General features: G+C 28.1%; 10 protein-coding genes, 1 long non-coding RNA gene and 1 other non-coding gene across 21 annotated transcripts; 6 read left to right on the top strand and 6 right to left on the bottom strand.

Annotated features, from left to right (window-relative positions):
* Nucleotides 1-272: 272 nt before the first annotated feature.
* On the top strand, nt 273-9,445 carry LOC107162819 (transmembrane and coiled-coil domain-containing protein 4-like). 3 transcript variants are annotated; one of them, XM_015509864.2, is made up of 11 exons: nt 273-426; nt 2,166-2,477; nt 2,571-2,582; nt 2,883-3,015; nt 3,081-3,322; nt 3,412-3,578; nt 5,584-5,919; nt 5,980-6,116; nt 6,205-6,332; nt 6,420-6,553; nt 7,025-9,445. In XM_015509864.2, the coding sequence occupies exons 2-11, from the start codon at nt 2,303-2,305 to the stop codon at nt 7,100-7,102; spliced, it is 1,542 nt and encodes a 513-aa protein (XP_015365350.1). In that variant the 5' UTR covers nt 273-426; nt 2,166-2,302; the 3' UTR covers nt 7,103-9,445. The 3 variants fall into 3 exon arrangements, with proteins under 3 accessions (XP_015365350.1, XP_015365348.1, XP_015365349.1); XM_015509862.2 differs by having other exon boundaries at nt 291-695; XM_015509863.2 differs by lacking the exon at nt 2,571-2,582 and having other exon boundaries at nt 292-695.
* Nucleotides 8,732-12,422, bottom strand: LOC107162802 (uncharacterized). Its single transcript, XM_015509844.2, has 6 exons — nt 12,263-12,422; nt 11,929-12,123; nt 10,893-10,947; nt 10,716-10,755; nt 10,138-10,179; nt 8,732-9,656 (listed from the first exon to the last, which is right to left on the bottom strand). The coding sequence occupies exons 2-6, from the start codon at nt 12,086-12,088 to the stop codon at nt 9,429-9,431; spliced, it is 525 nt and encodes a 174-aa protein (XP_015365330.1). The 5' UTR covers nt 12,089-12,123; nt 12,263-12,422; the 3' UTR covers nt 8,732-9,428.
* A 3,995-nt stretch (nt 12,423-16,417) lies between these two features.
* Nucleotides 16,418-20,610, top strand: LOC107162791 (WD repeat-containing protein 44). Its single transcript, XM_015509824.2, has 8 exons — nt 16,418-16,659; nt 16,720-16,813; nt 16,871-17,123; nt 17,204-17,469; nt 17,539-17,679; nt 17,893-18,147; nt 18,212-18,742; nt 18,811-20,610. The coding sequence occupies exons 1-8, from the start codon at nt 16,592-16,594 to the stop codon at nt 19,984-19,986; spliced, it is 2,784 nt and encodes a 927-aa protein (XP_015365310.1). The 5' UTR covers nt 16,418-16,591; the 3' UTR covers nt 19,987-20,610.
* Nucleotides 20,611-21,396: 786 nt separating this feature from the next.
* On the bottom strand, nt 21,397-22,372 carry LOC107162811 (uncharacterized). Its single transcript, XM_015509855.2, has 3 exons — nt 22,011-22,372; nt 21,802-21,926; nt 21,397-21,731 (listed from the first exon to the last, which is right to left on the bottom strand). Exons 1-3 carry the CDS (start codon nt 22,197-22,199, stop codon nt 21,473-21,475), a joined length of 573 nt encoding a protein of 190 aa, XP_015365341.1. The 5' UTR covers nt 22,200-22,372; the 3' UTR covers nt 21,397-21,472.
* Nucleotides 22,373-22,507: 135 nt separating this feature from the next.
* LOC149055877 (signal recognition particle RNA) lies at nt 22,508-22,806 on the top strand. Its single transcript, XR_016191829.1, has one exon.
* Nucleotides 22,807-25,291: 2,485 nt separating this feature from the next.
* Nucleotides 25,292-29,189, bottom strand: LOC107162786 (trypsin-1-like). Its single transcript, XM_015509818.2, has 7 exons — nt 29,050-29,189; nt 28,790-28,988; nt 28,562-28,662; nt 27,929-28,105; nt 27,694-27,858; nt 26,118-26,314; nt 25,292-25,679 (listed from the first exon to the last, which is right to left on the bottom strand). Exons 1-7 carry the CDS (start codon nt 29,123-29,125, stop codon nt 25,494-25,496), a joined length of 1,101 nt encoding a protein of 366 aa, XP_015365304.1. The 5' UTR covers nt 29,126-29,189; the 3' UTR covers nt 25,292-25,493.
* A 146-nt stretch (nt 29,190-29,335) lies between these two features.
* Nucleotides 29,336-50,593, bottom strand: LOC107162787 (extracellular sulfatase SULF-1 homolog). The gene is made up of 15 exons (XM_089225135.1): nt 50,331-50,593; nt 40,078-40,468; nt 34,776-35,018; nt 34,469-34,620; nt 34,233-34,402; nt 33,010-33,160; nt 32,767-32,942; nt 32,449-32,675; nt 32,252-32,387; nt 32,044-32,178; nt 31,555-31,977; nt 31,340-31,480; nt 31,079-31,263; nt 29,723-30,022; nt 29,336-29,636 (listed from the first exon to the last, which is right to left on the bottom strand). Exons 2-15 carry the CDS (start codon nt 40,340-40,342, stop codon nt 29,563-29,565), a joined length of 2,778 nt encoding a protein of 925 aa, XP_089081261.1. The 5' UTR covers nt 40,343-40,468; nt 50,331-50,593; the 3' UTR covers nt 29,336-29,562.
* Nucleotides 50,594-56,040: 5,447 nt separating this feature from the next.
* Nucleotides 56,041-59,373, bottom strand: mTerf3 (mitochondrial transcription termination factor 3). Its single transcript, XM_015522141.2, has 2 exons — nt 59,215-59,373; nt 56,041-57,927 (listed from the first exon to the last, which is right to left on the bottom strand). Exon 2 carries the CDS (start codon nt 57,821-57,823, stop codon nt 56,801-56,803), a length of 1,023 nt encoding a protein of 340 aa, XP_015377627.2. The 5' UTR covers nt 57,824-57,927; nt 59,215-59,373; the 3' UTR covers nt 56,041-56,800.
* A 190-nt stretch (nt 59,374-59,563) lies between these two features.
* On the top strand, nt 59,564-61,910 carry Ogg1 (8-oxoguanine DNA glycosylase). 4 transcript variants are annotated; one of them, XM_089227357.1, is made up of 6 exons: nt 59,564-59,694; nt 59,837-59,963; nt 60,082-60,381; nt 60,437-60,710; nt 60,972-61,166; nt 61,428-61,910. In XM_089227357.1, exons 2-6 carry the CDS (start codon nt 59,893-59,895, stop codon nt 61,524-61,526), a joined length of 939 nt encoding a protein of 312 aa, XP_089083483.1. In that variant the 5' UTR covers nt 59,564-59,694; nt 59,837-59,892; the 3' UTR covers nt 61,527-61,910. The 4 variants fall into 4 exon arrangements, with proteins under 4 accessions (XP_089083483.1, XP_015365338.1, XP_015365339.1 ...); XM_015509852.2 differs by having other exon boundaries at nt 59,574-59,731; XM_015509853.2 differs by having other exon boundaries at nt 59,595-59,731; nt 59,816-59,963.
* A 570-nt stretch (nt 61,911-62,480) lies between these two features.
* LOC107162793 (protein ROP-like) lies at nt 62,481-66,164 on the top strand. 2 transcript variants are annotated; one of them, XM_015509828.2, is made up of 10 exons: nt 62,481-62,669; nt 62,771-62,920; nt 63,013-63,168; nt 63,859-63,962; nt 64,087-64,451; nt 64,523-64,624; nt 64,697-65,159; nt 65,230-65,417; nt 65,728-65,882; nt 65,962-66,164. In XM_015509828.2, the coding sequence occupies exons 1-10, from the start codon at nt 62,642-62,644 to the stop codon at nt 66,021-66,023; spliced, it is 1,773 nt and encodes a 590-aa protein (XP_015365314.1). In that variant the 5' UTR covers nt 62,481-62,641; the 3' UTR covers nt 66,024-66,164. The 2 variants fall into 2 exon arrangements, with proteins under 2 accessions (XP_015365314.1, XP_015365313.1); XM_015509827.2 differs by lacking the exon at nt 63,859-63,962 and adding an exon at nt 63,341-63,444.
* Nucleotides 66,165-70,388: 4,224 nt separating this feature from the next.
* Nucleotides 70,389-106,816, bottom strand: LOC107162795 (uncharacterized). Of its 3 annotated transcripts, XM_089225475.1 has the most exons (5): nt 106,517-106,816; nt 95,543-95,800; nt 93,746-93,902; nt 91,309-91,561; nt 70,389-70,509 (listed from the first exon to the last, which is right to left on the bottom strand). In XM_089225475.1, exons 3-4 carry the CDS (start codon nt 93,885-93,887, stop codon nt 91,314-91,316), a joined length of 390 nt encoding a protein of 129 aa, XP_089081601.1. In that variant the 5' UTR covers nt 93,888-93,902; nt 95,543-95,800; nt 106,517-106,816; the 3' UTR covers nt 70,389-70,509; nt 91,309-91,313. The 3 variants fall into 3 exon arrangements, with proteins under 3 accessions (XP_089081601.1, XP_015365321.2, XP_089081602.1); XM_015509835.2 differs by lacking the exons at nt 95,543-95,800; nt 106,517-106,816 and adding an exon at nt 95,014-95,156; XM_089225476.1 differs by lacking the exons at nt 95,543-95,800; nt 106,517-106,816 and adding an exon at nt 93,992-94,136.
* LOC149055876 (uncharacterized) lies at nt 94,756-96,545 on the top strand. Of its 2 annotated transcripts, XR_016191356.1 has the most exons (3): nt 94,780-94,822; nt 94,884-95,204; nt 95,333-96,545. It is a non-coding gene; the product is annotated as an uncharacterized LOC149055876 (long non-coding RNA). The 2 variants fall into 2 exon arrangements; XR_016191355.1 differs by having other exon boundaries at nt 94,756-94,822; nt 94,884-96,545.
* Nucleotides 106,817-109,994: the final 3,178 nt, after the last annotated feature.

The raw sequence follows: 109,994 nt of genomic DNA, 5'->3' as shown, positions 1-109,994 counted from the left end.
TAATTTAATTCAATTTAATTGATCTTTGAATATCGTCGATAGTGATAATAAAATTGTATATTTACTATTTAGTATATCTGCGTTGTCCCTCGACCATCATACCACCATTGATCAAAGATCAAACACACACCCACAGACCACTTGAATTATATATTATTATGGCGCCTGTTACCTATTCATAAATCATAATATTACCTTATCAGCATTCAACACTGAGCAACAACCACGTTTTTTTATCTTTATTATTGTTCTGTGATAATTTCAGACTTTCTTATCACACTTACCGTAAAAACTAAAAATTCAAGGTTTGAAAATAATTCAGCTCAGCTGTCACCGTGAAGCTTCGGAACTGAGGAAATAAATAGCTTTTCCTACTTTCCTAGTTATCTGATTCTGATACAAGTTGGCAGTTGCACAACACTAGCAGTCAGTACTCACTACTCAGTAGTCATTAGTCAGTAGTCACTTGTTAGCTTGATTGTTAGTTGTTTGTCAGTGTTAGTACTCAGAAGTACTTCTGTTGTACAATCGCCAGTTTACCAGTTTTTTTTAAATTTTTTATTTCGTCTTAAAATTTGTTCAACGTAATTTGTTACGGCCATTTTTTACACTGAGTTATACTGTCATTATTGTGTGTTACCTAATTTAAACCTACACAATGGATAAATACGATAAAGCCTCTCAGCATATTAAAGGTAAACAAAAAGATTTTCGATTAAGGAAAATACTGCCTACTAATATCACTTCTACTACGCCTCAGAGAATTCCCAATAAATGATGATTAAAACATTCAGATTATACATGCATTATGTAGATATAAGTCATTCTTGCGGACAGGTGTATTTTTAAAAATGCCCCTGTTTATTGTACTTATTCACATATGGTAGATAAGTTATTAACTACAAAAATAATATTGGTATTATTCACTAAAAATATTGTATGTGTAGAAGTATAGAAGTTTAAAATAATAATTTATATAGGTATTTATATATTATTTCTAATTTATTCATGCATACTGAAAAGGTATTGTGTTTTATTTTTAGTAAAATACTTTTTTTTTTTTACTTTTTCCCACATCTTTTGGTAGTAAAAATTGTATGTATTAAACTACTTATTACCACCATTGATGGTGGATAATCTAAAATTCCCTTTTAATCTTTATACTACAATTTTCTTTAAATATTATAAATAATAACAATAATAATAATTATTATTTAATTAAAATACCCAGTAGGTGAAATATCATTATATACTAAGGCTTGTCCATATGTATGATTATTGATTAGTTATATGTATAACATATACAGAATGTAACAGAAAGACCTGAAAAAAAAATGTATGCTAGTTAAACGTATGATAAAAATTGTTAATATTATACGATCAATTAATAATTTAAGAAATACGCTCATATCAGCAAATTCTCAAAAATCAAATTTTTTTAAAAATTGTTACATTTCAAATTAATTTAACCAAACAATATTTATAAAAAATAAACTATTTGACTTAGATAAATCCTACCATCAAAATTATTCTTATAATCAAATTCACAATTAGGCTATTTTGAATTCATCCAAATTTTTTTTATCTTCAGTACTAAAAAATATACATAAAAAATGTATTATACATGTAGTACTTAGGTCACTTAAAGAAAAAAAATATTAATTTGAACAAAAGTCATTCCAAAGTCAGTTCTATTTATTATACCTTGTATAGTTGTATAAATAGTACGTTTTCATATCTAGTGTTTAGTATTTAGCAATCTTATGGTAACAAGTAAATCAAGCGAATTTTAAGAAAATACGTAGTTTTACCTATTCTAATTCTAGAACTATTTTTGACTTAAAATATTTCAAGTGTTTTGTTGCTTATTTTAGATTATTTCAGTGAATTGTATAATTTTGAGTAAAAAAATAATTTAAAAGTTAAGTTAATTTAACTGCAACAGTTTTTATTTTATATTTTACATATGTGAATAACTAATCTTATACTGTAAATTTGACATAATTTTGCCAGTGTAACTGTGTAATAAAGATTTATTTCCAGCCCCTAAAATAATACAACTTTTTACTGTTGCAAAGAAATACAATTATAATGGCTTAAGCCTTATAGTTATATTGAATAATTTGTGAAGTTTATTTTAATTGCTAATTTATTTTGAATTACAGATTCCTTGAACACTAAAAATTTAGCTGAATGTCTGTCTCAAACAGGACGATTTTCATATTGTGCATTATGTGCAACTTCATTAAGTTGCCTGTATAAATATCCAGCACATGTAGATTTTAAGCTGAACTGTTTACGTATGATATGTAATCATTTAAAACTAATGTTACAACTACCTACTATGCGAGAGATGGCCAATTGTGAACTTCCCTTAGATGCCAAAGTATATGTTAGAGCTCTAAAAAAAGAAGAAGTACTTAAAGAAGGCATGATGATTATTGTACAAGACCTTCTATTGCTGGCCATTTCAAATGGTAAAATTTATTTAATATTATTTATTTTTTGAACTATTTTTATTATAAAACAATTATATCTATAAAATAAAATATTTTAAATGCAAACAAAAGGATTTAAGGTAGGTAAGTATCAAAGTATTTTTGAATTGCTATTTATATTAGGATTTGTTTGAAAATGAAATGTTTTAATTTTCATAAAAAAAAATAAAAAAAAAATAATTGTTCAATTTTTTTTTAAATTTATGTGAGCAACATAAAATAAATAATTTTTTTTATAATTTTATGAATAATTTAAAATTATTAAAAAAGAATTATTAGTACTGTAACTTAAATTGCTTCTTTTGTAAAATCGTCAATTTTTTCTGTATCATATTAATTACATTTAATGATATAAAAACATATAATCATCGTTTTATTTTCTAGGTATCTATGATGCTCGTTGGAGAGTCCTTATATTATATGTTACTCGTGTATTTGATCTTGATTTAAGTGTAGTAGATAATTTTGAATTAAGTGTTGTAAATTGTTTATCAAATTTTCTACCAGTTCAAACTGAGTAAGTATTTTTCAGCTTATTTATTTAAATATAATGAACTGTCCTTATGCCATTTTCAAATTAAGACAAGAACAGGTTGATGCTGCTCGTCGTATTCGTATATCTAAGACTAAACGTTATGCAATGATTGGATTTGCATCAGTTGGTGGTGGAATTCTCCTTGGTTTAACTGGTGGATTGGCTGCTCCTCTTATTGGTGCTGGATTATCTGGTATCATAGGAACATCTGTTGTCGGAGCTATAGGAACAGTAGGTGGTACAGCTATTGTCGGATCACTTTTTGGTGTTGCAGGAGCTAGTTTAACTGGTAATGATAAGTAAAAACAAAAAAAATTATGAAAATTATGAAAATAGTTTAAATTATGTATATACTGAAGCTGTATTTATATATTTCAGGATATAAAATGCATAAAAGAGTTGGGGATATAGAAGAGTTTCAATTTCGTAAACTGTCAACAGAAACAGAAACTGGAGATATTCACTTACATATAACTATTGTAATATCTGGATGGTTAAATGATGATATTGAAACCAGCTATTGTCAACCTTGGGAATATCTTCGAGTATAAATCCATTATAACTTACGCATTTATTTAATAAATATCATAATTAGGTCGTTTTCCTTAAATATCTCATATAGGCCTGCGCGATTATTATTTTTTGTTACAATCAATTATCAATATTATAGGTTTTAATTGATTTTACCAGTTAATCGGACATCCTATTAATCATTAAATTAATTCATTAATCGATTTCTAAATAATACGTTAATTTCATAATTCAACAATTGAGCTAAATAGCCGATTAATTCAAAAATAAATAATATGGTAATAAATCTAAATTATATTACCCTAATATAATGGATATTGGATAGTCAAAATTACAATTTTTATTATTATCTTTATTTATTATACTCTGTTTACTGATTGTACATGACAAAACACTTATACATGTAACACTTGTAAATTATAAAACATTTAAAAAAAACTCTAAAATAAATAAGAAACTATTAAAACATATTAAGTAATATCATATATATTATAAATAAAAGAAAAACAAAGGAACTGTTTAAAAAAGTAGTGTAGATATAGGACTATTATAGAACTACCTAAAATTGAAATATCATAAATCTCTTATAATCATTTGCTAAGAAATAATATAACCAACATTTTAATTATTTGATACAACTAAAGTTATACCTTCTACATATATTTTAGCGGCTTCAGTTTTAAGTTGATTAACCTGATAAATGTATGATAACTTATGAAATTTATAATCATTTATTCAAATTAATTGATTATTGACTAATCAATTAATAATTGATTGATATTAATCGATTTAATTGTAAAAGCAATTAATCGGGGTTTTAAACTATTGTAATATCACCGATATAACTGATTAAGAGGACGCCACCCCCGCATGTGTTGTCTCCGTCTTACAAACATATAACATAGCAAAATCTGTTTAGCACGGGACAACTTTTCTCCCTCAATATTTATAATAGAATTTTCAAAATTTCACAACGCATAGGTAAGAACTTTATCTGTTTCATAGCGTTGTTACTTTTTTGATAGCACAAACCAATCATTTTAAGTAATTTAATTAAAAAATAAATGTATTTTCTTAAGCTTATAACTTTAATTATATTTATGTTATCAAAAAAATAACAACGCTATGACACAGATAAAGTTCTTACCTATGTGTTGTGGAATTTTAGTAATTCTACTATAAATACAAAGGGAGTAAAGTTGTCCCGCGCTAAACAGATTTTGCTATGTTATACATTTGTAAGACGGAGACAACACATGCGGGTGTGGCGTTCTCTTAATTATTTGGATAATCAATTAATTTTTATAACCGCGCAGGCCTAGTCTCATATCTTGAAAATGTATTTCTAAAAAAAATTCTCTTTATAGTTCTATAGTATCAATAATATTAAATTTCAAGAAATACATTTTTAGCACAATTCCATATGAAAAAAGTGCATTATTGTTAGATACAAATAGGACGTATGGTCGTTGCCGCTTATTTGACTCACATTGGGACCATCATCTAAATTAATCAAAGGCAAAAATTCCCCAAACAAATTAATAAACATAATATTCTTATTTACTAAAAAATATATATTGAGTACCAGCTATTATGTAATTAAATTTATAATGATAAAATACTATAATAATTTATAAGTTCTTAATTAGTTTTTGATCAAAGTCCATCCATATTTAATTGGATTTTCCCTTCTTTAGTTCAAAATAACTGATCAATAAGTAAAAAATAAATTTTTTGTTTTATATAGTGTGTACTTAAATTCTTTTCTTTTTTTTAAATACTTAAAACAGGACATATTTGGGTAATTTAGTACACATTATACATAACCATTTTACTGTTCAAAGTAAAAATAATTTAATTAAATGTATAAAATTCTATAATATGTATTTCTAACATAAATTTATTTGCCATTAATTTTAAAGTACTTATTTACATACTATTCAGAGTCACAAACACATTTTACAAATATGTCGAGAATAACTTTTTAATTTATCAATTAAATTAAACTTAATTTTTTAGGACAGTCCAGAACAGTATTACCTACGATATGAATCATCTTATCTGTTAGAGTTTGGAAAAGCTATGGAATACTTTTTTAGTTTTGCTGTTTCTGTAGCTGTTCAAGAATCTCTGAAGTACACTGTACTCTCAGGTCTGATGGCAGCTATTGCATGGCCTGCAGGACTTTTAGGATTGGCTTCTGTCATTGATAATCCATGGGGTGTGTGTTGTCGACGATCAGCACAAGTTGGAAAACAATTAGCTGAAACTCTACTTTCACATAGTCATGGTAATCGTCCAGTAACATTGATTGGTTATAGCCTTGGAGCTCGAGTTATCTATTATTGTTTACGAGTAAGTATTCATTATTTATAATAAAATGTAATATGTGATTTACAAATTATTCTATTTTAGGAAATGTCTCAGAGAGAAAAATGTCAAGGTATTGTCCAAGATGCTATCTTAATAGGCACTCCGTGTACTAGAAATTCTTCAGATTGGAACAAAATTTCAGAGATTGTGGCTGGAAGAGTGGTGAATGCATATTGCAGGTATATTTAATATTTAAGTCAATCAGTAGTAATTATAAAATAAGTAATAATAATATGATACTTATTTTTACCTTAATTTAAATTTTAGGAGTGATTGGTTCCTAAAATTTCTGTATAGAACACTTTCTATGCACGCAAATGGAGTAGCTGGTCTTCAAGCTATTCAATCAGTTAGTGATAGAATAGAAAATATTGATCTGACCAATATTGTTTCAGGTAAAATTAATTTTAAACAATATTATTTTAATGATACACAAATCAATCTCAATAAAATCTTGTATTAAATGCATTGTTAATTCTTAGGACATTTTGAGTATCCACAAAAACTTACAGAGATTTTAATGTACATTGGAGTTAATGTAGATAAATCGGCTAAACTTCAATTAATAACTACACAATCTATGCCAGAAAAAATGTCTGAACATTTGAAAATAAACGTGAGTATATCAATAATTAAGAATTTTTTTTCCACCTATTTAACTATTTTACTGCATTTTCCTTCAAGACAAAAACTAGAACTTTTGGTTTTGGCCACATACATTTTTAAAATGTAATATTAGTTTATTTAAAACAGTATTTAAATCAAAATATTATGTTTTAAACTTAAAAAAATTAGTCGAGCAGTTGTCACCCACCAGTGAGGCCTAATGAAAAAAGGGTAACTTTCTTCAATCCCGCATTTTTAAGTGCCTTGAAATTTGGGACTACTCATTTTTTTTTAAACTTAAGAAACAATAAAAAAAAAGAATTTGATGAACACACCAGAAATTATACTCCTAACAGCTAGCTCTCTGACAAAGTGTATGATAGATGGTCAAAAAAAATACAATGCCGTACAATTTAAAGGAATAATGACTTACATATATATAAAATTATTTTTTGAAATTAATACATGTTTTATTATTTAGGATAATTATACTGTCAAAAAATCAAAATCAGTAATTGATCTAGCAGTTCTAGACACCAAAACAAATGTTGCACAGTGACTGTTTTTTTAAGTAAAATATATTGAGCTTATTTCTTCACTTCAATATCATATTAAGTTCTTTATTGAAATTTATGTTTAAGAAAAAAATATTTTAAATTATTGTGTTACAATTTTTAAGTTTATGAGCATAATTCATTATAACATGGTGCTTTAAAAATGATTCTTACAAAGCAGCTTATTTTGAATTCTTGATTACATTAACAAACAAATTATTCAGAGCCTCCTTTACTGTTGGTTAAACAAGGAAGAAAACCAACAAATAATGTTTTTATAAATTTATTTGATAATGTAATAAAAAAAAAATATTTTTTTCTTATAAATATAATAAGTAGCTATAGGTTATAAACGATTAGGTGATAAAAATTAAAATGTATTAACTCTAAGTGTTCCTATTACTTTTAATAACATGTTCCAAAGATTTAATATCTATATTATTTTTTAAATATATATTTAATTGGGGTATTATGATTTTTAATTAATATACACAACTTTCTACAAATGGAAATCACTATATCTGAGATCATACTTTTATTTAATTCAATAATGAAGAAACATATTTTCTTAAGCAATAACCAGTTCCTCAAATTTTTACTATTTTATAAAATTCTTTAGTCATCCTTTACTTACTAGCTTTGAATTAGGAGGTGAACACCTCATAATGGTTTATCAAAATATTCTTTTTCTTTCAAATATGACCCCATAATGACATTATCATTTTTACATTATTTAAAACTTTTAACTAAGCATTCTTTTATGTTAGAAAATCCAATATCTCTTTTTCTTTTGCGATAACTAGAAAAATTCAGATAAGTTTCTCTTGTATTTTTAATTTTGGTATACAGTGTTCTTGCTGGTATTCTAAATTCTTCTTTCTTCCAATTTTTTCTGCTTCAAGCACCCTTTTATATTCATCATTAGTTTAGTTTTCAATGAACTAGGTATCTTTGGATTTGTATTAAGTAATATAACCATGCATATGACCGATAAATTATAATTAACCATACCTAATTGTACAAAACTAAAATTATGATAATTGATATCAAACACAATTGATTTAATTACTCTGTTAGTTAATTTTATATAAATTACTCAAAAAAGACCATATTTTTATGTCATTTTTTTCAGTTTATAGATGTTTATTTATTGTTAATAACTATATGTTGTTATAAGTAGAAAAAGTAAATTTAACGAATACATTTAGCAAATAAAGAATTTTTAGGTATTTCTGTGAATTCTCAATCAATTTAAAGCATGTAATACTGTTTAATATTACCATTATTGTCCACTATTTTTAATTAACCATTAATTTATATAATTGTTTTCAATTAATATTTTTTATATTTATGATATAAAAAAAGTTATTATGTGTTAAGTTATCATTAACTAAAAATTGGGTAACATTATGATTTAGCTCTTTTAAATTATTTATATCACCAACACTATGAATTGGGTATTTTCTTTATATAAATGTTTTTGTTTGTTCACTATTTTTTACACTATTGAATAAACTATATACTAATCAAGTAAATGTTTGTCTTTAAGTTTGTTACTATTATACTATTCTGTGATAAATATTATGTATACACTTCCACAAATTAATTTTGTAAATAAAACAAAACAATTACAATTAAATTTTTAAATTTTTTTCAAATAAGCAATTATTTTTTATTGTAATCAAGATATTTATATTTATCTAAAACGGACGTTTAAAATGATTTAGTTAATCAAATGTATGTTACAACATTTATAAAATACCATAGCTTAATTTTTGTACAAAAAGTATTATACAATGCATCACACTGTCACTGTATACATGCTTTGTATATTAAATAACATTATTACATATACGGTTGGAAAAAAAATTAAATAAAGAGAGTACAAAATTAAAGTAAATCATGACTAAGTAACAAAAAAAAAAAAAAAATACATAATTACATAAATAAACATTTAAGAAATTATTGAATTAATATTGTGTTAATTTTTGTATTATTGTAAGCGTGACTTATTTAATAAATGGTAAATATTTTAAAAGGTAACAATATGTCATTTATGTATTTTCACTATATTTTAATTTTATTGTATAATATCTTATAAATAATAATATATATATTATATACTTTCATGTTTTTTTTTTCTGGAATGTGTTGTTACTTTTATAATGCACTTGATTGAAATATTGAATAAACTAATCATGATTGGATACAATAATGTTTGTTATAAAAGTGCTTATATATGACTAGAGGCAGCGGCAAACAGTTGTAACTAATTTAATGTTTAATGTGATGTCTATAAATAACATCCTTCTGTGAATATATTTGATGTGCCTAACTGCTTAATGAAGCCATAGGCGAGGACGGAGACATTGGTGACCGATTACAATCACTTGCAGATGAATTTGGTGATCCATTTAATGTAATTACTAGCTTTCGACTACCAGCTTGATTTCGATGTTCACATAGCCAAATACCTTGCCATGTGCCAAGATTCAATTTTCCTTCAGTAATGGGTATTGTTATTGATGAACCGAGAAAACATGCTTTTACGTGGGCTGGCTAAAAATAATAATTACTATTTATTAACTATTTTAATAAAATAAAGAAACCTGTTTATTATAAAAAACTTGTAATTTAATATGTTGAACATCATGCGGCCTCTAACAGTCACACAATATGCCATAATCATACGAAAAATAAATTTTCAGTGTCATTCCTAATTCGTATATTATACTATGTATTTGCGAAAAGTTTAAAAATATAAAATACATTTTTTAAATAATTAATTACATCACAAGATTTGTAACGATTCCCGCTACGCCACAGCACTTTTTTAGGTGCATTATTGTAGTGCCATAACAATATAACAGTATAGTTAACAATATAAAAACCATAGTCAGTTAAGGTCGCCAGTGGTCATGTGATTCTAATGATCAACTACAGCTACTGGTGATCGCAAAAGTATAAAATTACAAAAATTATAAATGACTGCTGGTGGCCGCATGGCAGTCAACGTATTAAATTTTTTTTAGTTATTTACCATGTCATCTGGTCCTTCACACGAATGTCGATAAGGTAAACCCTGAAAAACAAACATAGTAGTTAATAAATATGTGAATTACATACTAATATTAAAATGTTAATTATACCTAAACAGTTTTTACTAAATATATGTATTCATCCCAAATACCTGTTTAAAATGAATAATGATTTCAAATATTATTATTATGGCCTATGTTGCTCATTATTTTTAACGCTATAATTTTGTAGACTATAGTTTAATAACATTAATAGTAATAAAACAATTTATCCTAATTATCTTAATCTGAATAAATGACTGTAATCTGTAAATTTCTGAAAAATATTTTTCGATAAGTAGCCAAATTCCTATGGATTAAGTTTAACCGACTAAAAACAATCAATTAAAAAATATATAGCTGGAAAACACAATCATTTCAATTTTTTTTTTAAATATTCATTTTCTACTGTAGAAGAGTAAATTCTATAGGAGGCTATTGAGTCCCTAAGAAATGTATTAGTTTAATATTTGGAATTTTGATATTTAATAGTTTAATACTCATTTTAACTTTAATGGCTATTAGATTTTATCACACTTACTTCTGGTACAATTTTATTCAACATCATCTCCATGTCATCTCTAAACAAATAATTAAACTTGTTTAGTATCTATTTTTCTACAGAACAATAATTTTAAATAAAATATGAATAAAATGGATATCTTTTTATTTATTACTTCCCATTTTATTTTACAATATATGTATATAATATTCTTACCGAACATTTGGATCCCAACTTTCATTAATGGCAAGGCTAGCTGATGTATGCAAAACTAAAAAAGTAAAAATTAATTTTTAGTTTATTTCAGAATAAAACTAGTGTCTGATCTATGCTATCAATGTTTCTCATTTTTAATTAAAATTTTTTTAATATGTACAGAAATAAAAAAGGTCAACCATATTTACTCATTTTTAAAACAAAACCCTAATTTTTTAACTCAAATTTTCCATCATTTTAATAACTTTCTTAATTTTTCTGTTTATGGTTTTTCAATTCTATTCTGGTTAATCAGACATGAGTCTGCTATACTAATCGATACCTTATAACACAAATTTTAAATTCGTTAATATTTTACTTCCTATTTTAGTGAGTAAGCAGAATTTTTACTGATAAAAAAATCATATAAGATATGTAAAAAGTCAAAAATTCAGTGTGAATCAGACTGCTTTCTAATTGGTTAAAAAATCAAGCAACATACAATTATTTTAATTTACTATAAAGAAACTAATAACTATAAAAGCTATTATTTTAAACACAAAAATAAAAGTTTTAAATGTAAGCATTTAAATTTAGTTCTTATATGATTATAAACAAATAAAGACAATTTAAATGTTTTATGACTTTGTATAAAAATTATTATATGAGCTATGAATAAATGTTGAAAAACTAACTTTAAATGACAGAGGTAATACAATTCATTAATCAAGTTAATTAAGTTTAGTAAAAACTAAAAATACCACGTATAATTTGATTAACAATTTTCATGAGTGCTTAATATGCATAGGAAAATTTATAAAAAATCACATTCTCTTATTTAGAAGTATTTTGCTATAAATATCATACAAAATGTTATATATAAATAATGTATTAATAATTAAAATATCATAATTCTCAACCTAATATTGACTATAAATGTATTACTAAATTGTATTATTTGTGATGTACCTACTGCGGATATATCATTAATTCATGTATGTATAGTGTGTATTATAGAAAATAGCAAAGACGTGTATAGAATATTTTGAATGCTCACTTTGTATGTGACATAAACCAACTGAGAATTGAGATATTTCTGGTATTTGTTTAAGAATTTCTTCTGTTACTAAATGTACGCCCCTGTGTTGTGGTCTTAGATTGATTTTGCGTTGAAACCACGCAGAACCAATTTGAATTCCTCGACTCGATGATGCCATTCCAAAATATTTGCATTCACAATAAAATGTATAGACTGTTGGTAAAAAATAGATAGTACAAAATACACAATATAGTAAACATATAAATTTACATGATTTAATAATTTTTCAGTAACAATATAATGGGTAAGTGAATAACAAATTAGTTGTCCAAAGGACAAAATTATCACTTACAACAGTCATCGCTTAGTATACATTTCGAAGTGAGTGTTTAACGTTCAATGTCCAATTAGTGTAGATAATAAAATAAATAAATTTATTTGGAATTCATAAAGACGCAAATTTGTTTGATTTCGTAACTAATCTAAAAAGGTTAAAAATTCTTAAAGACAAGATTATCACGCAAAAAAAATATATCAAAACAAATTTTCAGACAGTGTTACTTTGGGAAACACTAAATTCCCATTTTCCGATCATGGTTTTGCCAACCGTTACTGATCAGCAGCAGGGCGCCATTAAACTTTTGAATTTTGCAAAATTTTACGTATTGTAAAGTAATTTATGTGCTTTTATTATATTATTAAATTATTTAAATTAGTTCTAATTTTTCAATTACAAATTTAAATGATTAATCTAATTAACTGGGTGTCCTGCAGGGTGGCTCGATAGGTACACTATCGTGTTTAGTCGTACTAATAGTATCCATTTAATAAAGAAGAATAGCAAATAAATTGAACATATAATAATTCAATCAAAAAAGTTGTATCTATGATAAAATAATTTTACTTTAATTTTTCATATATGTTCATTCCACGGCTCCCCCGTTTCTTGACATCATTTCAGTGGCACTCAAATTATTAGTAAGTACGTAGAGAAAAACAAAATTGATCGATTAATTATACATTTAGAATTTTTATAGTATAAATACTAAAATGTATAACTCAAGATTTGAAGATAAATTTAGTAGTAATTATGCATAAAAAATTGATGTTAAATGTTTTACTCTTTGAATAAAATAATATTGCAGTCACGAGTCACATACTAGCTGCATGGCACAGTTTAAATATTAAATACCTGTGCATGTTGCATGTCCTTAGTATAAAACTAATGTGTTTTTTTTTTTTTTTTTTTTTTATTGGAATAAAAGGCTTCAACATCCCAGGTCATTAGCCTAAAAGTAATTACAAGTTAATAATATTATAAGGAGACATTTCTATAAAGGGGGATGTAAAATATATTATGTACAATTTTTTTTTTTTACATTAATTTTGATAAAATATATTTGTGAAAAAATTATATATTTTTTTGTAGTTCTCTTCTCTCAGTGCTTGATTCATCGATGATGGATTTCCGGAGATTTGTCTGGAGGAGGGGTTGAACTTGGAGCATTCAAGATTAATATGTTTGATTGTCAATTGTTTGTCGCATACTTCGCAGGTCGGGCAGTCTTCTTTGGTAATAAGGTATAAGTGCGTTAGAGGCGAGTGTCCAATCCGAGACCTTGTGATGACTATTTCTTCATGCCTGGATGAATGTGAGTGGGTTTTCCATGGGTTGATTGATGGCTTGATTTCCTTAAGTTTATTTGTGTTTGGAGTCGCCTCCCACGAGTCTTGCCAATGGTTTTTTGTTAGGTTGCAGATTTTTTTTGAGTGCGTCTTGGAATGTTATTTTGTTTATTATTATTGAGCTGGGAGATGTTATTGCTTCAATGGCTGCTGTATCAGCAAGTTTGTTGCCGGTTTTCAGGGACGGATTGGAATTTTGGACCGGCCCGGGAAAATAACTTTTTAGCGGCCCCATGTTTAGATGGTAAACTAATATGTATATTTATAATTATATCAATTCGATACTACTTATTACAATATTATAAATAATCTAAATTTAAAATAAAAACATTTTTATTGTTCAGACTACAGTTCCATGCCGACTTGCATTGTCAACATTCGTCGTCATTACCCGCCGACAGGCGACAAAACGAAGACGGAATATCAGATTATTTGTAGATTTACTGTTCACGGAGATTGTTTTATTTTTGATTAGAATTATTGCTATAACTTTAAATTATTATTCAGTTTTTGTTAAATTTATCCTGTTATACAATATAATAATTAATATAATAATATTATGCGTCATAGACTTTGGTAATATTTATTATTCATATTTTGGTTATTGACTTATTGCTTTCTAGTTTGCAATAATTGATATGAATAAAATTTAAAATCGTACTTATGAAAATCTATAAATTTTAAAATTTAATTTACGACAGGTTACAGCCGTAGTTTGGTAACGCATGCAGCGGCCCCGTCAACCAGTTAGCACGCGGCCCATCGGGAATTTCCCGATTTTGCCGATGGCCCAATCCGTCCCTGCCGGTTATTATACCAGTGTGCGAGGGAACCAATAAGAGATCAATTTTTTTTTGAGTGTGTTAATTTTTCTTGAATGGCTTGTATAATTCTATTTTTGGGGTAGGGGTTTTCGAAAGCAAGAAGTGCACTAAGAGAAACGCTGATAATGAGTATTTCTTCGGACACTAAAGTCGTTGCGTATTGAATTGCTTGTCAATGTGTTATGTTTTCTACAATTGCCATACATATAAATTTAAAAAAATATAATCTATATCAATCATCTTAACACAGAAACATAGACCAATAAATTAGATATAATACCTAGCTACTAAATTTTCGAAACACGGAAAATTGTATTCCCAAAACAAAAAAAAAGTACGTATAAAATGACATTGTTTTATAAAAATAGTATATGAAATAATAATTGTTTTTTTATATTTTCAATTATTTAAATGAAATGTCGATTAAATAATTTTGAACACAGTATTATACTTAAGATCTGCATTTTTAACAATTAAAAAAACTTATGTCAAATGAAATATATGAAATCATATTGAAATATATAGGAAGGTATTTAATTTTTTTTTTTATCCAAATACCCACAAATCACAATACCTGTATACTTTTATATATATAACTTATTCAAGACGACAACTAAAAATGTTTCATAATTAATTCAATAAAAACTTCATGGCGTCATTTATGTGTAAGCAGGGTTAGGGTTAACAATAAGAGTGCATTTGTCCCCATATGATTGTTTTAAGTCAGCACGGAGCTAGTGCTGTATTTTGAACCTTGGGGAGCATGGATAAGAATATCTACCTTGGTACTTCTGGGGCTACCATTGAATTGGCTCCCAATTTTGGGTAATATAAATTCGATCCTTGAATTGGCTCCTGAAAAATGTATATTTAAATTGGCTCCTTAAATTGTTAAATATTATTTTTTAACCAGGGATTCTCATATTATAGACGTTTACTTTTACGATGTAAAATCCAAATATATTCAACTTTTTATATAGGTATATTATATAGTACTCAATCTGATACAAAAATTATTATAAGTATAGACCCCGAAAAATAGTCTTATATAATATTTTTGTTTAACTTATTGATTTTTATGTATAAATTTTATAATGACGCACTTTGCTAAAATACTGTCTGTTTTTTCTAATTTTTTAATTTATATAATATACATAAATTTTATAATGACGCGCTTCGGTTAAATATTTTCTGTTTTTTAAATTTTTTTATATAATTTTGTGTAACGAATTACGAATTATACGTACTTTAAATTATTAACATATTGGCAATCAATAAATTTTTGAAAAAAAAACGGTAGGGAGCCAATTCAAAGGTACTTATAGTAAGGGTAAAATATTGACTACCTGTATTGCGGAGCCAATTCAATTGCTCCGACTTCTGGTGAATCCAGAGCACAAGAAAATGTTGGGAGGTTGGGACACCATAAGAAGGTATTGTTTTTTTTTTTATAATTGATAAAAAAATAACATAACATAATTCTATAAGTAAATTTCATATTTTTTACTATATAGGTATCCTAATATGTAGGTACATAGTTATAGCGTGATGAGTTGTAGATACTATACAAGATAAAAACATTTTTAATCATAACAATTATTATATATAGTTAATTTTAATATTTTTTAATTTTCAAATTTCAATAATGTCAATAACAATGTAAATTTAAAATAATTAACTTTTGAAGAAATCGTTAAATTTTATTCGTTACTATTACTCTTAAAAATTTGTAATAATTAAGTATAACATTAATTTACCATTTTTAATAAATTGATATGCCTATTTTAGACTTTTATTTCACATTCTAAAATTAAAATTTTATATTTTTTAATAATCATTTTTTTTTTTCTTGGAATTTTGTATTTTTAGTTTACTCAGCATTGAAAAGTAGAAAATATATTGTATTGACAAACACACTGAATTATCTTATATATTTTTTTTTATTATTGATAAGATAATTTGTAAAGTGGTTAAGTGGAATTTGGATAATGCGATAGTGAATCTATGTCTTATAATCATTATAAAAACATTCTTATCTCAAATTTAAATAATAATTTTATAATGAATAATTCATATTAATTAGAACTTAAAAAACTTCAAACCCATTTCACATATTAAACAATAATTATGTCAAATAATAAATTCTAGATTACAATGTTTATTTTTTAAAAATGTCAAATACTAGTAGTGATACTGATGAGTTTTTTGATGCTGAAGATTTTGCTGTTCGAGATCAAAAGTAATAATTTTTTTACCATTGTTATTTATACATTTTATTGAATAATCGTCTGTTTTGTAGTGAACAATCCAAACAAACTGCCAAAACCGAAAAAGAACTTTTGGAAGAAAAAAAAAAAAATATGACATTCAAAATATCAAGTGCTCCCAAATCGGTATAATGAATAAATAATATTATTTTTCAATAATTATTTATAAAAAAATTATACAAGGTTTCAGAGCACAATGGTCGCCGTAAATTCAATGAAATTCGGCAGCACATGCAAATCGATGAAGACGAAATGCAAGCTGTATCTCCAACTGAAAGCCAAGCCTCATCAGCTGATGGAGTATTCTTAGCGCCTTCACACAGACCTAGTCATCCTTTTAGAGTTATTGAGCCTGATGGAGCATCTGTGCAAAGTATATTATCCTTGGGCAAAGTTGGTCGATTATTGGGGAGTGTTCCTACAGATCATTTTATAGGTTTGTATACTAAATTGTAGTATAAATATATTTTTTTATTTAAATTTTTTAAAGTGATTTTAAAATAAAGTAACTTTTAGGAAAAGAATCTGCTTTACGGCCAACAGAAAACAATAAATTATCTGAACCGGACACACCTGTTTCTGTTGAAGATAAACCTATTGTACCTCTTGAACCTTTCCCAGCTTTCCACGAACCTGATGTAATTGCAAGCACAAAATTTTCAAATAATGGTACTGTTAGTATAGATACTGATAGACCTATTGCACCTCCAAGACGACGAAGACGCAAACAAATAAATATTTCAATTGAAAACGATGGTGCTAAAATAGAAGATAATTCAAATGTACATATATTATTAAGTCACAGGATTAATTTAAAGATTATATTTATATATTTTTATATTTTTGAATAGAAATTGGATGTTGAAAAAGATGAAACTAGTGTCAATTGTTTAACAAGTCCAGTGAGTACTATAGAATCACTGACAAGAGAATTAGAACATTCGTTAGATCTTCATTCTGCTACCAAAGGTCAATATATTGTAAATCATCATGTAAGTAAAATTTTATTTTAGTATTTTACTTTATTTATCAGTTTTCACATTCTGTAAATTACCTTTTTATATTTTAAAGTCTAACTTGTCTAACTTTAGAATATCTGTACTAAAATAGTTTTAAAAATCATCTTTTTTAGAATATGATGACTTCACTCTACTTGCAAGAATATTTTTTAGTATTAATGTTAATTAAACATTTTTAATTTCCAGGAAAGAGAAAAACCAGTCCTTAATATGATTAAAGAAACAACTGAAGAAGTAAAAGAAAAATCTAAAACAATTGCTTCGCATAGTAATACCTATCCAATGGCTGGTTCAAGTAGTATAGCTTCTAATCGATCTTGTAATCGTGTTGCTTCACGGGAACGTCGTAGATCAGCTGGTGATGAACAGGAGTTAAGAGATCAGCAACTAAATATGTTTTTAAAAACTCATACAGATTCAGGGAAAAAATTAACTGATATAGTGAGTATATTTTATTAATAAATATGATTCTTTGTAATAAATTAAAAATTAATTTGAAAAATAGGAAATATTGGAACAAATAACTGTGTTAAATTTGGATACTGGAGAAAGAGTTCCACTAAGTATAGCTGAGGATAAGTTACCACAGTGCATTAACCCATTATCTCTACATATAATGCGCTTAACATCAGAATATGTAAGCACTCCAAATTTAGATTCCCATTCATTTAGAACAAATTCTGTTAAGAAACTTAAAGAATCTGATGAAGAAAGCATTGGCAGTAAATCTAATGATACAGTAGCTACTGGACGAGATGACCCAGTTGATGAATCTGCCATACGTCGTCGCACAGCAAGAATCAAACGATTTTTAGGTACTACTGTCAAAAAAACTGTAAATAAAGCTAGAACTATCGCACATGAAGTATCACATGTAAGGCACAAAGAAGATGTTATGGATATTGTAGATTTAGTAGAAAGGCCACAACCCGCAACTGACGTTCCTAATGCTCCTCAAGTTAATGAAATATTCAAATTGAGAGCATCAAATAGCCATAAAGGACCTTATGAATTTGATTCTGTTCAGCATGTTCAAGTTAGTCAATTACAACCAACAATTTTAAACACAAGATTATATAGCTTACATTTTTCTTTTTTTTTTAGGAATTCTGCCATGAACATACTGGTCCTGTATGGTGTATGAAATTTTCTATGTGTGGTAGACTATTGGCTACTGCTGGACAAGACCGTGTACTTCGAGTTTGGGTTTTGAGAGATGCTTATAAAGATTTTCATGAGATGCGAAAAAAATATGATGCCGATAAAGTTTCACCTACACCGTCAACAGAATCTTTAGTTTCTCAACTTTCAGTTGATGATCAATCATTTGCAGCTGATCCAGATGATCGTGGACCATTTATGTCACGTCCATTTTGTACTTACACTGGACATCGTTCTGATTTGCTGGATATAGCTTGGTCAAAAAATTACTTCGTCCTGTCATCATCAATGGATAAGACTGTTAGGTTATGGCATATAAGCAGAAGAGAATGTTTATGTTGTTTTCAGCATATTGACTTTGTGACAGCTATATGTTTCCATCCACGTGATGATCGGTATTTTTTGAGTGGATCACTAGATGGAAAACTTCGTCTCTGGAATATTCCTGATAAGAAAGTAGCAGTTTGGAATGAAGTTGAAGGACAGACTAAACTCATAACTGCTGCTAATTTTTGTCAGAATGGTAAATTTGCTGTTGTAGGTTCATATGATGGACGGTGTATATTTTACACTACAGATCAATTACGTTATCATACCCAAATACATGTGCGTTCTACCAGAGGTCGAAATTCCACAGGACGCAAAATTAGTGGCATTGAACCAATGCCTGGTGAAGATAAAGTGTTGGTAACTTCAAATGATAGCCGCATTAGATTATATGATCTCAGAGACTTAAATCTGTCTTGCAAGTATAAGGGCTATGTTAATATAAGTAGTCAAATTAAAGCTAGTTTCAGTCACGATGGCAAATACATTGTATGTGGGTCAGAAAATCAATGCATATATGTTTGGAAAACACATCACGACTATTCAAAATTCACATCAGTAAGACGAGATCGAAACGATTACTGGGAAGGAATCAAAGCTCATAATGCTGTTGTGACATGCGCAATTTTTGCCCCTAATCCAGAAGTGGTTTTTAGACAAATGAAAACAGATGAAAACAGCAGCCAAGATGGATATGTTTTTGTAAGCGCAGACTTTAATGGTTGTATACGTGTATTTGTGAATCGAATGAAACCTAAACACAGTTCGTTACCAGCTAGTGCTATGGCATAATTTTATTCAACCGGAATTGAAATTTTTTATTTTAATATTACAATTTTAAGCTTGGCTTTATAATGTAAATAAAAAAAAACTTTGATTATTGAAATAAATTTTAAATGTTATTAATTAGTGACAATTTTAACTATTAGAAATTAATAATTTTTCTATTTTAGTGATTATTAGCAGATGGTGAGGTATAATTAATTTTAATTTGTTACCATTATTTTAAAACAAAGTGTATTTGAAATCAATTTGGCTTCTGGTAATATAGTTTTTATGAATGTTAAATATTTTTTAATATATTGTCAAAAAAAAAAAAAAAAATGAATATATAGTCATCAATCTTTTTTTTTTATTTATTAACTTTTCACCATTATCTTTAATATTAAAAGATTAATAATTTAAACCAATAATTAAATTAAAATTTTTAATTTGGTAAATAATTTTAATTGTAAATTGTTTAATTTATTGTATTTATCATCATTGTATACCTCTAAATACTATTTTGTTCAAAGAAAGTAGTTTATAAAAACTGATGTATAATTTGTTTGTTCTTAAATGTTGAAACTGTTGGAAGTACCTGTGATGTGTATTATGATGCTATAGTCTAAAATAGAATCTAAGCACACAAAATAACTATTTTTATTTTTTATTATTTATTATTAGTTATTAGTATTTATTAGTAAGACCTAGGGGTCGTCCTAGGCAGCGCTGGACAGACAGGGTCTACACAGGGACGCCATTTGGGGGGGAGCATTTATTATTTGCTATTGGCCTAAGCATCACTGATACACGGCCTTGCCGCCTTGGCCTTCAGTTTTCCTATCTTTAACATTATGGTTTAGGTCATAAACTGCTTTTAATGATTGATTTGTATTTTCTATTTTTATTGATATTCTAATTTCAAATATAGGTAAGTACCTAACTATTAATTAAATGTATGCGTAAAAAATTTCAAAATAGTAATAGTTAAATGGTAAGATATCTAGTACCTAAAATATTAATATTAAATTTATTAATTTGTAATATTTTATGTATGAAAGCCAAATGTTTTTTTGACAATTGGCCTGGTGGTGGGAAATAATTGGCCTCTTTAATTGCATGCACACCCTTAAAAAAAACGAAATGGCGCCCCTGGTCTACAATGATCTCAATATATGTATGCAGGGAGTGACAATAGCAGACAGCATTGACAGAGATAGATGGAGGAATGTAGAGGCAGCGAAAGTCCTTCGAGAACCGTAAAAACTCGAGAAGAAGAAGAAGTATTTATTAGTTGTTATTTTTAGTTTATTATTGTCTACTAGTGACTGATCTATCAAAATTGGAGAAGAGTTATCTCTAGTGTTTGACCTATCCCACAAGATCAAATTAATCAAGCTGCATTAAACGCATATAGAATAAAATAAACTTCTTTACACATCTTAGAACACTAAGTATAATTGAAAATGATTATCATTTATAGTCAAAGTATTATAATCTGATGTAATCTAAACAATTATGATTGTGGTTTCCACTTATTTTCATAATTGTTTATCAGAAGGTTCTTATACTTTTTTAATTTTACATCTAATTCATCTCCATCTAATTTGGCAGACAATACTTCTACTCTTGATACTAAAAGGAAATCTGGATTATTTGGACTAGGACCTTTCACAAAATCCACCTCATCGCCGACTTCAATTGTGTGGCTTTTCTTCTGTACTTTTTCTCCATTCACGCGAATACGACTTTCATAAAAAGCTATTTCAATTTTACTAAAAACAAATACATATTGATATTTTAATAAAACAGCAGTCGTAATATTTATAGCTCCAGTCACATTACTTTCTAGACTTTCCTAGAGCGTGTTTTAAGATAGTATCCATTCTCATTGTACTGGTCCTGAATTTAACCAATTGACTGGATTCGTCCATTTCTAAATCAAATTCATCATCAGAATCTCGATCGTTCTATAAGAGGAATATAGAAATCGATAAATTATATTTTGTGAGGGTTTTTCAAGGGGTTGATTGATTTTTTTAGCCAGACATTACTTCTTTCTTTGTACGTTTGTAACGTCTGCCTGAGTTGACACATTGAAATTTGTTTACTAGAATCGGCTGTCGACATTGATAGCAGATTGAGATACTCCGAATCCAAGGCTTGTTCAAAATTGAAGACCGCAATCCAGTCAGAACGGCGGTCGATGAGAGTCGGGACAAAAACTTTAGAGTATTGAACATTTTATTAAAATATTATTTGAAAACACGAAATCCGTAATACTATAAAACAATAATATTAATTAATGGTAATACGATTATCCAAACTATTGAAAATGCCTAAACTCTAATACAAAATACTAATTCGAAATAATATTAAATATGATTGAAATTGAAATAATGAAATTCGAAAATAGGAATTTTTAAATTATCTACTCGCTATCAATGCTCGCCGTTACTAGATAAACAGTATCAGTACAAAACACCAACACTGATAACGATTGGCTTTGCTTGACGGCATTTAAATAGAAGTATTTTCCTACATACATTCGACCGGGAGCGGCGGCGCGCTCCTGTAATCCGGCTTCTCGGAGGTCGGATTGCGTGGATGGTTTGAGGTGGGGGCAACTGTGGCGGGACGTTCCGCGTTGAACGGACGTCCGCGCTAAGCTTGTCGTCAATATGGATCCGGCGGGGTAGCCCATCGGATCCAGGTTAGCTAAGGCGAGGCGAACCGGGCCAGGGGGGAAACCCAGCAGCCAAAAGTCTCCGCGGTGAGCAGTAGCGGGATCGCGTCTGCGAGTAGAACACCCGTTTGCAGCCCTGCCAACACAACCAGACCGTAATCCAAATTTTTTGCATTATTTTCCGCGTTTTTTTTTTTGCATTTTTTTTCGTGATTTTTTTGGTATTTTTCCGTGTTTTTTTTTTTATCATTTGAACTTTTTTCGTTACAATTGAATAGGTAGTTGTAAATGTTAGTAAGTTGTTAGTAAATTTTCACCGAATGTTTATATAAGTATATTCTATCCACCATGCAATTTTCGACCTAAGTTGAACTATTTATAGGCATTTGAAATTTTCGATCATTATTAGTTTTTTTAAATTAATATTGATAAAAATTTATTTGTTAGGCAGAAAAGCTTGAAAATTTAATACAAGGCTCTTAACATATTGTTACAATAGCAGTTGAAAAATAAAATAAATTCATAGTCACAATTCTTTTTTATAAGCATAAAAAGTTTGAATTTTGACAAAATACGTAAAAATTACGAAAATTCACAAATTATTTTAAGCTAGAAATTCATAAAAAATTTTCCTTTTATATCTAAGATTTGAAAATGTAATACAAGGTCCCTAACATATTTTTACAATACCAGTTGAAAAATAAAAGAAGTACATAGTCACAATTTTTTTTATAAGCATTCAAAGTTTGAATTTTGACAACATACGTAAAAATTACGAAAATTTGCAAATTATTTCAAACTAGAAATTTATAAAAAATTTCCTTTTTAAATCTAAGATTTGAAAATTTTTAATAATCTATAATATATCCTAGACAGATTAACCGTCTTCGCTCAGAATCGTTTTTCGTATATAATGATATAATATCATTGGATTCAAATTTAATTCCATCCATTACAGTAACCTACTGTACAGCAGAGCGACATTCACGACTTACCCGCCTTTTTAAAAATTAGGATCTATATAGGTATAATTTTTTACGAGCTTTTAAGATTAAATTTCACCTATTTAGCTAAAGTTATTTCATTTATCTAATTAAATAATTACAATGTAACATATATATATATATATCATGTTAAAATTATATGCATATAATAATTAATTTATACAAATCTTGGATTGAAACGTTTTATTTATATCATTAAAAGTATTGATTGGTCTTAGCATATATAGGTAATTGATGATTTGTTATCATTATAAAATTAGGCACGAAACATTTTAATTTATTTGTGTAAATATATCTATTTTAACTATTTATTTTGCATGAAATCGTTGAACAATCAGTATAAAAATAATTGCTACTTTTCTAACAAATCAATTGTTTTTATGATGCTCAACGCTTACTTATTTTAAAGTAATACTAATTTGTATTTGCAGGCTTGCAGCTATAATTAATTTGTATGAACATGATCTATTTATGATAAAGGTTAACAAATATTATAAAGGGGACAATTTTTTTTTTAATTTTTACTCCCCAGCACACATATTGATACATTCAATCATGAAACATATGTAGAGTGTAGACGTAATATCATAACATTTATTTTTAAAACGAAAATTAGTAGGTACTATAGATACCTCCTGATCAGATATCAAATACAGTTAATGCCCAGTGTGAATAAAAATACAAAAAATAAAAATAAAAAATAAATACAGTGAGAACGATTTTTTAATTTTTAATAATTCGTTTGGTTTATTTTTTCGATTGATATTTGTACTTATACAGAAAAAAATATTGTATATAATATGCATATATTATAAATTAAAATAACCTCTTGTTGAATATATTTACATTTGAAACTTTGAGTAATACAAGTCTATATATATATATATATATTTATTTATCATACCTGCCAAATTATTTTGTCATACTATTTAAAATAAATTCCTTAAAATATTCTATATTTAATAAGATATGAGGTCATTAACTATGGCGCATTGGGTTTACGCTAAAAGAGCATATTAATATGCGTAGATATAACTAATGGCATATTTTCAAGAACAAGTCTATAAAATGAAAAGTCTTATATCAGACCCCAAGGCATACGATCATTAAAAAATAGTTTGGAGAACTGAAAACATTACAGCAGATCTAATCAATATAATGTATAAGATATCTGTCCACATAATAATTTATGACGTGTCCGTTATTAACGTTATTTAAATTTTCAGCAATATACAATATTTATTGTTCATGCTTTGCTAATCCCTATGAACAAAACTTTTTGTTAACATAATGTGAAATACTGTTGCTTTTTACATTTTAGGAAAAAAAAACTATTTTAGATTTTAAAGATGATGTTGTCAATCAAAAGTTTCAATACAACAATATAATAGCTTAGATTTTAAAAAGTACCTACCCACTTAAAAGTATACTCAAACCAGTCACATCTTCGATGACACATCATGTAAAATTCAATGTAGTTTACTAGTTTGTAACAATAATACTATAATATCTTGTTTGTGATTGTTTATTATTGCTATATTACTGATATTATTTTCGTACACCTACCTTACTTAATACTTATAGTACAAAACATTTAGTAATATTTTTAAAAACATGAACGTTTCATATTATGAATGGAAATCGATTTCTCTTTAATCAAGGTGAAATAATTATATTAAATCAACTAAGTGTAGACAACATACAATACATACTATTATTAAATGAACTGTTTATATTTTTATAGGCATAATACGCGAAAATAAACGCACGAATATGCTCATACATAATAATAATAATAATCATAATGAAAAAAAAAAAATCGAGTAAAAGTTAAATCATCGTGTTCGTTAATATGGGTAGCTGGGTTGTTCATAATCCGCGATCGTCTTTCTTATCCAATCTGAGTAACAAGACACTGCGGTGTAGACTCCAGGAAAGGTCGGATGGGCACAGCCGAGTCCCCAGCTGACGATTCCGCACAGGTAGAAACGGTTGTCGTCGGCCAGACAAATCAGTGGGCCACCGGAATCACCCTGCATGTTCGGAAAAGGAAAAAAATCATCAATATTTTTGAAACAATCAAAAACATTATAGGTCACCATCAACTCCATCATAACGATTAGTTAAAAAATTATTTTCCATAGTGTTCCCATTATTATAATAGGTATAGATATATAATTGAAATAATAATACAATACATATCATAATTATTGTTATGTGGTGATCGTGTGATGGGAGAAAGAGAGGGGCTCACGTTAGATTAAAAAACGCGGTATTGGCTAAAAAGTACCTACACGAATCTTATAATTTATCAGCGAGGTTTATATATAATTTATATTATATATATATATTTATAATATTTGTCCCAACAGCTAATGGAACGACGTAATATAATCATTATGTTACGCATTGTTTAATACATTGTTATTAATTATTATTGTAATATGCATATTATTGTGCATTGTGCGTACTTGACAAGAATCCGCTTCGTAATCTGACGTTCCAGCGCCACATACCACACACTGACTGACGTAATGGCCGTAACCTGCGCTGTTATACAAGTTCAGACAATCGTTCAACGCAATGAGGGGCAATCGTACTTTTTGCAGGACGTGTGCGAATTCACCGTTCTCGGACAACCGTCCCCATCCTGTGACCACCGCCAAAGCTAGACGTAAAATACGCACAAATGGCCGGGTAAAATTATTATTATTATAATAATTTATTTATGAACAAAGTATTTCTTTTTTTACACATCATTATAATTTTGGGCTTCTGCCTGTATTTATAATAGAATAAAATTACCAAACGCGCATGTATGATATCGGTATAAGGTTAGATCATATACGATCAGTGGCGTACTCAGTTTTTTTTTTTAAAGAGGGGTAGGAGGATATGCATTTTTCTTATCCTCAGATCACTACGTTATATATAGTGGTAGGTAATATATTATTCTTTCATTGCTTTATCATATGTTTTATATTTCAAAAATAAGCAGAAAGAGGGATATTACACCCCCATCACCCCAGAGATACGGTAAATTATTGCAATAATGGGAATTAGGGAATATACAGTGGCTATATAGAGTAGTCCAAAATTTGCGATTTAAATTCGCTGCTTGGAAACACATGATAGACCGTTAAAGCCGTATAGTGTTCACCGTAGCTTTGTAACGTGATATTTGTACGACTCTGTAGACTGTAGGTATATGTACACGTGTACGGCAGATGAAGGATACAACAGAATAATGTAATTATGGTGACATAAATTAGATATCGCCGGCCAATATTTTCACTTAATCACCTGCAGATGTAAATTTCCAAACAAAACTATTGGAGTAGGTATACATTATTTATTATTAGTACACCGAGGCCATCCCTACTGGCTACCATAAATTGAGACTTACAATTGTCATAATTGTGCATATTGGTAAAATATTGAATACTATTAATTATATTTTAATAGCGTTGACATTTTCAACGACCACCAGCGATTGACCACCACCTATCAACGCAAACTTTCAATGGAAGGTATACCAGGTTTACCTACCGAAATTCCGTCAACAGGTTAAACAAAGGACAACAATAAGTTTTTCGTTTTAATTATTTGAACAAGTAATAAGCAATGTGTATTTTTATTTTGTGTTTTAAAATTAAATAGTATAATATAATAATTAATAGCTGATAGGACATGTTAACTTAGTCGTAATCAGGGTTTAAATTTTTGAGAGTGGGACAGTCTGTGGTAAAAATGAAAATCTTTAAGGTAAAAAAAAAAACACTATTGACCATTCAGTGAAATATCTGAGGGAATAGTTTCTCCCTCCCCAGATTATGCATATGTTCGTTAATTTATCGTAATAATATTATAGTAACTACCTATATTCTTCAACAAAAAGAAACTGTTTTGGAATAGTTTTAACCATTAACAACTATAGTTAAATATAATTACTTATTAAATATAATGTGTAAATATTGAAATGTCGTACAATGGTATTATACAATACCTCTAGATATAAGTAAACCAGTATATACAATGTCTATTTACCATTTTCGAATCGTGTCTCAGGTCTTGGAATACAAATCGGAGACACGTGACTACCGTCGAACACCAACGCCGGAAACACTTTGAGCAACGCGATGTCTCTGGACATCCATTCATGGTCGAACCCGTTTAAATGTATGTCCGCGACATTCACTCTCTGGTCGTGATCTTTTGGGGATAAAGGCGCTTATAAAATAACGTGTCCAAATGAAAGACACATGGAAAAACCAACACTTACTCTCGACCGTGTAAAGGTCGTTTTTTCCGGCCACCACGGACAGTGCGTTTTTTGACTGTCCGTACACGCAATGCGCTGCCGTCAACACCCAGTTTTCGTTGATTATGGATCCACCACACACATGTCTGGCCGTCATACCGGTGACGAGTTGCAACGATATCTGCCATGGGAACTCGCCTGTACGTAATATAAACAGGGTAATTATTTAAGCGTAATTTGCACCGTTTAAAGACCTAAAAACCTTACGCATTTATTAAAATTCTGATTTCGCCTATACCTATCGGCTATCACGAAGACCACATAATGCAATAACATCTTGAATACTTTTTTTACGGGCTTCATAACAATCGACATATGGCGCGGTATAGTTTTTTTCTTAAAATATCGTCCTTTTTTGCGAATTGTTTGTCAGGGAATTTTTTTTGATGTTGACATATTCAAATCGAAATCTGAACGAGGAGTTATACAGTGTGTTAATGGAAATAAAAGGAGGACATGTTGTAAGTACACTGGTTTAAGTAGGTGCAATTAAATTCAAATTTAGTGTATAACTTATAATAATTATAATAAATTATAAAACCGCAATATAATAATAAAATGCGTATTATTATATCGTCGTGCAATCTATATTACCAGGTATCGAATCCGTACCGCCGACTATTCGACCATTACCATCAGACCTCGACCATTCACTCGTACCCTGCACACCACAAGGCACAGAGTAATTCAGAAAGCTAGAAATAAAAAATCCAACATAATATATTAACAACTTTATTTATGTATTAGATGTCTAAATAATAATTTTAATACATCATATGGTAACATGATATAGTATTCGTAATCTATAGATTTAGGCCGTACTCGCGTAATTCGTCGACGTTGTTTGTAACTTCTATAGTTTGATCGATATAGTTTTCATTATAGTTCGTGAATTCTTCTGTGATTTGTTGGAAACTAATGAAAAAATCACTGAAATAATCATTCCAATCGTACAAATCATTAACGACGAAGACATTTTCTCCAGATTTTATTTTTGAATTTGATTCCAACATACGATCTCCTAAATAAGTTATCAAATATTCACTAAATAATATAAATTACTGTAAGTGGATTTAATATACCAGCAATGGCAGAAATGCATTTTGTTGCAGCCGTGTGCTGCAGTATTGCTAAACCAAACAGAGCGACAACGATCATGATCGACTACTGAACTACAGACATATTTTTATTATTTTTATTTAAATAACACAGTTAAATGTTTTGCCTTAAGGCCTCGTCAGTCAGCTGGCAGATATAATATTTTCTAAATATTGCTTTGGTTATCGTTACGTCTTCTGTATAAGTAATAAGTTACATAACGCTAATGGTGAAAAATAACTTTGGAACATAATATAAATAAAATAAAAATATTTTAAACAATTTATTGGGCATTCAACAAATTACAAATATAATAATATATATATTTATATAAATATTAAAATAAATCACATAAATCACATCAAGCCATTTTTAAAAATCAATTCACAATTAAAATAAATAAACATAAGTACATATAAATTAATAATACTGTATTTTTACACTAATTTTCGGTATAAATTATTTACAACATAATATAATATAACGTATAGTATGTGCTATCGGTATCGCACTTCAATATCCAAATCTTTTGGTTGTTCCACAAGCAATTTTTTGCTCGTTATTGCTTCGTCTGTTAACACAGTTATAAAAAACAATTTTACACATAAATATAGCTGTATAATAGACATAATAATGATAATAATAAATAATAATTACTATTGGACGACAACGTATTAAAAGTGTCAAGTTTTTTTCTGCGTTTCACCGGGCTGATCGCACATTGAGCAGAACCTTTACAGCGCACCATTTCTGAAAGTGAATTTCGAAGCCATTCCTTTTCATTAGGTTCTAAGGTGTAAGCTCGATTCCGCTGTTGGAATGGATCGATCTTCATATTGTAAAACGTCACTAGCCCGGTGACAAATTCGCAGTATAGAAAATTGTGTGTGGCGTTAATCGTACGAAGACACGAATATGTGTTGTTATTCGCGTTCATACAGAAACAGAATGGCCCCTCTGTAGAAAGATAATAGAAAAAAAGTTGAAGTGCTGGTAGCGATTTTTTGTAAAATAATTTATTATTATTTATCATCTAGTCTAACGACTGCCGTATGAACCTTCCCGAATAAAGAATATACAATTCATCAAGATAATTATTATTTTGATTAATAATTATTTATTTTATAAGTATCATATTAGACTGACAAATATATAGGCACTTAGAAAGTTCCAAAAATGTTTTACTTAAAAAATGTTCTTTGAAAAGTTGATAGCAGGTTTACAATATTATATTTACTGCAAATAGATTTAATAGTACATCAGTTAGGTGTTTGTATTATATACACATCATATTACAGTTGTCATATATAGGTAATAAAAATGTTTAAAATCATTAAGTACTTATGACTTATGTGTGCTTACAATAATTATACAAAAAGTATAGTAGTTTTAAGGCAATAAACAATGAATTATGAACTGTACACGCACGATACATACAACACACTACAAAAATACAGAGACCTCATAAGTTTTTAAGTATATAATTTTTGACTATAAATGCAAACGTACTAAACCTGTTTGCTTTAACGTAATTATTATTGTGAAATCTAATATTAAAAAAATAAAATTTTTATTTATCAGCATCAACAGCTAATAGATTTTTTTTATTAAATTTACATAAAAACTAGATGAGACATTATTTTGTGTTTATTTATAACTATCACTAAACATGGTAGCTAATATACATTATCGTTAATAGCAAATAAATTTCTGTAAACAACTCCTTTACTAATTAGTCTAAAGAATCACCTGCTTATTACTTACCAACCATCATTAATTTATATCATAATATTTATCAGATATAAAATATATTTTTGATTTTAAGTAAGTATCTAATATTATTTTATGGCATTTTTATGATGGTAAGTTAATTAAAATATTAATAAAAAAAAAATGTATCGCTTAGATGATCTCATATGATTGTCATCATGATATACCAACAGTATTTCGAATAAATAGTAAAAACCTGTTTCTATCAAGTAAGTATCATATTATGCTAATTAAAAACATTACCTGTCCAAAATGGTGCGGTTCGCCAATGATCATTATCATGATTAAAACAGTTCATTTTTTCTAACATACACTCCTTGTTTAGCTTAGAGTTTTTCTTACGGAATTTTCGTCCTTTTTTCTTTTGTCTGTCTGCTTTCAGTAACTTTTTTACTTCTTTATTTAGTGCAGGATCATTATCACTAAACCTTTTAAACAAAAATCAAAATAAATTGTTATTAATAAAAATTCATACGAGGAAAGTAAATTATTAAATATGCTTACATGAAAGGCACACAATAACAGGTGTCTGCAGAAATATTTTTAGTTTGTGATTTATGCCCGTGATGTCTAAAAGTATGGGGTTCAACTCCATCTACAAGTAAGCTGCCAGGACTCATGCTATAATTGTTTACTGGTACCATCCTGTATAATATATAGTAATACATTTAAAATAGTCAAACAAAAAGTCTTAATAAAATAATTAATATTTTAAAGACCTAAGATTCCATTGTGTTTGAGAGTAATCTGTTGGTAAGTTATCAGAATCGTCTTCATTTAGGTCATCTTCTGTGTCGTCGTCTTCTTCATCTATGTCATCAATATTTGGTCGCTTTGTTTCAAGGTGTTTTTGTATTTCTCTAAGTTTCTCTAATTTTTTTTGCAAACTTGAAATTTGTTTTTGTACACGATTCTGACTGAATTTCCAAACTTTTGGATTGTTATATACAATATTTGTACACTTAACATCACCATTAGGAGTGACTGTACAGCTAGCTAGAGCAGAGTCATTAACCACTGCCATTGACCGTAAGTCATCAATTTGTTTGTTCAATACATTCTTAATCGAAGACATATTATTACTGAGAGGAGCCAAAATGTCTCTGCGAAAACGGTCTCTAAAATTAGCCACTTTTAGATTTCTGGAAAATGATAATTTTAATAATTATTTAAATAAAAATCTTTCATTATAGACAATAATTGTTTACTTAGAATTATATTTTTTGTTTTTATCCATTTCAAGCTTTGTGTATAAATTTCCATCAGCAGAAAAGCAAGTACATTTTTTAAGACCATTTAGAAGTCGATTACGGTTTTTTAAATTACACTTATGTTTTCTCCACCTACAAAACACACATAAACATTGTAAATAAACACATATAGGAATAGTTGTCTTATGAAACACAATTGACTTACCTGAATCCATCACGAATACAATGCCACTTTTGTCCAGGTTTGCATGGAGTCTGGTAATCTGATCTCTGACATAATACAAATAATTCACTAGCTTTGTTACCAGCAACTACTCTCAAATCATCTTCAATACTGAAATCTTTTTTTTTTTAAACAATATTAATTTTTAAACATTTTATTTTAGTTTAAATGAAATTTACCATTGGTAATTGATGATAAAATTTTCTTGTGTTTATTATGTTCTCTTCGGCCACTGCTTTCAATTAAAAACGTATCAGGCCAGTGTGCGACAAACTTTTTATTACCCTTTTTATGTTTATGGAATAGTTTGAATGCAGAACGACCATCCATATGAGCTGGTGGATTAACACCGGCAATGTCCAAAAATGTAGGCGCCAAGTCTATGTTAAGAAATATTTCGTTTACTCTAAAATAATTAAATTATTATAGGTAATTAATACATGAATATAGGATAAGTGAATACATAGATGATACATTTAATCTACTCATGTACTTACTTTGTTCCAGGCTCAATACCCGGGCCTCTTACTAACATTGGAACACGTACATCAAACTCAAATGGAAAAGATTTACCTTTAACTAAACCAAATTGACCTAAGTGATAACCATGGTCAGAAGTATAAATAATATATGTATTCTCTAATTCGCCTAATTGCTTCAGTTCTCCATAAATCTAGAAGGTAATAAAAATAAATTATAAGAACAAAGAAATTATAACATTTTTTTATATTTTCACTTACTCTAGATACAGCATCATCTACACTTTGCAATGTCTGTAACCGTTTAGTCATTAATAAATTTGTGAATTTTTTATGAATTGGCAACATTTGTCCTGTTGCTTGTAAAATCCACTGTTTATCTGGATTAGGAGCATAGTCATACGTAGGAGTGCTGCAAATAATAAAATGTATTTAAATAAATATAAATAAGATTAAAATCTTAAGTTAAGGATTATAAGGATTACAGTAAATTTAACTACATAGTAAAATTATTTAGTATGTTAAGTGCTTAATTTAATTCAAATAAGGATAAATATTTAAAAATTATATTCAAGTCTTTAAAAACACTGATTTACTTATGGACTAAATAGTGTTTGTTCAACAGGCGCAGATTCAGTAGGGGGCGGAGGGGGTGGCCGCTCCCCCCCCCCCCCCGTAAGCTGTGTTTTGTTTAGGGAAAATTCCCTGTAAAAAGCATCAAAACTAATTTTAACACGTTGAGTGCCGCGGTCGACGGGTAGTCGACAATATTGTCAATTTGTATAGGCATCTTTATGTCAATATGGCTATATAATTTACTCGGTTATCAGAGCAATTCTTCTAAATCAATTTATCAATTGATTACAAAGTTGTATTTAACATAACTGTTTCGTGTAAGATATATTTGAACACATATACCTATGCGCGCTTGCCCACATATTATATTTTAATTTGTATGTGAAATATTCGCCCCCCCCCCTCATAAATCTCGGGCTGGATCCACCCCTGTTGTTCAATATAAACTTTAAACTGAAAGTAAAAAACTAAAAACTATACATAATGTATTCTCAGTACCCAAACAAAATGAGTTAAACAAAAATATTATATTTATAAAATTTATGATTTATACAAAAAAAAATACCAAACATTATTGTAATATTGCCTGTTTCTAATGTTTTTTTCACAATATGAATTTTATTTTTAACATATTTAATGCTACTGCAGACTATAGAATATAAATATATAAAAACTTTCAATAGTTTGTTAACTATTACTATTGTAATTATTATTATTTATTTATTGGTAGAAAAAGACGGTTCAAAATATGCCTATCAAGACATAGGATTATAGAGACAGTTAAAATAACAGGTTTAATTTAATGTTTAGCACACATGAACCGGTTTCATTCACAAAATTGTGCAGATGAATAGTGAATAGTTACCGCCCACGACTTCGCATAAATCTCAGAATGAGTTTAGACTTACTGGTGTGAGGTCACGTTAAAAAACATATCCGAGTATTCAGGTGCAGAGTCTTCGGGCCCGTGAGGTGACGGGAAACTCATCACTAGCATAAATGGACGATGAGGGTGGTGCTGTTTTGCGTGTTGTAGAAAGTTTATTGAGTCGTTGGTGACCAAATTTGGATAGTAATCCTGTAAGTGAATTATAAATTAAACGATTAATCCCATTGAACAGTAAAAAGTATAAGCAATGCTTACTTTATGATAGTCATCGCCATGTTTAATTTTTTTGCCATTTAAGTTAACTGAATAATTGTAATATTTGGAATTCATAATAAGACCTCCCCATTGATGCCAGCCAGGAGGTACGTAGCTCCCATTATATTTGTTCAAATATTTTCCAAAATATCCTAAATATAGTACGAAATTTTAATTAATTTTCTATATCTCAAACTATTAGAATACATCGGAAAAATTACAGAATATTAAAAATCATAATTGTGTATTTGTGTTTGTGTTTGTTGGTTTCCTAAAAAAAAAACACACACACATAAGTTGAAAATACCTGTATGATATCCTGCTTCGTTGGTTAAATAAGTGGCAAATGTCCTTGACTCGTGAACACTCTGCCATACTGGACCACTGCAATTGTCATTGTTCGTAAAGACTTCGTGGTTATGTGTGTATAAACCGGTAAGCAATGAGCTTCTGGACGGGCAGCACATAGGGGTAGTGCTGTAGGCGTGTTGAAACTCAGCACCTTCGTCTCTCAGCAGTTTTTGTGTTTTCTCCATATAGTTCAAAGATCCTATATAAATTAAAAACTTTTTAAAAATAAAATACTTGAATCGTTAATGGATCACTTTTACACATTATTGATGTATACAGTATTATGCTGCGTTTTATGTTTGAACATCAAAATGGGAATGTACCTATTTATAGATATATTAAGTAAGTTATTGATATTATATCTATTTATATTTTACAGACACAATTTAACATACGACTCATACGAGCTAAGCTATTAAATATAGAAATTACAAGTGTAAGCAATATATAATATTCTTCATATAAAATGTAATGTTCGTGAAAGAGGTAAAATATATTATTATAGTAAATACAAAAGTAATTACAATTTTGATTGAGTTAGAGATCTGTTAAATTCAAATGATTATTATTATTATTGTATTGTAGCATTGAATTATTGTTTTACAGTTTTATTGCATATATCGATTGTTTAACTGTTGTAATAGAACCTACGTAAAACAATTTAAAAAGTATAAAATGAGGGATATTAATAAAAATAAAATTGTTTGCACTGAGGTGAGAAATTCTTAACAATAACTCTATTTACCCTGACAGCCGATTTGTATTCACCCATCATTGTGGATGATCTAAAACAGTAGGTAACCTATACTATGAGAGGGAAGAATGCACGATTTTTATAACGACGTTGTTGATTTTATGAAATGGAATTTAAAGTAAAATTGTCAAATGAATAGAATTAATTAATTATTTTAAATATATAAGTTAAGCTACAGTTTATAGACATCACAATAAATACAACTATATTGAAAATGTATTAAATATAAAAAATTAGCAGTTAATTGCACTACAATTTTTTAATCTAAAGCCGATTTTGCACGTTTAAACGCGTAAAAAGGTAGATAAAGGAATAATAATACAATGTTATGTGAAAACAGAAAAAATTAAATAAGTATAGGTATAGGTATCTATATTTTTTTTAGAATCCATAAGAGATAGTTGTAATGAAATTAGTTTTCTATTTATTAAACGAATGATCAAAATATAACATATGTATTCGTGTTATAATTTATAACATAAAAATTGTTGATTAGAGATAATTAAAGTACTAAAATACTACAATATTAATTATACATGGGAATATCAAGCCATTTTTTTTATCAATTATGCTTTGATTATTATATTTCTTTAAAGATATAATATGTTCACTTGTTTGTTCTAAACATAGTATAATACCTACATACCTAAGTTACTTGCTTATTTTGTTTTGATTATTATTATTATAAAATAAAACAGTACCCATATTTTGTTGTATCAAAAAGGCGACGATCAAACGATATTAAAATATACATAAATAATTATATTTATGAAACTATTTGGAAATTCATTATATTTTATTTATATATATATTATATATATACATCATAAAAAGTAACCATTGTACATTTGTACTAAAAAAAATAACTGCATTTACTCAAATACGTTTTTTAAGAATGTGTGGAATAGTCTGATTTGAAAAATAATTTATCAATTTACTTTTGTCTTTGCTTAGCTGTATTACCGTCGCTATTTTAATTGCGAAAGTCGTATCCATATCCAATTTTTAAATATTCATATTTATTAAGTTCTAATCATAAACGTGGTTACAGAAAAAATTAGCTACCGAAGTTAGACACAAAATACCATTCGCCGTAAAAAACGTTTGGATAATATCAGTTACCGTGGTTCTATTGAGTTAAATTTAAAATTCTTTTTAAAATAAAATGGTTTATTATTAGTATTAAAACAGATAAAAATCAAAACACAAACCTCTTCTCCTTTGATTTTTCTATATCCTGTTCGGTCTTTTTATTTTTATTTATTTAATAATGTCCTTCCTTTCTCATGTGTAAAATGTTTTTTTCTTAACCTATCTTTATATTCTTACGATCTACCTCTAACTCTTTTTAAATTAAAGTTATTTTCCATAGTAATAAATTTAGTTTAATAATACAATTTTTTCATTCATGTAAGTTACTATGATTGATGTGTAAATATTTAATTTAATAAAGGCCCTAAAAAAAATTCAGAACTAGTAGCTACAGTATAATATGCTCTGACGCTGTATGTGGCTTTACGAATTAAATTTTACATACTAAAAATATTTATTTTGAATGAAAATTTAATGATTTTTGTTTTACAATACAGTTATTAGATATTATTCCAACAATTATTCTTAATTTTAGTGGTCATTTTTTGAAGATTTAAAAATAAAATACATTTAATAAAGTATAAAGGATACCTCCTACATATAAAGTCATACTTAATATATTATTTATAATTGAAAGGTTGATTGAATGGTTGACCTCAATAAAATGGGATGAAAACATATTCCATATTATATAGCATATTTTATTATTGATTAATAAATTAGTAATAATATCGTCAGCATATTTTGTAGCGAAATGTATAGTAATATTTGTAAGAAATTATGAAGTGTAAATCGAAAATATGAATTAAATTATCAACGTTTTCGTAATCATATTTTAATATATAAATGAAAACAAATATAAATATTTAAGCGTTTACGCATTGAAAGTCCTGTACTCGTATTATTTATTTATCCGAGATTTTTTTTTTTAATCCATAGAAAATATTCAAAACATGTGACACGGGAGCTAATGATTATAAAAACACCCACTAATATAATAATATAAAAATACGAATATCATGAAATTTTTTACTAGAAATTTAATTATTTTCAAAAATACAAATGTCTTAAGTGGTTTTTACTTTATAGTTTGACTTTTTATAAATAAACAATCTATAATTACACTTAGGTACTTCATGATTTTCTGATAGAATCATGAGGCGTCTAAAAGGATTGGCACATTACCAAACATTTTTGTCAACATCGCTATTGATTGAATATATTTTATAAAGTTTTTAACATTATTTTGGTACTTACAAACAATTTAGTACATTACCAAGCTAAATACCTATGCTTGATTAGTAATTATATGCTAATAATATTATTTAAATCATGAATACCTAGCGAAAACGATTTTTATTTCATTTTAAAATGCAATTGTTATATGGTCGATTTCATATATCGCGTGTTTATAATAAGATATTGTTGGGTAACTAAAGTAATAAATTGTCTTAAATTCTATGAGTGTAAAGGCCAAGTGAAACATTTTATGAAAATACATAATATTTTAATTAATTATTGATACTAAATTATTTTACATTTCATTTAACTGTAGTTAGTTTATAAATTAATTCTACAGTCTACTATATTTATATTTTAAAGTAGAGAAATCTAAGGAACTCAAATATAAATCATAGAACAATTAATTATTACTATTTAGGTATCAATGTAAAACAAATGCATTTGAAATATATCAGCAATTTAATAGCTATATGTAAAAAAATCATTTAATTACTCGCCATTCGTATGTTAATGAATTAAATTTTTTTTATATTTTCCCCTTGGGTAAATCCAAAATATTGCATTACTCCTATACAAAAAAACTAAAATCAATACATAGTGTATAATAAATTATACTAAAACATTGACATTTGAATAATTTTAACCTAAAAAACAAAAAATAATTTTTGAATTTTGATACCGATGTTTCAGAACTATAGACAACAAAAGATTTTGATTGAAGAAAAATAATTAAAAATCTTGAATTAGAAACTTCGGTGTTAATAAATAAATTAATAATATCACTTTTTGTATTTAAAATCAGAAAAATTTACATTCGCTCAATTGCGTTTAATAAAGAAATTATTAAAATAATTTAGGTAAAATCCCAAAACCACAAATAAAAGCAAAATAAAATATTTATTATGCCTCCAATACCGAATCTATGCAAGCACGTTATATTTAAAAAATTTAAATGTATTTTAAATCAAATAATAAATGCCTCACCAATGTGACGTGAACGTATGATACACTTCACTCACGCCAAATGGTTAAGTTCAAAACCAACAAAAATTTTAATTTTAATAATTTTTAAAAACTACCCTTGATTAATTTGTTTCAATGTGTTATTCAATAAGTTATGTTAAATAATACTTGTCAGTAATATTTATTTTGTTTTAGTAATTTAATTTAAAAAAAGTCTATTTTCTTTATTTATTAAACCAGGTTTGAAGTGCATGTTTTAAATTTTTAATCATTTATTGAATTTGTTAAAATATTAGATTATTTAATTTTAAAATTTAGTATATATTTTTTCATAGTTAAATAGTTAAATTCCATAATTTATCATTCAAAAAAGCTATAATAAAAATAAAGAGTATTTTTTATCTATTTTTGATAAATAGTCAGAAAAATTATATACCACCTAACCCAACAAAAATATAAAACTATAGTATAATATATTTGTTAATTTGTTTTCTTTTATTTTAGAATAAATATGACGAAAACAGTTATAGTAACAAATAATAATTTATATAGTCAGTTTATTTTAAAAATTATGTCACATACCTCGATACCTATAAAAAAAATATCTACGAAATGTATGTGTGCTTATGTTAATTAGTTGTACAATTTTCTAAGACTAAAATTAGTCAAATTAATCAGTAAAGCATGTTTAATAATTACGTTTTTTTCTCAGTATCTATTATAATTTATAGCTTTGAGTTTGACTACGAGTTTTCACATGAAGTTAAAATATTAATAAAATCATTTCTTTTTTTTCTATTTATTTATCTTTTGCTTTTATAATCATTGAAGAAACAATAAATATACCCATATTGGGCATATTTCTATGTATTATGTTACATCATATAGTATAAGGATTTGAATAAAAACATTGCGAACATTTTTTAAGACTTCAATAGAGAAAACGTATACGTTTAATTGAATAACTTTGAACGGTATAAAAAAAAATTTTTTTTTAATATTTTACACAGACATTAATTAATATTATATAATAATTAATGATTATTACATAAAATGGATAATTCTGATTCGTTATATTAAAATACCAGTTGGCGTGCGGTCGAGAGTACTTAGGTAAGGTAATTATAAATTATACTATATTCGGTGATCTATGATATATATGAATAGGTTCACCGAATAACATTATAAATAAGGAAGTATAACTCACCTAGTTCCGCGTCTTGATCGTCGGTCAGAACCAGCACGATGTTGGGCCTTCTCCGTTCGCTGTTCCCGGCGTCTTCGGTGTGCTGGTGGTGTTGCTGGGTCTTGCGGAACTTGTGCACTCGCCGGCGCGGGAGCACCGCGTTGTCACGCTGCATGAACACGTCCTGGTCCAGAGCTTGCACCATACACCACGAGACAACTGTCAGCCACCACAGACACCGGCACCACGGCGACAGTCCGCGGCCGATGCTTCCGGTGGTGTCCATGTAACGATTTAACGATAATATAATTATCGAAAAGGTGTCTATCACGGGTGGCCCTTCTTCCGGACGGGCGCAGACGGTTGTTCAACAACAGCCGACAACGGACCGTTCGCGGGCCGGATACATCACCTGTGCACAGGGATAAGAGAAATCACGATTTATTATTATATATCGGAACAATGTGTATTATGGTACGATCGCGGTCCGATGACTTTGTCGTCACTTCGGTAGGGGATGGAATACGAGCGATGCGGTGTGATGCGACGGACGAAGTGATCGGGATACCGACTGCGACGCACTCACACTAGGTCAACTCAATTAGCGTTTGGCGCACGAAGCGAGAATGAACTTCGTCTCGTGTTCGCGCGAAGAACCAAGTCGCGGGTACTGCCGGCGGCGCAGTGTTACCGCTCGCAGCGGCACGAATTAACGCGCCATCCGCTGTTTACACATTCAGGTCAACGGCCTTCCGGTCTCAGCGACTCGTCTTCTTTTTCACTTCTTCGCTCATCTTCTCATCCCAACATGCCCCTATACGTTTTTCTACACGTACTTCCCGATTTCAGATCGGACATCGAGCGGAAATTGCAATCGCTAAATAAATAATACATGTTATCTAATTGATTTCCCCTATGCCATTTGGGGAAGGGGAGGTTTCATCTAATAATTACGCACTGATAGTTCCAAATCGGTATTCGTTTTGTCCGAGACAGTCACGTTCTCAATAAATCACGCAGATCACTGACTTCCTTGGTGTAATGGAAATTTCACGAGTTTATATACGTAAACATACGCGATAGCATGTCTATTATGCATTGGTTACATTATTACATTTATAGATTCTGAGCGGAGCGAGGTAGTATGATTATATTATATTCATATATTGATATATATCTATATTAAACAATTTATTCGGAACTGTCGAAGGTTCATTATCACCTCCATAAAAATTGAAAAATGAACATGTATAACATTTCATTTGATAATGTCTATTTTTGAGTAATCCGAGCAACCATCTGCGGAAAAAAAAATGTCGTGATCTCACATATCAATCCCAAGCTCGGTATTTTTTTATTTTTCAATTTTAATTGGCTTCTAAATTACGCAACTCCATATAGTAATGTTTTTATTCCCTGCCTTAAATATAATATACTTATTGTGCTGGTTATAAAAATTGTATATTTATTATTAATATATATATATATTTATACAGATAAACATTATTTAATTGTAAATTATAATGAAAGTACACAATAAAACCTATTTATTTTTATAAAAACGAGTGCTCTAAATCTTGTAGGTAACTTTCTTTCTCATTTTATCTATATCTCAATTCTCCTCGTAGTGTACCAATAGTTAGTCATGATCACTATTATAAGACAAATGCATGCGTTTTATACCACAAATTATTTACTAAATAGATAAATAAATAATTATAAGTTTGTAGAATATTTTAAGTTAACATGTCGATGTATACCCATAAATATTAAATATACAAGATATATATAAGTAGGTATACTGTATATAGTACCTACATATTTTAATACTACGCACTATATAAATATTTGCAAGGAATTATGTTGAAATATCCATACAACTATATTCTATCCAATGATTTCATTATTTCAATTGTCAAAGAAGGAGGATTATATCTTAGAAACTACATTAATTCAAAAAAATAATAATTTCCAAGGTATGAATAATACATAATATACTATATAATATGAAAGTATACATATAATTTCACATGTGTACCTATTATGATCATTTGAAAATTGTACATTACAATATGCGTTACATTCTTTGTATTATACCTTCTTAGTCATATTATATATAATATATATATTAGTTATAAATTATAATAATTGGCCCACATTTTATTGATATTTATTTTAATATTTTTTTTTTGGAAACTTTTATTCGATATTGAAATAGGCAAAACAATATAAATATAATAAAGTATAATAAATAAGAAAATTAATTATTAAAATCACAAATACAAAACAAAGAAATAACTGGTTTTTGTCGAGACTAAGAAAACTGTGAAAAATGAATAGGTACCTACACCTACTATTTATGTATAATGAATATTACATACAGTGGCCATGTAATGTAACACCGGCAAGCCACACATGAAGCACTGCAATAAATACGCTAATATAATCCAGTAAAATTATTATGAGCTATAAATTATTTATACAGTAGTATTCTAATTCTACAATTTACGACGTGAAAAATCGAAAAGATATAAATGATAATGTAATGTGTTTAAAAATCGGACACACAATATATTCAAAGTGAGAATAAAAATGATTTTTTTAAAGTGCATCATATTAAGAATGAAATACAATGTAGGAATGCAACTTTTTTAACTTGACTAACTTTACAGTTATTATTTACAATGGATTTAACAAAGATTAAAATATTATACCTAATATAATAAAATATAATATTGCGGTAGGGAACATAACTAAATTAAAAAAATTGTTTTATAGACAACAAATTTTAATACTTTATTGAATTAAACATTTTATGCCAATTATAGGGCTAATATAAATAATTATAAATATGATGCATACACATGCATTATTTATTCCTCAATTCTTCATAGTTTTGTTTGGTTGGTATAATTCTGATGATTCATCGTTCATAACAATAAAACGTATTGTGTTAAAAGTCAGCAAACTTGTTTTTGAAAAATAAAAAATAAAATAAACAATTGCTAACATAAAGAACTAATGATTACGTTAAATAAATAATACATATTATGTAGCGTGAATAACATTTTAAATAAGTAGTACAAAATCGAGTTGCAAGACATTCGAGCCAAAATTTATAAAACAGGTCCAAACTGCACCTTTGCCATACACACTTCAAACCAGACCAGTTAAGAATAAAGAATAGTTAATATTTTATCGGCAAACTACAAAAAAAATAAATATACACACATTCTATTATAATATATTGTCAATTATTAAAAATAGGACGAAATAAATATTTTAAATATCTTTTTATTCGATATTTCTTAAAATACAACTCCAATCTTTTTTGTAAATATGTAAACATGTAAATTGGCAAATTAATTTTTGAATCTTAAAACCTTAAAAGTAGATACTTATAGTAAGTTTTATCAAAACATTCATGATTATAAAGAAAGGAAATTCCCAAATATATGGCAATTATATATTTTTAAAAGTTTAAACGAAGACAATGAAAAAAAATTAAATTATAAGCATAATAAAAATCATGACATAAAAATAAACTGAATAGTAACCTATTAAAAAAAAAATTTATTGAAGTAAAATAAAAGATAAGTTTGGTAATTTATTAAAATAAGCTATTTGTTTATTTACAGATATTTAAAAGAGAAATTTATATATTATAATAAAAATTTACTAGAGTATTTTTGTATTTTTTATTGGTAACTGCTAACTACGCCTATTTTTGGTTAAAATAATCTAACTTCGAATTCGTAATAATCTTGGTTAACAGGTTAAGTATATGAATATTTTTGTATTATATATAAACATATTTTGTTAAACACGAGGTCTTAAAACTTTTTACAAATAATGTAGGTACCTACTTATATTTCCTTGTAGATAATGGAAAACTAGAGATAGTATATTAGTATATTGTATATATATATATAATATATCATCAAATCGACATGAATAAGTACCATTACAGATGATGTGTGACGGCTTAATCTTAATGTATACGACATCGAAGGTTAATATCTTAAATCATGCATCTATACAAATAATTCTTTGTTTCAGAAGATAGGAAACGGTAATTATTTGTCTTTCATACCATACGTGTGGTATAGATTTAGGCTTTATTTATGGCTATGATTTAGACGTATTATAATTTATAATATATTTCCAACCAATATAAAGATTTTAAAACTCGATTTGAATTAACTATACATTTTATTTGAGAATGATTTTTTAAAAGTATTTATTTCATCATATGAATTAACTTATTGAGTATATAATTTTTTCAATTATTTTTTGTAGATACAATTTTGACGGAAAACTTTCACTTAATTTCCCTAAAAATTAAACGTAAAAGTTATTACTATAATTTATTTATGGTAAATAAAATTTATTTTATTTTACCTAATTACTATTCTTAAATATTTCAAATCCGTATTTTCATTAAAATATTCTTATTTGTATAGATATAAGTAACGTGAAATATGATTATTAATCATTGATATGTTGGACATAGTCAAGAGTAACTATTAATAAAACTTGTTGACTTATAAGTTTAAGTTATATATAATTATTATATATTTTAAGTTATAACTTATAGGCAATGTTGAAACAATTTAACAACGAAAAAAAAATATCATTAAAAAAAATTCAATTTTATCTACAAGAAGGCACAAATGCACTGTAATAATCATACAACCGTTCGAAATGTATACTTTCATAAATAATTTTATTTAACCTTTAAGTTTTTTTCAGTATTGGTATCAATTCGGTTCTTTAAAAAAAATCTATATCAGTTTCGGTTCCAGTTCTTAAAACTATAGAATAAAAGTTTCCGGTTAATACCGGTATTTAGACTAAAAGTAAAAAAAAACAAAATAAGAAAGTACAAACTTTATGTCTGAAACAATAAAATTAAATCATAATTGTCGTAAATCATAACACCTATATGTGCTAAAGGAACTTACACAAGTTTACTATTTCTTTAAAAAGAATCAACATTTTTTTTTTAAACTTGTGTGGATACGCGTTGTAAAAATTGTGGTATTCTAATGTAGTAATGTCTCATATATTTATAAAATCAATGATATTAATTTTTATTTATCAAACGTGATTTTATTTAAACTTAGACTTTTGAAATCTACCTATGTTGTCATTATAATAGGCTTGAGTAATTATTATGTACCTAATGAACACCCGAGTTGCGATAAACATATCATTTTCTAAGATTGTAAAGGATATTGATACGAATGCGATCATTATTCATTAAAATTAATTTTATATAGTCTCTAGTTGCTTGATTACTTTAACTCTTTAGTAGTGGCCTCTCATCATAAGCTGTAAGTATCAGTTGTAATAGTATCAGCAATTGTATAATATATTGAGCTTTTTTTCTATAGGATTCATATTTTTCTAAATGGGTGAGTACCTATACTTAATTTAATACTCATCTCATGGTTTTATTTTAAATTATTAGGACAAAAAAGTATAAGATACTTTGAGATACTATTCAAAATTGATAAGAATATCAATTACGGGTGTATAATTTTGACGGTTTTAATAATCGTTTTATAAGTCATCAATATGACAACATCATCACTAGACACTATATCGTCCAAAACTATAAACAAATGCATGACGATGGAATAAAATGGGACCAATTGACGACCGAATAACAATTTATGTATTAAGATTTTGTTAGCTGCTCATAAATATATAAATATGAAAACTTTTTGTTTCAAAAATTTAATAGAAATAGAAAATTACAAATATATGTATACATTTACTAACAATTCCTATGAATCAATTTATAATTACTTATTAAGAAATTGGATACCTACCTAAATAAATAAAATCTCTAATTTATAAACCTAGGAACCAACAATTTTATACCAACAAATCTCGATAACGGTTCCGGTTTAGGTCCCTAAAAGAAAATAGAAAAAAAAGTTCCGGTAAGTTTCCGGTTCCAATAGATATAAGAATATTTTAATCTTTAATTTCAGTTCCATTCAAATCAAAATTCAAAAAATTAATTTACTAATATTAAGTGATATTTATTACATTGGCAATTCTTAAAAATGACTTTAGTTGTAATATATCAATTCTAGGTTTATTACCTATACTACAATTTTTTACAAATTATGAAACATTTATTGATAAATTAATATTAATTACTATAACATTTTAAAACCAGCATAGACTAAACCATCTTTTAAATATGTTATCGTGAACCTATTGTTCGTAATATACAATGTTAAATAACTTAAATCTAAAACTATTACCTAGTTCAAATTTCGATGTAGTCAAAATTATGATTTTGAAAAAAATATGATTAATAATTTAAAGAAAAACAGTAAGTACACTCCTATGAAATACTATAAAAATCTAAACATTTTAAATATGGCCAGCAATAGTGCAGTGTATAATTAAATTATTTATTACTTATTTACTTATATTTCTCATATTTAAAAATTCCAGAATTCAGACTTTGAATATATTTTGAAACGAAAAATGGAGGTTTCATTCTTGGAGAATCACACTGTATATATAGTGCAAACGTCTTTAATTATATGAATATAATAGACTAAAATATGAACTTGGTTCGCTATAGGTTAGTAGGACAATGCTGAGTTCCCAGAAATTTAAATTTAAACCATAATGGTAGGTACAAACTAACAACATATGTACATTTTTTTTTTAATATAACAAATTTCAAATCACAATTAATGTATTAACATTGAATGTTGAAATGAAACATAATTTTTTTGACGTTGGTAGAAACGGCTAGTGTGTAATAGGAATACGAATAACTTAATCAGTTATTACATTACCAGGTATATAATATTATATGGTATTTTACTAGATTACTGTATCCCCTAAAAGAAAATACTTAATTGAAAAAAAAAACGATAAAAAACAAATTGATCCGAGAAATTTTCTGATTGGCGATTAATATTTTTAAAGCGATTGAAGATTTGAGACTAAAAATAGACATTTAAATTTTAGATCTATCCACTTTTTAAATGGCATAATTTTATTCCTTTGAAGTATATATATGTATTATAACACGTTGACGCCTTGACGGACAGTGAGGATTATCAATAATTATGTACCTAAAGCAATTTATAACATCATAAATTATTCATAATTATAGAAAAATAAAATTAAGATCGGCTTTATTTTAATATTTTGTCAGTGCTCAATGCCCCTTTATGCTGTATGGGGACAGTATATACAGCTTACAATTTCATACGATACAATTTAATTAAACCATTGCTATAGCAGTAGTGTCACTTTTCGGTCAGTTTTTACAGTACAGCTTTAGCAGTATTATTAAAAAGTGTCCCCTGGCATTACCACACAAAAATACTACTATAGTTTTTCCATATTATACTAATTGTAGTTATTGGACTCACCCGTTTAACACCCGTTTAAATAAATGAATACTCGTAATTCATTTGGGCAGTCATATAGTATGCGGTCTACCGGCAAATGCGTTCTACCGGCCGCTGTAAGATGCGGTCTACCTGCGGTTTTTACATATTAGACTTAAGTTTATTTTTAATAGATACATTTTAATCTTTTTCTATCATTTAGATACACTTTATCATTATACACAGATAACAATACTTCAACATTTTGTAAAAGTATTGGCTCAATAGCTCAGTATGCCATTTTTAATTGCGGGACACCATATTTTATACACCCAATATATTGGCAAAAGTAATAATAATTAGTAGTGACGAATCTACCACAATTTTTTTAATTAGCAAAAATATTGTGGCAAATAATAAAAATGCCGAATGTATTAAGTGTGGAAGCGCTATGAATTTATACCTACGCAAGGTGAGAGGTAAGGAAAGGAGAGTTTTACGTTGTAAGAGAAAGGGATGTCAAAAAAAATAAATTTTTAATGATTAATTTTTTACTAGACATTACTACTACAATAATTATACTATAATATTATGATATTTTTAATTTATTTATTCGGTAGACCGCATACTATATTCGTAAATAGCCGGTAGACCGCATACTATATGACAGCCTTCATTTGTATAATCACTATATAACATTAAAATCAGCAGTTATAAATTTAATATTGTTATAAAAATAATCAAGCGAATTATGAATGAAGCATTATTGTAATTTTCAGAATAATTGTGGATCACGTATCATTTTACAACACAATGAGTTTTTGATAAAAAGGATGTGTCTTACTACCTCTACATGGTACCATAAAATCAAAAAAATCAGTATTGATTTTTGAAGGTTCAATATTTATCGTGTGTTAAGTATGTGTGGATAACAATCACGATTTCAAAAACCCTTCAGAATATTCATTGAATAACAGAAACCACGTAGTATACACAATACACATTTGTATAAGACTTACAAAATAGGGTACAATATTATAAAATGGTCAGTAGGCACCGAAATGTCTACAACCCAACGTCCTGCAATCCTCATACCTGCTCGTTGTGTAGCCACACAATAATAGCCCCATGTAATCTAGTCTATTTGTTTTCTCTCTCACATGGGGTCTTGTATTATAATCCTTGTTTTTTTTCTTTTTTCGGTACTCGTAGTATCATGCTGTGTTTGACATGCAATAAAAGAAAAATGGTCCCGAAAACCGAGAACAGATGTTTACCTAATGCTCCCGACTATCCACCGGAAGAGACGCATGAGAAAGAGAGAGAACATAAATTTTGCAGACTTCGTGACCAGTAAACAGACACGGGAATCAAAATAACTGTGGCCCGGGATATCTATGACCTATACGGTTGACACTTTGTCAAGGGCAGACAAATGAATTTAAGATATATAAAAAAATACGTATTTATTACAAATTGAGTGGGTACATATATTTTTTTTATACTTCTACTACATTCCTTTAATATAAAACACTAACACAAGTATCTCAATAAGTACAATCACATCATTGTCTGATAAGAGAAAATATAAAAAAACAACGTTGTACAATTACAGTTTTTTTTTCTAACGAAATTTTAGTTAAATTTTATACTTGAAAGATCAAATTAACTATGATAATGATTATTTTCAAATGATTGAAATATACTTAAATTTATAACTGGATACAAAATTATAAGTCCAGTAATACACCAAAATATGTAATCTCATATCAATACATTAAAAAATTTAAGTATTAAGTGAATATAAAATGTAAGCAAATCTTTTCCTTATTTTCTTATTTCAGTAAATTATAAATAACTTGATATTTACATCAAAATTATAATTATTTGTTATTTTAATTTTCACTATGAAGCTATTACAGTGGTGGACATTATAGTTAATATAATATTATAATTAAGTAGATTTCTTTGATTTAATTTTTAGTTAACTAAAGTTACCTTTTAATTATATTAGGTAATTGGTACGCAGTACGCACTGTTAAAAATGTGTAGGTACTAAATATTTAATCATTAGATATAATTTAAAGTTACTGATCAAAATTAAAATGCCTAATAATTTAATGAAATTAAAAAATATAGCTTAAAGTACTTAACATGTACAAGAACCCGTTTTTTATAACTTTGTATTCAATTAGTTATAATATAAAACCAAATATCGTAGGTATAATAGGTACCTACTATTATTTTGCAATTAATTTGTATAATAAATTATGCGAGATAAATATAAAAAATCTACATGTGCGTGCATTATTCAACACCTATAGTATTCAAATTATTATCTATATACCTATCAACAGAAAATATCCAAAATCAATCAATAGGCTACCTATTTGTTTTGAGATTTCTATAGATATTATATATTAATTTATGATCAGGCTAATGCTTTGCAAGTTACGATGCTATACCCACATATTGTTGTATAAAATAATTATATTCCTATACACAATATAAAATATTAAAATGTACCTACGCATTTATTATATTCTACCAGCCACCGGGTACTATTTTCTGTATCAGTTACATCAAAATTGTGCAATAATAAAAATTGATAGCAATATGAAGCGTAGTGCTCATACCTACTTTTTTTCGTAATTTCGTACGTATATACGAATAAGTATTGCCTGTAAATAAATAGCTACAGGATTTAACAATGGCATATATACCTAGCAATTATGCTAGATTAAAAAAATTGTTTTCGATGAAATCTGATAGTAGGTAACAAAAAATATTGTGTTCTTTATGTTTTATACGTAGGTATTTACGTTTTAAATAATTTAAAATTCAAATACTATTATATAGTTAGACATACAAGTGTATATATAATATATACTCATGACTCACCTAGTAAATCCGTTGCGAATAAAATTATAACATCATTGTAACACCATCATGCACCACAAGTCGCACACGGTAAAAACTACCGTCATTTTATCATTGTGCAGATTCGATATATAGTATTTCTTGGAACGCTGAAAGGCGATTAAAACGCTGTCTCAACATCCAACGTTGCGCGTAAATTTAAAATAACAAATTGTGTTTAAATTTTGCGTTATCATTTGTTGACTGAACGGACTGGGCGCGGCAAGCCAATGATAACAATTAAAGAGAAACGGCTGCTGACGACGTCGGCAGCGGCTGCGGCGGTGACGGCGTCACAGCAGCTGCACCAGACTGGTAAAAAAATAATATATATATACAATACGTTTTACCGGCTTACCGCTCGTCGTCGTCATCTCCACCCGCTATTGCAGCGTAATAGATGAGGAGGTGGATGATTTTTTTCATAATATATTTATTATTATTATTATTACTATAATCATCGTCAATACCGCTGATGTACAGGAATGTACGTGAATATTATCCTGAACGATTCTTTACACTACAGTATATTAGTATACAATACATTACGAGTAACAACACATTTAAAAATTTAAAATATAATATTACGTTATAATATATAGTATACATGTATACGGTATAATATTATCTATGAGTGTGTTTTGCGTTAAGATAATAATACGGTATACTTATTATATTTAAATATTTACCCGTCTTTTTGTGGTTCCTACGTATATATTTTTTTTTTTTGGAGTTACAAATTTCGACCTATACATAAATACGCATACGGTAGTTGAGTACACAATATTCCGTTTTATCCATCAAACATTATTTTACGTATGCATGAGTATAATAAACATGCCCATCATGTCATATACATGTATATGAGACGAAGGTTTCCAACGATTTCATTGTAAAATAAAGTACAATAGTTGCAGAATTAAGTGTAGTGTACATACCTACTCATTATTATAATATATGAAGGCAAGACGTAACGGACATTTGTATGTAATATATTATGGTCACGATGTGTAATACGTGCCGTGGAAAATAGGCACGGCAAAACCTAATTCAGAGTACAAATGAAAGTAAAAAATAAAAATAGTAATTTTTTTTTTTTTGAGCAACCTTACCTTTCCAGAATACAATTTATTGTTGTGTAGAAAACGATCCTTTTATTATTAAAACGGTAGACATTTAGGCGTCTTTATACACAGAACTACACCAAACAAATAAAATATATTATACACACAAATGACACGTTTAATATAGGTAATATATAATATATATATATATATTATATATATATGCTTAAACAACCGTTACAGTTTTAAAATTGATTTTTAAGAGAAAAAAATACTTATACAGAAATATATAGTATATTTATATTGGGTTCAGGTATATTATGAAATAGTCACTATATTTAATATATTTTTGTAATTATAAGCATTAGCGATTGTAATTAAGTACACGATTAGTCCTAGCTTTATTGCTAGCAAATAGTTATTAATTTATTATAGCAAAGTGACGTCATAATAATAATTTTAAGATCGAAATCTAATTAATATGTTGATTTAAATTTAAATTAGATTGAAAATATTTCAGTTTTTGTAAGGACTAATTTATTGAAATCAAGAACAACTGGTTACCGGTATTTTGCCCGAATCGAATTTCCCGAATGAATTTTTTCCCGAAAATCCAAAAACCCGAAACCTTTTTTTTCCGAATATAAATTATAATACATATAAAAATAAAAATAAAAATAAATTAATAAAATTAATAATGAATAATGATATAATAAATCAAGTACCTAGTGTAATAGTAAAATATTTTAAAATAATTAAATTATAAAACGTATAAAATATAAACATTAATTAATTTAAGTACTATTGTAATGATACATATAAATTGACCAATAATAAAAAACCTTTACAAAAAAAAAAAAATATATATAAAATAATTTCACAAAATAATATTATGCGCGATTGCCTTCAGAAATTCTAATTCATGATATAAATTAAAATCAGCAGTAATAGCCATAATCCGCATTTGAAAGTCTCACCATTTTCTTTTTGGCTGGGCTCTCACTTTTCGCCCTAGACTCAGCTCTGAAATCATAATCTCTACATCAGCTTGTTCTTTTTGGAATTCACCGAGAGCAGAGTAAAGGTCAGGGTGATGTTTTCCAACGATGTATCTAACTTGTAAATAGATGGTAGATCCACCATCAAAGAAAAAAACGATAGCCATCCGACCGCCGATAACTGCACATGGATTATTATAGAGCATAATGCCATAATATGTTATACGCGTATAACAGTATTATACTCATATTAATGTATTGTATTATTATAGTATTCGCTTATCGTGGTGTAAATGTTCAACTTGTAAAGATGAACGTGTTATAAATGGGTTATGGGTGGATAAATGGGTATGGGTATGCGCATTGCGCGTACGATCTTACATATAGTTTTTGGTCATAGATCGCTGTTTAGCTGTTATAATAATGGTCACGTCTAGTCTATATTACATAATAATACGAAACAACGTTATAATTTAAATTATAAAATATACAACATTTTTGCGTCAAGCGTAAAACTGATTTGTTTTTTTTTTTACCTACTGTACTGTATTCGTTCAATTCATATAATATAAATATAGGTATAAAAGTTAAGCTGATTAGTTATTCTAAACGTTTAAGTTTAGAATTTTGTCACCATGTGTGTCCAAGAAGAGAAAGTATAATATTTACCTATAAATACGAATATGTATGCTATATTACCTATGTAGTTGCATGCAAGCGATGCTGTTCTGTAGTATTTGAAAACTGTCATCGAATATGCGTTATTATTCATTCATCGGGGAATGTCTTTTATGTCTTCAAAATTCCAATTTGGGGTATTGTGTTGTGGCTGGCACGAAACGGCCGCCTGCAGACGCGTCTTTGCTACACATAATAATAATAATAATATATATACCGTGCCGCATGTGTGTGCATTATATAATACATATAGGTAGGTGTATATATATATACTTATATATGTATATATTATGCTCATACATATCGATCCCGACAGGATATGTTAAGACATTCTTCGTCATTGTGCTTAGGGGAATACGAATATAAATATGTACATATATATATATATATGTGTGTGTGTTCCAATAAGCGTTCACATGACCATTGTGATGAATCCGATCTGCGTGCGTGCATTCCATTTGAATAGAATCGGAACGAAAATACCTTTTTTCCCTTTTGTCGCCATCGGCGTCCGAAAGACTCGTACACGCCGCGGAAATCACGGCGGCGGCGGCAACGGTAGACTGAAGTGTAAGGGATATAATATAATATTTTATCCATAATACCAAATAAGTATATAACTTATGTGTATATATATACATATATATATATTGCACTTATAGGCTATAACAAAATACCAGCTATAGTATAACTCGTACAGTTTTGTTGTTGCAAAACCTCCATGATTTTGGACCACCGAATATCCGAAGGGTATAATATTATAATAGGCAACGTGCCGATGTCATTCAAAAATTTACACCTGTTGAGAGTTTGTAATGGTAGATTAGGTATATATTATGTATACAATAATAAAACATCAATTGTTGGAATTATTGCAATCGAAAGCCCCAGAAATCCATCTAGCATATTATATTATAGAAGCAATTCATTGTAATGTTCCGTCAAAATAATATATTAATATTTAAGTAGCGTCGTAGCCATATATTTAAAGCCCACAATTATACCTATCTATAATAGTACTCGTAATTTAATATGTTTTACTTTTATTACCTTATATTCGGTACCAAACTGAAAATATGTACCTACCAATAATAGGGATGTATAGGTGCTTTAATGTTTCTGCAGTTACACCGTTAGACGGGTATACAAAGTGAAATTGTTTAACACATAATTATGTTTAACAGAAGTAAAATATTAATAAGCCAAACACATGGTATAGCCTGGCTACTAATATATAATATACAATGTATAGGGTAAAATAGGTGTTGGATTTTTCAGAACCTACAACATCTCATAAAGTAGATAGGGATTTAAATCGATTTATTCTACATAATTTGAATTTTGAATATGATTTTAAATGTCAAAATACATACAACGTAATTTATAAATAGGTAAATATTCAGATATTCTAAATGAATCGCAGAACCAGACGAACCAGTAAAACTTTGAATTTTACAGTTTGCAAAAGACAGAGTATAACATCTAAAATATTTATTTTTTAAAGGTGAAATCGTGGGCACCGCTCTGCTGTAATTGTAGAGAATGTAATTTTAATAGATGTATTATATTTGAATTCAATGATAAATATTATAATTTATGCCGGGTAAGTTATTCCAAGTAATTTTGGCTCCAGATTTTAATCGATTGTACCCTGCTACCCCGCAGAAATTTTTCTAGGGGGGAATGTTAGGATTTGAGGATAAATATAATAAAATATTATAATTTTACTAGGTGTTTTAAAATAATATCCTTTTTTATTATACTCGTTTTCAATACGAGTATATTATATTTTATTATATTACAACTTATTTTATACTTTAAATTTGTTGTTTAGTATAAAGTAATTTATCTTAAAACATTTAATTAAAAAAAATATTTTGAAAAAGCCAGGGGGGCAAATGCTCCAGCTTGCCCCCCCTGCGGGCGCCTATGTACCCATATATTACCAATAATACTTGGTTCAATAAGGTTCGGCTGCCTATAAATCCTCTATTATACAATTTAATCGTTTACGTATAGGGCATTACTTATTACCCTCATATGCTTATAAATTAAATTTAAATGATTCCCCCTTTTTGCACTCTGTTTATGTTCATCCATATTTGCGATTTGTCCCATATTCTCTTTGATTGTCCCTCTCTTTCCATTAAGCGTCAGACTATAATTACTTCCCTCAATTTCTTGAATGTTCCTTTCAATCTCCAACTCTGAACAAGGCATTATTATTATTATTTCTTTTATTCAGGAGGCTGGCTTTATTATCTGAGTCTTTTTGTTTATATAATTTATTATATCTTTAGCTATTTATAACTTAATTTTACTTTAATTCTACTGTTTTCTTTTTTTTCTACTTATTATATTGATTGTTAATATCTAACCTATTGTAATTGTTGAGCTAGATTTATAATAAAAAGCTACAAAAAGAAAAAAAAAAATATTTGAATTTGTTGCATCTTGCATACGAAAATGATTTTGAGCGGAGATTGGAGAAGGTGTGCCATCCTACAGCATAATAAAAATGAAGCAATAAATAATCAAAATTAATAATTTAAAAATAAATAATTAGTAAAATCACATGACTGTAAGTAGATTAATTTTTTTTTTTGATCAAGATAGAAAAACTTATTGGGAATCTTCTATCAGAATTTCTAATGTCACATATGAAAAGTAATTTTTTATGAATTTTTAACTGAAAAAATGTTCTTGACTAGCTCATTATAATATTATAATTCAAAAGATTTCATAAATGCTACCATGTGTGGAAAATGATAATATAAATATTTGGTGAAAATTTCCAGTGATAATTATTAAATTTTGAGTTAGTCCTAAATAATTACATCACTCTAAATACAATAATACCTACTTTCATCGCTATGCTCAGAATTTAAAAGTTCAGTTTTTAATTTGTACGTTATTTTTTTGGGGGATCATTAATAATTATTAAACATCCAATAATTAATAAAATATTGTTTATTGAATTTGTGAATTTTGTTATTACAAATCAAAAATTGTATAGTAATAAATAATAATTAATTGTTCATAAATAGGAATAGTTGTTATATTTATTACTTCATTAAATACAATTGCTTACATATCATTAATTTTAGTAATTAAATTGTTAAATTTAACATGAATACAGAGGATGTCAGTATTGGTTAGCGACTATTTTTTTGAGTTTTGAAAGATGTATATTGATCATATTATTTCATATTTATATATTTTACCAACATCACAAACAAATAAAAGTAGAATCAATTATTATATAATCTGTTATGTACTACACTAAAGCCAAACATAATATATTAAAAATATCAATGGTAAAAAAAATTTTAAATAATAGCAACTAGAGTATTTAAATTTGTTTAACCTTGGTTTATATATTCTAATAAAACATATCACCTTAAATCTATTATTCAGTTTTTATTGTATGAAGATTGACTTGTATTTTTTACCCTTGAAACTAAATAGTTTTTTATTTAACAACATTCTTAAAATAGTTAGTAAATTCTATTATATATTTTATACATATATCGTATATAAATAATAAATATATTATAAACACTCACATATGCATCATATATTCACATGTATTAAAATTCATAATCATTATTGTATAGGTACACAAATGTTCATTAATAAACAAATAAACAATACAATATTAATACAAATATAAAATATACATTTTTTTACAATTAACAATTAAATCGTAACATTATTGAACAGTCTTTAGATAGGTATTAAACATTTCAACACTAGTCTTTGCAAGATTTATACAAAATTCTGAATCATCTCCTGAAACTAATTTTAAAAGAGGTACATAATTGGGCTTAGTTGGGTCATATTGTGCTCGGTTTAAATATTTGAGATACTCATGTCTCTGTTTTATTCTAAATAAACGACTGGTCATTACTTGAGGTTCAAAAACAATGCGATCATGATTTATGTTCATAGTATGATGTATGTAGTTGAATCGTTGTAATAAATGGTTTTTGGACATAATAAATAATCTGGGATGGATTTGTAATAGTCTTTTTCTTTCGCTTTTATTGAAACCCATTTCTTCGACTAATGAAAACATTACCAAATTTACTGATTTTTTTGGCCAAGTTATCAATTTTGGTAATTTAGTAACTAAACTACGGATATTATCACCAGAAAGAAAGAAGTTACTTTGAAAAAATCCAAGACTGGTATCAATGTCAACTGTACTTTGAGATAACCATTTTGGGTGTTTTCGAATTATAGTAGTTATCATTTCTGTATTGAATTTTTTATGTTCTAAATAATTAATTCGGGTTATTAAATCATCCATATGTTCAGAAAATATCATAGGGTTTTTAGTGAGAAATTTTCCCAATTCTTCAACTGGTACTCCACAATCGTGAATAAATCTTATATACGGTTTCATATCACGTTCAAAATCTAATTTCAATATCATTTCCATAACATCAGGATTATTGTCAAATTTGTAAATTTCAACACCAAGTTTAACCAACTGTTGTAGTGAATAAAATTCATTTACATATGCAGCCAGATTAAATGTGGGGAGTAATGCTGGACTAATAGTAGAAAAATTAGTAACATTAGGTTCCAATGGAATATTGTTGTAATCCTTAGGCCATTGAATTTGATTGGACTTAATTGTCTCCAAAGTATTATCAGAGTTACAAAAACATCTAAAGAACTGTTTTTGTTTGTTCATTTTAAAAGATAGTACTCGTTTGAATAAAATCATTATGATATAATTGATAAATGGCACTTGAATATTTGAATTCTTGAAACAATTTAAAGTTTGTTCAAGTCTTGAAGTAAGATGAATTGATTTTTTTGACTGTTGATCTGTAAAAAATAAATTTAATAGCAATTTAATACAAATAAAATTATTGTTTAAAGGTACCATATATTATTAAAATAATTTGAATGAATAACAGCTAATCTTTTATCTAAGTTTAAACAATTAACAAAGGCAATATACCTACTGCCTAATGTATTGATAGAATGATAGCATTAAAATATTATATTATATACTCTTCCAACTACGAGAATATTATTGAACAGAAACTAAAACTAGAAGTCTTAAACTGCATTACTACTTGCTATAATAATCTATTGTTAAGAGAGCGATCATGGCAGACCTGAAATATTGTTTGTAGTAAGTAGTAATATTCTCTTGGAATATGGAGTATAGTTAAAGTGTATTGGAAATAAAATTACAAAGATGAATGAGATAACCAACAAATAGTTATATTATGTTATATACAAATTAAGACTGAAACTATTCCTTATCCCTATATACCTAGATATATCATATAAAGAAAGAGTATTTTTTTTTAAATAGTTAAGTCTTTAGAATGAGATAAAGAATGGATGGAATTCTAAGAAGTGAGAAGATAACAACAATGTTGAAGTAAATAATATTCATAGTGTTTTCCACCACACCGCACTATTGCACCAAGGTAAAACTGGTACAGTTCACTGATAATAGTCCCAACACGGGCTGGTGCAAATGTAGATGAAACATAAAATCTATACTAATTACTGATATATAAAGATAATAAAATATTTAATGGGTATTGCAGTACTTATCATGATAATGATAATGCGCACGAGCTCCTAGAGCTCGTGCGATTATCTTTGCACTGAGTGCAAAAAACTGATGTAGTGCATTTAGGTGAAACATAAAAAAGTCCACTCGGTGCACATTAATCTTGCAGATGGAACGTAAAAATATGTACTGGTGAAGTCAGTGCAGTGTGGCGGAAAACGCTATTAGACAATATACTTTTATTATACTTGATACCATTATGTTTAGAAGTGTTATGAAGGTTAATAAAATGAATCTATGAGAAAAAAATAACTTTAATAACTTTAAGGAGCTCCAAAAACAGAAATTGGGCATCATGAGTTTAATTATGTGATGTGTTTTAAGTATGGACTACAGACAGTAAAATATAAATTGATATTGAAATAATTTTCATTCATTTACCAATAAACATATGTTTAAGTTAAACTATTATATGATAATTGTTAAATAGAGTGTTTTATAAACTATACAATTTTAGTCTATGTAGTTAATTTGAATGTAAATCTACTAATAAGAAATAATTGAAATGTCTTTAAATTTACCTGATTTCAATAAAAATTTTGGAAATTGTAATCATCAGGAATTAGTTTTTAGGTATGAAATTTAACTCAATGAAAAATAAATCAAATAAATCAAAAACCTGCAAACAGTCCATCAAACGCAAACTTAAAACTTCAAATTCTCAATTTCCGTAATTATTAATTAATGAATAATGATAAATAAATATTATCATCTTTTATCTTTTATCAATCCACCTTGTTAATACCTATAGTTTTAAAGTGGTATAAGGTCTATGGTTCTATTAGTTTTTTTTAGAATTTAAGGTTATAATAATATTATCTGTAATCTGGGGAACGTTTAAAAATGAAAGCCCGCGTAAAATCTTTTATCATTTATTTTATCTACCGTAATATTTATATTTTATTTTTGATATCTATTTCATATAATTTTAAAAAATAAAGTGAATATTTATTATTTAATATTTAATATCGTATCACATAAACACACGAGGATAGTAAACAGTGAGTAGTGAGTACTATAGTACATGCCATTTAAGAGGTATATTAACTAAATTAGTATCAGTTTCTATGATATAGTTTTAAGTTTAGGATACTGATGAAAACTTTATTGTGCTCCCATTAGTAATAATTATTTTTCTACCAGAAAATCAAGCAGTGACCACTACCCATACCGATTATTGGTCGTCATTAAAATAAAAAATGAAAAAGATTTTGTGTTCAAGAGATCAAGTGAATTTGAAATGTGTTCTACTTGGTGGACAAAGTTTCAGGTAAATGTTGGTGTTTTCACTATTTATTATTCAATTTGGTTAAAAACCTATTTCAGTGATTGAAATTTAATAAATTTAAGTTGCTTACATTTCTTCAATTTTTTTCTACAATTGTTAGATGGAAAGAAACTAATCTGGACGAATACTCAGGAGTATTTGCTGGTGGTTTTTGGATACTAAAACAAAATGATGATCACATAGCTTATAAACGAGTTCCAGCAACAGATTTGGATGAAAAAATGTTAAGTAATTATCTAAGGATGGATGAACCTTTAGATGAATACTATAAAGAATGGAGTTTATGTGATCCAATTTTTAAAAAATCAGCAGAACGGTTTAAAGGAATTCGAATGTTGAAACAAGAACCAGTTGAAAACATATTATCATTCATTTGTTCATCAAATAATAATATCACAAGGTAATTTAATTCCTTACATATTTTGTCTTTAATAATTTAAACAATATCATTATAGAATCTCATCTATGGTTGAAAAAATGTGTACTTTATATGGTAAAAAAATAGATGGAACAACTTATTATGCTTTTCCTAATATTGAAACATTAATTGGTCCACAAGTTGAAGAAGATTTGAAAGTTGCAAAATTTGGATATAGAGCTAAATTCATACGACAAACTGCTGAAAAAATGTTTGAACTTGGTAGTATTAAATGGATTGATAAGCTAAAAAATATGAATTATGATAGTGCTAAAAAAGAATTGATGCTGTTACCAGGAGTTGGTCCAAAGGTAAAACTTAGTTATATTTTATGATTCATGACTGAAGGGCAAAATTATATAACCCACATCATTCACCAAATTGGGATTTTAATGGCTTACAATTAAGACTTAATTAATAATTATTTGTATTCAAATATTATAACCATTAACAGTAGTCCGTGAAAAATATAATTTTTCATGCTTAAATTACCTTGTTTTTCACCCTAAATATATATATAAATTTATATATATATATTCAACATCTATTTAAACAATATATTAATTTTATAGGTTGCAGATTGTATTTGTTTAATGTCACTCGAACACTTAGATGCTGTCCCCGTAGATACACATGTATTTCAAATTGCTCGAGATAATTATTTACCTCATTTGAAAAAATACAAAACAGTTACTCAACCAGTTTATAATGAAATAGGAGATTGTTTTAGGAAGATATTCAAAAAGAATGCTGGATGGGCACATACAGTAAGATTTTTATATTTTTTTGTTTTAGGCAACTACTGTCTATTGGTAAGTGGTAATATTAAACATGGTTCTGCAATATAACATTTTCTAATTTCTAAAGTCTATAATGGACAGATATCTATGTATTTCGTGTTTCTCATGATTTATCTAAAATTTGTTTTTAATTATTGCAAACAATATTGTTATAATGTTATACCAATGTCATTATAAATCATAAAATATTTTCTACTGTTTTATAACATTAAAAACTTTAATTTTTAGGTATTATTCTTGGATGATCTGAAAAACTTTAAACAACTCGAAAAACATGATGATTCATCTGAAGGCAAACCTTTTGCAAAGAAGAAAAAAAAGTATTGATTTATTGTCAATTTATACTGTTATTATATTTGTAACATAAATAACTTACATAATTTTTACTCTTTGTTGAAATATAATTTTATTTTACATTTATGAAATACAAATTACAATTAATATTTATATATATATATATATATATATATATAATATTATTTATATAATATATTTGGATTGAACTATTCAGTTTTAAGTATTTAAAACAATAATATTTAAATTTTTTTAAACTTGAGATTCAAATAATAAATGTATTATTATGGATATAAGTAGAAATTTGTATAAATAAATAATACTTACAATTGTGTTATTATTAAATATAATTATTAGTTATATAAATCGAGCTTGAAATTAATTTTATTAAAATTTAACTTTTATAATCTGAACAAATATTTTTGTAATTAATCATCATGTACCTAATCTAATGTTAGTTATTTTTAAGTCTGTAAATAATTGAGTAGATTGGTGGTTAACGGAAACATAAATTTCATAACACTTAATAGGTGACACTGATATAAAAATAGTGTTGTAACCTGTAGAATATATTTTACGTGATCTTGTTAGTCATTTTTATCAAACATTTCAAACTAATAATAGTAAATTAGTAAGTACCTACATAAATATTTTTTTTAAGTATCATAATTTTATTAATTAATTCATAAGCAACATCCAACCGTTTCCATCATTTTAATTCGCCTGAAATATATATATATATATATATTATCAGTTAAAAATCTAATTATTAGGTTACTAATAAAAATAATAATAATGATATCATTTAAACATTGCGTTTTAATTGTTATATTGTGAATAATTATTGCATTCGTATTGTGCTCCGAGTTTCAATAAATTATGATTATTTTGTGAATGAGGAAAAACATTTTGTTAGGTAATTTTCTCGTTATTGTGTTGGTTACACTGATCTCAGACCAATTTTCCAATTGATTTTCCACCATTTTTCTACTCTTATCTCCGACCAAGTTTTTTGAATCCTTTCGGCTCTTCTAAATTCTAATGACGTAATGTTATTAAGTTCTCAGTGACTTATAGATTATTGTTTTTTTTTGACTGTACGTTAAGGCTGTTTGTTTATAATTTGATAGATTCGTAACGAATCAAACATGGCATTGAAAGCTGTTGTCGGACAAAGTAAGTCTTTATTTTTAATTACGCATTATATTACATATTTGTATATGGCCTTTAGTTTTATTTGATACGAATACTAATTAAATAATAAATTCGTTTCACAGAGATTATGAATGAGGTCATTAAACAGAAGGGCGTAAAAAAGGGGGCTGACAAAGGAATCGAATGGCGTGTAATGGTGGTTGACCAACTGGCAATGAGAATGATATCCGCTTGTTGTAAGATGCATGAAATATCTGCTGAAGGAATCACTAGTAAGTATTGATTTTTTATTCATAACAATACAAACTCCTATCCCAAACATGTATAATCTATTTGTATAACATTATTTACTATTGTTTTACAGTTGTTGAAGATTTGCAAAAAAAACGAGAGCCTTTGGCTACTTTGGAAGCTGTTTACTTGATTACTCCAAGTGAAAAGTCAGTCGCTGCTCTCATTAGAGATTTCTCCAGCCCAGGAAAATCTATGTATAAAGCTGCTCATGTTTACTTCACTGAAGGTAATATTTTTTATGATATTTTTATTGAACCATTAAAATTTTTTTATGAAGTTAATTTTTATCTTTATATATATATATTATAGTCATACAAAATTTCAAAACAATTTTATAAGATTTTATAGTTAACATTTGATCTTAATCATTATATTTTTCTTCAATATTGTAATTATAGCATGTCCCGATGAGTTATTCAACAAGTTAAGTTTGTCCCCAGCCGCAAAATTCATTAAAACTTTAGTGGAAGTTAACATAGCTTTCATAGCTTATGAACAACAGGTAACATTTCTGAAGACTGTTAACTGCTAAACTAATGGTGGAAGTTAATCTTCGGTTATTACTCAATAATACACTTGATATTAACAAAAATAATTTTTATACATATATTATAATAATTTTGTTGTAAATATTTTTATTTATTGGATGTATTAATTTGTATTCTTTTGCGAAGATATTGGCCTATCTTAACTTCTTTTATATTTATGGTTTTGGTATATTAAATTAAAATAATGTTTATTTATGGTGAAATGTATGTATGAATATTGAATAATTGTTGGCTGTGAACTAAAATATGTTGAATGACTTGTGCAAATACGGGAACACTAAAATCTAATCTTTATTTGCCATTAATAAACATTTTGTTTTGCTTAACATACTAATCTGGTATTGTTTTATTGCTTAATTTGACAAAAGTGTGTCAAGAAGAACTGTTTAATGAACTATGCAAATCGATTGCTGCCAAAAAAATTAAAACACTGAGAGAGATTAACATCGCTTTTCTACCTTATGAGCGTCAGGTGTGTGTTTGCTTAACATTTAAGTAATAATTTTGCTTGGTTTTTTTTTTTTTTGTGTATTATAACTCTGTATATTACTAATTTGGAATAATAGTTAATGTTGTTTTTCTGTATACATCTTTAGGTGTTTTCCTTAGACTCTCGTGAAACGTTTCAATGTTATTATAATCCATTACTAGTGAGTAGTCGTGTACCTAACATGGAACGCATTGCAGAACAGATTGCTACTGTTTGTGCTACATTAGGAGAATATCCATCAGTACGATATAGAAGTGACTTTGAACGTAATGCTGAACTAGCACAGATTGTTCAACAAAAGTTAGATGCTTACAAAGCTGATGAACCAACCATGGGCGAAGGTCCTGAGAAAGCTCGTTCACAGTTAATTATACTTGACAGAGGATTTGATTGTGTATCTCCTGTTTTACATGAACTCACATTCCAAGCTATGGCTTATGATCTTCTGCCTATAGAAAATGATGTTTATAAGTAAGATAATTATTGCACTGTTAAAATAATTTAATCATATTTTATATTTTTAATTCATCTTGTTTTTAAAGATATGAAGCCACTGCAGGAGCAGCTCTTAAAGAAGTATTGTTGGATGAAAATGATGAACTTTGGGTTGAGTTAAGACATCAACATATTGCTGTTGTATCTACGTAAGCTTACAAATTTAACTTGTTCACTTGCTAACTATTGGTTTTTATTAATCCTAATAAATTTTGTTTTAGGAACGTGACAAAAAATTTAAAAAAATTCATAGACTCTAAGCGTATGTCAGCTGTTGGTGAGAGTAAATCTTCTATGCGTGATCTGTCGACAATGATTAAGAAAATGCCTCAATACCAAAAAGAATTAAGCAAGTATTCAACTCATTTGCATTTGGCTGAAGATTGTATGAAATGCTATCAAGGTAATGTGGACAGACTTTGTAAAGTGGAACAAGATCTAGCTATGGGTACAGATGCGGAAGGTGAAAAGATCAAAGATCATATGAGATGTATTGTACCAATATTATTGGATCAGAATACATCAAGCAATGATAAGATGAGGATTATTATATTGTATGTTTTGTCTAAAAATGGAATATCTGAAGAGAATCTTAACAAACTGGTACAACATGCTCAATTATCACCAGCTGATAAACAAGCTATTGTAAATTTGAACTTACTTGGTATAAATACTATTGTGGATGTAAGTATTATTGCTTAGTATTTACTAATTTTACTCTATGATATTATTAATTAAAACATTTGTACTTTAGGGCAACAGAAAGAAGCAGTACCAAATACCTCGTAAGGAGCGCATTACTGAACAGACATACCAAATGTCTCGTTGGACACCCGTGATCAAAGATTTAATGGAAGACTGCATTGAAGACAAATTGGATGCTAAACATTTTCCTTTTCTAGCTGGTAGAGCTGCTTCATCTGGATATCATGCGCCAACTAGGTATGTATTTAATATTTGGTATATTTGTTGAAGTTAATTAAATTGGTTACAAATTATGCCTATGTCCCCTGCTATTAAATGTATGTTTTTTTGTAATTCAAAATCATTTCAATATAATTTGCAATAAGTTTTTTATTTTAGTTTACATTATGATAGTCCTAATAGTTAATAGTAATTTGGAGTTTTCAAAAAAGTTATCATCTTTTTGAATTAACAAGTATCACTGTGATATTTCATTGTATATTCAAGAAATTGTTTTGTAACCAAACTTCCATTACTTCTCACTGTTAAACATCGGTTATTTTTCTAGTGCACGATATGGACACTGGCATAAAGATAAAGGTCAACAGTTAATAAAGAACGTGCCCAGAGTGATAGTGTTTGTGATTGGAGGAGTAAGTTTTTCTGAGATCAGGTGTGCATATGAAGTCACTAATAACTTCAAAAATTGGGAGGTTATAATAGGTAAGATTTCTATGACATAATTATTGTCTTATAATCTTATATTACTTGTGCTCTTCTAAACTTTATTATTTGTTTGAAGGCTCATCACATGTTCTAACTCCAGAAGACTTCCTCAACAACTTGTCTGCCTTAAGTCAATAAATCTGTCCAAATCTTCCACGCATCACACTGTTATGTTTTTCCAAAGTATTACTAATGTAGCCTTTTAAATCGTGATTTTTAAATTTTATCATAGAGTTAAAATACTAATAAAAAAATCTAGTACTTATAGGTTTGTAAGAACTTGTCAGTATTTTCATCGTTTAAAAATAATTTCCTAAGTATTTTTAAACTAGCTTTTTAATGCAACTAATTCAGTCTTATTATCACCATTATATCTATTTTATTGTTTGTTATTTATTGAAATTAATAATTAAAAATTTTATTTGGTTTTAAGTTATTTTAATAACTTTCATCATTATTGTTAAAATTATATTTTAATTATTATAGACTTAAAACAGTTTAAAATATACATATGTATGTTCTAGACATAATATTATTTCTTTTAACGGACATTCCGCATTTATATAAACTTATTTATTGAATTTTATCACATTTTTAACCATTATATTATTATTATAGATGATAGAATAATTTCTGTTAATTGAATTATTAAAAAATTAACAGATTAAATTCAATTTAATTTATTCTAATTTTACTTCCAGCTTTTACTAAGAAAGTTTTTATTATTGTCTGAACTATTGTTTTTTTAGTACCTACTTATCGAGCTTTGAAATGTGTATACATAAATAGCCTCAATATTTAAAAGAATTATAGATGTTTATGATGTAACCTTTTATCATTACAATATATTAATATATTATTACAATGAGTTCTCTTATTTACGCTATTCATTGATGAAATTTGCATAAATATTTTAGCAATATTAACTTTTGGAATGTGTACTATATTTATTTTATCATGTTTTATAGTTCATTTATTTACTTATATAATCTATAGAAAGAATTTATTATTTAGATACAATGTTTTTTTAAATTTAATATACTTTTTTTTAAATATTAAATAATAATTAAAATTTGAAATATTTAAATTCTTTTTAATATAATTCAGTTTTAAATGATTTCAGGACCCATGTTAAGTAAAGTTGTTATATTATGTAGAATATATACAATACATATATTTCTCAAGTATTAGTCTATGTCTTAATATTTTTGAATCATCTGTTATTCATTTTATTGTATTTTTCAATTAGAAGAGAAACAATAAAATTTTTATTGCAATTGTGTTATATTAAGTTGAAATGTTTAGAATAGTTGATTTTGCTCCTAATTTGTTTACTTTCATTAATTTATATAAAATAATATCTCAATTACTTTATTCTATTTTAATATATAACAGAATTTAACTTTTTATTGCTATAAAATTAATTTTTTTAAATTTAAAAGTATTTGAATACCTGGTACAGTCTACAAATGTATAATTTAATGATGGGATCTAACTTAAATCTGTATTTTAATTTCAGTTTGTTTCTCTTTTATATAGTTCAATATGATATCAAAGTATAAAAATTTAGATCATTAATAATAATTTATGTGATACTAAATAGTTTGTTTTTGTTGAAATTTAATATGATATAATAGATAATAATATATTTATTACAAATGTCCTGACGTTAAATTCATATATACTATTTTAGTTATTGAATTTATACTAAATATTTTAGTATTAACTGTCATTTAATATTGTATATACTTAGATGTATAATGTTTCAACAAGTCCTAGCCAAATAATTATTTAATTTGTCTTTTTATTGTGCCTAAATTGTATTTTGAAATAAAGATAGAGTATTTAGAAAAATTTATACGGCGTACAGTTTTATATTAATATTTAAAATCAGGTGTAATATTGATTCAAAGAAATTTATATTTAAAATTAAATGATTGAATGTCTAAAAACAAAATTTAAAAGTGTTGATTCACAATGAAAAAGTTGTTCAAATCATGTCAAATAATTCATTTTTAAAAAAACAGTCTAATACTTTTTATTTTTGTTCTTTTGAAAAATGTTTAAATTGGTTTGATTAAAATTTATAAATAATATTAATATGATAGTATTTATGATCAAAAATACTTGGTCTTAGATTGTATGGTGTAGGTACCTCATCATTGTTGGTCACCAAAATATAAATTGGTACATAGCTTAGGTATATTATTTAATAATTTATTTTTATTATATTATATCACATTAATTAAGTCAATACATAAGTTTTTTTTTTGAATGAGATAATAAATATTTGCTCAAAATTTAAAAAGCAACTAAAATAGTCGACAATTTCAAATGCCTATAAATAGTTCCAAGAAATACTTGGGAATTTAAATCACATCTAGAAAATACTAACTAATATTGAAAACTTAAAAATTTTATTATTATAAAGAATGCAGTACCTACTTTTATATTTTTTACAATTATGAATTATTTGTATTATTATTATTATTATTATATTAAAATTTATGCCAATATCATATAATATAACTGATGTTAGATTGATAACTTATAACTTATATATTATATTCATATATAATAATATACAAAGTCTAGGAACTTACATGTTATGTACCTATTTTTTCTTTGTAGGAACTTAAATTCTCCCAATTATTAGGGGGTAGATACTAAAAGTATCCATTTTCGATTTGGCTAAAATGTAGTAAATATGTAGGTATATTATCATTATTATCTATGTGCCTATGTTATCGGAAACTTAATAATTAGGTTAGGATGTACCTATAACTTATATAGAAATATGTTTTATGGTATCTATATTCAAAATATCAAAATCGTATTCTGCTTATATTTGCATATTTTATGATTTTTTATTTACAAGTGCATCATTTGTGTTTATTTCTGTTTTAAGCGCACGGTTTTCAATGCGAAATTCTAAAAAATACCGTAATTGGACCTAACCAAAACTCATTGATGATTATATTATACAAACAAATTATCACTTAGGTATTTATTTTTGAGAATTCAATATGGTTATATGTAATATGTGGTTAATTATACGGAGTAAAGGTACCTACTTATATAGAATTTTTCTATAACCCTCGTCGTTTGTGACAATCATATAACATGATATCATTACAATTTTATCAAATATTTTAGCAGAACGTTTAATAATTTATAGTTGATTGCCTCGTCTATAGTATATGAGTGATGCAGAGTATACTGTGCGTTTCATAATTCATGTTTTGTCATGCTTTGAATTTAATAAAATCACTCAAAAATTTTCGTTCTTCTTGCTTTTCAGTTATACCTAAGTAAATAACTTAGGTACTTTACAATATAAAAAGTTTGGATTATATTCTATTAGTAATTTAATTTGTCTCTATATTTATGACATTTTTTTATGTTCACATTTCATTAGTTTTTTAATGCATATTTTTTAAATTTTTCACGCATATTTATGTATTTTTAGCGCATAAACATCCTCATAGCTGGCGTCCCCAGGAGAGACAAGACAGGGCACTTTCCCTCCCCTAAAATTGTAAATTTGTTTTCCAGAGCATTATAATATATCTGTATCGCACCAATTTAGCAAACATAGATTACTTTTAAAATATAAGCATAAAATATTGTATAAAAAAAGTTTCGTTTATTTTTTAAATTAATTTTGCACAATATCTTACGTTGCTGTTGCTGTATGGTTATATCGTTATATGAAACAAATTCACTTTAGCTACTCAGCATGTTTTTTTTGATTTTATTTTTATCAAATCATATGTATTTCTAGTTTCTACAAATGAAGAACGATGGTGCAAAAACACATTTGTGGAAACTATGATTTTGGAAGATATAGCTTTCCCAAGTTTGCGATTTTACGTGTATACGCCTGCGCACAATACATGTATCTACTGCCGTCTGCCACATGCAGCGTCTATAACGAATTTTGATTTTTTATCTAGGTACATATTTTTATATATAATATATTTTTATATATTATATAACATATTAATAAACAATATCAGTTTCTTCATCGTTATTTGTACCGCTAAGTTAAAGTAACATAGGTACCTAAGTATAATATTATAATGGACCCCTTCACCTAACGGCTCCGGTCGCCAAACTCGATAGATGGGGGCTCTACCTCTAAACCCCCCGGGGCTAAAATGGCCAAACTGTGGAGGAAGGGAGAGGGGTACCCCTTTTGGGGTCGTTGGGGGGACAAGCATCCCTGCCATTCGGGCAGACGGATCAGCTAACAGATAAACTTAACGTTGTTAATTAAAGTAACAATAGTATAGAGCTCTTCACCTACAACTGGCTAAGGTAGCCAAACTCAAGCGACGCCTTTCGCCTACCGGCTCCGGGTGGTAGTCTACCAAAGACCAAACAGTTCGAAGTAAAAAAAAAAAGTCCGAGTAAAACAATTCGCCTAAGTCTACTCCACGCAGCGTTTTGGATGCAATATGGAAAAACATGTACTGTTACACAATAAATTACGCTCGGGAAAACAGATAAAACGATTATTTTATTATCAATAAACAATATTACATTTCGTGGTACGGTGATGGTGTTGTATGTACAAGATTCACGACGGCGTCTGGACGTACGGGACGGTGTCGGCAAACGCCTGGAAAAAAAAAGAATAATAATGAAATTAAATTCTTGCAATTACCGTCGCGGTTTTTGACCAATCGCGAATGTCGCCTGGAAACAAAATATAGACTAGAAAAGAAAACCACCCGTCGTCTCATTTGGCGCGTTAATTCGGCGAGTCGTTTATGCTGCAGTCCATGTTATTGTATTATCCATTATCCACCTATCATCTGCAGCTATTGACAATTCTATATTATTTAATATCTATAAGTATAATTAGTATACTTTATATATAGTATAATAAATTAATAGTATCATAATTGTTGTTTAATAATTTCGTCGTTTTCCTTTTAACGCGTAACCGTAAGTCATAATATCTCAAATTCTCAACTGGGATCGGTTTCGTTCGTTCGTTGAAGTCGCGTTGAACTGCAGTTACGACGACTACAATATGTTCGGTGTCGGTATTTTCTTTTGGGAAAACACGCAAATTTCGATGTCACTGATCGATCGCCATCGACTGCGCGGAAATTCGGCGAGCGGCAATCGTCATGGATTGGTAGTAATAGTAATATGTAAGTATGAGTTACTAATATAGCGAGTGTCAATTGTCAATACTATATGTAATACAAGTATTAAGTATACCTACCGACATAAACCTATGTATAATGTTTTAGTGTATAAGTAGTCTACTAGTCTATATATAGGTGTAGTTTTTGATGGCGGACAATTACAGAGGCGTTAATGATAGGCAGGTAAAGCCATAGGCGGACATCGGGGGGGGCTTAGGGGGGCTTAGCCCCCCTAAATATTTTAATAGCCCCCTCAAAATCGAAATTTAATTATTAATGTTATTCGTTGATTTAATTATTATGTTTTCGTTTTATTTGAAAATCGTAAAATAATATTTAACCAACAAATGACGCTAATATAATATCATTAAAAATCTTAGAATATATAGCCATCAAACAATCAAATCCACCGCCACCAACAACTGACCGAATTCATTTAATTTACGAACACGCGGTCACGCGGATATCCCATAGACGACGCGTTATCACGTCTTATCGGTATGCTAGGCGGCGGTTAGGTTACTCATGATAGAAACGGTCTCTCACGTGCCGCGCTGACATTGGATTATTATAGCCCCCCTAAAAATTGAACCAAATGTCCGCCTATGGGTAAAGCAATGTATTATAATGACGTGTAAGTTAGTGACATTTTTTTTCTCGCAATATTACTATAACCACTTGAGCTGTTGTCCGTCAGCCGTGACGTCATCCGCCGACGCACGATGCACTTACCACTTACGTATAGAAAGATATCATGTATAACTACAAGTACCTACCTTATCCTATAAGCGTTGTAGAACGTAGGTTGTATGGGTATATGGGAAGTATATTGCGATTTACACGACGGTAAACATAATATTATTGTCGCGAAGAAATGATAGGTAAAAATTCGCACACAGGCCACACAGCTGAACGCTGAACTGTTTTGGATATCTTAAGAAATTACTTAACCGAAATGTTATGCAGTGCAAATACCACAAATCGAGTTTATTATTATTAAATCTATTAGATCAATCTATTCTGTGCTCTAATAATATTATGTACTGCCGTTGGGCGTTGGCATCCCGGGGGTCAATCATATGGTAGTATGAACATTTGCAGTTCACCTAGACGTTTTTCATGTTATTTCTGAGGAAACTGAGATTTAGAATGTCTATACATATACGCTTAAATCTCTCTACACGCCAAAACTGCTTGACATGTTCGGGAATTGGCTTTTTATTAGCATATTTAATAGTAAATAATAATAACGATTTACCTATATAAGTTATAAAAAGTATACATGTATAATAGGTATAATTTTTTAGCTATACATTTTGAAAATAATGAAAGTAGAGCTATCTAGTTTATATTCCTTGCAACTTTATCTTCACTTTATAATATTGATAGAACTGATAATTTTGCATTAGCTAATGATGACCGAAAATAATTGTTAAGTATTTACTATTTTTAATAGAGATAAAGAACTTTTTCCGTTTTATTAGGACATTTTAAAATTAATATTTTAAAGAAATTTTAACATCCACGAAATTGTTTTAAAGGTACATATAATTAAAGTTTCTTCGTTAATATTTTTCAACTTTAATTTTTTCACTAAATTCTACTTCCGTAAATTAATTGTATAATATTTAAGTCAATGCCGTTAGTAACAAAAGAAGTTTAATTTATTTAATTTGATGACTCCACATCACCAACCGATTACTTAACAATAGCCAATCAGAGGATTTAAATAAATAAAATACTCAATGATTTTAAATCTATTACTATCGTGATTACTTTTAATTGCATGACGTCCACGTATGTATTGCATTTCATTTCATTATTTTCATTATTTAATCTCACCATTAAATACTACTGTTATAACTGGTATTCGTTCTTATTATGCTATAATATATAAGTTCGTAAAGTTTTTATCATTAATATTATCTTTATAAAATGGTTGTAATTTATTTCTCCTTTGTAATCAACTTGTATTGTATACTGTTCACTTATGTTCCTTTATTTAATACTTAACTGTCGAAACTAATATTTATACAACATTCAAATAAAGAAAAAAGTTAGGGCCTATAAAAATGTCGATTTTGGCGCCCTAAGATACCTTACCTCTTCGCCATTAACATAGTCCCAACCGTTTGTAGGTACATAATATTATATATAATATATATATAATTTGCAGCCTGTGTTAACATATCGCTCTCGCACGATTGTGCCACGAGGGACAATAATGATCTGTTGATAATAGCTATCCGTTTTTAGTTTGGATGAAAAATGGAGGAAAATTAATGGATTAAAAGAAAAAATATCATATTATATTATTTATTATGCGTACATAAAACATTTTACATCAAGGCTCAAAAAGTGGGTCGAGTATATAATATATAATATGTTATAGTGACGGTATGTTGATATATATTACAAGACGATGGTGAACTGGGGTTCTGAGATTGTCGCTCGAGCGATCTACCTATACGATGACCTTATGCGCAGGTGTATTATACATCTCTTTTAAAATATTCATAAAGCTCATCAACCACCCGCTATGTTTTAGTATTAATAGGGTGGTAGACATAGTCACATAGATATAATACACATGCGGTTAAATATACACAAAGCCATACATAGGTATACATATCACGCGATCAATTACTGACACATGTAGTAGACACATTTTATACATAAAGGTATTAGATATATGTACAGTGTTATGGTGCTAAAAATATTATATAATAATATACATTGGACGTGGACAATGTTCGAGTGGCTTGCAACGTTTTCTCACGTCACTATACCACAGCACCACTTCTCTTGCAGAGCGCATTTTTAAATTTCCTTTGCCCGCTCTATACGGGTTTGACTTCTATAGTTCTATACGAAGCCTTTTATAATGGTCCATGTATGATATTATACACGCATAAATATATATTGTGTTGTCGGACTTTTTATTTATCCCGTTAACAGACGGCCGTGTAATCAGAGGCTATGCAATAATAATAATAATAAACTATAATCGTCGAGTAGACGTATAGAAATACTCGGAGACGGTCAACGGTCGTTTGGGAAGTAAAATTTTAAATATGACTACCCCTTTTCACAGTGTTTATAATCGTATAGATCACGTCATAATAATTACCGTGTTTGTATATTATACATGCCGTGTCATTTGCGTTAATAAAATATGAAGTTTTATAATTTTCACTTTTAAAATGAAAGAAGAAATTTTTTGTCGTGAAAATTCATATTTTTGACTTTATTGCAGAATACGTTTTTAAATTAATTGTATGTAGGTATACTTTGTGTCCTTATAGTATCTCTTCATTAGGACTTCTATAGCTGTTTAAATGGTTAGGTGTTTGATCCACCGCGCATTTTGACTATCTATATATAACATCCATACTAATATTTTACACATTTATACATTAAACGGATCATTTAAGCGTAATGGATTAAGGCACCAACTACTACGGCTCGTCGCTATTTATAGTAGGCTTTTGACGTGTATATAGATATAGAACGTTCACTCATTGAATAGGTATGTAAAATAATTTTGGATTTTTGGTCAAGGTTTAAAATATATATTTTATTTTTTTTATAATTCAGAATAGACGAGTAGGTAACTATAGTTTTTCTTCAAAATATATACTAATTTTGCTAATAATTGTTAGTAAGTGTTACTGGTGTAAAAAAACATATTTTAAATTTATTCATGCGAGTGTCATAATGTCATATTTCCACAGTTAATTATGTCATGATGTGGAATTAAAAAAAATAATATACATTACAAAATATACGTAGAGTGTATAAAAAGCCACCATTCTTCTATTTTTCCTATTTTTCCGTAAGGTTAACAACAGTTTTACTACTTTATCGTACACCTAGTTAAAATATTTTATAATGGAAAACTTCAATTAATTTTAAAAATAAACAAATTACCTAGATATTTGAAAATATAATTTGAACTTTAAATAAATATTTTATAATTAATGGTTAATTGAAGGTCGTTAGAATGTTGTATAACAGTATAATGTATACATATACATTTGAATGCCACTGCCGTTAATTCACCGACATCAGAGCTAAGCTCAACATAGAAGACAATAGCTCTGAGCCCTCAGCCAATCAACATTGAAAAATTAATCAATTATTTAAAAGAAACTAAACTATATCAAATTATTTAATCTAGATATATCTCAATCCTTTTTTTTCATACTATTATTATTATTATGCATATATTATTGTTAATGATTCATTCTTGTGTAAAAAAATTATAATGTTTAAGGTCAATAACCTTTGTTGTTGAGGCTCAATTAAAAAAAAAAAAAAAAAATTTGAATCTTGGATTAAATGTTTATTAGTTTTGTGGATTTATAAATTTAAATAATCGACGATGATATGTGTATAATAATATTATAATTTATAAATAACGAGCCTTTCTCTAAATAAAATACTCATAATATGAATATTTTGATTTAATATCAATTATTAAAATGTAATATATGAGAACAATATCCGTCGTTAAAATGCTCTCGCCCCTCAGTTTTTTTGCAGTCCATATAATAGTATTATAGGAGACGAAAATACAGAAGAAAGAACAATGTTGACTATGATGGTCATGGTCTATTATGAAAGTATTAGTAGTATGTACCATGTACCATACAAATTTAAAATAATATAAACCATATTTTAAAATTACACCGTTGTTCACTTGCAATCTGTTATTTTGCATTTGTCAGCGTAGGTACCTAAATGATCGTGCCGCGGGCGTGTGGCTGGCCGCGGCGTGAAGAGTTTTCGGACAGAAAACTATTAATAAAATATTACACGTTTTTATAGCGCTATAAAGTCAATATTTGGATGGTTCAAACTTCAAAATTCGGTAAGATACGTATATATATTCGTATATGTGTACGTGCGCAGGCATGGCATCTCATTAAAAATAAATTTCAAGGGGTTTTGCGTACCTAATGGCTGTATCTACAGCATTACAGCATATAGAGTACTGATACACACAGCTAGGTCACAGATAATAGATTTATAGATGTATTACCTACCTGTATTATGATTGTATGTAAGGACTCGTTGAGAAATATTCCCTATTTCCATTTATTTCTTCACGATCATAAACCATCGCCCGCTATAGCGTTTTAATCGTGTGCAACGCTAAAGTGATGTGTGAGAAGGTCGACCCACCAAATTATGTGATCATAAGTGATTTAAAATTAGAAGATCGTCGTGGCATACACTCACGCACGCGTCGTTTTATCAAATATAATAATAATTATAATGATAATATAATATTGGCGTTAAAACGATGAATGACGCATGAGCAAGACACGACGAAAAAGAAAAAATATACATAACCACTTACGCAATCCATTTGTGTATAATACAACATTGATTTGTAACTCTGTTGTCACCAGAAATATCGAATGTAAAAAAATCTATACATTTGAAAATGTTCAAAACGCGCGAAATGATTTTTATATAGCTATATACACCAACACCGTTTGGTAATAATATTATATCTATATAAGCGCGTCATTTCATGGCAACGACCCAATAAAAATTTTCAACTCAAATCTATTTGTAATCCTGCAATTGTTATTATTATTATTTTTTGTTATAAAAGGGTCGTTATGGCGTGGCAAACTAATCCGGGAGTCAAGTTAAGCAGTATCTTATTTCAAAAAAAAAAATTTAACACTTTCTGTGCGCATTAATCAAACTTAAGTATGTGGGGAATGAGGCCATGAGGATAAGTTATAATGATTTTTTTTTTTAATTTAACGCATTAATTTGGCAATAATTTTATTTATTATTCGTTCATTCATACTACAGATTTGCATTACTGTATTGCTTACCTTTAGAGTTTTAGACTATTGAGCATACACATTACATACTGTATCAAACTACCAACATATTATAACGTGTATATGTACACAAAATAGGCTTAGTTATATTAAAATTGTGCACCTATGCATCACTGATGTGTGTTCTATATATGACACTCGCCAATTTGGTGGTAGTGGGTAGTTATGGCGTCATAGAGTGTAGACGAGCCTATATATCAACGTCATTATATTATAATAATGCGACTACAACTATACAACTATACAACTATATTTGGCGGCGGGACAGTTTTATATTTATTGTCTGTTGTGTTATTTTTTTTTCTCTATATCGGTGTCGGCTACTATCCCTATCTTCTACTAGTCGTAGTAAATGATATTTTACTAAATACATTGGTGGTAGTTTGCTTAGTTAATTTAGATTTTGGTAGGCATAGATTAATAATAAGTACATAGGCGTGCGCAGACATTTGGTTCCGGGGGTGCATAGTATAAATTAAGGCCCACAATAATTTTGAAAGCCATTATAGGTACAGCAAAATTTATATATATATATAAAATGCACTAAAAATAATTTATTTTTATTTTATACATTGTAATAAAATAAATATTACATCAAAATATTCTATGAAATTCGAAAATATTATCAGCGAACTGAGTAAACCATTTATAGTTTATCAATAACTATAAAAAAAATGTTATATATAATGTTATAGAACACATGATTCTGTTCGAAGGGAATTCTTATTTTTCGTAAAAATAAAAGCATATTAATACTGTTTTATAATACTTGAAAATTTCAAGGTTTAAAATTTAAACTTAAATAATAATAATTATTATTATAGGGCCCTTGCTGTTTTGTGTGAAGAGTCCGGGGGTGCCCGGGCACCCCCGGCACCCCCTGTGCGCACGCCTATGAATAAGTATTAACTAATAATACCACTGAAATGTGATTCATCTCGTCGAAAGGCAATACATTATTCGAGTGTAGTTATTATTCATTATATAAGATCTGGGTCGAACGCAGAGGTATAACTCTCCCCCCGAAATAGCAGGCACAAAAAAAAATTATCTGACCTACAAATGCATTACTAATAAAATTTCAAAAAATTAAAATAAATTATTAGTTATTAAAAAGTTTCCCTTCTCCTATGGTTTGTAAATTAATGTATACAGTAAAATTACCATTAAAATGCATGATAAATATGACAGTATGTTATAAGTGTTATAACTTATTAGTTATTAATAACTGATCGACATCGGTGTCTGCCAATTCGATGGACGATGATGTACGTAATGTAGACAGATGACGAGTGTAATTACCGTCTACGGGAAATTCTTTGATATAATGGCAAAACAAACGAGACGTATAGATCTTGTTTTATAATTTAAATTGAATTGACAAATTTTATTAATTAATTATTAATCTATGATAATGTAGTATGTATTTAGTATAAGTGCCTAAAATAAATAGTAAAAGTGTAATACAGTATGAATAATATGATATTTATGAATACCTACTTTACATTTTTTCAACCCCCCTCTCCCCTAATTTTTTTCTTGCGTTCGCCCCTTTATTTGATAAATTGCATTGTACATAGTATACATGTATATTACACCAAATAAAACTATGTTACTTTCGGTGTCATCAAAGTTCAGGTGTTTTCATATTTTTTTCATTAAAAAATTAAAATTCATTGGTATTAAATCAATTTGTAATTACAGCATTTGTTCTGTTGGAAATTCATTGGAACCACTCATTCTCTTATTTAAAGAAAGTTATAATAATTCATCGGTTGTATATTGGCGTTTGATTATATTACGGTACTTGACGAGCATCTTGAATAGTGAGATATATCCACATTAAAGACGGTTTTTGGTCATCATAACAAGATGGTCAAGTATACAATAAAAAGTTTATTATAATGTAACTTAACTGTGCTCAAGTACTGTGCAAACCACAATAAGGTTCTTAGGTTTTTTTTTTGGCAAACGATTATAAAAAAGTGTGTTTTTGTGTGCCCGGTTGACAATTACCTTAAATCTAGCCAAATCGCTTAATAAGTCTATAGTCTGTATATATTATATTTACAATAGTTCGATGTGAAAAGATGACAAAGATAAACATTAAACGCTACTATTTCTATAAACTTCTATATTATGGTCTGCGAAACGTGAAAAATTTTACATGACAGCTATAATAATGGCATAAATCGTATACGTAGTGGTTATAGGAGTGCCCAGAATATTTTTCGACGCAGAGCTCGAAGGCTAACTATATAGTCTTTATAGCCCATAAGGATACAAAGTCATGCCAAAATATTCGTATCATGTAAAATACATCTCGACGATGGTGAAAGGACAAATATCATATAAACGTACTTCTTTACGTACCTATTGACAATTATCCGAATAGAACGTTTATATTTTATACATTTTAGCTTTGGCAAGTTAATTAGCTGTCACAAATGGTACAGAGTAAAAATATTTTTACAATACATTCTATGACAATATTGTTTTATTATAAGTGTGATACGTACAAGGGAAGATTTTTGAAGGAATGATTGTTTAGTGTTTACTAATTATTATTGAAATAATCAACCGTTTTCTTTAGTTTTTTATCACAACATTCACAAGAGTAAATGTATAAATTTATATAATATAAATGTAATGGATATATTTCTAATTTTTGTATTATAAAAATTAAGGGGAGTCAAAATGTATTAGTAACTGTGTATTTTGAAAATATTTGGATATATTTAGACTCCTCGGGCTTACAATATTACGTTATTTACTATAATATATAGCTAATATCAACTATATAGCCATATAAGGTGTTATATTACTAATAGGAATTGTATTTGAATGCGTCTGCGGGTAAAATTGTCATCAAGTGTGGAAATACTTAATTGGAATGTTATAGCATGTTCATTATTACATTTTTATTAAACTGATATTGTAAATTCAAAGGCAACTTTTATGTTATAATATAAAGGTATTAGGTATACCGTTACCGTATACGCATTATAAACAGAAAACGTAACCTAACGGCTAATAGGCAAAATCAGCTGCTTATCACACAAATACCTTCAGGGTGAGTTTAGTCAGCGAGTTTTATTTTTGGTATGCGTACTACAACCTTTTGATTGCTTCAAACTGTAAGTAACATGACCAATATACCTAAAGGGTGTGGTCGTTTTCGTGTCCATTACACGAAATTACGCTTATTGATTGTTTTATTTATATATACATATATTTAGTTAATATTTTGGCCTTGTGTCCTTACATTGTAATTTGTAAATGATGTATACATTGCTGCAGTGTATATTTGCGCGTCATTTGTAGTCTATGTAACATCTATTGGCTATTATAATACATTATATCACCAACAAACACCCTGTACCCGGATACCTGTAATGTTTATGATGACGACAAAAACCTTTAAACTTTATAATACGCGTTTTCCATCCCTAGGGATTATATTGATAGTAATTTTGAGTGTTGCCGTATTTCAGTATATGCCGTGGTCGTCATAAAGGCCAATAACTGGCCGTCAACGGTCGCTTTTTACCACAAGTCTCCCGCGTTTAAGGATTGTTCTGTTTACTTAGTTTACAAAGCTTTTATGAATGTTTTCGCTGCACTGGTATACCCTCTTTTTTTCACCACTCAATCTACTTTTTTATATTCAAATGGTATTCATTATTTATCTGTTTATCTCCCTTACACCGTCTATTACTCTGGAAGTCTCGTGGTAACATGACTATATTTTCCAAGTGCACTTGGCTAAAATGTATGGTTGCCAATAATCTATTTTTTAAAACTGAATAACACCAGCTGTTGGCAAACAATTTTGTAGATATAAATGTTTAATAGTCACCAATAATAATATTATATAAATATGCATGTGTAATTTTTTGTCAGATCTGAATATAAAAATCTTTTTTGTGTATGTACTATTTATCAACTTGAGGTAATTTAAAAACGACATATATTTTTAAGTATAGGTGATAAAAACTTAGGTAATAATGAACTTAGTTCAAAAAAAAACAAATCAAAATTCGTGCTTATTCTAAATGTTTAATAAAATGATTTTTATCTGATGTAAACCAAAAATCAATAAAAGTTTTTTTAATTTGAAAATTTGGAGCATGACGTAGTTTAGTGGATACATAATTTGCCTAAGATACGAAATAATTTTTGTGTAGGTACATAATATATTAATGTGAATATTTACTGTACTTAACTTAAATTTTAGACTCTTATTTATACAATAATATTGCATTTTAATATTATCTTCTTCAACACAATTGAGTAGAAAAAATAAAAGTATTTTAGGTAATTTTATTTTAGTTATATCACACAATCAATATAATTATAATATTTATAAATCTATTTGAAGGATAGTTGTATTTTTTTTCGGTTTATTAGTTATTAGTATTTAATTTTTACAAATTTACATACAATATTTTGTATTTAAGTTTATTGTAAAAGAGTAGAACACTGAGTACACAGTTTATAGAGAACAATGTATTTTAGTATTTGTATCTCATAGTTATTTTTTATACTTTACAAACATAATACATAAGAGTAATGTTATGTAAGATTACCAGTGTTCGATAAATTACTTTTGAAAAGTAATACATTAACGAACCTCATTACACAATGTATTTATATATTTCAATTACAATATTCACGTAATCGCGTTACCCGACATTATTTTTATCGAGTTAAGTTAATTTTTCATTCAACAATTAGGGCGTTACAAATAACGTTATTTATTAAAAACGATTTACAAAAAATTAGTCCATATTTGTTATATGAACTGATAAGCAAGACTGGTCAAGTTACTGATAGTTTTTAATTCAGTACAGTTAAATTGATAGAAAACATTTAAAAAAGTTTAAAGTCAATAGTTATCAATTTTTTTAACTTAGTTAAGTTGTATGGAAACTTACTTTTAATTTATTACCTTTTTTAATTTATAAATAGCCAGTAATATTATTGTTTAAAATAATAAAAAGTAAATGTTTATTAAATGCCAATGTAACACCAATAATAATTTCATTGTATTTATTATTTATAAACTATAATGTATGTAACTTGGAGTTGATTAAAAGTAACTCGTTATTTACTAAAGTTTTTATCAATAAAATTCAGTCAAGATAAAAATTAAGTTAATTAAAATTAAATTTAAAAAACTAAAGGTAAAATTAACTTATGTTTTTACTTTTTAACTTGTTGATTCCCAGGTTTGCTAATAAGTAGTAGGTGTCTTATCGTATAATTTGTATAGCAATAAGTATAGGTTTAAAATGTATAATAGGTATAGCGGTACAGGTACGTTGTACATGACTTAATGTTATACCTTATACATGAACAAAATGTATAAGTATTGATTCCTGGGGTCATTAATAATGTTATTGATTATTATCTAAAACTTTCAGAGTCGTAAATCAATTTGATTGATTTTTAATTTTTCTCGAATTTCCTAGCCTCTAGGTTTGTAATTCTGTCATAAATTCTACATTAATAACTTATTTAAATAACGTATAAACTAATACATTACTTCATAGAAATTACCTAAGAGGACACCACACTCGCGTGTGTTGTCTCCTTCTTACAAATTGTACAACATAGCAAAAACTGTTTTGCATGGCACAAATACTTTACTTCCTCTATATTCTCACAAAAATTACAAAATGTATAGGAAAACATTTTATCTCTGTCGCAACGTTTTTATTATTTGGATAATTTAAATACAATTAATGTTATCAGTTTGAGAACATAAGTTTTTTTTGTTTATTTAATTTAACTATTAAAAATGATTGGTTAATGCAATCAAAAAAATTAAAATGTTACAACACATAGGTAATAATAAGTTCTTCCCTATGCGTTGTGGAATCTCGGAAATTCTACTATAAATACAGAAGAAGTAAAGTGGTTCCACGCAAAACAGATTTTGAGACGTTGTACGTTTGTAAGAAAGAGACAACACATTGGGGTTAAAAAGTAATTTTGTTATGATTGCGCTAATTTAAATAATAAATAATTAAATTACTATAGCGTTACTGCAAAAGTGATTTTGTCACAGTAAATTGTAATTTGTATTACATTTTCAACCAACACTGAAGGTTATAAACTTGTATTTTATAAAGAGTGCAATACTGTAATGGTTAGGTAGGTATTTAATTAAAAGAATATATTATATTAAGAGGTACCTATGTATTTACTGATAAGTTATAGTAAATGAACTACCGGATATTTATGATCTGTATGAAATAGTGACTAAATTTGTTTATCATGAAGATATAAATTTTTTAAACAAGTACAATATATTTAAATTAATTTCAATATTAAGGTCATTAGATGATTAAAATTACAAAATTGTTTTAAGAGGACGCTACACACATATTGTTGTCTCCGTCTTACAAGTGCGTAACATTGCAAATTTACGCTCAGCAGATCACGTTTAGCTCCGTTAGTTTAAAAATTAGAGTGAATCGATCTATTATGAAACTTTATGGTAAAAATATTATCTGTGTTTGTACGTGGGTTTTTTTATGATAACTTGGTTTTTAAGTGAGTTATGAACATTTTTAATTTACGCTTTTTTATATACGCATAACTTGCTACAAAATTGAACTATTTTAAAAACTCACATACAAACACAGATAATATTCTTAACATAAAGTTTCATAATAGGTCGATTCACTCTAATTTTTAAACTAACGAAGCTAAACGTGATCTGCTGAGTGTAAATTTGCAATGCTATGCACTTTTAAGCCGGAACCAACAAATGGTTGTGTAATGCCCTCTTAATCATAAATATTTGGGCAAATGTAACTTCCTACGCGAGACCTAGCAGGTAAAAAATATACATATGTTAATGTTAGTTCCTACACCGGGTATATTATTGTATATAATAATGTATAATATCAGTACGTGTCTGACAGTCGACCGAGTTACACTTGTTTACCGTATCGTGAGTACGCGAATTTTATAGCTCTCGATAGCACATCACCACTGGACACAGATACACGGTAATATAATTGTATGTAATCCACCTGATCACATAATGAACAACATAAATAAGACGTAGAAACCGTCATTAAAAGACAGATTTCGTCTAAACTTCCAAATAAAACTAATTTAATATAAAATATAAATTACCAAACCTATAAATGCACCTACTACACAATTCAATCTATCTCGTTGCGCAAACAATAAGTCTATAATCACTTCCTCCTGAACCACCCTTCATTCACCTACTACACTGTTTTCGGCACTATCACCTTTGGCGACTTCTTCGTTGAGTGATATCAACAGCCCAGAAATACAAACTAACAACACCGTCCCAAAAACTACCTGTAATTACGCTTACGTGGCAGCTTGTTATTGACAATTCTCCCAGTAGATAACAGGCACTTGTTTTCGATTTAATTAACGGTATACCCCAAAGAGATTACATTCTCGCTATAAGTAAAATAATCTCACCTAAAAACATTTTTTATGTCTCCCTTATCTCGAACAACCGTTTTTGCATTTTTCTTTTAAGCCAACAAATACTAGATTAACTTTTAAAATCCACTTAAACCATCAAAATCGATGACCAGTTAATACAAATATGCAGACTCATAAATTCTTCAAAGAGGATAGTCATATCAAATGTTTGTCCCTCTATTCTCAACCATGTTATACTTGATGCACTTAAAAATATCAATATAACAACCAAACAGATTCAACTACCGTCTAGAAAAATAATAAATCTATTAAAGGAACACACAGAGTCAATACTATAAACCTTCTTACAGACTTGACTCTCTTCACTTCACCCAAAAAAGTAGCTAATACCCTCGGTACTCTATTTTATGAAAACTCCAATATCATCAACTGCGACCAAGATTTCCTAAACTTTCCCATCGATACGTCAACTCTATTAATACGGCCAATTTACTCGATTTACCACAAATCTAACTCAACTTGCCATTAAAGATCGAAGAATTTGAAGAAACTCTCTTCAACTGCAATAGTAAAAACCCCGGACAAAGCAGGATACCTTATTATTCATTAAAAAAAAACCTCCGAAATAACAGTAAAAACTATCTCTTACAACACGATCTGGGAAAATAATGTCTTTCCCAAATTTCATGGAGATATGGACATGTCATACCTATCCTCAAGCTCAAAAAAAAAATGTCAAGCTGAAAGCTACCATCCTACCTCTCTTTTAAATACCCTATGTTAATTACTTAATAATTAACCGTTGTTTAATATGATTCCTTGAAAACTTCAAACTTATCTCTTCAATTCAAAATGGCTTTCGTTGTCATAGTAGTACTCTCAATAATCTAATCTCAGTAAAACAGGAGATTCAAACTTCAGCGAGAAACAAACAAAACCACAGAATGATAAGATTTAATATCACTAAAGCGTACGACACGACATGGAGACCTAGAATACGGTTCATACTCAATAAAATCATCTCCAAAGGAAGTATATTTGACTTCATCACCAATTTCCTAAGTTTCCGCGCTTTTCAAGCCAAAACTTCTAACACCCTCTCCGATATATTTTGCCGAGAAAACGGTGTCCCACAAGGCTCCGCCATCACCGCCACTCTTTTTAATATTGCCATAAATGACATCTCCCAAGAAATAACATCTCCCAGTATACCTCTTTTATATGTAAATCTGCAACAGTAACAAATTTGACTCCACTCCAATGCAACTACAAAACTAATCAAACCAACTAATGTCCTGGTTGAAGTCATCTGGGTTCCGTTTCCCACCATCCAAAAGGCCCTTAATATTCAATTCTAAATCGTAAAACATATCCATCAAACTCGGAGGCCACACAATAAAAAACCAACCCATAGTCAAAATCCTAGGAGTTATTTTTGACGATGAAACCACATGGATTCCTTGTATCTCAAATCTTAAAATCTCAACTATTCCTAATCTAAACTTAATTAACAAAAAATTGCTCATACCTCATGGAGAACCCAGTCTTAGGCTCTCGTGAAAATACATGAAGTATTTATTCTCACTATACTCGATTATGGCACCCCATCTTTTCTTAAAAGCAAAACTAGCCAATTTAACAATATTGAAATTAGTCTAAAACGCTGGGCTCTGACTCTCTATCGACATCTTCCACTTAAGCCCTGCTTAAAACATCCTCTCATTAGTGGGTATTATTCCTTCATTAGTCGACGGTTAGGAAGAACAAACGTCCATACTAGCAGCCATTCTAGTACATTCTATCCAGACTCCTGCAGAACATGACACCTCACCCTAAACAGCTGTAATAAAATATACAGAAAATATGATCTCGAAAATATAATACCAGTTGAAACCTCTCTGTGCCCACCTGGGCTATTCAAAATTAACATCGATTTCGATCTGCATTCTCTTCCTAAGAAATCAACAAGCTCTAACGCATTTAAAAACTTATTTATGGGAAATATCTCCCTCACACAAATCTATACACATAATATACACAGACGCATCCAAGGGAGGTCACATCGGCGTGGCCATCATCCACGAAGATTCGAAATCCAATGGATATACTGTTAGAAAAATTTTCCAGAACCGAAGCTTTAGCTTTTCTTAAAACCATTGAATAAATAGTATCAGAAATCGACCTCATTAACGTCACAATATACAGCGATTTACTATCTACACTCACCAACCTACAAAATCATCACAATCCCTCTGACATCGTCAGGAAAATCCAGAACGCCCATTTCACTGCAAAAATCTTTTAGCAAAAACATATCATGTTCGTGGATTCTTATTAATTGTAACAATGAGGTCATCGAACGTGCTATATAATAAATAAAAAAAAAAACGTGTAATATAATACGTATAATATTATATACTAGTATTCTTTATAATTTATAAGTTATCAATTTAATATCAGTTATATCATATAATATTAGCATACATTGTAAATATAATAATAGTAGTTCATAATTGTAAAAAATATATAAGTAGGTACTGCATTCTATATAATAATATAACTTATAAGTTTTCAATGTTTAAGTTATTTTGTCAGCTTTGTCGATAAGTTATAGTTATAATCTATCTTCATAGATTCGATACTTTTATAGGCACTATGTAATATGTATAACGATTGAAACAAGTGTGATTTTATCATTTCATCACTTATAGTACTTACTCCATACTATTGTATTATTCTAAATATAATTTTAATATTATAAATTTGATAACTTATTATAGTTATAATATTATAAAAATGTAATATATATATATATTTTTTTCTATTAAAATGTATAATGAAACTTATAATACTATATAAAATATAATATATGTAACTGACTTCCACCGTGTAGGAACTTCCATTCCCCAAATATTTTTATTGCTAATATTTTTTTTTTTTGATTTATTAATGAACGTGAAAAAATAACGTGTTGATTGCTTAAAAAAACGTAATTTTAATTACATCTAGTATCTACTATTTTCAAAAAGATAACTTAATGAATGTTTGAAATTTTTTTGTCATTTTAATTTAGGTCAGGTATTTTATTTACCAACTCCTATCTAAAATAATCATAATGCCCATAATATTCAAATCAAGAATACATTTACTATAAAACATATGTTTTAAAAATAGTTTGAAATATTCTATACAGGCTTTATTAATTAAATTATCTATGTTGTGTTTTAAATATTTTAAACAATCCATAGTTAGAAATGTTATGATTATGACTTAGTTATAACATTAGTATATTTATATTTTCTAAAACAATGTTTAACCTTTATAACCAAACATTTGACTAAAAAATTAGCAGATTTTTTTTATTTATTTTTTTTATTTTAGAACCTTTAGCGATAGCTATTATAGTTCAGCAATTAATAATAACATAGGATGCAAAGATTACAATTTAAGATAAGATACAATAGTTGATACATGATAACAAGCAGACTTTTTGATAATACTTTTCATTTATGATAATTTAAGAATAAAAAAAATATATTTAAATCAATAGTTAAATTTTAGAAATTGCATGTATCTATGGTCATTTGTTTTAAAATTACATCAAAAACCAAAATCGATTTTGTCGAAAAATGAGTGTGCGTAAAATTTCCCGTTTTTCCCTCAATTTTTAGATTGTTTTTCTCGATTATTTAGAAAAGTATTAATAATTTTTCACTTTTGACCCCCTCCAAAGATTCACTTTCTGATCGAACGAGGTACTGAAGTCAAAAATCGAAGCACTTTTACTGCCCCAAAACGTGATGACAGACACAAAAGAAAAAACACACATCATGGTAATATCAATATATTCATCGCTCCGCTCAGAATCTAAAAAAATCAATTAGTGAGTGTCATTACTGGATGACTTCTCACACAAAGACAAGTATAGTCTGTTAATATTTAATCAATTGAAATGTGTAGCGATTATTAAAATTAATGATATGTATAACATTATTATATAATATAATTATATCATAATATAACTACATAAGCCTATTATTGTGCCCCCAAGGTATAGATTGCTTATTTTAAATAAAGAAAAAAAAAACAATAGTATTATAGACTTATGCTATTATGGTTTGACAATGTATGTTTTTTCTCAAATCATAGTAAAATTATCATTCTCATTCTTTACATCATTCGTTTATGGTTTTACGAGAACAAACATCACTAAAACAGCTTATAAATATAACAGTTTATTTTGGTTAATATAAAAATAGGCTCAATGATGAAAGTTCTACGATATATGTACCTATTTTATGTTGAATTCATAATAGTGTAACATTGACTGTAAACTTGTAATCGGTTACAGAGAAATTAGCTTGAAAGTTTTTAAGAAATAAATCGTAATATCTATTGATTATTTTTTATTTTCCCTTAGAAACATGAAACGACCAAACGGACTAATAGGTAATATAAGCTAGCATGTCTCTCTCATACTTCCAAACATAAATGTTTTAGGCTGTATTTACCGAAAGTTTTGCAATTGTAATACAATAAGAACAACAATCGTTATATTGTAAGGTTGAATCTGAATATTTTTATTTTTGCTATTTAAGTTCAATTTTTGAATACATTCGTGTGAACATGATTTAACCTAAAACTGATTTGCCATTCTTGGGCTGGTGTGTGTAGTGTGTTCAATACTTTGCAATGTGTTTTCCTTGCATGTTAAATGTGCATAAAATGCCTACCTTTCAACGTGCAAAATTATTATAACCCTCTGGGGAAACTGGTAAGCGATAAAGAAGGGATGAATAGGTGAAAGGGTGAATGACTAATATTTTTTATATATAATAGCAAAGTTTTATACTTTGTACAAATATTTTACTGTATATTTGATTAGCGTTTAAATCAGAAATGGCATGGTTCGCATACGTTGGTAAAATATATTTATTGAATTTATGTTTCCTGCACATAGCATTACAGTAAATCGATGTAGGCTATGTAAATCATATGTTTAATGTTTGATATATATTTAGTGACCTGATGGTATTTAATATTATAGGTAGGTATATAAAATAATTATACAAATTTAATGTCCAAACATGATTTTAAAACAAATATGTTTTGAATGCTAATACTTGAATAATTATATATTTTGTTATACCTACCTGCATTTTTTATATTAATAAAATTATAAAATATAATAAAATCGCACTATTTTTTCACTAGCTTGTATTTTTTGGTAATACATTGGTGTGTATACTTTATAAGTGTAAAATGTAAGTAAAAATGCAAAAAAAATGTCCTACTTATTGAAATAGGTATTTTAGAATAGGTAGTGAAATTGAATAGTGATATTTAAGCAAAATAATGTAAGCCAATTAATATATTTTACAGGTGTGAATCATAAAGTAACATAGCGATTATTAAAACAAATCTTCATTATAGTTTTAAATAAAATAATAAATTAGCTCCACCACTCAAACTAAATTTTTTAATGAGATAACTGTCTCGTCAAAAATTATTATGTAGATACCACCATCAATATAGGTAGGTACCATCATGTGTTGATATTATTTAAGCGAAGCAAAACAAGTGCCCAAGATCGATACCGAACAACTTTATTGTGGTTTGTATTTAAACTGTTTTTGATGATATAATTTAAATTTAAGATATAACTTTAATAATGAAGAATATTGTTGATATGATATGCAAACAAAATAATTTATTTTATTTAAAAATAACATTGAATTTAAATTTTTTGGTTTTCAATTTTTATATAATATTTACATAGCTCTTGCGCTCTATGTACGAATATTAAATTAATTTGATTTGTTCATTCAGTAGAAATAGTTAATTGACCGTGGTCTTATAAAGAATAAATCCAATTTAATTTTTCTTTCAAAATTCGATTAATGTGTATAATCTTAGAAGTGTTAAACCATTAAAAAAACACACACACAATTTATTGAGAATATGTTTTGGAGATATCATAAATAATTAAAATTTTACAGTTGAAGACTAGAGTATTTCAAATATTAGGAGTGGAGGATGGACAGAGTATAATGTAATTTAGTTATTTAAATAACATATTATATGACTTATGGACTTCGTATAAAGAAATGTTATTATAAAATTGATTAAAAATAATCATTTTAATTATACATTTTTTAATAACAGTCAACGAATGAAAGATATACAAATTTAATTTTTTTACTTGACCTTCGAATATTGCTTTTATTAGAATAGTTCATGAACACTTTAATATCATTTTTGATTACCTATTTTTAAGTCTTCTTTTTCTTTAGACTCTTTCAATATCCATTTCCGAAAATTGGACTCACTTAATTAAATAGCCATGCAGTATGTATAATTCTTTATTATTTTATAGGTTTTGATTACTTTATATTCAAACTATATTTTCTACTTATATTATCTTATCTATAGATATTAAAATATAAAAATAAGTCGTTTAATAACTATACACTTATTTTAACATATCCCGATATCCGCATCGACTGCATCCCCTGATATCGTGAAACAATACATATAGACATATAATTATTATTGTATGATACTCTTTTACTCATTTTTCATTCAATTTTCCTACCTATGAACCAAATAATAATAATGGCTGTTCATCTACTATAATACTTTTTGCTAAGAATTATAGAATAGTATGTCATTGAATCGTCTGAATGTCTTCATGTAACTATGTAAACCGATTATTGGGAGCATTCAAAAGTTTATATTTATACAACTATACAAGTACTTTAGCACCTTTATAGTATATAAGTAGGTACTATTAAAATAGTCCTCCTTCCAATATTAATTTTTCATAGACCTGTATGTTGTTTGTCGAATTAAATCGTGAATTCGCATCGATAAGTCAAGTTGTTAAGGACACATGCTTTATTGATAAAATAATATTTAAAATAATAAAATATTAATGTATAATATACTGACCGTCGTTAGCTGTGTCCATCGGGCACGCCTAATATTTCGATGTCCTGTAGCCCTGACATGCGAATGGCTGTCACTAGTTGTGTAGCCCGCTCGCTGTGCTTGACGGATCGCATAACGGGTGGCGTGGTGTCCCTCCAGCCGTGCACTTCCGGATTGTACGGCTCCAGTGAGTTCACGTAGTTCCGCAGCGTAAGTGGCTGCAGTTCCAGCACGTCTGCCGTATTTGAGTGCGTTATCTCCGTGTAGCTCACGGCTGTATAGTTGACACCGGAAACAGACAGACGAATACAAACACGTTGGTGCGTCCAATATAACATCAACTGCAGTACGTATGTACATGATATAGCAGATACACAATAAATGTCATATACATTATAATACGTATAGCGTGCCAAACCAGAGTAATGATAACAATAATAGTATTACCTATAATATATTTGTAATCACTAATCGACAACACGTCGGATATGACGTGAAGGAAAACAATGTAGATATCAGAATAATAGGGTTGTCTATCAGCTAAAATTATATAATAACAGATTGAAAGGAGAAGAGAAGAAGTCACTGTTGACTGTCAGTGCCAGAGAATTGTGTGCTACACACTCGGGGGTGATCATCTACTTTGATAGAAATAAAAAATGAAACATACTATTTTTTATAAAATCTATAACAAAACAAAATCCATACATATTTTATTCTGTTTACACTGCTAAAGTTTATTTTTTAAGCAAATTGAAGTGAATGAGATTTTACTATTACTTTAATTAGGTATAGGTATTACTTGTATTTTATGGAAAATGCATTTGTTTATCTACCTAGTAACCACAGTTACTAAACTTGTTGTTTAAATGACACTGTGACAGGATGAACCTTATTGATAATTTATTATTACGTATAATCACACACATATTTTGTTAATTTAAAAAAATTGATACCGATTCTTATATTCATACATTTTTGCTTCATTCTCATTACCTAGAGTGATATATTATCATTTAAAAGTTGATAATTCTTCATCAAGATTCTACCATTTGTAGAAGATTATTGAGTAATGCAAAATTGTCTCTTGTATTATACTAAAGTCAGAAAATTGTTGATATTTTTTAAATTTCCAAAGTTCAAAAAGTGTTATTATACGAAAGAAATGTACCTATATATAATTGTTCAACCAATATTCTTTCCTTGTTAATATAACATTGTTTTAAACTGTTTGATTTTTTTATGAATACTTCTCAAAATAATGAGGAGTTAGTTTTATTGAAATATGCAGTTTGTGCCACATATTTTACTGCCAATTAATGTTTTTACTTTGTAACCGACTTTATAAAATAACAATATTTTAAATAATTATATTCAGTTATGGTCTTCAAAAAGTATACGTAATGTATAGTATTTATTTATGTATATTGTATCTTACTAGTAAAAAAAAAGGTATATCAAAACATATAAGTATAATTGATTACAGTCATAATGACTGATTTTGACTGTTAAGTTGACATGAACCATTAGTTATGTTTTCAAATGATTGATAAATTTAGAGGTGAATTGAACTATATTCATCTTGATCCTATATTAAAAAACTTATGCGTGCGCGTTGATTTTTATTTTTACGAATAACGGTCATTCAACGTTAAATCGTTACGACTGTTAGATGTGCGTATTGTTGTTGTATGGTATGTCCTCGATTATTTGTTTATCATTATTTATAAGTTTACAACCATTTTATACATAACGGTACAGGAGGTAAACAAGGTCAATGACATTTATACCCTTGTTGGACAAGAAGAAAAATGGTAATGTGTGCATAACCCTAAAAAATACTCGTATATTGATTAAGACGATGTACATTCACGCTCACACACACGCGTGCGCGCGGTTTTGTCGCCTTCATAATTTGGTTCGTGGCAGTTTTATGGTTTCTCCCTGTTTTCCTTTCAATGTAACAGACGAATTCCCAGGTTTTACTCTAAACAACATTGTAATATGTATACAAAATATGCCCATAACCTATGTATGATTTAAACAAAAATTGCGACTAGGATGAAAAAATATGACTATCCGCTTAGAATGTTTGTTACAGTAATTTGTTTCATTTTTTTTTCTGTAGTTATTGATAGTTTGTGTTCGATTCTTATTCAATTATTCAAAAAGGTAGTCGATCACATGTTCGTCGGGTTAAGTTGAATAAATCGTAGAGTGAAAAATTAGTGACCTTCAAAGAGGGGAGACAGCGGGTGACCTTGGGAATGGACACACCACCAATCGATCGTTCAACTCGCCAAACACATGCGAAATATTAAATAACTATGATCGCATGGCATTTACGAATGTGGGTCAAATCTATGTTCGAAATTATGTTTAAAAGTATATATTATTTCATGGTCATTAAGAGTCTTTGACTAATTTCCTTAGAATGTGTTGTTGCGACAGGCCTTACCCAAGTTTTCGGAAAGTTCGCTCTGTTGTTTCCAGCAGCAGAATATTTCTGAAATAATCCATCTGAAGAAACTTTTGCTCGAGTTATTCATCACACGGTACCTGACGGATACCGAACAGTATAGAATATTCGCTTCCGTCATAGTCCATCATCTCGACTGCAAAAACATAATACCATCAGTAATCAGTATATTGATATTATAACTATAGTAACTGAATAAAAGTAAATTTAGTTTAAAATGCATACTGATGACGTAGTTGAAAGACAGACTTCATTTTTAACCTAAAGACCCAAATCTTATTACACATATTTACATCTGTATGCAGGATTGCTCATAGTGTGTTCCAAACTATCACTGACTTTTATAATGTTCATCGTATACATTTATTTACGCATACATTTATATATTATTATATATGTATATATATATATATATATTTGTTCATTAAAATATCTTGATGTAATAATTAGAAAACCTATACTGCATATAGAAACTTTCCTAAGAGCCTTGTAGTTTCATATCCGGCGACCTTGATTGTTTAACTGCATTATGAACACATATACATATATATAACGTATGTATATATTTAACATGGTAAGCTATGGAAAAAGTTTTAAAACTTTTTTGCTAAACATTTAGCCACTCGACGCGTTTGAACTTGAAAGTTATAAATGCATTTATAAAACTGAAATATTAAAAATATGACTTCACGATATAGGTATAGGGGATAAATGGGGATTAATTACTGTCTGAATAATTTTAAAATAATAGTTTTGTCTTTGGAATTGTTTATAATTTACATGGCCGTGACTTGGAATGATCGATAAAAATGATTTGAAGAATACATTCTATAACGTTCACGTTATCTAGGGTGTATGATTTCAGGGGTAGGGAGACACCTACTATTTTTGGCGATTGGTTATTTTTAGGTTGTGTTCCACAATCAAAATAGCTCGATATTCACTATTTGATGACATTTATTTATTTTTAATTTTTATAGAAGTTTGATGGATAATCTTAGAGACTAATAGTACACATCGGTATGAGTATTAAAAAAACTATTTCACTTTGAACAGGTTAGAATTAAATTTTTTTATTTTAGAAATAAATTATGGATAATTTTAAATAAGTTTTTAGATAACGTTATGAGAAATTTGATTTGAATGGTTGCCACGTGAATCTAGAGTCGGCAGCGTGAATTATATTATCTTTGCCAAGAAAAAGAAATAATATTTTTAGACGTGGTTTAAAGTGCGTTTATAATTACGTGTCTCTTAAAATGTCCTCCCAATCGTAAACACTTCGCTATCGATGGTCCCGATGGAAGAACAACCGTCTATGGCTTTTTCCTTTATCATCTTCCATTGTTGGCGATTCGGACGCAATTTCTTAAACGACGGCCAGACATTGAGGTGTTGGAAGAAATGGCCAAAAAAAATGTTGATTAAATTAAAATAGGTAAATAACAAACGTTTATGGTTTAACAGTGCATGACTATTTTAATTAAAACACGTAAATAACGTAACAATAATAATTAATGAAAATAAAAAATAATAACTAACGAATAATGAAACACTATTTTACAGATGCATATGTAACTATTATTATACATGCACGGGTGACGGCGTTGTCGACGATGTCGTGTCGAACTTTTGACTGACCCAACAAAGGGCGAACCGCGAACACCGAGACCTTAAAACGATAGAGCGCTACCTTTAACAACAATAAATAATCGTAAAAAATACTGGCGCGACAGAGAAGAGTGAGAGAGAAAACAAAAAATGATTACTTTTTACCTTTACGTGACGTGTCCTCCTTTCGTTTCGTCTCGGGCCGTCATAATAAATAATATATATTTTAAATTAATTTAATTATATTTAACCAATCAGGCTAAGGTATCTATAAAGTTTAAATCAAAACATTGACATTCGTCACATGCTTATAGTGTAGCGGAATCTCAAATGTCGGAGAATAGAAATTTTGATGTCACTGAACGTTTGTTTCGATTCGACATAATATCCCCTCTCTTCACAGATGTACATGCCAGTTTGTATCTGAAATCAAAGCATTTGTACCTTATAAGTTGTAATAATACAATTTTAACAGTCCATCTATTTTGTGATAATATAGAGTTATCATCTATTTATAATGTATATGTGTTTGTTAAATGTTTTTTTTTATATTAAAAATAATATAAATCATACTTGATCTTATAAACTGAAATTACTCGTAGATATTTATCGAATATTTATAAATATATATTATAAAAATTATAATCTATAATACTTTTACAAATTAAATATAAATATTATTATACGAATGAATACGATAATTTTAGTAAAAGTCGTATTCTATGTTATTAATACCTTGGAGTTTATAAAAATAGATCATATAAATATATATTATTCGATGATGTGTATAAGTTGATCGAATTTTTAATACAGCAAATAAATATATTATTGAATATTATAATTTTAATTATAAAGAAAAACCAGATTTACGTAGGTATCAGTTATAACTCATTAGGAAATAGGTACCTACGTAAAATGATTTGAAAAGACAAAGGTAGTATTGTAGGTATACTATGTGTCTATATAGTGTCAAACGATTAAGTGGATTGTCAGTATGTGCAGTATGTCGTAGGTCTATTTATTTATTTTTAAGTCTATACATTTTCAAATAAACTTTTTGTGGGATATATCCAGCAAATTTAACAGTAAAAACATAAAATTTATAATTTGAACTTATAATTACAAAAGATTAATGTATAAGAAACAAAATAAAATGCATTAAAACATTTATGATAGTAGTTTATTATAATTATATGATGTGTAGCGTACATTATGGATATTGAGTATGATTAAATATGAATAATGGTATAAAAATGTATATAGGTTTGTATAATAAGGACTGTGATCGTATTGGGTATTATGTCATAACGTATCAATGTAAGTAATAAAATGTTTAAATTATATTGAATATAATATAATCGTATATGTATAGTAACATACCAATATGATGTTTTGTATTAATGTATTAAACAATTCATAGATATTATATCATATTCTTATATACCTAACATTTTATGTTAATTATTATGGAACATTATATGTTAATATAATATTACGCCTAAACGCTATAGGTCATAATAACCCTTGACTTCAAAAATCAAATTCTTATCATTCTAATCTTTAGCTGCATTTCTTCAATTATGTTTATTAAACTAAATTATTTGATGGAGATCTTTCCCTATTCATATTTGAAGATTATATTGCATGTTAGCCTTTAGGAGGTGTTGTGAACACACTATTCATAGTCACAAATAAATTTAGTCACAACACAAATTGTTAGAAAAGTAGTTTAACTTTATTGAGTGTGTGATATTATATGGAAAATACTTATAAGTCAATATAATTAATATAAAAGGTTCTGAATATTCTCTGTGATGTTCTGGCAATCATATGCCATGCGGTTCTGACTATAAATCAAGACTGACTCGCCTAGTCACCTGTGTTACAACACAGTGAGTCCTCGTGCATTCCGTTTAAGCTTTAAGTCGGTGGCGGTGTACATTGAACACTACCACTAATAATATACGTCTTACATACAATAAGTAACCAGAGGTCCTTAACATTCATTGCAGAGGGTTACATAATTGTACAAAATAATAAGTAGAGACTTTGAAGAATTTGCAATAAATTTGAGGGGAGCTAAGCCCCTCCAAGCACCCCGCAATACCCGCCTATATCTCTACTTCATCTTGCCATCAACTCCTTGTACGTCCCTGTATTCCTTCTATTCGTGTATACATTATGATTATTCGATTAGACAGTGTTCTCTCTCCATTTTTCCGTTGTGACCTATTCATTTGATTCTGTATAAAACTAGTAGGTATCTCTTAATGTTTCAATTTTCTAAGATATTTAGTTACTATTATAATTGTGATTTCGGGTTCTCCGTGGTTCTTCTCTGTCCATTGCTCGTATATTATATTATTACCGTTTTCTGTTTGAATATATTTAATCTGTTAGCATATGATTTTGAATATTTTGATAACGTCCGTGTTTCTACATTTCATAGTAAACTATATGTCTATATGGGTTTAATAAAGGTATTTTATAACTTCATCTTATTAATAGCTCTTAATATTAGTTTTGAATTTAAAAGTGTAGTTTTATCAAAGTTTATGCTGCACGATTGTCAGTTATGACTGTTTTAATTTTTCCTTACAGATGTTATTTCCACAGTTATTAAAGGAAAATCCCAGGTACATAAGTCTGTCACGGTCCACACATTCAAAGTCATTCTCGCTTTGTCCAGCACTACGAGTTTCTGCTGAGGATAATTTTTATGCATTGGGGCAGGCGCGCACCCAGAATTTTTGCTTGGGGGGGGGCTTAATAATTTTTCTTTTTTCCTTACACAAAAGTAAACAATTAAAACTAATTTTTAAATAACCACTTTTATTTATTATTATCATATATTATATAATATTATTATTTATTTAATATTTATATAATTATAATCTATAACTAATTATTATGACAAATCAATTTAAAATTTAAGTTTCCTGGGTCCATTTCAGAAATAATTTTTAATACTTCGGATTCTATAATTTGTATTTCTCGATGTATGTGAAGATTTGCCAGACTATTTAAACGTGACTGTCCCATTGTGTTTCGGAGATAGGTTTTAATTTGCCGTAGTGTGGAAAACGATCTCTCAGCCGTAGTTGTACTTACTGGTAACGTTGCAAATATTTTCAAAAGTTTAAATACTGATTCAAATATTTTAATATCACATAAATTTAAACCATCGATCGCGTTTAGTGGTAAAGTATATCCACAGTTTTTAAATTTTTCATACCACAATTCGAATTCGGCCTTAGCGACAGAAAAACTAATTTGTTGCATATCTTTTTCGTAAAAGTCAAAAAGATTTTTAAAACTTGAAATTTGTTCATATGTTGGATCACGTCCGGTTGGTAAAAGACATTAATAACTTGTTAGGAGATTTTTATGTTTTAAAAATCGATCAGAAAGACTATTAAGAAATGAATCGACCCATAGAATAAAAATTGAACGTCTATAGGTAGTATTCTTCAATATTTTCAGATGGTGTATTACATCGCTTAGTTTGGTGTTTTGTTAGTCTAGGTATAGACATACCCAAGTCTAAATTAGAGGCAACTTCTTGTGCTTCTAAAAATAATTGTTTAAATTCACTGTCGGCATTACTTCTAAGTCGTCGGAGAATAGACACTACACTTTCTACTTGGTTAACTGCAGTTGATAGATCTATATCTGTCCTTTGAAGTATTTTACTTATTGGTAAATATATCCCCAATGATTGGGGTTTCTTCTCGATAATTTTCAATCACATCGGTTTTAAGTTCTTCTCTTTTTTTCAATACTCTATTAGGCCATGGGTGGCCACAACGAGGCTCGTGAGCCGCATACGGTTAACCCGAGTGAGTCTCTTGTGGCTCTTGACACCAAGCTTAGAGTAAAATTAATTCATATAATAATATAAAAAACACTTCTCAAAAGTAAAATCCCATTTCTTAATGTGTTCCTACCTGAACAATAATGCTCTGTGTAGTGTAAAAAATGAATGTTCCTTTATTTCTTAAAAATTAAAAATGTGTTTACATTTTATAAACATACCTATCTATCTTAACAATGTGACTCGAAATAGCTTCATACATTTGCAGCTCCTAAAATTAAGGTTAGTTGCCATCCCTGATCTAGGCTCTAGCATGGCAGATATGTTAATATGTTTAAGTATATTGTTAGGTATGCCCTATGATCGTATATTATTATGTAAAAACAAAAAAGTGCTTTGCATCAATTATCGTGTCTATGCTCTTAAAATATTATACTATACTAATTGTCTATTTTCATTTATTCACTACCATTTTATCGCACTAGATTTGGATGAATAATAGTTTTAATTACAATTATAACATTTATAAGTATTTACTTTAATCCTTTATAATTATTAAAATTTCCATCTTAAAATTACTTAATACCACCATAAAACATTGTGAATACTTATATAATATTATAAATAAAACAAATTTGAAATTATAATAGTTATCGGAAAATACTTGCTTGTTTGTCTCAATCCCCAACATCGGCAATATAATACATGAGCCAACTAAGTAAATTGTAAGCACCTTGGAATATTATTATCAACTGTCTGATAAATATTTTTTATATTTGAATAATTTAAATTAATATAATTAATTGATGGACCTTACATCATTAATTTAATTTCATATTTTCGTGTCAATTATTATTCATATGAGTCCAGTATTTTATAAATAATCATTCTTGGGAAATTATCATAATAGTAATATGTATGTTTATGATAATTTTTGGTGATAAACATGACATGTATTAATGTTAATTTTATATTCATCGATAATAGTGTCCGTTCTCAGTCATCAGTTATTTTATGTAATTTAAATATAGATGTTTAATTTTATACTAAATATTAACGTTGATAATTGGCTAAGAACATAGTATAAAATCATCATTGCATTCTTTTCATATGAATAGTAAAATTTTAAAGAAATTTTAGTACTTAAAACATGTATAAAATATTAATACTCATAATAAAAAAAACATAAGAGCAAAATTACAAACGTGAATATATACCAAGTCTCTATGATGTTTTATTAAAACAAAACGTGAACCTTACTTTTAGAGTGAAGTGGATTCGTGTAAAGATTTTAATGTTTAGTTTTGTATGAAACAAAAAAATAAAAATATTTTAACTAAAACAACACGACGTATAAATTCGCAATGATATTTTACTGTAAATATATATTTAGAAGAAATGTGTGTCTTATATTATATGCCATACTATTATAATACCTATGTTACCCTTCAATAACCTCTTGTCATAACCTTGTATGATATCGATATTTATAATATTCTAGTTACATATTAAAATAATCTATAGGTAAATAGCTATTATATTTATATTTTATTCTACAATCGCTGTTAGATGATATTATTTAAAAAAATTCTTTAAAATTAATTTGTTCTATCCTATCGAAGTCTTAGATATAAATTATTCAACCTAAGTTTTATATATTAACGGATGAACTTTTTTTTCACAATAAAATGTACATAGCCTATGGGCTGTCTATATCTAACGATTTATGCAGAAAATATAATTTGACTATTTTAACATTATATAAACTAATATAGTTATAGCTGCTATAATATATACTTAAATAAATTATTGAAAATTAACTTACTTGATTATTATTGAAATACACAAGTTGGTTTTTATATTTTACATAAATATATTATAATACATATGATATTTAAAATTTCCATAAATATATACTTAAAAAGTATAATGAAATAATCTTGAAGAATAAATTATTATGTGAGAGTTGGCCAGGGGAGTATTTAATAAATGGGGGTGGTGAGGTAACAATATGAACTTATAAGTCAATACTGACGTATTGTAAAACAGTGTGAATAGGTTAGTAATTTAAATAGCTTAAAATTAGTCTAAATATTTTGAAAATATTATTAATTTTCTAAATAAAGATAGGTCCAAATTTAGAGGAGGGGTGCAACTTTATCTGAGATGTCAATTTGTGTAGTCAATTCAGAGCGTAATAAATATATACTGACATTTGACATATTGTCATGGTATTTTAATTGTATTAAAAAAGGTATGTATTATGTATACCTATGTTATTTTAGCATCTATAGTCACAATTAACGAAAGCTACAAAAATTGAATTCTGTTATAATATGATAAATTAGTAAAAAATAAATAATATAACACGGCCTTCCGATTCCTTACTCTTCAAAAATCAAATACCATGGCCTTACTCTTGATCAAAGACTAACGTGGACTAATCATATCAGAACGCTTGCTTAGGCCTTTACTATATGTAATAACTAATAATAAATACTCCTCCACTAAAACTAAGCTTCTTATATACAAAACGCTATTAAAACCACTTTGTACCTACGGCCTTCAATTTTGGGGCAATGCGAAAAAAACAAATATCTCAAAAATCCAAACCTTTCAAAATATTGCACTTAGACAACACTTTAGAAAACTGATGAATGCTCCACCCTACGTGTCAAATCATGTACTAAACGTCTACACACCGACTTAGAACTCAAAACAATAAATTACGAAACAAAAATCTTTTATAAAATATTCCATTGCCACCTAAATAATCACCCAAATCAACTTATAAAAAACTTGGCCACTCCCACAATACCTGGGAATCCTCAATCCTCCAAGACGTTTGAAGCGCAAGTGCCAAGTGTTATTGTGATCTTTTAAATTAAATTAAATTAAATTAATTAAATTAATTTAATTATTATCAAGCTAGCAGAAAGTGTCATCAATGGATGGCTCCTTTCATCAGAATCTCATGACCTGTCAACTTTTATCTAATATTCTTATTGTGCCAAGTATAATTAATGATTAGATCAGATTGTTTATTTCTTGTAAAAATAAAAAAAAAAATAATAATAATATAACACAACATACTCTACTCAGTTATTAAAATTGGTCAATGTGCTAAGAAATTGTGCAGTTTATCCATATATTATGACTTTGGTTGGTTAATGAGGTGGTCTAAAAAAAAAGACCAAAAAAAATTATGCAATACCCATAGGCCATAGTCATACATATATGTTTTTACGAAAAATAGAAAACTATAATATTTATGCATAATTTTAGAATTTCTTGCAATTTGATTAATTTGATAATTTCTAATGAATGAAAATATTATTCAATTATCATTATCTAATAATATTTACACAATCGGGCATACGTGGCTTACACACAGCTTTCTCATGAGACACGACGATCCTGCCCAATGTACAACCTGCGGAGAAGCTCTAACTATCAAACACGTCCTTCTACACTGCCGACATTTTACAGATACCAGAACCTCCTTAAACATTCCAGAACACCTCTACGAAGCACTCGGACCGGACTATGAAAATTCTATTAATATTCTAACTTTCCTAAAAATAACCAAACTTTATAACCTCATATAATTTCATATGTTTTCCTAGATATTCCCCTACTTTAATTACACATACCTACCAAGAATAATTTTATTGTAATATTGTAAAATGTATTGTAAATTGTACCTGTATATATAAGTAATATTTTAAAATATGTAAGCTAATAACTTTAGTTGTTGAGGCTTTAAAGTAATAAAAAAAAAAAAAAAATATTTACACATTTTAAGTACACACAATCATTTTATGAATTTATCGTTTTTATTTTTATTGTAGTTTAACATCGTGAAAAAATATATTATCCGTGATAACATGTCTGTGGGTCATACATAGGTGCGGTATAATATGTAGGTATACCACGCATTACATATATATACGTATATACATTATACATATAATAGTGTAGTAAATCGTTCCTGTAGTCAATAAATAACTAATAAATAATGATATATACATTTGGACACTGGATTATTGACTTTCCAGTAGGTATATTATATATTTGCTATATTTTAGCAAATACAAAATCAGACATTTACGACACGCGATAAAGGTAATAAATGAACTTTATCAATTTATATTGTAAAATTTGTTATTTTTTCCATTGTTCTATATGATGGGTTACACAAAACGCGTGCCTACAAGAATTATAAATAAAATTTCAATCGAAATTCGGAGAAATCGTTTTGCTGTATACCTAGTTGTAAACCTCGTCGTTGAGTTGGTCACTGTAATGGATATTTAAATATTTTGAATTTAATGACAAATCGTAGCATATGAAAATTGATTCTGAGCGGGGACAGGTTGAAATCTAAATTTTTAAGTATATTTTATACATTTATAATGCTATGAGCGATTATTATTGGCAAAATGGTAGGTTGTACTAACTTTCAAAAACTAATCGCACGGACCTACAGTAATAATTATAGGTACTATTATTTCATATTATAATTATTAATTAATGATATGTAATATTATAGTAACTGTTATTAACTTACAATGTATTTTAGACCAAGTAGACAAGTGTGAATAGTTTTTGCCTTTGTTTTTAATTAAAAAGTTTAAAATTAATTCAGCTATTTTGAAAATTATATTGTGTAAAGTATTTATGTAAATAATAATATGAAAAGTGGTGAAGGACTTCAAATACCTATGAATAATATTTTTTAAATTACGACAAAATATTTAAATTAGACCGGTGAAGCCCAAAAGCACATGATGCCTTTGAAAATAAATTTTGAGGATTTGAGATTTTTAGATTTCTGTAAGAGCAATTTATGAAAATCCACGAATTAAATCTTCGAGTATGCGCTATAAAAAAAGAAATTGTGTGTAATTTTTCTATAAATTTTAATTTCGCGATTTTAAACAACAAAAAAATGAGGCAAACTTTATAAGCTATTTAGACGTAAATAATAACATCGCTCAACGTCTCAACTATAATTATTACGGTGTCTATTTATAATAAAGTACTCAATAAAGGTAATACTACCTAAAATGTACAAATATTAAATAAGACCTAGGTATATAATGAATTTTATCGTTTGTAAAATACTATGAATTGTTGAAATAATATGAAATCGAAAAATTAATTATTACGTCATTTTGTACTTATCATCATACAAATCACTAATCACTATACTTAGCCTTAGCAGTAGCTGCTGGTTACATAATAACATAAACGTCGAAAACGTTTGATTGTATTATATAGGAATCGATCGACTCAAATATTTAAATTACCCCGATGACGAGTATATGATAATGATATACATCATATACACAACTATAATATACAATACACCTATTATACCGCTTATACTACTTTTGGGTGACATCGTGTGCAGAGCTGTTTTATTGTATTAATAAAATAATAACCACGTGTCCACGTAGGTACCTGTGTAATACGCATGATATATAGATACTACGGACAATATGGCGCGCGTGTACCTAAATATTATATTATTATTTTGTGCGATCGACTGGCATGTTGTGCGGAGCGCGGCGTTGGCTTGTTTTTTTATATTTAAATTGTGGATTCCTATTAAAATAAAAGTCACGCGACCCAGTGTGGGGGGGGGGGGGGTGCTCGCGCTCCAGCTAATAAAGCCAATGGGTCATGGTTAATATTTGAGAGCTATTCACAGGGTGTCGCCCGAGACGTTTCGGCGCGAGTGCGTGCGTGCGAATTTGCAGTTTGGTGCGGAAAAAATAACAAAAATCGTAGCGGTTTAGGTATATACCTAATGGTATATATATAAAGTGATACCTATATGAATATAGGGACCGGATTTGTACGCCCTAAAAACTGTAGCTGATTGTGCGTTTATTTATTCGTTATATTATTATTATTATAAGCATGTAAAATATTTACTGTATAAAACCTGCGATCTTATATTATTTCTTTAGATGTACCTGATGGCTATCTGGTATAACGCGTGCTTCTGATGTTACGAAAATACAAATAAATTAAATTTTATTCGGATAGTTACATTTTGAACGGCAATAACTATAAATATAATATTTAAAAGTAGGACTCTTTAGGCATCGAATATATCGATGCACCGAATCAAAAGTTTAGCTTTTAAAATATATATTTTTTACTTTCCCTCTAAAACCGCAGGTACGCGTTGACGGCCGCTGGATAAATATTATATTATAGACACTGCAGGAGCAGCTGAGCAGCTGTGTACAGTATTATAAGGTGACATAAACATATATGTATATAATATATTACACGATGTCGGTATGCTGCCTAAACCTTTTTTAAAAGCAGCGTGTAGTGTACGATTTACAAAATCCACGTGTCAAGCCAAAATAATTCGTATACAACAGATCCTATAATATATGCAGTGTGTTAAATACGCGGTGCTATTTTGTGAACTCGCACAATTATTTCCGAATGTAGTGTATATCATACATTACATGTTTGTGCGTGTGTGCACGTGCGTGTATTTACGATTTGTGTATAAGTACACGCGCGTAGTCGTTCGTTTCGTACACGCTCGATTCGTTTAAGCATTTAATGTAGTTTGTACTGCAGAATTTATCGAGCTTTCGGTATTAACATATATCATGACATGAGTAGTATAGGCACTCGACGGTCGAAATAAATAAGGTGGAGTGTAGGATATACATATATATTTTATTATATAATATATGTAGGTAGGTATGGCAAGTGTTCCCGCAGTATTATACATATATATGTAATGTATATATAGGTATCAATAACATATTATATACATTTTCTATATGATTGTTATTTAATCATAATATATATTATGATATATATATATATCAATGGATTACCTATGTAGGTTGGTAGGTAAGACATGTTCAATATTTATATTGTTGTACCTATAATTGAATAGATCGATATATTATTATCTTATTTAAAATGAACGGTTAAATTATGATGGTTTTGACCACGAACAAAGAAAGCCCTAGAGTCGAAGTTTATTTCAAAATGATAAATTATAGGTTTAATATATACTCTACGTTAAAAACTTTGAAATTCAATAAAAAAAAATTAAAATTGCCGAGGGTGCAAATTAGTGGCTAGGATATCATATTATTATATTACATAAATCACCAGACATTATGGAATAAACTTCGATTTGCCGATTCCTGCAGCAGAGGAAGGAACGCCCTAATATGGGCACGTTTTGTAGTCAACAACAATACACAGTCACTATGCCACTAAAGCGTGTAGGTACTTATATTATTATATATGCTTTAAAATAATAAACTACGTACATATCCATGGCGACCGACTTGCAGGTTAGGTGTTCTCGGGCACGCTTTCGATGTACAATTTTAACTTTCTTGCACAACGATTGCAGTGATGATTATGCATAAAAAAAAAACAACACTTCAGTCATAAAATTATTATACGACCACACCGCAGTGTCGTATACGCGACCGGTACACCACTTCCGTAGATTGTCGATCAGTTTTCCCGTGCGTTATCACAAATGTCTTAAAACTGTGGCCCGTGGTATACTGAATTTCGATTTTAATTCGAAGTGGACCAGGCGATACTATATTGAATTTAAATTAGGTAGGTACCTATCGTAACAACGTTTTTTATAACACAATGTTAATGGTATAATAAGTAGGTAGGCACTGTTTTATATTATAAAATATACAGAGTGTATCAAGTATATTCACGTTAGATTACTTGGTCACTGTTAAGACTGAATTTTTATTTATTAGGTTAGGATTATTATTAAGTTAAACCGTTTTACTTATTTTATAGACTTACGATAAAATACTTTATCATAATATAAATTATTACGATTACAATAGTGTATATAATATAGTTGTAAGGTTGTAACTATAAAGTATACCATAATTAAATATAATGCAGACCTATTTTAAGTATTAGTTTTTGCTGATGAAAACTAACAAAACATTCGATGCGCATTCCATATGTCACACATTTTATACACTTTGTTTGTCCAACTGAATTATCTACAGCCTACTTTGGTACATCTTTTTTCATGCATGAAAAAATCGATACCGAGTGAATAAATCGCTAAATAGTAAAAAGTCATGTATCTAACGGCAATGCGTCTTCATTATAAATTGCAATCGTGACAAATTATGTAAATGTGTAATATAATATTACGATATATAGGGTCCGTCAGAACAAACGCACGTTTTTCAAAATGATGCTATATGCTCAAAGTAATTTCAGTTAAAAATGTTTTAGTGTATCAAAATATGCATACGCATAATGCATATTATGCAGTTTTTTTATATGTAACAAAATTTAGGTTTGGAAAATAATGTCAGGCATATGGCGCCCTTGAGCCACAAAGTAGAGATGCGGGCACTCACGAAACGATCCTATATCGTGTATGTCAGCATCTATCGCGATTCGTGGTTTGTATTGGTAGACTTTTAATTTTATGTTGACCCCACCAAAAAAATTGCATGCAAGTCAGGAGAGCAAGGGGGCCACGGGATGTCCCCAAAACGCGAAATGAGCCATATGCTGTATGACATTATTTTCAAAACCTAAATTTTGTTACATATAAAAAAAACTGCATATGCGTATGCATTTTTAGATATAATAAGACATTTTTTACTGAAATTACTATCATTTTTAAAAACATGTGTTTGTTCTAACGGACCCTGCAGTATTAGGTATAAACAAAAAAATATTATACGATATGAAATATAAATTAATTGTATTTGAAATTCTTTTAAAAAATTGTTCTACACGCACGACGCGTGAACGCATAATATAAATAAAATTATTGTCGTTTATTATACATTTATTTTATTTCATAATGTCACGTCAACAGTCTACTTATATAGCTATATTATAGAATAATACATTGTCGTGGTCAAACAGTTTATATGCCATATGCGGTACAGTCATATACAACTCATACACAGCCGAAATACGTAGTTCTGACGTCAGAAGTTAATATACGAAATTATAATAATTACTTGTACATTTATTTTTATGCGAAATACTGAATATCTACACGTACTAATATTACATAATATTAGCGTTTATGAAATATGCATACTTGACTAAACCGATCAACAACCACCACAACGCATTTTTATATCTTTTAATCACATCTTATAAAGTATAGCTTATTGTTTTTCATTTAATGAAATTAACGCCTGCCATCTCTCTGTCTCTCTCTTTATATAATACGAGTATATATTATGGTGCCATGGTGGCCATCACGGGATAAGCAATATAATCCAAACGAGCACTTACAATTATTTGATTATTTTGAGAAATTCAGACTATATCGATGTGCAAAAGAGGTCATAAGTGTATATGAAAAAAATCAGGTGAGTTCAAATCCCTAAATTTAAAGATTACGCATAGTTACGCATATTCATAGGTTTTGGGCGAACAAAGGTTGGACTACCTACTGCAGACGAATGAATTATAACGCGATCTCTAGAGCAGCGGTCTTAGGACGGCTCAATAAGAGGACGTCGACATCTAATAAATTTTTAGGTTGGCCGGCAGTTCTGATGATGTACCCGAGAAGACTTTCAGAAAAACAAATTAGAGATTAAATAGGATGTGGGGCACCAACACAGCCGGTTCTTTTTAGTTTTTTGATAGAATTAGTCATGAAACTTTGATACATATTTGAAGAACTCATTTAAAAGGTAAAGCTTCAAAAACTAATTACTTTAGATAATGTACAATTATTCACATACAGAATATCACAAGCGAAAAAATAATGAAATTAATCTATTGGAGTATCTATTCAATAATTAGAGTAGGGATCCCAGATTTATATTTTAAAAATACGGGACAATTTTTTAAAATCATATCTATATACTTCAATACTTGTAATTTGCATTTGCATTAGTGTTAATTTGAGGATGGGTAGAGGGGACTTATGTTAGCAATTAACATATTTTACATATTAAATTTAAGCCATTAGACCAAGAAGTAACATTTAATTTTACTCAGTAATATACTATAAAATATAAAGTTAAACACAATATTAAACAGTAGAAACAAATATAAATTATAATTAAAATTAAAAACAAATGTTATGGTGACATTCCTATAATACAATTTTAACTAAAAATTGAACTTAAACAAAAATTATTATTATTATTACTATTATTATTAATGTATAACAAAATATATCAAGGTGACTTTCTTATGATAAATTTATAATAAAAAATAAATAAAAATAAAATAAAAATTTTAATAATGTAGGAACATTTAATTTTACTTATTTGTATACATTATTAATTTATAACATAATATATTAGGTGATTTTCTTCTGATAAAATTAAAATTAAAAAAATATACCAATACCAACAAAAAAATCATGAGATAATTTTAATTTTTTTTCAGATTTTTTTTATAATCAAATATTTATTTATCATCTATTATTAGATAATATAGTTTATCAATAATTTAAAATTTAAAAACCCAAATTATATAAAAAATGTCATTTTAAAAATAAGGTGCATACGAGACGGATTATCCAAAATACGGGACAAAAGTGTTATTTTTAAACTTTAATCGGGACACCGGGACACTTCCTTCAAATACGGGACAATCCCGTAAAATACGGGACGTATGGGATCCCTAAATATTAGAATCTTGGGTGAAAAGTTTGGTGGTACTTATGATTATCGTGTTTTACTCGTTTTAATATCATCTGCTAGAGCGGAAATAACATAAATTAAAAGTTAAATCTAAGAATCTAACAACGTATAAATATAGTTA

The sequence above is a fragment of the Diuraphis noxia genome, unplaced genomic scaffold (assembly GCF_037042655.1).
Source record: "Diuraphis noxia isolate RWA-SAM2 unplaced genomic scaffold, SU_Dnox_SAM2 contig0004, whole genome shotgun sequence".
Taxonomy (NCBI): Eukaryota; Metazoa; Arthropoda; class Insecta; order Hemiptera; family Aphididae; genus Diuraphis; species Diuraphis noxia.
This window is presented reverse-complemented; position numbering and strand designations above follow the sequence as displayed.

Bases quoted from the DNA above. Each gene is read 5' to 3' on its own strand.
- LOC107162819 (XM_015509862.2), top strand. From the start codon at position 659: ATGGATAAATACGATAAAGCCTCTCAGCATATTAAAG. The intron at 696-2,165 runs GTAAACAAAAAG...TTTGAATTACAG, and splicing joins AGCCTCTCAGCATATTAAAG to ATTCCTTGAACACTAAAAAT. The intron at 5,920-5,979 runs GTAAGTATTCAT...ATTCTATTTTAG, and splicing joins TTATCTATTATTGTTTACGA to GAAATGTCTCAGAGAGAAAA.
- LOC107162802 (XM_015509844.2), bottom strand. From the start codon at position 12,088: ATGGCATCATCGAGTCGAGGAATTCAAATTGGTTCTGCGTGGTTTCAA. The intron at 10,180-10,715 runs GTAAGTGTGATA...TTTGTTTTTCAG, and splicing joins TGAATAAAATTGTACCAGAA to GGTTTACCTTATCGACATTC. The intron at 9,657-10,137 runs GTAAATAACTAA...TATTATTTTTAG, and splicing joins GTGAAGGACCAGATGACATG to CCAGCCCACGTAAAAGCATG.
- LOC107162791 (XM_015509824.2), top strand. From the start codon at position 16,592: ATGTCAAATACTAGTAGTGATACTGATGAGTTTTTTGATGCTGAAGAT. The intron at 16,814-16,870 runs GTATAATGAATA...AAATTATACAAG, and splicing joins TATCAAGTGCTCCCAAATCG to GTTTCAGAGCACAATGGTCG. The intron at 18,148-18,211 runs GTGAGTATATTT...TTTGAAAAATAG, and splicing joins GGAAAAAATTAACTGATATA to GAAATATTGGAACAAATAAC.
- LOC107162811 (XM_015509855.2), bottom strand. From the start codon at position 22,199: ATGTTCAATACTCTAAAGTTTTTGTCCCGACTCTCATCGACCGCCGTT. The intron at 21,927-22,010 runs GTAATGTCTGGC...TTCCTCTTATAG, and splicing joins ACAAACGTACAAAGAAAGAA to AACGATCGAGATTCTGATGA. The intron at 21,732-21,801 runs GTAATGTGACTG...ATTTGTTTTTAG, and splicing joins GCTCTAGGAAAGTCTAGAAA to TAAAATTGAAATAGCTTTTT.
- LOC107162786 (XM_015509818.2), bottom strand. From the start codon at position 29,125: ATGATCGTTGTCGCTCTGTTTGGTTTAGCAATACTGCAGCACACGGCT. The intron at 28,989-29,049 runs GTATATTAAATC...TAACTTATTTAG, and splicing joins ATGCATTTCTGCCATTGCTG to GAGATCGTATGTTGGAATCA. The intron at 26,315-27,693 runs GTAAATAGACAT...TTTTACGTCTAG, and splicing joins TGAGACACGATTCGAAAATG to CTTTGGCGGTGGTCACAGGA.
- LOC107162787 (XM_089225135.1), bottom strand. From the start codon at position 40,342: ATGGACACCACCGGAAGCATCGGCCGCGGACTGTCGCCGTGGTGCCGG. The intron at 31,481-31,554 runs GTCTTTAAAATA...TATATTATACAG, and splicing joins CAAACACAATGGAATCTTAG to GATGGTACCAGTAAACAATT. The intron at 29,637-29,722 runs GTAATTATTATT...CTGTGTTAACAG, and splicing joins TAATACGTTGTCGTCCAATA to ACGAAGCAATAACGAGCAAA.
- mTerf3 (XM_015522141.2), bottom strand. From the start codon at position 57,823: ATGATTTTATTCAAACGAGTACTATCTTTTAAAATGAACAAACAAAAA.
- Ogg1 (XM_089227357.1), top strand. From the start codon at position 59,893: ATGAAAAAGATTTTGTGTTCAAGAGATCAAGTGAATTTGAAATGTGTT. The intron at 60,382-60,436 runs GTAATTTAATTC...ATATCATTATAG, and splicing joins TCAAATAATAATATCACAAG to AATCTCATCTATGGTTGAAA. The intron at 61,167-61,427 runs GTAAGATTTTTA...TTTAATTTTTAG, and splicing joins ATGCTGGATGGGCACATACA to GTATTATTCTTGGATGATCT.
- LOC107162793 (XM_015509828.2), top strand. From the start codon at position 62,642: ATGGCATTGAAAGCTGTTGTCGGACAAA. The intron at 62,921-63,012 runs GTAAGTATTGAT...ATTGTTTTACAG, and splicing joins ATCTGCTGAAGGAATCACTA to TTGTTGAAGATTTGCAAAAA. The intron at 65,160-65,229 runs GTAAGTATTATT...TTTGTACTTTAG, and splicing joins GTATAAATACTATTGTGGAT to GGCAACAGAAAGAAGCAGTA.
- LOC107162795 (XM_089225475.1), bottom strand. From the start codon at position 93,887: ATGACGGAAGCGAATATTCTATACTGTTCGGTATCCGTCAGGTACCGT. The intron at 91,562-93,745 runs GTAAGGCCTGTC...TCAACTATACAG, and splicing joins CGAACTTTCCGAAAACTTGG to CCGTGAGCTACACGGAGATA.